Raw genomic sequence first — 144,179 nt, 5'->3', positions numbered from 1 at the left:
AGAGGATGAGGGAATTTAAATCATTAAAATTCATCCACACATATCAGGTGTAAATAATAATGTAAAACAGCCCAGACTGTAAAATGTAGATATTAGCTCAATGACGTGTTATAAACTGCTGCGGTTTAGAATAATCTGTCTGCGTAAAGAAGCTCCAAAACCTCACAGCGCAGCGTGTGCGTAAAGGAGCCGTGGTGTCCCTTGAATTTGCCTTCAATTTAACAAATTGTGTGTGTGTGTGTTCCGTTCCGCTGGACACAGAAGTCGCCTTTGCTCAAGACGCCACTTTATTAATCACTGACATAAAGACTGATACCGTCACTGCAGTATAGCCTAAATAAGTCCCACTGCATTGTAAGTGGCATGTGTGTGCTGTTTTAAGCGGCGTTTTATGTGCGTTCCGGGACCTGTGCTCGTCGTACCTGCGCTGTGATATGTACTTAGTGTTCCGGCACCTTGTGATTTACAAATGAAGCACTGGATACATCATGACCTGCGCGAAAGAGGGCGGAAAACTATGAATTTCACCCTCCTGCACCGCACATCCAAAGCCACTCTTTTCTCTCCCGGCTCTCTCTGTCACTCACTCTCACACGTACACACACACACACGACCCCGCCCCCCATGTCACTCACTTGCATGCTGCGTTCACTGGTCAGGCACACAGTAGGAAACCAGAACATCATAACATTGTCCCACACAGCAGCTAACAGCGGAGCTGCTACAATGTTTGTGCGGGCCGCACTAACATTAAACTTTCATATTAAGGTTGGGGCCACAAAATATCGTCCCACGGGCCGCAATTGGCCCGCGGGCCGCGAGTTTGAGACCCCTGCTCTACAGTCAGCTCGCGCAAGAAGGTGGAACGTAAGGGTGGTACCATTTCCAGAACTTGGAAGGCCGAAATAACTAGTAGGCTATGTGAAAGACCCAGAAACACATATATGCGACGAGGCAAAAAAAAAAAAAAATTATTAATATTTTTTTTGCGACGAGGCAAAATACCGGACGTTTTAGGAATCCCTGCCGGACGCATTTTTTAGGTCTCGAAAAGAGTAAATGTCCGGGAAAAAGAGGACGTCTGGTCACCCTAGTATAACTTAGCTATGCTACCTCATCGTTAGCTAATGTTAGCAAGCTAAAGGTTTTGGAGATCATTTTGGCCTGTCCTATGGAATGAGTTAAAAGGAAAGTGTCCTGCAACGTGTCCAGGGGTCAGTAAGGTATTAAAAAAAAGTGTAAAACAGGCAACAGCGGAGCACAGAGGATTAGTAGGGTCATAACACCACCAACACCTGCAACGCCGATGAAACAGCTGCTCCACCGGCGGAGAATACACCCACCCGCAAGTGTAAGAAGACTGGCACCACAGCATTCATTCCATCAGACATCCTCAGCCGGCCGAGTCTTGTGTCACTGGCTACACCGTTGAAGATCACACCAATACAGCAGGCTGCCTTCACCCGCGGCCTGATCGAGGAGTCAGGTTTGCCAACTTCATTACGCACATATACGCAACATGGTGGCTGACCTGTGACATGGCCGTAGATGCGCATGGAATGACCTCACACTCTACCACCACCTGTACGCGTACAAGTCTGTTCATCATGGATGTTCTTTGAGTGGGGTTTTAAACTGAAATGATGCAAGAGACCAAAATAAAAGAACTTTAATTTATGAAACAGCTAAAATGAAAAAGATAAATGTTCTGTTTTTACAAGAAACAAGAGACTTTAATAATAAGTCTGACTGGAAAAGGGAGTGAGGAGGGGAAGCTATTTTAAGTCACAACACTTCTCTGAGTGGAGGATTGGTCTTCCTCTTCTCCAGAGGTCTCATTTCTAAAAGAGTGCGTAGGATTCATACTAAAAGTGTACGTACGTACAAAAGCCGGACATGGCGTGCGCAAAAGAGAGTTCTAATTTATAAAACCGTTTATGGTTGAAGGGCGGATTTGGAGGCAGATCCACGCACGAACGTTTCCAGGTGGACTGTGATTGTTCAGGTGTGAACGCAATAAATGGTCAATGCAAAGCACGGCATGAATATTAAATAATGCTGCTGACCAATGGGTTTCCACCATGAGTCCTGACAGAGTCACAGCATCAGGCGATGAGAAGAGGAAGTGGGACTTTCTGACATCTCACATTATTAATTTATTAATAAAAATAAAATAAAATAAAAAACGACCGCCGACCTGTCACTGATTAGTGAAAGCTCCCTCAGTGGCAAAATGCAAGGGGCTGGACTGACACAAAATTATCAAATACTGTTTCATTCCGGATCCACCAATCAAAAGAGTCATATACAAACACACTCACAAGACCACAACGAGGCTGTTAACAATAATAATAATAAATAGTAAAATAGTAATAATAATTGTCTGTATGGGCCTTACAATAACAATAGCCTAACCTTGACATGACAGGCCTATTAATAACAATATGCCATCTATCTATCTATCTATCTATCTAGCTCTCTATCTCTAGTATATGGTGGTGTAGTTGAGGGCGGTGGAGGGGCCCCAACTACCCCTAACCAGCTTTGGGGGGGCCCAGCTTGCAAAAGTTTGAGAACCCCTGATTTAGAGCATCTGACCGATTCCCTCACATCTGTGGATCCTCACCTCCTCTGGGATATTATTTGGAAAGTTTCTTCATTTCTTGTAAGTGATCTCCTGTGCGCTTTGTGCGCTCCGTGTGTTCTGTGCGCCTGATGGCACAGTCACGTTCACTGAAGTGATCTGATGATACACGCACAGTGGTAGAAGATATTATTAAAAACTATTAATGACTTGGCTCTGTAACTCCGCTGTTAAATCGAATCTGAACATAATTTGCTGTAAGTTGTTTTATATATTTTTAAATCCAAACTAAGCTGTTGCTTTTAATGTAAATGATGAAGTGGATCAATAATCTGGCTAAATTTGCATGGAAATACACAAATTTTCCCGCCAAGTTTGTTTTTATAAATCCCAACGTTTGCGTGAGAAGTGGCGTACGCACATTTCAGGCCCTGTTTTGTGCGTACGCAACGGTTATAAATGAGACCCCAGGGCTTTTAAACATAACTCACTGGAGGTCAGGCATTTTATCGAGGGGGGGCTTCTTTTATTCAAAGCTCAATTCCAATCATTTATCCTGGCTTTGAAGGCCTCACGAGCTAGTTTTATAAAGCCTCCTTGGACATCTTCACAAACAACCTTTTAGGGGTTTTTAATGATCGTCTGGCCTCTGGTTCCAGGCAAGTGTTAGGATATCCGAAACTGGCACCCATCCTTCATTGCTCTGTGTGGATGACACATTCCTGTCTAAAGTATTGACCTCCAGTCAGGGCTGGGCTCTCTCAGTGATGGTCTACGTACCAGGGTTCGAATTATCTTTTTGTCTTTAAGGGGGTCTCTATCTCATAAAAAAGTCGGCGCACCGCGCACATAGCCTACCAAGGCTATACAATTAAATAGCCAAGGCGCTAGCAGCGCTTTTGCGCACGGTAGGCATAGGCTGTATATAACTTGACACACGCACACAACAGACAGAGACGTTTTTGTACAGAAATTGATTTAATTTAATTAATTTCAATATATTATTGATTGTAATAGTCCATATATATTTCATTTCATTACTGCCAAATCGGAAAGGAAACCCATATTTTCTGATCCTAAATCTTCTACTATTTTTAGTTTTTTTGGCTGTAAACCCGAAACTTGTCAGGGCCGAATATGAATTTGGCGCTGGTGGCCTTTTTTTCAGTGGCATAACTGACCGTGATGTTTCTTTTAGATGTAGATGTATTGATCTCAAAAGCATGTCAAGCTAAAAGCACACGACTTCTTCTTCTGACTTTATGACCTGTCAAATTGTTCGTATCTACTATGCGATTTGCTCCAGCCTAGTGGTGTGGTGGTGAAGTGCAGTCATGCTGCGTTCATGGGCGTCAGGTAGGTATCCTGTTTTAATTTAACGTCTTAATGGTAAGAGACCACACAGGGATGGCTAATGAGCGTTATTTAACCTTAAATTACAATGTCACATATGGCAGACACCTTCAGATCAGGGCTGCATCTAACTACTATTCTGATAGTCGATTAGTCACCGATTATTGAAACGATTAATCGACTAATCGGATTATGAATGACACAAATTCTCAATTGCTCTTATTTAGCAAACAGCTTTTAAATTTTGATTGAGGTTGTTCGAGGCATGTGATGACTGAAAATAAAGACAATAAAGGTCAATACTTCATTAATAAAAAATGTCCTTTAATAAACTTTGCTGCATATAAGGGTACTGTTGACAGAAAAGAAAAATCCAGCTTTTTTCCATTTAAAACCAAGGACAGGCAAAGTGCTAATAAAAAAATATTAATTTAAAATCAAGAATCCATTTTTCATGTTAACAAAAAAGACAGGGAAAATAACAGCAATAAAAAAATCCACAAACCAAACTACAGTGTTCCATATTTTTGTAATGGATTCTAGAATCCTGCCCGCAGGTATATACGTTCATATACTATAACATCTTACTGAGGCGAGTCCGCATCGTCTCCGTTACGATCTCAAACGTGCCTCATCCTCACATGCACGTGTCCTGCTTCCATGCAGAGAAGGTCCTCTGTACAGATATTGCAGGTAGTTTTTCTGTCGGGCTGTTAAGAGTGAAGTTCTCCCGAACTTTTGACTTCCTGGTAGGCGATGGAACGGATGCCACCATTGGTCCATGTTCTGTCGCTATTGCACATGCGCGGCTTTCAGAGATAGGAAGGAAGCGAGATGGCTTACTCCTCAGCTACTTCCATCAGCACCTCCGGTAAAATGACTTTTAGTTCAGCTGCACGGCACAAGAAACACGCGCTATGACGTAACCAAGTAAATTCGACTATTTTTGTCATCGATTTTTGTAGACGATGTTGACTAATCGTTGCACCCCTACTTCAGATATGAGAGACCCCCTCAGATTTTTGACTTTGTTGCTTTCATGGGAGCTAGTCCTCACTTTTTGGGAGCTCAGCCCCCTCTGGCTCCCACGTAATTCGAACACTGCTACGTACTCTTCCTGGAGCCTCCCCTCAACAAAATATGTTCCAGCCTTCAGGGTTTGTTTTATCCAGATTTTAGTAAGAACATGATTTTATCTGCCTACGCAGATGATCTTTTTTATTAAAAGCTAGATAGATCTTTTATTAGACATCATCAAAGGTTAAAAGTCCAACATTCATAGCCATGTATCAAAATATGTGTTTAGCTTACTTGGTTCAAACATGTGAACTGTGACTCAGTGGTTGTGGGTTGAAGACTAACTGAGGTCAAAACTTTTATTTAGCTTTTACCGCTGCTGCTAAATAGAAATGTACTGAATCTCCTCTCTCTAATACATGCTGGATTTTCTCAATAAAACCCTCGGGATAGTTACAGGATGTTACAAAGAACCCGGAAAGGAGGCTGGGTTTTCAAAATATAACAGCTCGTATAGTAACAGGACTTTACCAGGAAACCCGAAAGGACGCCAGATTTTCGAAATAAAAGCCCCAAGATAGATACAGGACTGAGTGGAAGGAGTGAGTGTGCAGAGCGTGTGGCTGAGTGCGGTTTTTCGAGTGATTATTTTTCATATCTATTTCTCACTCAAAACTGAGAGCAGTGATTTATAAAGTATCTTTGACCTGTTTTACAATAAAAACAATACGAAAGCACATTATTTTATGTTTTCTTTTTCTTTTTATAAAATTTTATTTAAATGTTGATTCTTGCAACATATTTCAAATAAAGTTGGGACGGTAAAGCATTTACGACTTTGTAATGTTGCCATTCCTTTTCACAACACTCAAAGGCGTTAAGGAATGAAGACACCAAGTTAAGAAGCATTTTAGGGGTCATTCTTCCTGCAAACAGGTCCTAACAGTATGGGATCTTTTATTCTCTATTGTGGTCAAGCCGGGACTGCACGCAGACCAGTCCAGCACCCTCACTCTCTTATTCTGCAGCCATGCCTTTGTAATGTGTGCACAATGTGGTTTTGTTTAGTCTTGTTGAAATATGCATGGATGTCTCTGGAAAAGATGTAGTCTTGCTCCTCCAAAAATCTATTTGTTTTGTCATTAGTGGTGCCATCACTAAAGTGTAAATTACCTTTAACAAGGGCACTGACACAAACCCATACCATGATAGACTTGGCTTTTCGACTTGTTGCTGGCAACAGTCTGGATGGTCCTTTTCATTTTTGGTCTGGAGCACATGGCGTCCATTTCTTCCAAAAAAGACCTGAAATACTGACTTGTCTGACCACAATACACGTTTCCACTGTGTCATGGTCCATCACAGATTCCTTCGAGCCCAGAGAAGTCAACAACACTTCTGGACACGGTTAACATAAGGCTTCCTTTTGGCACAGTTAAGTTTTAACTGGCATTAGTAGATGTAACTACGTATGTAGTGCTTGACAAAAGTTTGCCAAAGTATTCCTGAGCCCATGTGGTAAGAGGGGACAAGTGGGGTCCAGCAGGTGAGATGGTGCTGAGCAGCCTAAACACACCAGTGGGTGGATACAGGCATCCTCTTTGATAGCAACTTCACACTAGCATCTTTTGATGTGGGTTGTTGGAGGGCAGACTACTGGTGGTCAGTCTAACATTCGAACACATGTTTTTATAAATGTGTACGCTCCTGACTCAGGACCCAACAGAGTCTGTTTCTTTAAGAGAAAGAGCTGCCGAAAGTCCCACAAGACCCAAACACTGGGTTGGAGGGAACTCGGGTGATCCAAGAATACTACACAGCTCTGCAGAGCATGGAGGAGGGAAAGGGCCCTGGTATCGATGGGAGTCCAGTCGAGTTTTACAGACTTCTGGAGCGAGATGGGGGAATATTTTTTTACTATTTTAACAAGAGCTTTAGAGACATGCTTCTGCTGTTAAGTTGCAGACGAACAATAATAGCTGTCCTGCCTGAGAAAGGAGATTAAGAATCAGCTTTCTTTGTCCCTCCACTGCATGAATTACAAGATCCTATCCAAAGCGCTGGCAAGCCGCCTGAGAGAGGGGATGGACCACGTGATCCACAAAGACCAGACCTATTGTTTGCCTGGTTGGTCTATCCTGGACAATGTGTCCTTAATTCGAGATATTTTGGACATCTATTGTTCATTTACCTTTACCTCTGAAAGACTCTGGAGAGTTTCGGCCTCAGCAAAGGCCTCATAGCAATGATCAATGATTTGTATCAAGACATTGAGAGTGTACCAAAGGTTAATGGAGGTCTGAGTGCATCTTTTAAAGTTCACAGGGGGATGAGACAGGGCTGCTCTGTCTCAAGGTTTGTTATATGCTCTGTCCATTGAACCAATGCTAAACAAAATAAGACCAAACATTGAAGGTGTGATTTTGGATGATTTTAGCAAAAGTAACATTTAATCAGCATAAAAAAATGCAAGAACTGGAGAAAATTGTTAATGATGAACCACGTCAGCTGCCAGAGTAAACTGGGAGAAGAGCGAAACGCTGGCAGTTTGGAGTTGGGACGGGGTCTACCGAGTCTACCCAGGCCGGTTGATGTGGAAAAGAGATGGTCTCAAATATCTGGGAGGAGACTTTGGCAAAGAGGCCATAGTTCAGAAGAACTGGGAGGGGTGGTAGAAAACATAACAATAAACAAATGAAATGGGTGGAGCCACAGTTATCTTTCAGAGGCAGAACATTAATAATGAATAATCTGGTAGCTTCTGCTCTGTGGCATCAGTTCGCCTGCATGGAACTACCAAAAGGACTGACAAAAGGATGGGGGGGGGGGGGGTTGATCAAAAAATTGATCCTCAGGTTTGATAGGCAGCGGCTGAGCTGCCTCAACAGACTCTGAGACACTCAGGATCCAGCACACGGAGGCACAGAGGACTGAGAGACAGAAGCACACAAACGGGAGGAGAGTCTCTGGAAAGGACTGAGCTGTAAAGTTATGTTTGATCATATGTGTGGTGTGAATAAAACATGCTAAAAAGCAACAGTTGGCATGCCCTGTGGCAGGAGGGTTGACATTGTGTGGAGGAAAAAATTGGATATACTGTAGACGAAAATGTGAAACCAGTATGGAGGGTTATCTATAAACCACTTTTAAAGAAAAGGACGGGTGACCTGCAGTGGAGGATTTTACTCGGAGCAATCGCAGTTAACACTTTTATCTTCACCATCAACCAACACTTTTGTGTAGATGTCTGTTTTGTGGGGAAGCAGAAACTATTTTTCACTGTTTTTATGACTGTAAAAGACTTACTAACCTTTCCAAAACCCTAGAGAATGTTTTTAAACTGTTTGTTGAACATTGTTCTAAGAGTACCTTCATTCTGGGAATTGGAAATAAAAAATCCAAATCCTGTAAGTAGCAACTAATGAACTGGATAGTAGAAGAGGCCAAACTGTATCCACAGCAGCAGGAAGAACAGAGCAGAGGACAGGAAAGGGCAGAAAGCACTTCCTGTTTTTATCTCCGGAGGGGGCATAGTGCTATCCTTAAAAACCCCATGACCCCATGACCCTGACCCATGACCCTGATGGCGCTGCGTGAGTGGCAGCCTGTTACAGCAGCTCTCACTTTTCGTACCTCTTTTAGTGTGTAAATAGTGTTTTTAGTGTATTTTTGTTGTTGTTTTTTTTACTACATTGACACTTTAAGCAAGTGCGCAGCTATGGATGTTCACATTTTAACATTCGTAGTTTGCTCCTTGCTGTTTTCGGCACTTTTTGGTGTGGCTGTGGGAAACTCACTCGACCACGGCTCCCCATTCAACCACGGCTCCATTGTTTACACCCGGGATCAGCTGTTGGGCCTGCGCCACACACCCCTTCTCTGCGCGGAGCGGCCGGAGATCCCCGAGGAGTTACGGAGGAGGAGAAGAGGATGCAGAGCGGGAGTGAAGCGCAGGGAGCGGAAAAGACGGTTTAAACCATGTTTACCGTCTGTCATCATGGGGAATGTAAGATCTCTCCCAAACAAGATGGAAGAGTTGACGGCGCTGACCCGACTGCAGAGGGAATACAGGGAATGCAGCCTCATGTGCTTCACAGAGACGTGGCTGACTGAACTTTCTCCGGACTCACACGTAAATCTGGACGGCTTCCAACTCGTACGAGCGGACCGAAAAGCAACGGAGTGCGGTAAGAAGAAAGGAGGTGGGATCGCTGTGTTGGTTAACGATAGATGGTGCCACCCGGCACACACCAGCGTCAAGGAGATGCTCTGCACCAGAGATTTGGAGCTGTTAGCGGTCAGCATGCGGCCATACTATCTCCCGAGGGAGTTTTCACATGTTATTGTTGTGACTGTGTACATCCCCCCCTCGGCGGTCGCTGCTGTAGCTTCAGATCGGATCCACACAGTTATCTCGCATCTTCAAAGCCAGCACCCCCAAGCCCTCCTCCTCATCTCCGGTGACTTCAACCATGCCCCTCTGTCCTCTGCTCTTCCCACCTTCACCCAGTACGTGAACTGCCACACTAGAGACAATAAAACTTTGGACCTAATGTATGCAAACATCAAGGATGCATACACCTCATCCCCCCTCCCCCCGCTTGGTCGCTCGGATCACAACCTCGTTCACCTCGTCACGGACTACACCCCTGTGGTGAATAAACAACGACCTGTGAAGAGGCCTGTTAAGGAGTGGTCCGAGGAGACCAGTGCCAGGCTCAGAGACTGCTTCGAGACTACAGACTGGGAGGCACTCTGCAGCCCCCATGGCACTGACATTGACAGCATGACCCACTGCATCACGGATTATATTAACTTCTGCGAGGAGAACACTGTGCCCTCCAAGCTGGTACGGTGTTTTCCCAACAACAAACCCTGGGTGACCCCCGAGATAAAGGCCCTGCTGAACGAGAAGAAGAGGGTCTTCAGATCGGGGGACAAAGAGGAGCTGCGCAGAGTCCAGAAGGAACTCCGGCTGATGATCAGGAAGGGGAAGGACAGCTACAGGAAGAAACTGGAGAAGCGGCTGGAGCAGAACAACGCCAGGGACGTTTGGAGAGGGCTGCAGACCATCGCAGGCCACGGAAAAGGTGTGGGAAGACAACAACCCAGAGGGGACAAGGACTGGGCAGATGAACTGAATCTGTTCTTCAATAGATTTGATTCCCCCCCCCTGCCCCCTCTTCACACCTCTCCTGGCCAGCCCCCCCTCCCCCTCCCCTCCTCAGCCTGCCACCTTCGACACCTGACCCCCACCAGCCAACCCCCACCCCATCTCCAGATCCTCATCCCCCCTTGAGACTCTCACCACTCCTCACCCCCACCACAGTCATCCTCCACCCCCCTCTCTATAACAGATGATCAGGTGAGAAGCCAACTCAAGAAGATCAAGGCAAGGAAGGCCCCGGGCCCGGATGGTATCAGCCCAAGACTGCTCAAGGACTGTGCTGACCAGCTCTGTGGTGTGATCAGGCATTTGTTCAACCTAAGCTTGAGCCTGGAGAAAGTCCCAGCCCTGTGGAAGACCTCCTGTGTGGTCCCGGTGCCGAAGACGCCGCGCCCCAAGGAGCCTAACCACTTCAGGCCAGTTGCCCTGACTTCTCACCTGATGAAGACGATGGAGAGGATTATCCTGAGACACCTACGACTGCTGGTGGGCACACAGCTGGACCCCCTGCAGTTTGCTTACCAGCCTGGGATTGGGGTGGATGACTCAGTTACCTACCTGCTGCACAGATCCCTGCTACACCTGGAGGACAGCAGGAACACTGTGAGGGTCATGTTTTTTGACTTCTCAAGTGCATTCAACACCATCCAGCCTTCACTGCTCAAAGTGAAGATGGAGAACGTGGGCGTGGACCAACACCTGGCTGCATGGACAACAGACTACCTCACCAAGAGACCACAGTATGTGAGGCTCCATCACTGTGTGTCTGACGTGGTGCTCTGCAGCACAGGTGCCCCTCAGGGTACGGTGCTCTCCCCTTTCCTCTTCACCCTCTACACCTCCAACTTCACCCACAACACCACCCACTGCCACATCCAGAAGTTCTCAGATGACACAGCCATCGTTGGATGTGTTCCTGAGGGGAATGACCTGGAGTACAGGGCGGTCATCACAGACTTCGTCAGCTGGAGTGAGCTCAACCAGCTTCAGCTGAACACCAGCAAGACGAAGGAGATGATCGTGAACTTCCGGAAAAAAGCATCCAACTTAACACCAGTGAACATCCAGGGATTGGACATAGAGGTGGTGGAGAACTACAAATTCCTGGGTGTTCACCTCAACAACAAACTGGACTGGTCCGACAACACACATGCCCTCTATTAGAAGGGCCAGAGCCGCCTCCACCTGCTGAGGAGGCTGAGGTCCTTCGGAGTGTGCAGGGCTCTCCTCAGGACTTTTTATGACTCTGTGGTGGCTTCAGCAATCTTCTACGCTGTGGTCTGCTGGAGGGGGGGTAGCACGGACAGAGACAGGAGCAGGCTCAACAGACTGATAAGAAGAGCGAGCTCTGTCCTGGACTGTCCTCTGGACTCCATTGAGGAAGTGGGGGACAGAAGGATGTTAGCCAAGCTGGCGTCCATCATGGGCAACACCTCTCACCCCCTACATGACAATGTGGGGTCCCTGAGCAGCTCCTTCAGCAGCAGACTGTTACACCCACGGTGTAAGAAGGAGAGGTTCCGCAGGTCCTTCATCCCGGCTGCAGTCAGGCTCTACAACACCAGCACCACCTGATAATGTTGTAGTCCCTGTCTATTATCTTTATCTCCACTCAACCTCTCACCATAGCTGTATTTGTATTTTTATTTTTCTTATTTATTTTTTATTTTTTTACTCAGATCACTACTATGCACAATAATATTCAACACTTTACATCTATATTTATATCATGGTCACTTATAATGGTTACATTCATCAATCAATCAATCAAGTTTTATTTGTATAGCCCACATTCACAAATAACAATTCGTCTCATGGGGCTTTAACATTGTGTGACATCCTCTGTCCTTAACCCTCAACAAGAGTAAGGAAAAACTACTAAAAACCCTTTTCACAGGTAAAAATATGTAGAAACCTCAGAGAGAGCCACATGTGAGGGATCCCTCTCTCAGGACGGACAGAAGTGCAATAGATGTCAGGTGTAAGAAAACATCATCAGGATTTTTAGCAGCATCCATTAGGCTAAACATTTTTCAATACTATGTGTCAGGCAGTCCCGCTGCAATCACAGTCTCTGGCCAGCAGCAAGACCACGATCCAGCATCAGGATGGGATCCACTATAATCCACAGTCATTGTCCACCGCCGCCAGTTAGAATCCATTATCAGCTGCCGCCTCGGTCGTGGTCCCTCATCATCCGATGCCAACGCGACAAAGGATCCTCCATTACAACGACGATCAGCTGGCACGATACAGAATCCACCGAACTGGATCCACCATTGCGACCTCCGACACGCGATCCACAATCATAATCCATGGTGCGGCCACAGCTGTGGCCCTGCATCCGCGGGCGCTAAGGCACAGAAACTCCGGGAAAAGGGGTCAAGTTAGTAACATGTACTGATCAGATAAGAATTATCTTGATGTGATAAATATGGAGAAAAGGAAGGAGAAGCAGGAAAGAGAAGCTCCGTGTGTCTTGTGTCATAAATTCCCTGTGCGTCTTAGCATCATCAGGGGTTTTTGCCATTTAATCAAATTTGGAACATCGCACAAATTAGCTCTAACTATAAGCTTTATAAAAAAGGAAGGTTTTGAGTCTACTTTTAAACGAACAGAGCGTGTCTGCCTCCCTAACTGAAAGTGAGAGATTATTCCACAGCAGTGGGGCTTGATGGCTAAAAGCTCTGGCTCCTACTCTACTTTTAGAGACTTTAGGGACAACAAGTAAACCTGAGTTCTGGGATCGGAGTGCTCTAGTAGGTTGATATGGAACTAACATCTCTTTAAGGTAAAGAGGTGCCATATCATTAAGGGCCTTGAAGGTGAGGAGGAGAATTTTAAATTCTATTCTAGATTTAACTAGAAGCCAGTGTAGCGATGCTAATACTGGAGAAATGTGCTCTCTTTTCTTGGTTCTTGTCAGGACACTTGCTGCAGCATTTTGGACAAGCTGCAGAGTCTTTAACGACTTACTGCTGGAGCCTGATAATAATGAATTACAATAGTCCAGTCTCGATGTAACAAAGGCGTGGACTAGTTTTTCTGCATCTTTTTGCGAAAGGACATGTCTGATTTTTGAGATATTACGCAAGTGGAAAAACGCGGTCCTAGAAATTACTTTTAAGTGACTATTAAAGGACAAATCAGGATCGAAGATCACTCCCAAGTTCCTGACTGTGTCATTGGAAGCAAGGGCAATGTCATCTAGCGCAGCTATATCATTAGATAATGTATCTCTAAGGTGTTTAGGGCCGAGTATTATAACCTCTGTTTTATCTGAGTTTAATAAGAGAAAATTGCGGGTCATCCAGGTTTTTATGTCCTTGAGACATGCTCGAAGTTTAGTTAATTGATTACTTTTATCAGGTTTTATTGACAAATATAACTGGGTGTCATCCGCATAACAGTGAAAATTTACCGAGTGTGTCCTGATAATGTTTCCTAGTGGAAGCATATATAATGAGAATAAAATTGGGCCGAGCACAGACCCCTGTGGGACACCATGGTTAACTTTGGTGCGCACCGATGACTCATCATTGATTTGAACGAATTGGGAGCGATCAGCAAAATAAGATTTAAACCAGTGTAAGGCCGTTCCTTTAATGTTAATTAACTGTTTTAGTCTCTCTAATAAAATTTGATGGTCAATTGTGTCGAATGCTGCACTGAGATCTAACAGAACGAGGACAGACACAAGTCCCTGATCTGAAGCTATTAGAAGGTCATTAGTGACTTTTGCCAGGGCTGTCTCTGTGCTATGATTGGTTCTAAACCCAGACTGAAAGTCTTCATATATATTATTTTCCTGGAGAAACTCACACAGCTGATTGGCTACAACTTTTTCTAAGATTTTAGATAGGAAGGGGAGATTAGATATTGGCCTGTAATTTGCTAAAACCTCTGGGTCTAGGGTGGGTTTTTTGAGTAGGGGTTTGATTACAGCTATTTTAAAAGACTGTGGTACATAACCTGATGATAATGACAGATTGATTGTGTTAAGTAACGAATTATCTATTAGGGGCAGAATTTCTTTAAGTAATTTAGTTGGAATCGGATCTAAAATACAGGTTGTTGGTTTAGAACCTGAGACTATTTTGGTAAACTGATCACGGGTGATCAGAGAGAAGCTGTCTAAATAATGGGAAGGATTCTCAGCCGTTTCTGAGATCTCTATTGTTGGGAGGGTATTAGTGCCAATTGAGGGCAGGAGATGATTGATTTTATTTCTAATAGTTAGAATTTTATCATTAAAAAAGGTCATAAAGATATTGCAATTTAGGGATCGAGGAATACTGGGTTCGGTGGAGGTGTGACTCTCTGTCAGCCTGGCTACAGTGCTGAAGAGAAACCTGGGGTTGTTTTTATTCTCTTCTATTAGTTTTGAGTAATAGGCAGCTCTTGCTTTGTGGAGAGCCTTTTTATATTCTGTAACACTACTCTTCCAGTCTAGGAGATTTTCAACACTGTTGCTGGAGCGCCACTTCCTTTCTAATTTTCTTGATATTTGTTTCAACTCATGTGTCTTGGAATTATACCACGGAGCTAATTTACTATGTTTTACACATTTCTTTTTTAGAGGCGCTATTGAGTCTAATGTTAATCGTAATGAGTCTGCAGAGCTTTCTACGAGGTGGTCAATCTCAATAGAGCTCGGGTTTTTAAAGAATTTGTTGTTTATGTCGACGGATAATACGGGTTTAAATGTAATCGGAATTATTTCCTTAAATTTAGCTACAGCACTATCAGGTAGACATCTAGAAAATGAGTTTTTTATTAGTGGCATATATTCAGATAGTGAAAAATCGAAGGTTATTAAATTATGGTCTGATAGTACTGGATTGCGCGGAAGTACTGTTAAATGTTCAATTTTGACACCGTATGATAACACAAGGTCAAGTGTGTGGTTACAACAATGAGTAGGTTGATGCACACACTGACTAAAACCAATTGAGTCTAGTATTGAAATAAATGCTACGCTCAGGCTATCTTTATTATTGTCAACATGAATATTAAAGTCACCAACAATAATAATTTTATCTGTCTTTAGGACTAGGTTTGATAAAAACTCAGGGAATTCTGTTAGAAATTCAGTATAAGCCCCAGGAGCACGATAAACTACAGCAAATATGATTGGCTGTTGGTGTTTCCTGGATTGACGTGGAAGATTAAGAACAAGACATTCAAATGAGTTGTAGCTAATCAAATGAGTTGTAGCTAACATTGCAATATTTATATTTTCCTTTATACTATCTTGTAGTATTATTTATATTATGGTCACTTACTTTTAATTATTTTTTCTGTATCATGGTCACTACTGTTGCAATATTACTTATAATACTTTTGTTTTCATTACAATAACACTTACATCACTCCACTTTCTCCCCAGTACCTGCTTTTGCACAGTGTCTGTTTTGCAGGTTGTTTTTTGTTTTTGTTTTCTGTATATTTTTACTCTCATTATGTGTAGTTTAGTAGTGTATATATTTTGATCTTTCTTTTTTATTGTTGCTTCGGCACTGTTATTTAAATTCTGTTTTTCTCTTTTTTGCTGTAACAAGTGAATTTCCCCGTTGTGTGGATAAATAAAGAAATCTAATCTAATCTAATCTAATCTAATCTAATTAAAGACCCACCAGCTCACTTTTCAAACAGACTCTCTCCACTCAACGACGCAGCCGTTGAGAAGCAAATTCTGGTCATTGGCGACTCGGTCCTGAGAAACATGAGGTTAAACACCAGCGACCGTTGTCAATTGCATGCCAGGAGCCAGAGCAGGAAAGATCTAATCCAAACTCAAGCTGCTGGTTAAAACTAAACGTAAATACATTAAGATCGTAATTCACGTCGACAGCAACAACAACTCCCAGCTTCGTATGTCGGAGGTCACTAGAGTTAATGTTGAGTCAGTGTGTGCTTTTGCAAAAACAATGTCGGACACTGTAGTTTTCTCTGGACCTGTTCCTAATTCAACAAGTGATGACATGTTTAGCCGCATGTTGACTTTTAACCGCTTGCTGTTGAGGTGGTGTCCTGTAAAGGATGTGGGCTTTGTAGATAATAAGAAAACTTTTTGGAGGAAACCTGGTCTTGTTAGGAGAGACGGCGTTCATCCCACTTGGGATGGGGTATCTCTCTTATCTAGGAATATTACCCAGTCTATTACATGACAACCCAGAGTTGGGACCAGGAAGCAGAGCTGGAGTGATAACACTTCTCTGCGCTTCCTCTGGATCAGTCACACAACCACAAACCAATAGAGATTGTGTCTGTTCACCGTCCCATTAAATTATGTAAATCAAACAATCACAGAGGAAGAATTCTACACAAAAATCTAATAGAGGTTGTGTTAAATCCAAATTAACACAACCTCTGCAACAACTCAAGAAACAAATACTTTTAAATGTGAAATTTTAAATCTAAGATCATTTTCATCAAAGGCTATTTTAGTTAATGAACTAGTCTTAGATAATAAAAAATGTATATATTGTTCCTCACTGAGACCTGGATGAATCCCGATGAATATGTCACCCTAATTGAATCTACTCCTCCCAGTCATGTAAATTCACACATTCCCCAAGAATTTGGCCGAGGAGGTGGAGTTGCTGCTATTTTTAACTCCAGTCTATCAATTAATCCTAAACTAAGCTACAACTCATTTGAAAGACTTGATCTTAGTCTTCCACACCCATCCAAACCTAGTCCTAAAGACTGATAAAATTATTATTGTTGGTGACTTTAATATTCATATTGATAATGATAGCCTTAGCGTATCATTTATTTCAGTACTCGACTCAATTGGTTTCAGTCAGTGTGTTCACCAACCTACTCATTGTTGTAACCACACACTTGACCTTCTATTATCATACGGGGTCAAAATTGAACATCTAACAGTACTTCTGCGTTATCCAATGCTATCAGACCATAATTTCATTTAATTCAGATTTGTCAGTATCAGAATATATGCCACTAATAAAAAACTAATTTTCTAGATGTCTACCTGATAGTGCTGTAGCTAAATTTAAAGAAAATAATTCCAATTACATTTAAACCTGTTTTATCCGTCGTCGATATAACCAACAAATCCCTTAAAAACCTTAGCTCCACTAAGATTGATGATCTCTTTGATAGCTCTGTAAAGTCATTACGATTAACATTAGACTCAATAGCACCTCTATAAAAGAAACTTGTAAAACAGAGGAAATTAGCTCCGTGGTATAATTCCAAGACATATGAATTCAAACAAGCGTCAAGAAAACTAGAAAAGAAGTGGCGCTCCAGCAATCGTGTTGAATATCTACTAGCCTGGAAGAACAGTGTTAAAGCATATAAGAAGGCCCTCCACAAAGCAAGAGATGCCTACTACTTCAAATTAATAGAAGAAAATAAAAACAACCCCAGGTTTCTCTTCAGCAATGTAGCCAGGCTGACAGTCACAACTACAGCGAACCCAGTATTCCTCGATTCCTAAATAGCAATATCTTTATGATCTTCTTTAATGATAAAAACTATTAGAAATAAAATCAACCATCTCCTGCCCTCAATTGGCACTAATACCCCACCAAGAAAAGAAATCTCAGAAACGGCTGAGAATCCCACCAATTATTTAGACAGTTTGTCTCTGATCACCCTTTATCCTTGTCATTATAATCAGGATATGTACCACAGTCCTTTACACTACCTGTAATCAAACCCCTTCTCAAAAAACCCACCCTAGACCCGGAGGTTTTAGCCCTTTAACTACAGACCGATATCTAACCTCCCCTTCCTGTCTAAAATCCTTGAAAAGGCTGTAGCCAATCAGCTGTGTGAGTTTCTCCAGGAAAGTAATGTATATGAAGAGCACAGTGACAGCATTGGCAAAAGTCACTAATGACCTTCTACTAGCTTCAGATCAGGGATTTGTGTCTGTCCTCTTTCTGTTAGATCTCAGTGCAGCATTCAACACAATTGACCATCACATTTTATTACAGAGACTAGAACAGTTAATTAGCATTAAAGGATCCGCCCTAAACTGGTTTAAATCATATTTTTCAGATCGATTCCAATTCGTGCAAATGATGAGTCATCTGTGCGCACCAAAGTTAACCATGGTGTTCTACAGGACTCTGTGCTCGGCCCAATTTTATTCTCATTATATATGCTTCCACTAGGAAACATTATCAGGACACACTCGATAAATTTCCACTGCTATGCGGATGACACCCAGTTATACTTGTCAATAGAACCTGAACAATGTAATCAATTAACTAAACTACAAGCATGTCTCAAGGACATAAAAACCTGCAATTTTCTCTTATTAAACTCAGATAAAACAGAGGTTCTAATACTTGGCCCTAAACACCTTAGAGATACATTATCTAATGATATAGCTGCGCTAAACGACATTGCCCTTGCTTCCAATGAAAGTCAGGAACTTGGGAGTGATCTTCGATCCTGAGTTGTCCTTTAATTCTCACTTAAACCAAATTTCTAGGAGCGCCTTCTTCCACTTGCGTAATATCTCAAAAATCAGACATGTCCTTTCTCAAAAAGATGCAGAAAAACTAGTCCAAGCCTTTGTTACATCCAGACTTGATTTCTGTAGTTCCTTATCAGGCTCCAGCAGTAAGTCTTTAAAGACTCTGCAGCTTGTTTACCTTCGCTACACTGGCTTCTTGTTGAATCTAGACTAGAATTTCAAATTATCCTCCTCATCTTCAGGGCCCTTAATAATATGGCACCATTATACCTCAAAGAGCTGATAGTACCATATCAATCCACTAGAGCACTCCGCTCCCAGAATTCAGGCTTACTTGTCGTTCCTAAAGTCTCTTAAAGTAGAGTAGGATCCAGAGCTTTCAGCTAGCAAGCCCCTCTCCTGTGGAATAATCTCTCACTTTCAGTTCAGGAGGCAGACACCATCTGTACATTTAAGAGTAGACTTAAAACCTTCTTTTTTGATAAAGCTGGTCCAGGCTTGTCTTAGACCTGCTCTTAGTGATGCTGCTATAGATCTAGAATGTTAGGGGACACATGACACACGGCGCTTCTCTTGCCCTTTTCTCCTTCCTCTCAATCCTTATCACATCAAAGAAATTAATATTCCATCAACACATGTTACTGACTTGATTCTTCCCCGGAGTCCCTTTGCCTTAAGGCCGGCGCATGCTTCTGCAACTGCGTCTGCGGCTTTTCACACAACTGTGTCGACGGACTCGTTTTAATTTATGGTTCCCCAAGGGTTGCGCTTGTTGCAAAGCAATTCACCGCCAGAACACTAGGGGGAGTAATATTCTTGTTGAAGACGGCCTTCAGGCCGGCGCATGCTTCTGCGTTTTCAGGGGCCCGCAAGCGCAAGAGCCCTTCCGGGCCCCATACGTGCTTACGTGCGTCGCCCAATTTTTCTAACTAGACGGCAAAGCTCTGCAAGCCTCAAGCAGCCCGTAAGGCTAACTACATCCTTTCCGGAGTCGCATTTCCGGTTTCATGCCCCATAATACCGGCGGAAACCACGGAAGATTTAGAAGAACAAGGGGGGCGCCAATCTGATATCTCGCCTAGGGCTCCACCATTGCCAAGGCCTGCCCTGGTGGCAGCTGATGGTGGATCCTAATTTTTTATGTAGTTTTTCCTTACTCTTGTTGAGGGTTAAGGGCAGTGGATGTGACACCTTGTTAAAGCCCAATGAGACAAATTGTGATTTGTGAATATGGGCTATACAAATACAATTTGATTGATTGAATGATCTTGTTGATGAAAGCCAGAGTATTGTTTGATTTGAGATATTTTAAAGTAATGAGCAACTTGGATGGGTTCATTAAGCAGTGGTCCTATAACTACATAATATGTACTATGACAGACGATGTTTTAATATTAAACATATTCTAGGCAGGTGTTCACGACTGGTCTGAACTGTACAACTTTATTTATTGTCGAGGTTATATTTGTTTAGATTTGTATTACTTTTTCAAATAGAGGTTTTTAAAAAGAAAAAATCTGTCTGTCTCTCTCTGCCTATCTGTCTCTCTCTCTGTATGTCTGTCTGTCTCTCTCTGTCAGAGTGCATGCTTGGAGTGAGTGTGGTGTGCTACCGAGAATGTGTCTGACTCTGTACAGTATGGCTGCTGCAGGTGTAAGCTTCGGCCTCCACAAACTAACACGCCCACACGCCATCCAACTGTGTCCAGCTGTGGACTGCTCTTTTGACAAGGTCAAGCTGGCTGGAGGTGAGGTTGTTGGCTATGATAGCGTAAAGTCTGCTTCCAGACTGAACAGTGCTGTGGACATTTTACCATAAAGCATAAAGTGGAGAGTGAAATCTTGATCCAAGGCTCTTTCACACCTGTATTGCGACTGATCAGTCCTGCTAGAAAGATAGTAATTTCAATGTGCCCCCGTTCCTGAAAAATATGCTTTTAGAGAAAGAACTGGCGAGACACAGTACAGTCAATGTACCAGACAAAGATGATCCCTATCAGAAATGATGAAATGTTTTTGCTGTGGAAATGAGGGACATTTAATTTGCACGTGCCTGGAAAGAGCTGGTACGAGCTGGTTGGCTGCTTTTGCAGGGGGTCCTCCGCCTTCCTCGGCCAGTGGTGGTTCTGCTGCTTCCCTGGCCGGTCCTCTGCCCTCCTCGGCCGTTAGTGGTTCCGCTACCTCCGCGGTGGGTCATACACCTGCCTTGGCTGGTGGGGGCTCTGCTGCCTCCGCACTGGACCCGCAGCCTGCCTTGATACTGACCAACCAACCTTCACTGACCAGGGAGCTTTCCGACTCAAAAAACGAATGTCCAAAATCCGTGCACAATAGCCAATGATGGTTAAACTCTGTCTCTTTTCTTCTGTCTGTGTGACATGAAGCTGGGCTCTTTAAATATTAATGGTGCCAGAGAAGATGTGAAGAGAACTGCTCTGTTCAATCTGTTTAAGATCTGGAAACTAAAAATTGTCTCTCCAGGAAACACACAGCACAGCTGAGACAGAAGCTGCATTGAGGATGGAATGGGATTGGCCGGTTTTCCAGAGACTTTCTACCTGTTTCCTCTGCTACAGAAGACATTGTAGAAGGTACCTTGTTAAAAATAAAATCTGTGTTTGAAAATGTAAAAATAATCTTCACTAATGTTTATGCTCCGACTGTAGGCACAGAAAGAGTGGCTCTGTTAAACACTTTAAACTCTGTTGTTAACTTATGTAGTGGTGAAGGACACATGTTCCTGGATGGTGACTTTAACTGTACAGCTAATGCAACACTGGACAGAAACCATATAGAAGCTCTTGGAGCTTCCAGGAGATCAGTACAAGTGGATCCATACTAGCAATAACTCTTTATCTGTGGCCAGGCTGGACAGATTTCAATGCTTCAAACATAAGGCCATTGCTCTTCAAAGTGGTTTCATACACCCAGTTGGCATTTCAGACCATTCACGTGGTTTCAATCCTATCAAACATATAAAATGCAGCAGTAGCTTCTGGCTTTTCAATGTAGCCCTGCTCTCAGACAATGTTTTCAAAATGTTTATTTTGAATAATTTCTAAAAGACTAAATCTGACTACACATCTCTACAACAGTAGTAGGATATATGAAAGGATCAAATGAAGCATCTGTGCCAACAGTACACTCTCAATGTCACAATGCCAGTTCTATGAAAGCTCTGTAGAGAGAAATAGAGGATTTGCATATTTTGCAGACTCCACAAGAGAAGGAGAATACATTAAAGTTTTCTAAAACAAAAAGTCAGTTCTGTCAGACCTGCTGTTTTTTTCTGCTCGAGGTGCTCTAGTACGCTCCCTTTTTCAACATGTTGCCAAAATGGCGGCTCTCTCTCGCTTCTTCTTTGTCCTCAAACACAAGAATGGACAAAAAAGACTCATGAACTCCCTGCAGCTACATGCTGCTAAAGAACGGCAAGGCTCCAGGAATAGACGGACTTCCTGCAGACTTTTACAAGGTTTCTGGCCTGTGATTGGAAAAGACCTGCTGATGGTTCTCAGAGACAGTCTAAATAAAGGACAGTTACCTTTGAGCTGCAGGAGAGCTGTCCAATTAAGGGAGACTTATTTTCAGAAGATGAAGAACTAGCTCTGCTCTGCACTGACAATAAACGTTTGTGCAAATTAATATCCTTTTGGAAATTGATGATCAATTCGGCAAAATATCATATACAAAAACTAACTGGAAAATAGTGCAGCTTCAGCAGTGGGAGCTGAGCTAAGCAGAAAGCTTGTGTTACCTGGAACAAAGAAGGTCTCAAATATCTGGGTGTTTATCTTGGGGATGAAACCTTTATGATCAAAAACTGAGATGAATTAAAAAAATGGAAGTGGTTTCTACCACACATGTCCTTTAAAGGCCGCACCCTTATAATCAACGACCGGGTGTCTTCTATGCTATGGCTAAGACTGCCATGTGTGGACCCCTCAGCACGTCTGCTGGCCAAGATGCAGGCGGTGCTGGTGGACTTCATCTGGGACCGCCATGGGGCCCACAGAGCATGCTGTACCATACAAAGGAGGAAGTTGGACAGGGGCTGGTCCACCTGGCCGGCAGGTGGGCTGCCTTTCGACTCCAGTACATCCAAAGATCCCTTGTCGGACCCACAGACCTCACCTGGAGACCCATAGCCTGATCCATGCTGAATCGAGGTGGGGGATTGAGCCGGGCTGAAACTCTGTTCCTAATGAACCTGAGGGATCACAAACTGTCCATCTCCCAAAGTTTTACCATGGACCGTTCACTGTGTGGGGGATGATCATCAAACAGAGTAGAGAACTGTGTTTCCCTGTCATGGCTTTTAAAAGAGCCCGTTATTTTAGCTATACAGAGCGAGCAGCAGGACCCTCCATGCAGAAGCTGCTTTGCTCGGCGGGGGTCTCATCACATAAGTGGTGGATCTACAGTATGCAGACCTCTTAGGATCTCTCTGTCACTGCGGTTACATGTGTCCGATTGAAACCCGATTTCTGGCATTGTCGGGTTTTAATCGAAGATCCATTTCATGTAACTCCACAAATCTAGATTTCTTGTGTCCGACTGAAGTCGGATAACCACCCCCAGATAAGCGATCGGATTTGGCTGTATATCGGACAACGCGCGCATGTAACTCTGGAAGCTAGACAACAACTGGAGATGACGTCTTTGCGCATGCTTGAGATCCTGCCCCCCCCCTCCGTTCCTGGCCGTGACCCGGACCATTCTAATCAAATCCGCCGTTCGCATTCGCAGTACTCCTAGAGTAAACATGCACAACATCATGTAGAAGGACGTAGCTTCACCTTGCTCTCTGTTCGTCATCTTTCTCGCATGCTGAGTTGAAGGCTGTTGTTGTTTTTTGTTGGTGGTCACCACTAGCTGTAATGAAAACAGCGCCACCTATCGTAGCGGGGTATGAAATGCTTTCGGACAAGAGTCGGATTTCTCAGTGCCTTGTACCCTGAGATAGAGCAGTTAACCCCCCATGGATAGAGAAACCGGGCTTCAGCCGAAATCGGGTTTATGCCATCATGTAAACGTAGTGTGTGTCTCTCTCTCACTCTGTCTGTCTCTAACTCTGTATCTCTCACTCTCTTTCTCTCTTTAACCAGCCAGTCTGTCGCTCTCACTCTCAAACTGAAACAGTCTCTCTCTGGACTCTGCAGCAAGCACTAGTTTAATGAGAGTACACTAGTGTGTGTGAGAAAGTATGATGGAGTATGTAAGATAGTACATTATTGTGTGTGAGAGAGGGGGCACCTCCCAGATCCTGTCCCAGTTTGCTGGTTTTCTTCTCTTGTGTGGAGGTGAGTGGTGATGAACAAAGGACTAAGCTATTAGTGCTATTAGAGTTTACAGCTAAATAGCCAAAGGACAAAAACGAATCTAGTTAACTTGTGTCTTGCTAATGTACATGCATGAGCTACTAGCTAATGTAATGAGTTAGGGCATACAGGCTAATATACTGTACTTAAGGGGAGACACTACAGGTGAATACAGTCAAATTTGTATCTAATAATGTCCCCACAATCGACTTCTTAATATGCAAAGAAGGGATTAACTAATTAAAATGCGCTAATTTCTTTACATTTGCCAAGGCACTGTAGGTACATAGGAGGGGGAAAAAAGAACTAAAACATATCAGCACATAACTTCCCTCGTAAATCAGTTACATCAAGACAGTATTTTCCCCTGAAAGGTTATGTTTAAATATGCAGATGAGCTTGTTTGGTGAATTTAGCAGAAATGAATGCTTTTGTGGGTGTCACTGCAGCGCACCTCTTAAAGGGGTCAGAGGGTTGTCAAGATGGAGCAGAACTACATACTAAATATGTATAAATATAATTTTATAAGCTCTCATATCAAATTTTTTTTGGCTCCCAATTTCATGGAACTAAAAATTGTAGGTAGGGACTGATCAATTTCAATATGAGCATTATCATATACTCTATTGTAAACAAAATATACAATCTCAACTGGTATAGTTGAAGATTTTTATTGACAATAAATGATGAGGATGAAAGGGAGTTAATTTCAATGTTGTGCCGTTCTGTCATTTTAGTTTGTAGATTTCAGTCTCTTTGTGTTATGTGTTCCCTGTTTTATTTTGTAGTCTTGTTTCCTTGTGTGTTTTCAGCTTCTCGTGTGTGTTCACTTCCTGTCTCGGTGATTGTCTTCCCCAGTCCTCATGTGTTGCACCTGTGGCTAATTTCCCCTGCCTCCCATGTGTCTCTATATAAGCCTCTGTGTTCCCCTTTGTCCTTTGTCTGTTCGTTACTCGTTGTCATCTAAGGTTTGTCATGTCTCGCTGTCCGTTCCTGCTTTCCTGATCTTCCGTGTTCCCCGTGCGCCTTGCCGCTCAGCTTCTGCTCCTCTGTTTCTCCAGAGTAGGCACCTGTGTTTTCGTCCTTGTGTTCTTGTCTCTCCAGATGTCACCCTTTAGTGTTTATGTTTTGTATTTGTCTAGTTTTAGACTCTCTTTATATTAAAATTATATGTTCTGTTAAACCTCTGCATCCTGGGTCCATCTGTTTTCCCAAACCCTGACAAATGCATTAATAAACTAATATTCATTTAGTTAAACTTGGTGTGTTTTTATATTTTGCGGCTACAGATGGCTCTTTTGATAGTAAAAGTTGCAGGCCCCTGCCATACACAGATTCCAAATTAAAAAACATCTTTCCAGGCCCCTCATCAGTTGAGGGCACCATCGTTGTCCCTAAAAACGGCTCCTCTGTCACGGCTCCCTTAATTTCACTTTGACTTATTATCACTGCTCTGTTGCAGCTTGTTTTAATTGCTCAAAATAACAATTACTATACAATAAGAAAAAAAAAGTCTTCCCATCACCCAGAATCTTTCCGTTCACCTCTAGTGTTTGTGGGTGAATCAGCTGTGATTTGTATTCAGCACAATAGCATGTCAGATGTGTGAGACGTTTGATGCAATGTCTCACACATGCAAAGTATTATCAAATATATTGAAAATGGCAGCCAGTAGACAGCTGTGATAGTATGTACAAGGAGATAATCTCAGAATTGAGAACAGTTGTTATGGCAAGCAAGATCCTTTTTATTTTCTGCACTGAATTTAAAAAAAGTAATAAAAAAAAAGATTATAATTTTATACACAGTTTCTGTAGACAGGAGACATATTTTTGACACTGCCTAATGTCTTTGAAAACAAATATTTGAAAATAATTTTAGAAATGTATCAAAACATCCAGCATGAGAGAATTAAACAAAAAAATCCCCTGCTTACGATAACAAGATGCAAAACGTCATATGGGATGTAAATGTCTGAATTCACTAATGTGCAATACTCATATAGTATTGAAATGGCTTTCTGTTGAATTCAAAAGCAATACTACAAGAGTTAAAATTAACTTTGAGCAAGTCAGTGGCAGAATAAGAATGATGAGAACATATTTGATATTCCACAGTCTCTTACTGTCCACATTCATATCAAACAATCAAAAACAAGCTCATTTGGCAGCTCAGGATTGCCCAGGATTCCATATCTGCAAAATCTGCATTTTAACATCCTAGTCATGTACACTGTACAGAGTTTTAAACACAAACATACATCTTTTACAAAGATAAACGTAGCTGTATATCCAAGTGGATAAGGCAGTTCTACAGTATAGAACAATACAGTGATGATCTGAAGCAGTCTGTACTGGTCCCTGGATGGGAGCTTAGCCATTAGTGAGCGACTTGTCTGACAATTTGGTGAGAAGTAAGTATCAGAAAACACGGAAATCAAGAGTTTAGCAATGTATCTACTCCACATGGATGTCTTGAAATAAATTGCGTATACGTTAAAACTCAGCTTTACAGAATAACCAGCTGTTTCTTTTTCCCGAAGGTTTTCACCTCTGAAGTGACATTTTAACCTTTTGGAATTGTTCTTTTCGCTGCTTCGAAAAGAACAATTATAGTGGCATACTGCCACCTGCAGGATTTGTTAATATGGCACCACTGTATTTAACCAAAAACACCATGACAAGCCGAAAAACAAAACATTAGTGCAACATAGATAAAACAGAACAAAATGAAGCTAAGAGTAGCTGTGGTTACTAATATATATTTCAAAGGATTTCTGTCTCAGTGATACTAATTAACTATTTGGTTATTTGAAGATAAACCATTTAATAAACACACAATGTTTTCGTTTGTCTGCATTTATTTGTGAATATTATTCAAACTATTCAGTATAAATTTAGTCCATTACAATTAAAAGTCAGGAGAAATAGAGCAGCATTAGACATTGTTGTTGTTATTACAGTGCAATGGCATTGCATGTGTAGTAGCTGGTTAGCTATTTATGCTTCTCAATGACTCAAACGTCCTGATAAACCTAGGAAAATTTTTGGCTGATAATAGCATAAAATACTTGCCCTAGTCTTTAAACACTAAATATAAATACTCTAATCTGGTTTGTGATCTTGAGACAACAGGCTTTGAAATACATCAGAAACTACATCAGCTATTGGCTTCATCACAAAAGATAAGGCAATTGAAATAATGATGACATAATGGACATTTTGTGCTACTTACATACGATCAATGAAATGTTCTGACTTGATGGGGCTTTGATACTTCTAGAAAAGGAGCAAGCACATTCCACATTAAAAAGAAAAAATGGCTTTTTGATAAGTTGGCCAGAAAATTGTTTCATACTTATTCCCCTGTAAGGTCATTCTATTTTACAAGTCTGTACAAGCTTGGAGCACCACAACAGGTTACAAATCCAAGACGGAAAATGGAAATTGTGTTGTCTTTGTTTGTTTGTTTATTTTTTGGAAAAAAATGGTCCGCTGGGCTTCTGTGAAGGAGCAGGGAACTAAACAACCCTTTCACTTTCATGATTGTCCTTTCTCTTCATTCAATGTTTCTCAACCTCTTTTGGATTTGTCTTTCTCATTCACTTTCTCAATACCATTTTTCTCACATGACAATTGACTACCAATTGAAATAGGATAGTTTTTTAACAGATGTGACACACAGTAAATAAGTTGTTCTTGGTATCGTACACCATTTACATCTCTAGAAAGGGTTGCGTGAACAAGTAAAATTCAGTTTTAAGTTTGTGATCTCAATTTTATTCTTCCAGAATGTGGTTGTAGCAGTACCTAGTGTTGCTGACAAAGCATTTATTCACCTGTGTTAACAACCACTTGTGCATCTCCTTACATCCACACTAATCTTATGCTCCTTCTGACCCATTCAATAAATCACACCTCAGTCTGCTGCTGTGAGTCAGTGATGATGGTCACCCCTCGACGAAGCTCGTCCATACTATCAAAGTCACTGCCATGTTCAGAATCATCCAGCCCACAGGGAGCTGACATGTCTGAGGCTGATGATGCTCCAACAGACAGTCGCATATTTGGTGATACAGAGTCATCAGTGTCCCCATTTCCTGGGGTTACGCCACAAGTGCTAAAGTCCCCATGAGGTGCCTCCCCAACGGGTAGCTGGTGAGGAGGTAGGTACTGACTGGGATGGAAGTGTGGCCTGGAATGCTGATGCCCAGTGCCTCCAGAGCTCAGGTTGCTCTCCTTGGAGGCTGGTGGATTGGTGGGCAGTGGTGCGTAGGGCTCTGGATAGTCCTCACCTGTGGGCAGCGGAGGTGGCAGCTGGTCCTGGCTCAAGAACTCTTCTTCATGAGGAGGTGGGTAGTCACTGTCAATGTCGTAGCCCCCCAGGTAGTAGTCTGACTCCAATTCACGTGTGCCTCCTCCAAGTCGGGGCACTGAGCCTGCTACTTCGCTGCCAGGACCGGTCTCATAGCTTGGCACCTCTTCAATGTCTGACAGCCTGGTGCTTGGCATCCAGTCTGATGTGTCCCAGTGATATGCTGGACAATAGAAGGGCAGATGGTTACTAACTCTAACCAGTACTTTAAAAAATGAACAGCCCCCGATGTGGCTGAGCCAACAAACTGGTTTCATCAATGTAGAACTGTGCAGCAACATGCCCTGAGAATGCAACACGCACAGTGAACTCAGTAACATCAACATTACACATAGGTGTTGAAGGTCAAGTATATGACATGGCACAACCTGTACAGAAAACATTTTATGTCTATGGAGGTATGTAACATGCACAATAGAAGCCTTTAAGGGTCAGGGTCACAGGTGTCACAGCATGCTAAGATCATCATGAATAACTGCAGCAATCAAGCCATGTTGAAGAAAAAATTGCAATATATGATTCTGGATGTTAGAAGGATACAACAAATAGCTGGTAGATTGTCCTTTTGGTCAGTGTAGCAATCTACTCTTTGTGTGGATAATGGGTTGCTAGCTCAGATGCATCATGTTGCCACTGGCAAACACTTAAATGCAGTGTGAATATATTGAATAAGCCTCCATACAATCAGCTTAGTCGATGTGTTCCACCAAAGCAAAACCTCCTCATCAGAGCCCTGGTGAGATGATATTTAAAAAATTTCTGGGAAGTGACTTACTGAAGACCGCTTTCTCTCAGATCTTAAAATATTCGTATGTCTAACTAGGGGCTAAAACAGATGCTGTGATGCCTAAATTGGAACACCAGAACTAGAACTACAAATGTTTCGATCATGCGTATAAGAGATTTGAGCAATGTAAAGAGGCGGGAATACTGGAGTACTACTGGAACATACATTGTCTCCAGATTCAAGCAAAAAAGATGAATTAGTAGCCAAATTTTGTATAAGCATTTAGAAAGGAGGAGAGTTCTTGACCTATAAGAGCATGTCCTGTATAGAAATTAAATAAAACCCAATTAGGATATGCTATGTTATTAGCACTGGAGCTAAGAGTCTAAATGATGAAACTAATCACAAGATTTGGCTGACCAAGAAGACAATGTACAAAGAAACAAAGAGTCATTTAACTAAAGTCATTTAAGAGGACATGTGAGTGAAATTAAAACAAAAGCAATGACAAAACAAACAAAGATATCCATGCATCAAAGTAGAATGCAAACAATCTGAAGACTGAAGCTGTGAAAACCTCATCAAGCAACAACCCGTACATAACAATCAAAAGATAAAAAGATCCAAAGAATAATAATTGGCAAAAATCCGGGGACCGTTTGGGGGTATGGAGGAGGGGGGGGTCTGAGTGACAGTCCTGGGCTGCCAAGTCAGCTAAGCATGATGGGGTGGTGGGGTGGGGGCACATGTACACAGATGTAAAGAGGTAGAGAGATACAGGGGTAGACATTTAAAAAAAATAATTAAGATGGCCTAGCTTTAATGATTATGGGCTTGATAGAGGACCAACCACTTATGACCATGTGGTTGTAATAGAAGTTGGGTGTTGGCTTCAGGTTACAGAGCTCAGAGTACTTCTCTAAAGGTGTAACTCATTTATTGTTTTTTTGGCAATTGGCTTTCCCTTAAAAAGTTGAGTGTAATAAAAAATATATATGTTTAAAAGTAAAATGTGTAAATGAATACAATCCTCTTCAAATAAATAACATCTGCCTTTGTGTGGCTTACTTCTGTCAAGGTGAAGGAATTAAGTTATATACTGGAGACAGATGATGTCTTAAGCAGAAATATAAATTGTCTATACCTGATGCATAAGGAAGACTAGGTTAATGAGTCTCATCTCACCACATCACAGTGGTCATATACCATTAGTCTTTATGTGGAGCTACCTTATAGGACAAATATATCCAGCAGTGGATTTATTTAACTTCAGTAAAAAATAAAATAAACAGACTAAAATGGACTCAAGTAAAACTAAAAGTATTATATTTAAATTTCTACTACAGTAAAAGTAAGTTCTTGTTTTAAAAAATATAGTATTTTAGTAAAAGTACTTGCCAAGAGTAGCCTATCCCCTGATGCAATGGTCTACTACATCAATAGCTGTGCCAATACTGCATATTCTGTTTAATATAATACAATACAAGGGAAACATTAAGCAAGTCTGCAGTTACTAAGCCACATAGATGGGAACGTGTACAATTAATGGAACTTTGATTGGCGTTAAATGTTCTTGGATTTTTGATTAAAGGGACGCCTGATCTCACTTTTCAAAAGTGTATACACATTCATCCACTTGGCCATATCATTCACTACAAATAATTCAATAACCGGATGCCACAAAATTACCTAAAACACCAACAAAGAAGTTGCTGTATGTGGAGCTGGCACCCCATACCATACAGAGACATACCTTCATGGCTCTGTAGCGGCCCAGGTTTGATTACGGCTTGCGGAACTATTCTGCTTGTCAGCCCTGTTCTCTCTCTGTTTGTCCCCTTACACATTTAATTCTATGTCCTGTCAGATAAATGCCCCTCAAAAATACCTAAGAAAAAACTGAAAATAATTGTTTTTGTTTGTAAAGATTAGAGACTCAGGAATGCAGTTTTACTCGAAGACAACTGATTTTACACAAATTACAAATATTGGATTATTGGACTAGCTCCTCAAATTTGGTTATGTAAATATAAAAAATTTAAAACAGGTTTATCTTTAATATTTTAAAAAGTGTTTAAGTGGTTTAAGTTTTTAATATATGTCAACACCTATAAGTGAATTCCAAGATTGTGATGATTCAAACACTAACACTCTTTGTTAATTGGAAACAAGACAATTATGTCTCCTCTCCACTATCCTTAGATGGGTCTGTTGTTACCATTTTTGTGTATTTTTAAAATGGCTCACAATCCATTGGCTTTTTAGTGGGGAATATTGGGGGTAACTGATGACAAATGACTAAATATAATTATTTGTCATTTAAAAACATGTGTGCTATCAGCACTTCAAGTATTTGAAGACAGTCTATGGATGAAATTATTGCATACAACCTACTTCAGCTCTAGAGAGGTTCCAAGTTGAAAAATGCTTCTGATTGAGATACAGCTTAATATAGCCACACATTTTTTATTTTGTCTACTCCCTGCAGACAGACAGATAGACAGATGGATAGATAGATAGATAGATAGATAGATAGATAGATAGATAGATAGATAGATAGATAGATAGATAGATAGATAGATAGATAGATAGATAGATAGATAGATAGATAGATAGATAGATAGATAGATAGATAGATAGATAGATAGATAGAGGAAGAGGGGCTGGTTTTCACCTCTGTTGTAGGTTTGACCTTGGTCCATGACGGACACTGTCAGATGGAAGAACAACATAACACAGAAGTTTTAAACATTGGATTCTGAGTGTGTCCTAAATTTTAAATGTATGTTGAAGAGGCTCTGGGCACTCTGACCCCACTGCTTTTTTACAGGAACTGTAAAATGTGAATGATGATTCGCCACAAAGACCAAACAGCCTGCAGGTTTTCATTCCAGGTTTTCACTCAACAATTAACACTCATAGTAGAGTAGAGTAGAAGGCAGGGACTCAACAGGGAAACCATCTATAATGATGATCAATTGCAATGACAACCAGCAGATGGTTGTCTGTTGATGGAACATTGTTAGCCATCACTGATCTTTGAAAAAATATTCTGAAAATACTAATTTGAAAACTGAAAATAGGTTGGACAAACTTTCTGACTGGGATAATGTGCGAGAGAAGAAATAATTTGTAAAAATGATTACAATTTGATTGATTGATTGTACACAAAGGGGTTCACTTGCATATAGATACAGTAGTTTACACACATGTGTATTTAACTTGGTTATATTAATGAAGATACCTCTTTTAGAAGAGACACTGTAATAACAAGACTGAGATAAGAGAAGAGTGGAGTAATGAAAGGATAGACACAAAGGGGATGAAACATGGTACCTTCACTTTCGATTGTGTCGACTGCATCATTGACCAGTCGAATGACAGTCACTATGGAGGCTTGTGGAAGGAAAAAAGGAGGAAACAAGTTTTGAAATGCAGTCATTCAAAATGAAAACATGGTGTTTTCAGGTGTGTACCCTCACACCTATGGCATTACTTATGGTTGACACTCATGTCTGCAGAGATGATTGCCTAGAGCGCCTTATACACCGTGAAGACTTCCTGCTGATTTTGATGCTTGGGGGCAATTTACACACAACACTGTACAGTACACAGATATGGTTGACATTACTAAACAAAGAAAATTATCTCCATGAATGCAAAGAAAGCTATGTGAGAACAAGACAAGGTTATGAAGTATAAAGCCACTCAAACATTTCTACATCTCTACACTTTAGCATCTGATGACACCAATCTGACTTTAGCAAGCACAGGAGGGACAATTGCAACATGTTCAATCAGTTGATGAAATGTGAAAATGTTTGCGATGGGGTGCAAAAAAAAAGAAAATAAGTGAGAGCAGCACAATGTAGTGAAAATGATTCACAAAACAAAGACCATGGTTCCAGGACAAAGACCATGACCCCCAACACCACTGTGAAGCAGTCAAATCTTTTTGGTCTATTTGAGAAGCTTAATATTATGCTGCTGAGAAATCATTATAAGGATTATGCACGGTTGTGAGAAAAAGTTTGTGAACTCTATGGTCAGGTTAACATGGCAGAGAGACATGTGTCCGACATATGACAAATGTCCTCAACTGCAATCAAAGTGAGGACACTATGGCCATGTGGAATGTAACCCCAAATGTGGAGGGAAATTTGACGAGAAGAATGACACTAAAGTCATTGACCATGCTGTTTGTCCACTGTACCATTACACAAGCTTGTGGTGCTAGAGGGGGTAGTAGGGCCCATTCTCTAAGAGCAATGAATATCCAGAGTTAAGTATATGTGAATCAAGTCAATATTTCATTGCTATAAATATTTTTGTCTTCCTCCGAGTATGTTTTGTTCCACATCATGTATTAATTTGATTATTTTTAAAGTGGTCCATTTGTAAACAAAATATCTACTACATGTATATTTGTCCCAAAAGTTCAACACATGTGAAGACCTGCTACTTGACAAAGACTTGCAGGACTTTACAGGAGCCATTTCCTGGCTCCATGTTATCCCAGGAATATAGCTAGTCTTGTCTAAGTAGACACTAGTGTCTATAATATATTTCAAACATATGATTTAATTATTAATTTAAGATAAGACTTATTAGTCCAAGGGCTCTGTGTCCAAATCCAATTTTGCTGGTTTAATCTCACCAGCTGGACTGTCCTTTTTTTTTTAAATTTTGTATTTGGAAGTACAGAACTGTAATTGATATTTATTTGGAGTGCAAGGAATGAAAACTGGAACTGCTCAAGCCATTTCTTAAATAACAAACGTGCCATTAGTTTATTTAGAGCATGTCTATATCTCACTGATGACCATTAGCTACTGCAGTATCTTAAAAGAAAAGTATTAGATAACAATACAAATGTATTATATATTAATGATCCAAAAAATAGCACAAATGTGTTCTCACAAATGTATATAAACCAAGTGTGTGATTCCACTGATTTCCCATAAACCTAGATGAGCAAAGCTTTCAATAACAGAGACACTCAGTGTAACCTAACCAAGAACAAGCAAACAAAGCATTTTAAAATACCCACAGAAAAAAAACACAGACACACTGAAGAAGTTGGAAATTCTAGGATTCTGAATCGCTCTTGTTGTGAGAGATGTGTCTTACCATTGTCATCACATGAGTCAGACTGGAAGGAGCTCAGTGATTGGACCTCTGAGTTACTGCCTTTGTTGCTCCCTGAGAAACACGTTAATTCTTCAGCCATGTCAACCATTTTACCTGTGGATAAAGATCAGGGATTCAGGTGGGACAGAGTGTAGATTAGAATTACTACCCTTCAGTTGTATGCCTAGTCCCTGTTCCTTTCTGCTCCGTAGCATGTTAAATAGTAGCCAGATTTTTTTTGCACAACATTTTGATGTCAAGCTAAGATAAACTTTGACTTTTTGATATTAAATGCCTTTAGTTTATCATTTTATCATTTCAGACATTTGTGCTGCTCACTATGGGAGCTGTTGGGTTTCTCTATGAAAAAACTTAACGGTCTTGAGCTTCTATGTAAAGTGCCCTAAGAAAATGTATATTATGATTTGGCACTATACAAATCAAATTGAATTGAATTGAATCTTCTTTCATTAAGTATCACCTAACCAGTTCTACTAGCGAGTATCAACACGTGCACACCTATACTTACCCTCATCACTGTCCCATGGGCTCTTGTGTATGGATTCACAGTCTGAGCGACAGGGTGACACTGGCGGCAGGTTGGGGGCCACACTGCACACCACCACCCCCCTCCTGGTGGTACCTGAAAGAATCCTTGGGGATTCTGGGTGAAAAGTGCTCATCTCTGTATGCTCCACACAACACCCATCCACCATCTTCTCCAACGTGGAGCGTGGGTCTCCTTGGAAACATGGTTTGTACGCCATGGGCCTCACAGGCACCTGTGGGGGTCCAATCATCCCCCCCCCCACCACCACTGGGGACCCCAGCCCTGGCTCTGAGTACAGGTTGAGAGGGTCTCCGGGTGAGCAGTGTAAGGTCTTAAACTGAACACCATTAGCTTTGTTGAGGAGTGCTGCAGTGGCCGGGTCCTGGACCAGAGACAGGTTGTTCCTTGAATAGTTCTTCTGGAAAACCTTCTTTCGGAAAGCGATGAAGAGGATGATAAGGGTGATGATGACAAAAAGAACAACAGCGATGCCAATCAGCTCCTCTTTACCGACCGCAGTCGGACCAGCCTGCATATTGGGGACGACGACAGGGCGCAGTCCGCAGCGCTGCCCCACGAAGCCTGCCGTGCAGTTACAGTAGAAAGACCCATGAGTGTTGACGCAGATGCCACCATTCTCACACTCGCCCTCTGGATTGCTGCGGTCACATTCGTTCACATCTTCCTCACAGCTGCAGGATGGAGATCACGTCCCAAAGGCCAAAGAGAAACAGAGTAAAATGACATGCATTGAGGACACAGAAAAAAAGGTGAAGGCTTTTATTTAAGTAAGATGCTGTACATGGAATATGAAAAAGTTGGCTGTGCCATTGCTTTGCACAAATTCAAATCAGAATGTAGTGTCACTAGTGGAGGCGAGAGAGATAAAATTGATTGATTTTGGAAAGACCTGTTTTTACAATTCATTCTATTAAAGATCTTAACCATTTTAACATAATATAAACACTAATGTATCAGTGATTATAAAATCCACAAAGCTTCATAAAGACATGGTGTGATATATTCTAAACTGTTATAATGTCATAGTTTGAGGCAGATGTGTATAACATGCATAAGGGTTCTTGTATGTTTTATTAATCAACATCTAAACTTAAAACTACATAAAGGTGAAGTACAACCCAAAAAATTTGGGCTAACTGCTGTGTGAGTTTCCATTTGATTCAGTAGCTTTGTCTTAGATTTGTGAAAATTGCCTCAGGGCCATTACTATTTAAGTTTTTACAAAACATTCCTAATTAAAGCTGTGTTTAATTAAATGATCACTTATTGGAACACATAAAAGCTGGGACCTGGTGGTAGTATACTACATTATGAATACGGCTTAGAGTCTTTAATTAGGCCTTTACATACATGCATACAATGTTAACTGTCCTTTGTTTCTAGATATCAGCCCTTTGATATGCTGGTGACATGTCGAGGATTTAACCTGCCTCTCGCTCAATGTCAGCTGAGATTGGCTATTGGCCCCCATGCATGGCTGGATGGATGAACAGACTTTTGTAACTAGTATAAATAATCCAAAAATACCTAAACATTTTCTTATGTTGCAAAATATTTCTACCAAACTGAAACCTCATCCCTTTTAGACAGTATGAGACACATATTCTCAATGGATTATTCTGTTTTGCATTGTCTCTGAGGTGGAGACAGACAACTCCGACAGATAATGTGTCTATGTTTGGACTGGAACTCACGTCAAGCCTTTGAAGCCTCTTCTGCAGCTGCAGAGGAAAGCATTGCCAATGGGTTTACACACACCACTGTTCTGACATAGGTTGGGAACACACGCCGTTATCTCCATCTCACAGTGCCCTCCAGTGTACAGGGGGTTACAACTGCATGAGAAACCTGGTAGTCAGAAAGGGAGAAGGAGGACAAGGAGAAAGGCTTGCAGTCAGAGCACTGTTTACAATGCTGCTTGGCCAAAACACAAATCACACCTTTGGAAAATCATCTACACAGCATAATGAACACACACACACACACACACACACAACAGTCACAACCTTTCTAGCACTGTGTAAAAGACGACAGTGGGCTGCATCAATTCCGATGATGATTTTCTCATTACAGTTAAAATGAAAAATATTTGGTATGTGGGGAGTCTTACAGTAGTATGCCTGCAGGTTTGCTAAGATAGCTTGAAAACAAAAACACACCTCTGCTGTGTGCTATCACTGCGGCTGCTATATTCACTTCACCCGCTCATTGTAGGGATTCTAACCATCAGTTGCTGATCACCCTTGACCTACTTACCTGGGCTGTCTCTGTTTGGAAGATTCCAAACCAAGTTGCAGCCATTGTAAGTGCTGGTTTACTTCTCCAAATACTAAGGATATATAGGATAAATTGGACAATCCTCTATTAAAGATAGAAGATAACGCTGTCTCACAATTCTATTTGGATGCTACATCTCAAGAGAAGCACCTTTTGTAGTTTAACCAGTTTTATTCTTGTGCCACTATGTACAATTATCTTCACATAATTGGCATGTTGAAGAACAAACATATTGAATTTCTTAACAGTAAATACATAAATGTTGCATCAATGAGCTAATGCCCATAATAGCTGCTGTATTTCCTCTTACTCACCGCCAGAAGGCAGGCTGGTGCAAGTGGCTCCATTGCGACAGGGCTGCTTCTGGCAGGCGTCAGGGTAGAGGATGCAGCCTAGCTTCAGCTCCGTCAGTCCCACCACCTCTGCGTAGCGAGAGCGCTTGTTCTGCAGCGGCAGCTCATTGTTGTTCAGCATGACCGAGTCCAAGCAACCCTGGAAACCCTCAAGCACCCGCGGGTCCTTCTGGGAGTCCATGAGGCTACGAGAGTTTGGGTGCTGCACCTGTAGTGAAAGAGATGAGAAATGTACAGATTAGACCGACTGAAAATACAAATCTGGACAAAATGTACTCAAATGAATTCAGAGGTAAAGATGACTACTTAAATAATAACAATTATGATGATGATGCTTGTTATTATTATCAGCATGTACTTGCATTCAGTGTTTATCATGAAAATGCATTGTTTATATGAGATGAGATCTAGCACTGTGTGTAACGCCTTTCCTTCCTCATGAAGCAGTTGATTTATATTTCAGTTCAGAAACCAGCCCAGCTATACATGTACACAGATGATAGAGGATGAGACAGATAATGTTGTATTATGTTGTATTTGTGTCATTGATACAAAGAGAGCAGAAATAAGTGTCATGCAATCAGATATTGATCAAACATCAAAATAATGATTAGACACTTATATTCAGCATTCAAGTACACTTCTACCTTCTACCAGATGCTAGGTACTGCCAGTTAGTAGGTGTACTTAAGCATAATTTTATAACAATCTGAAAGTGTTTCTGAAAACCCAAAGGTGAGGTGCCCTAACATGAATTGCAGTGACTTCCAATACAAAACCCATGAAGTGTAGCTATAAATATTTATGGACTGACCAGTGCTCCAAAGTAAATGGTTCTATCTGGAGAGAGTGGTTGTATGAACGGTGGTCCCCGGCGTTGCTCAACGTAGCTGTCATCCAGCGCCAGGCTGCTGAAGTTGCGGTTCAGCTCCAGTGCCACAGTGTGCCAGCTGCCGTCGCTGATACGGCGGCCAGAGATCCCCAACATGTTGTGACTGTCACCACCTCCATCACTGCCAAAGCCACAGGCCAGCTGGAACCAAAGCTTCCCCTCCTCCAACTGGTCACACAAGCACACAAACATGCACACACATTCATTGTCGAGCAATGGATTTTATCCAATCGAGAGATTCATCAACGGAAAATCTTCTTGTTTACATTACGTCTTCTATCAAACTTACGTACAAACTTGAATGCACTCTTTTCATGGAAAGAGTGTATTCAGTGTTTTCTTGATTGTACCTAAATTGGTCACTCAGGATGCTACCGTAGTCTTGCAAAATGACACGTTGTAAAGTCGTAATATTATATATTATATAAAGTAGTAAAAATACAGTGAATAAGGTGGTGAAGAACAAAATCTGTATTTTACAAGAATAAAGTCTTAATATTACGTGAATAAAGTCGTAATTTTATGAGAATACAGTGATAATATTACGAGAAAACACACTACAATAAAGTTAAAAATTCCAGATTCAGATTTTCTTATCTAAAACTAACAAACAAAACCTCCTTAAATCACAAGCAGAACCTCCTTCCTGTTTTTTTTATTAGTTATTTATCTCAAAAGTCAAACTTTACCACAGTAGAAAAAAATATTTATTTTCTACTCCAAAAAGAGGTGATTTTCCTCAAGTCTGTGTGTTTTTTTCGGCTGAATAAATCAAGTTTCTTGTTCAATCTTTTCAAAGTACGGATACTTAGATAATGTGGTGCTGATGTGCCAAAAGATTCAGTATTTTTTTATTTGTAAAAACCTATACTGAAGTAGTTTTACAAGATTCTGCATTCATTTTAACAATGGGGCACAGGCTGCTTTTCTGAAATAACATGTAGCCTAACGTAGCATTACGAGTTCATTTTCTGAATATTATGAATTTATTCTCGTAAATTTTACCACTTTATTCTCGTATTATTATGACTTTTTTCTCGGTATTAGATAGAAAATCTTGACAAACAAAAATATTTCAACAAATTGTAAGCTTGATTGAGTTAATTTACACAATAATATAGTATAATAATAGTTCAGGGGTTGTCAAGAGAGTTGAGCTGAGGATCTATATCAAATTTTTTCTTTTTTAGAATTACATCTAATAAGTAAGTCTTAATGTCCTTCAGCTTGTTTGTCTTTTGAAGAATTCAGGAAGCAGCAGTATGTCCTTTCTAGCACTGATTAGCCTAAGAGTCTTGACTAACATCGCTGTGCGTGTGTGTTTGTGTGTTTGTGTACCCTGAGCACAGTGCAGGGCTCTGTGTGTGAGTACATGATGATTCCTCGGCTCTGCAGTGTTCTGATCCTCAGGCTAAGCTTCAGCTCTGTCTGCAACCAGTCAGACAGTTTGTACTTGATGTAGCTGTTACCTGAGAAGCTCAGAGACGAATGACCTGCACCCAGAACAATCACATATACATAAATCAAGTAAAGATAGAACTATAGAGGAACAATCAGACACACGACACAAAAATTACAGTACACTTGTAAGTTATGATATTGACCTTGTGTTGGAAAAGCTACACAGTGATTCAAACTAACAGCAAGTCAGCAAATATAAGGTACGTTAACATGGGTTACTTTCATACATTACATATCTGTAATGGCTACATGTTTTTTTCCCTCCTTGACACATACACACTCACACACCTGCACACTCTCCCAGTTTGCCTGGTGGACACTGGCACGCATATCGCCCTCTGGTGGCTTCAATAGAAACACACTGCATGTCTGCTGGACAAGGCTGGTCCTCACATTGTTCTGTCAGCACAGCGCAGGTGGCATCTACACGAACAGAAAGATAGAAAACACACAGTTATCATAACTCCAGGGGTATGATTTCATGCAATTAGTAAGACTTTTGGTATTCTGTATAGAGGCTCTGCAGATATGTTTTTCATTCAAATTATCATTATTGGGCTCTGTGGGCCATGAATGAACTAGCGCCTTGTACTGATTTTCATGTTCGAGTAAGATGATCATATAAGCAGTGTTAGCCCATAATGTGTTCTTTTCTGCCACAATTCATGAAGTATTCATTAAAGGGGAAATCACTGTGTATAACATAATGAATTAATACATTTGATTTTCGAAATAAGTGTATTATAACTACAATTGTTGCACCTCAACAAAGTTTCGCAGGGCAAGATTCTGAACCTCAAATTGCCCATGAAGTGTATGAATGTGTTGATGAATGGCAAAAAAATGTACTGTAAAGAACTTTGAGTGCGCATCAAGAGTAGAAAAGCTCTATATAAAAGACAAACAATTTACCGATCATGCATCTTTGTGATATTTCATCTACAACGTGAATGAAACAGATCTGTTTCATTCATTTTTTTCATTTTGTCGGACAGTGATGGAGCATTTTGTGCATGAAATCATGACACTCCTGGCCTTACACCCACCCTGCTCTTCGGTATTACACACGCATATATACAACCGACTACATCAGTGTATTCATTTCATCAAAGGCATCTGAAAAAATCTCAACACAACTAAACTGTCTATTTTCTAAAGACTACCTTTTATGCTAAATGATCTGTATTATCGAGCTTTTCTAGTCTTGATGACCAGTTAAAGCATTTTACAGTATCGTTTAGCTATTCACACACACATTCATACATTGCATCTATAGGCAAACATCAATCACACACTGCCGGCACAGCCGTCAGGGACAGTTATAGTTCAGTTTATTTCCCAGGGACACTTTGGCTTGCGAGACAGGAGTCGAGCCACCAACCTTCTTGTTAGTGAAGAATCCACACTACCTACTGAGCCTATTCATTTGTAGACATATGTAGACATATTTACATATAAACATAAATAGAGGATCTGCTCCAAGGTTGGAGTTTTACTTTTTCGGATGAATATAAATTTCAGTTGGACCTTACATGTGCTCTGTGTTGTGGAAAACATTACGCATATGAAGACAGAGACTTCAGACCTCAAAGCCTGAATCACTTGCACAGATTTGGTCACTCACCACTGCATGTACAGCGCGAGGTCCGTTGAAAGCGTGGTGAGACAAAGCTGACCCGTGGTGTGCTGTATGTAGCCAGGTTGTGTGAGTCCAGGATGATACTCTGTTCACACTGTGCCCCGCGACACTCCAGCCCTGAGCAGTTTTTATCTAGGATTGCTGACACTCTGAGGACCTCTTCCAGCTGACGCCTCAATGCACTCAGTTTCTGGGTGAGGTAGGCAGCCTTGTAGTAGCCACCCTCCTCTGTTTCCACAGCGACAAGCAAGTCAAGTTGTTGCGTCCCACCAACTGGCTGCAGACTGAGAAGGTGCAGCATGTCTTGCTGCTGTGATGCAGCCGCCCGTTGAAGCACCTTCAACACACTCTTCAGGTGCAATGCCACAAAGTCTTGTGGTGCCACACTTTCAAAACGCACTGTCACTGCCTCGCGCAGCATCTCTGGTGTTGCCTGTTCCACGTGTACACTCACAGGCACAGGCACGGCAAAGCGACCATCACTAACACTTGCATTAAGTGAGTAACGGCCTGCATCCAACCCACCCAGGGCAATTATTTTCCCATCTCGAGGACTGATCTTAAAGAGACTGCGCTGGGCCGGGGGAGAATGGCCAAAGGTCAGTGCATCATAAGGGTCAGCATCAGTGGCGTGCAGCTGGCCAATCACACCACCAGGAAACTCGTCCTCCATAGTGATGATATGAATCTCGAGTGGTAATGCCACTGGGCGGTGAAGACTCTCCTCAATTACCCTGACCGTCAGCATGGAGGAGGAGGACAGGCGAGGTTTCCCAGAGTCCTTCACCTGGGAGGAGGAAGGAGAACATTGAGAGTGAAGAAAATACAGATGACTGTTACTTTGGTCTGGAAGCTTATTGATGGCAGATAGCAGCACTCACCATTTTTCCAGAGGTCTTGTATCCTTTAATTAAAACTTAAACTAAAATTACTTTAATATTACTTAATATTATCATAACCTTACCATAACTAACCATAACTCTACATTTTGCTTCTCTCAATATGTTAAAAAACCCAGAGTAACTATCTCTAAATGATGCTTAATAAAGAAAAGAGTTTTGATTGCTGTATAAGGGAAATTGGACCTCCGTCAGGTTCAAATTTATTTATCTAGTTGTTCTTACAGAAATCTCATGTCCTGAAAGGCTTCTCAAATGAAATATTTTCAAGAACCTCAACAGCTCCTTTCATCAATCAATCAATACCTTATGCTATCATCTCTGATGTTTCATATGCTTGCTGTGTTCTAGGTTTACTGCTTAAAGACACTTACACTTCAACTGACACTTGAACTATATCAAGTGTCAGTTGACTGAACTATATTCAGTGCAAACACTTGAAATGAAATTTATATTTAATACTAAGGACATACTAAGTTTATTAAGGACAATGAAATGTAAATTTGTCCCTGTGAAACAAACACTAAACAATTCTAGACCAATTCTAAACTGAATCCGTCTTTTTAAAGAAGGTATTTTTCAAAGTCAATTCCATCCAATTATAAACAACAACAAAAAATGTAAAGAAACCATTTACAGAGCTATCTGGACTAAACAATCTATAAATAACTAACAACCCCATTAATATAAGATATCAGCAGCTCTGTAGGAGAAACCACAGTTCAACTCTACCTGTATCTGAATAATATATTCAGTTGCCAGGTCTCTTCTGAACACTTGATTGGTTACCAGTGTTCCATCCTTCTCGAGGACAAACTCTTTGCCTTCATTTCCTGACAGGATGCAGAAGTCAAAGGGAGGGCCATTGTGGGAGGAGTCCTGATCAATTACAGATAACTGTAGGATGGTGGTGCCAATTGGCTTGTTTTCCTGAGGGACAAGACACACATGCATACAACAAGTGTCATCAAAGGGCTAAAGGCAATACAAATAATCAAATGTAAATTGGAGGATGTTGCACCTTGTGAAGCCCTATGAGACAATTTGTGATTCTGAATATTGATTGATAGATCGGATTACTCAGGAAAGATGTAATTAAGAGGTGTGAATGGGCCTGATATTCAATTTAAAGTTTGTTGCAATCTGTGGTGCAGTCACTAAATATATCTTATGTAATGAGGATTGTTTCTTTAGTCAGGGTGTGCTTTGATTTTCTATTGATTTCCTGAAGTCACTGTGGTTTGACAGACATGGTGATTGGCTAGTTTCTCTTCACTGCAAGTTCACAACAGTATAAAAATGATTGTAGTGTAAGGTGTAAATTGTTGCCGTTGTTTTTTCTAACTCACGTCAGTCAGTTTATGATATTGAAACCTTTGTTGCTTGTTCAGGTTCATTCTTTCATAAAAATGAATTTGGGAATTATTAACAATCACTTGACTGATCAACAAGGGAAACCGCTATTATTTTCTTGCGCTGAAAGTATAATGCTGCTCAAACAATTTTGTTTTGCATTACAATTCTGATTAGCACCACATTTTCTTTCATTTCAACCATAGAGGTCTTAGTGCTGTAATGGGGCACATATCAGAACTAAATAGCTCCAGCAAACCAGAAATTGTAGCACTCTGTCATATAATTGAATCCTTGATAACTAACTCTGATCCTCCACTTGGAGATATGTCATTTTACTCAGTCCCAGAATTTCTCAGGGCAAGCTTGCAAATTGCATAATGCAAATTGAACCAAACTCTGTTGTGGTAGAGATTGTGGTCAACCCTAGAAATATCTGTTACTATTCATCCGCATCTTCTCAGCAACTAAACAGTCTTGTAAACAAAGAAAGCAACTTTGGAAAATTCCTTTTTGTCTAAATCTTACTTCTGAGCACTCATATTAGCTTACAACTAACTTTGGAATACATTATAAGCAGTATGATGGCTGTGGAATTTGTATTTTATTATTTTCTGTGAAATGGAGGAAAGAATCTCTCGGCGAGAATGGAGAGGGTGAATGAATTTTGCAAGCCAAAATCGACCTATGATGGAAATCTAATTGTTATTTTAAGACCAATTAAAACAACTCTTACTCAAACTGCCTCCAACAGTGCAATATTCCCATTTTCTGCCTAAACTCAAGCTTAAAGGTTGGGGACATCGCATATTTCCTTGCAGCAGTTTCAGCAGTAATTCAGGGTATAAAAGAGCTGGGGAAAAGTTTAATCTGTACAGCTAGCTACCTATACTAGCTACTGTAAATAGTGTAGTACAGTGGAAAACAGATATAGTGATAAAGTATATAGTGATGAACCGTTTATATGGATCAAAAAGCAATGACAGAATCCTGCTGATACAAATGCTGTTTAAATAATTTAAATAGTTCACTAATAACTTTAAATACTTTAATAAACAATACATTCTTGTCTTATCTGTGTTGTAAGTGAGCATCATATCAATCAGGAGATTTACCTGTATGACAGTAGAGAGGTTGGCCGGGGAGAAGGTGGGCGGGTTGTCGTTGATGTCAGAGATATCTATGATGAACATCACGTTGGAGGACATGGGTGGGATTCCACTATCCAGAGCTCTGATAGCCAATGAGTAGCTGGAAACCTAAAGGATAAATACAATGAAAGGTACATGACAAACATCCACACACCATGGAAAACAAAAAAAAATCAACCTCATCCTCGAGTCTGTGATATCACAGGCACTAACTGGTTTTTTGAAAGCAGGACTGGCCGCCTCAATCATAGCAATTTGTTGAGATAGAAAACTGAGATTTGATCAGAGTGGTTTGTGTTGACCTGAAGTTGGACAAACAGTTTATCCTCGATACCCTCATGTTCAATTCATCCAACATGTTTAAAACAGCTAGACATACACACCCAGTGATGAATTTACCATTATTAGAGCCTTTCCTTGTGGTGAAAATGTAAAGTTTGTCCTCAGGGTAGCAGTGCAGAAGGAACAATTGAATATTAAAACCCAAAGTAATTATCTCTGGAGGAATATTTTTAAGATTAAGATTAAGATACATTTTATTATCCCACACACATGCACAGACATGCACAGGCACACTCATGCAAGGGGAAATTTAACCTCTGCTTTTAACCCATCTGGTGCCAGACACACAGAGCAGTGGGCAGCCGTGTACGGCGCCTGGGGAGCAGATGTTAGGGGAGTAAGGTGCCTTGCTCAGGGGCACTAGACAGGGTAGGGAGAATCCTCTTGGATTTTTGGACAGATCAATCCATGTTCGTCTTTTTGTTGTTTCTCCGTGGAGTCGAACCAGAGACGAACCAGAGACCTTTTCTGCCCATAGTCCAAGTTTCAGCTGTCCAGTCATCATTTTAGATTTATCCTTTGTAGGCTGATGTTTTGTTTTTGCGAATGAATCCTGAGCAAAGGACTTTCCTAGCCTGAAGCCCAGGCCTAATTACTTTATTTAATCTATATTTAATAAAATTGTTTATTTACCCCTTTACAGGTAGTTTCACGTTTATTGGACTCTCATTTTTGTATCCCTCACTTGTGTATTAAGTCTCTTTGTCTTCTTGGCTCAGCTGTCCAGTAAACAGTAAATAGTCTGTATTTCCAAATCTAAACTGCATAATTTTATGCTAAATGAGCTTTTCTAATCTTGATGCCCATTCAAAGCACATTACAGGACAGTTTTTTGCAGTTTTTCCCCCATTTACATACAGTTGCATACAGTGACTCTGTGTGCAGCACTCTATAATACACATAGCATATTTCAGCACCCTGACCAACCGGTTAGTGTTCAACCAACTCTACCATCGGAGCCACAGCCACCCTATAAGCGTCACCTAATGTTGCTGTTGTGTTCCCTGGAGTTTCCTTGTGCTTGTGTATCTGCTGTTTCCCCCTGCCAGTCTGCCAGAGGTTTGTCTGTATTGTATTTCCAACCTATACAGCAGGATGTATTACTCTGTGTGTGTCTATTACCAACCAAACCAGAACAGTGGAATCAATTAACTAAACTCCAAGCATGTCTCAAGGACATAAAAACCTGGATGACCTGCAATTTCTTATTAAACTCAGGTATAAATTAGGTTCTAATACTTGGTACTAAACTCCTCAGAGATATATTATCAATGATATAGCTGCGCTAGACGACATTGCCCTGGCTTCCAATGAAGCAGTCAGGAACTTGGGCAGGGTAGAGGTGCAGTGTCTATTACCATGGTGATTTACAACGGGAGGAAGTGACCCAGCTTCGTAAGACTGAAAACCATAAATTAAACCTGAAGTCACTCTGATAACCACAAATCCGGACTCGTAATACAGGCTTTTGGTGAATAAAGTGGCACATTTGGCCACTTCAGAGACAGAAGCGGTTGCATCACAGAATCAAAGTGAATGATCTTGTTGCTCTGTAACTGTCAGATGTGAAAATAAGCAGCTATTCATCAAATATTGCTATGTTAACTTAAAGGGAGACAATATGTCAGTGCTTAGTTCACAGCAGTTGCCATTATCTCAAAGTGGCCAAGAAATCAATTATCACAGGAATAGACAGCAAACAGGCTGTCAGTATCCCGGGGGGTTGAGTCCATGTTTAAAACACCACCAGACTATAATTTAACTTAATAGGTGGGAATTTGTAATTATCTTGCAGCTGCCATAATAAAACTAATAAAATAAACAATAGCAGTAGATTATAATCAATTATGACTTTTTAATGACAAACAAAGAAGTTCTAAGTAGCAGATAAAAACCATGATGATTAGTTGATATATTTGGTCCTTTGAGTACAAACACACACACACACACACACTCTTCAGGCATGTTGATCCTTCTTCAAAAAACCTGCTGCTGCATATTTTTCTGTTTCCCTTCACATTGCACACGGTGGAAAATTGTAACAGAAGCAACTAAACAGTATTCTGCATCCTGAGATGTATGAAAAGATTAATGTCAGTAATTAACAACTGTGACCTGAAGAGGAAATAGAGGAAGATGTATAGAAATTAGTCGATGAAACAAATGTAAACACACACACACACACACACACAGCACAGGAAGCGAGAGGGAAGAGAAAGCTGTGGCTCTGTGTGTGGTAACCTCAAACACAATTTCACCAGTGAAAAGCTTTGATCCCCCACACGCCCCTTTTCTCTCTTTCTGAGCACGCTCAGCCGGCTCATCGGCTGTTCTCATGAATACTTTATGATAGGAATATGAACATTTCTGTTCTCAAGGGAGACTGGTTCAGGCCTGCTGTAAATCAGCTAAAAAAGCAGAGCTGCTAAGCAATAACCTACTAGGTAAAACAAAGTAAAAAGCTAGATTTTTGTGGCCATTATGACCTTGCAGATTATAACAATGCAGCTTGCAGGTTGATATACAGTATATCATGAAAAGCGAAGCTACAAGGTAACAAGTCTTTAATCTTTGTTCACACTCTGTCTGTGTTTCTGTCTCATTTGTTGGATCCGTTTTATAAACGTTGAAAGATTGCAGCACTGAACAGTGAAGCCAAATTATCTTGATCTGCCCATGTAAGAACCGTGTGTATGTGTATGTGTGTCCTCACTGTCTCATGGTCCAGTTGCTTGTTGACCTTGATGACCCCACTGAGTGGGTCAATGAAGAACTGGTTGTCTCGGTCTCCACTTACAATGGAGTAGAGGATGGCTCCATTCAGTTGACTGTCCACATCCTCTGCTAATAGCTACAAACACAGCAACATAGTAGCATGAGTATATATACAGCAGTCACACGTATTTTTCATTCAAATGGTATTACCATTTATAAAACCATCTCCTTTGTAAAGATCAGGTTAAACTTAACCAAGCTAAACTTAAACTTTTGTGGCGATCAGAATAGTCTGTGAACTTAGGCTACAATATACTCTGGCAATGGATGTAATAGTTTTACCATGCAAAGGCAACACTGTTTTAAATAAGACTTAAATAAGGATTCAGGCAGTTTAAAATAATACAACAATATCAAGGCTCCAGACAAACAGATGTAATGCTCTGCGTTCACGTGTTGCTTTATAAATATAAAACACTCACAAATAAAGAAGATTTTCTAACTAAATGCCTTTTAAAGATATAAAGCTATATTTCACTGCCTATGGACGCCTTTTATTGCAGACAGTCTGATTTGTTAAAGCAGAAAAATTTGAATGATGGCTGCATTCCATTAAGGTAAGACAGTCCCAGGTCTCTGACATTGTGCATTCTCAGTTGCTGACATTTACTGATTTACTTGGAAATTTATTGGAATGGCGCAGATATTAATGCCATTATTTATAGCTTTGCTTTCTCTGAGAAAATGTCTGCTGTGAAAAGGGTATGATGATACAACATAAGTTTAAGATACTTTATCATAATTTATTATCTAGCCTCACCTAACATTGGGCATCATGATAACCTATATTGAGGTTGATTATTAACTGTGGTGCCGTTATTAACAAGAAATATCTTCAGAATAATAAATAAAGTTTTGGATATGATACAAGAGGAAACATTTACACCCACTGATAAATGTGATGATGATCACAGCAAATTTACCATTGAAAAAAAGTTCAAACCAAGAGGATTCATGATCAATTATGAAGCGACAGAAAAAGCCATATCATAAAAAATATTAAAAAGTTATCCTCAAATGTACCGAGTGTATATATATGGCCTGAATGAGAACAATCCTAAATTGTTGAAGAACTATTCGTTACTGTAGCCATCCTATGAGCCTTTTCTCTCTAGTCATCCAGGTTTAGGTCAATATCATTCTTGTTTTGATTAGTTTCTTGTCACAATGGAACTCTTATCAAAGATTAAAAGCTGCAGGTATGACAGCATAGTGATTAGCAATCATGCAACTATTTCATTGAGTATGAATATATAGAAATTGTTTCTGTTGCTACGATTTGGCTTTGCCACATGTATGGACAATAAACTTGAAAGTTACTTTATTGAATACATAAAGAAACTAGTGTCTAGTGAAACATTCAAAGTATACATTAACATGAAAATGTTCTGTCATACAACCGACAAGCTCGAACAAACGAAACATGGAAACATTTGGATAACAAATTGAAACTGTAGAGATATATCTAAAGAAAAGGGGACGATCCAAAAGGGGACGAACAAAGCATTACAACTTCTTTTGCAATGTAATCTGGTCAAAATTCTGAAGGAAATCTAATAGTGGAGCCATTAGAAACAAATAAGCCTTTTAAAAAGTTTTATGAATCAGAATCAGAAACTGGGTTTATGCCAGGTAGGTTGGATCCTTATCATGGTTGCAGCTGATCTTGGTGGTGGATCGTGTTGTCAGCTGTTTTTGCTTTTCCCTTTGTGTCTATCAGATATTTTCTTATGTATGAATACTTTAAACATTGACACACTTCTCCATCATGTTACAAACTGTTTCTTCTAATCAATGTTTTGAATACTGTTATTTTGTTCATTTACACGCGGCATTTCTGCCCTCAAATGAGTCTCCCTCCGAAGTTTTTATGTTTTCTTTTCTCTGTTAATAGTTTTTTATAAATTTTAACAATTGTACAAATCAGAATGCCCTCAAGCCTCAGAAGGGACAGATTTCTTGGTCCGCTTCAAGTCCAGACCCTGATAGAAGATGCAAGGGAGATTAGATAAAGGTTTATTATGGGATGCAGGCTATCCAAATTATTGCGAATCATAAAGTACCACGTCCTGATGTCCTACCTATTGAATTTAACAAGACATTACAAGAAAAATTATAAAATATATTTTTGAAAATGTATGAAGAATCTCATTAGAATTTTTTAGTTTACCCATGAAACTCCGATGTCTTTTGTTGACTTAAACAGTTCATCCACCCCTCTATCTGCATAATGATGAGTAGATAATAAGTGAATTTACATTTTTGGGAGAACCATCTCTTTAAGAAGCTGATTGGGTAATAACATGCTTACAAGTGAAGCATTTAAGCATGATAAATGAAAGTGGAGCAGTTTTAATACCACTGGTTGATAAGTAAAGGTACAACGTTAGGGATCGTCCAACAATTTTGGAAATAATTTGTTCTATTTACAAGAAAGGGGCTTTCCAAGCAAATATATGCGTACTAGATATACATCTAGGAAGCTTTATTGTGAGTCAAAAAAGTCAACTTTAATCAATTTAGACTCCTGCAGGCCAGGATGATGACTGCTCTATCTTGGAGAAAAATGGATGTGCCATCAATGCATATGGGATGAAGGAGATCACATTTTGTATTGTACTGGAGAGACTCAAATAATTTTGAGTTTTTTTTAAATTAATTTCTCTAGGTTTGAATTTGAATTATTTTTTTTAATGTGTTGATTGTTTACATTTTTGGTTTGTCTAATTGATGGGTTCTTGATTTGAAAAAAAGAAGTCGTCCTATTTGGATCTTATGTTGTGCAACACATCTGGACCACTTTCATGCTCAGGTCTTCCACACTTTCAGGGAAAGTTTGACTATGTTGCTGAGATTACCTGGACTACAGATTCTCCAATGTTGGCATCCTCGGACACCACTGCACTGTAGACATCATGGTTAAACCTGGGTGCATTATCGTTGACATCCGTCAGGTTTATGTTCACTGTAGAAATTGCACTCAGTGGTGGTGTGCCACCATCACGAGCTTCCACCGTCAGGAAGTAGTCCCTGCACGTCTCATAGTCCAGAGATTGGGCAATTAAAATGGCACCTGAGGAAGGTGAGGAGTGAGAGAAAATATAAATATACATTTGATCATATGTAAATAGTACAGGTTAAATGCACCAGGGGTGTTTTTTTTAAAGTTCTACTGACAAATGGAAATCCTATCCAACTCTTGTTTGTTGCTATGATGATCGCCAGGGCAAAATTGGTCAAGGTCATCCAGGTTAGATCTGCATTCTATTTATGCTGACTGATCAGCAAAGACATCTCTGATATGTATAATGCTGTGCGGAACTTATCATATCGGCTAAAACAAAGCTTGGTGCTCCAATTTTCCTTATTGTACTCTGTAGTGTCCAAATTAGCCTTCTAGTGCTGCAGCACTGCTTCACTTTACAATAATAATAATACACAGCACTTATATAGTGCTTTCAAAGATCCCAATGACGCTTTACAGAGTGGGGGATAAAATAGTGAAACTTTCACTATAGTCTTTAAAATCAATGAAAAATCTAAAAAGTCAGGTATACTATGAAAAAAATTAAAAATAAACAGAATAAAAACATGGGGACGGGGGGTTTAGCTGGGATGGGCAAGTCTGAACGTGGGTTCTGAGGGTCATTTTGAAAGGTAGCAGCGTGGGGGCATTTTTAATGTTGGGTGGTTCCAGAGAGTGGGGGCGGCGACTGAAAACGCTCTGTCACCCCAGGTTCGGGGGACCTGAAGGAGGTTGGCATCAGCCGATCTCAGCTGTCGGGTGGGGGTGGTTTGGTGGAGGAACTCAGAGAGGTAGGGTGGAGTCAGGTTGTTGAGGGTCTTGTAGGTAGTGAGTAGAATTTAGAAGCATACATTCAAGAGAATATGATTTATCTGTCCTTTCTATCTTTCCCCCTTTGAAAAAAATTCAGCCGAGTCCCCCCTAACCAGCGCAAAGCATTTTTGGTTGAAAGAAAGATGTAATACACAGTGCTGTACCATTAGTGTCTGATTTATTAAACTTCGTAACGAGACACTTTCAAATTTAAAACTCAATGTCCATAACATTGCTCATTTGTAGTGGTCTCTCTTGAACTATTTGGAAATAAAGATATAAAAATAACTAAAGACTTAAAGAAATAATTATCTCAATTATAAATAAAAATTTGTGCACATAAAAATAATTATCAACTTAAAGTGACCTTTTTGGATCATAATAAAGATATGTTTTCAAACTGAACTCATGAACTTAACTAAATTTTAAATAAAAGATTAGCTCAAACTAAAAGATTTAAATATTTATCATCTTAAAATATCGTCTTTAGGGATCGAAAAGAATACTCATCTTAAATTTACAAACTGTCAACACTGAAGACTACATTGTTGCATTGGACTGAGCGAGTGTTTCTTGCGTTTACATTTCAGTGAGAAACTTGTGCTTGTGCTTCACTGAGGATCTTTGTCAGTCTTGGTGGCAGGGAAGCAACTGCTGTGATCAAGCTCTTCTCCAGGCACAGTCTGTTTCTTTGCCTTGTTTTGATCACAGTCATTGCAGAGAAGGACGCCTCACATAAATATGTGGAGGCAAAGGGTAGTGTCTGCTCCAAAGCTTTCTGTCCCAGGTGAGGGTGCTCCTGCTTCACACACACCCAAAACTGTATGAGTGTGGATGTGGCAAACTTCATCTGGAGTCCACCGCCAGATGACACTTCCAGGAGTTTTTCCTGATAAGTGACAGGTAGCTTGTTTCTGTTTGCTTCGGGGAGGCTTCTCACATCATGTCTTGAGATGACCTGAATTCAGAATGTTTCCTCTTATAAAACTCAGATGGCTTACCAACATGACTTTCATGTTTTGTCTGGAGATACCGGTGAAGATGTGCTGGCTTCATGCCGCTGTTTGCTAATCTCTCCCCATAGAAAAAACACAAAGTGAAAATAACCCAATCTATGTTATTGTTAATATTGTTGAAGTGTCTTTCTGATATTTTATTGAAATATTTGCTCGCTTTAAGGTCAGACAATTTCATTTCCGTTTTTGTATTACATGCTTTTATTTTGAAAGTCTTGCGATAGAGACGCGGACTTCCTGCTATGAATCTGTTACTTCACAACGGAAAAGTTTTATGTTTTAGCGACCCTCCGAAGAGGCACAAGCTCTCACGGTGATGTTTAGGGAAGGCTCAAATAAACCTGAAAATCAGTTAAAGGCTCGACCATCTTACGGGGGATATGCTACACAAAGCCTTGGGTGGGTGGCAACTCGTGGACGTAAATCCCGTTAAAACATATTCTTGTGAATACTGCCTGAATTCTGCCGGCTCTGGTTTCACCTTTTTTGGCACCTTTCCCTCCGTGTTTTCAGCGGCATTGCTGCTGCGCTTCAACCACGACTCCATTGTTTGAGTTTTCAAGGCGGCAGTGATGACAGGTGATGACAGATGGCGTTTGCCAGGTTGGTTCAAACCATCCTGGTATGGGGGAGACTCAGGGCTTTTAGGATAATGAAATTGAATAGCCTACTGAATATAAAATTCAGTTCAAGAACTTCCACCCATATTTTATTGAATATTTATTAAATAACAATTTAAAAGATTTTTGAATGGATGCTAATTTTAAATGTATTTTTTTTAAATCTCACGTACCCCCTGGAGTGCCTTCAAGTTTAGATTTGAGAACATTCTTATCCCAGCATATTTTATTGTACATTTCATTTGAAAGATTTTACTGGTTGCTACTCCTGTTTTTGCACAGCTTCCCTGTCAACAAATATATTGATTAAATAAGAAATCTAAATAACAGGTCGGGAGATTAAACTTAGTCTTTACCCTCCCTCCCCTCACTTTACACTTTACAATAAACACCATCACTGATCACAAGTTATTAGGACAAGTTATTAGGACACGTACAGGACTGACAATTACTTTGTGTTTGTTCGCATTCGCTCGAGAGTTTATGACACATACAAGTTGCCCTCTTACTCACTTGAGCCCCTGCCCCCCAAAATGTATGTGCACGTCCCTGCTCATTGTGGTAGTTTTAGAAAGGAAAGAAATGGGGAATAATACAGCCTCACAGTGAAAGTGACCTTAGGAATGTGATCAGTGATAGTACTTTAACGATAACTACAACTGATGTCCCATGCGGAATATGGCTAACCAGTTCTTTGAACCCCTGAGATACCTGTGTCAATGGAGCTCATTTGTCAGTGGGCAACATACTTCATTCCCCACTGGAGCTTGGAGTGTTCATGTGTACAACAATACAACAGGAACTTGTTAAAATGTGAATGAAGAGTGAATAAAATGATGGATGACTAGTAGAGAAATGTGCTTAGCACTCTCACCAGTCAGTGGGTGGATGTGGAACTTCCCGTGCTCGTTGCCTGATCGGATACTATAAGTGATCTCAGCATTGGTTCCGATGTCCTTGCTTGCAGCATAAACTCTCAGAACTTCAGTGCCTACTCCCACATCCTCCAGCACTGTTGCCATCTGGTCCCGGCGCTCAAAAACAGGAGGGTTGTCATTGATGTCAAGCACGGTGATCGTCACATTGACCAATGAAGAGAGAGGCAGCGGTGAACCCTGGTCTGAAGCAAGGACTGTTATCTGATAAGCTGACTGGACCTCACGGTCGAGAACCCGTTCCAGGACAACAATGCCTGAGGATTTATCGATGGAGAAGGAGCCTCCAGCAGAGTCAACCAGGGAATAGGCCACCATCCGGCCTGGACCTTCTGCACAGCCACAGGAAGAGTGCCAGAAGAACAGTAGAGGATTAAAGGCCTTGGAAAGTTTGACACAAAAAACCTCATATCCTTGACCTATGTCTCCCTATAATGGTGTCTGACAAATGTTTTGAATAGTTTTACAATCACATATCATTTGAAGAAATTGGTCAGTTGTGTGAAGAGCAGGCAGGGGTTTTGAGGACTTTTACAGTTAAGCTGTTGTTTTTCATTCATTACATAGCTTATTATGTCACTTTCCAAGCCTAATTGTGTTTTAGGAGCTGGAGCTCCTAAAACACAATTTTAGGAGCTCCAGCTCCAAATAAAAATATGGATCGAATGAATGTATGTGTAAAACAACATGTATGGCTCATTACCATAAAACTTCCATATAAACATGTATATAATGTATTTATTGCAGTTTCATAATGAGACTGTTGGGCAAAGGTTAGGCATTGTAGTGGAAGATTGCATTTCCAGAATTAAGTTTTTATTTTACAAATAAAATAGTGTATTGTTTCAATCATGACCCAAAGTAGTGGGGATAATGGCAGTAATTTCAAAAATACTTATAGTTGCATCACCTTCATCAGGGTCAATAGCCTGGATACGGGTGAGAAGGGCTTTGTTGGCAGTGTCTTCATAGATGCTGGCAGTGTAATGTGACAGGGTGAAGATTGGGGGGTTGTCGTTCACATCTGTCACTACCAACTGCACCTTAGAACGACACCATTTCCCACCACCATCAGTTGCCTGGGCAACCAGGCGATAGCTGGGCATCATCTCATGGTCCAAAGTCACAGATGACTTGAGCTCACCTGATCAGATGAGAAATGACATGTGAAGCATTGAGAGATGGAAGTAAAGAGTTGAACATGACAATGTGTCACATAAGTTTTAAAGTCTCAACACAAATAAATGTATGTTTAACTGTGTAAGCAGAGCGATAAGATGTAGACCTGGTATCGTTTCTCTCCTGCATCTCACTCAATACTGGACTGATCATTGGAAAAAAGTTTAGTTTAACAAATAAGTTTCATAAAGAGAAATTTCATTTTTAAGTGTGCTGTCAAAGTGAGACTTTAGTCATACCAGTGTCTGGGTTCATGCTGAAATCCTGGGAGCCAGGACCATGTAAGGAGTACTGGACCAATCCACTGACACCCACATCCGCATCTGTAGCTCCAACCCTCAGCAGCACACTGTTGACTGGGAGGTCCTCTGGAAAGGAAGCAGTGTACACAACCTAGATATACACACACACACACACAAACACACACACACACATACAGCAAAGAAATAAAGAGAGGCAGTGTATGGAATAAAATATTAATAAACAATTAAATAGAGAAACAATGTATCTAACAATATCTGCCGATGGCAACAACTTAAACTATTATCATATGGTATTATTCCTCACCTGGTCACAGACGGGGCTGTTGTCATTCGTGTCTATCACTGTAATTTCGAAGGTTGCCTGGGAAACAAAGAGTCCGTCGCTTGCAGTGACATTGATGATGTAGAGGTTGCGCTCCTCCCTGTCTAGAAGTCTCTTCACATACATCTTCCATTCACCCTGAACCAGGCCCAGCGCAAACACGCCCCGATAGTTTCCACCTTATCACAAAGACAGATATCAAGGTCAGCAAACATTTTTAGACATGTAACCTGACATTGAGTTTGAATCAGTTGATCTCTCCTTATCCTTCCTAACTGTCTGTGTCCACCGCATGCAAAACCAACACCTTTTTGAGGGTTGTCTTGCTTTTGCCTCTCCATTGCACCTGTATTAACTTTGCTCTTGGTATGTGCATTGAATAATTGTAAATACATTTCTGTCAAAATGTTTTCTAAAAAGTAAAAAAAAACTTTGGAACGCTGCACTAATGAAAGTTACAAAAAAAAACACAAGACAGAAAATAAATGTGTAACCAGAGTGGGGAAAATCAATGTTGCAGCAGAATGTACAAAAGATGGTCCATAATATTGTGGACTTATGAGGTTTCTGCGAGACTTGCTACAAGAAGCACAGTCCTCCAGCCCTCCATCTTGAGACAGCCCTGTCTCTCAGAGTGATGGCTGGAGGAAGAAACAGCCCGTAGCATAAACAGAACATGACAATAAATCACTATAATGTAAATAACGGACAAACACACACACACACAGCCGTGTCTCCATGACTTCAGAGGACATTACAGTTGCAAGGTAAATTCAATGGAAATAGAATGTTGTCTTAACATAGGATAAGGATATAGATCTAAATTGGCAAATATTTTTTTTTAGAAGTACTGCTTCAGTGTTTTTCCACTGTAAGTGTTAGTCATCACCCAAAGTTATAGAACATGTATTAAGCCTACTGACATAGACAATAGGTTTATTTATTTTCAATGGTTTCTTTGTCAAATGTTTGTGATTTAAAAAAAAAATCATAAATACAGACAATATATGATATTCATCATTTTTTGTGTGGATGCATGCTCCATCATTTTTCAGTTTTTCTCCTTTATAACTACTACATAAAATAAGCAGATGCAAATCTGGCACCAAGACAGAGAGAGACACACACAATGGTTCTCAGTAATCAATGTTTTCCTGCTCAATTTATGTCAAACACTAAAATTCAGTGCCGTTGATACAAATTATATTCCTTCTATGTGCGGTTTAGGATAGAGGATGTTCATGTTCAGTATCTGACATTCATGTAGAACACTAGGGATCCTCTCAGAGATGATCTTATTGTTGATTGTTATTATATTATTTCTATAACCTCAATCAAGTGATTTAGTTGCTATGACAACCATAGTAACCATAACCATGATAACCATAGTTTACCTTTCACAAAAACCTCTGCCTTTATATACCAAAGTTGCCATCCCTAGATAAGGAAAACAGGAACTAAACATTGACATTAGATGGAAAAAAAAGAAAACAAATCGGCCAGGGTCATCCAACGGTAGCATTCATATCGGTAAAACAATTGTAATGTAATGATGGACATTCACAGTGGTACTCACCAGTGATGTGGTAGCTGACTTGCCGGTTAAAAGCAGAGCTGTCATCATCTCTAGTGTTCAGCACAGCTACTACCTCTCCTGGATGGTCACTTTCCTGAACTGAACTAAAGTAGTGCTGCTCCAGAAACCTGGGTGGGTTGTCATTGATGTCTGCCACTGCCACTGTCACAGTAGTGGTACTGGAAAGAGACAAAGTTTCCCCAAGGTCTGAGGCCACAACTGTGAATGTGTAAGATGGATCGGTCTCATGGTCCAGGTTTTTGCATGTTGAGATCCAGCCTGTGTTGCTGTCAATACTAAAAGTGTCAACCAGTGTGTCTGAATCTCCTCCTGACTGGATCAATGCCCCTAGACTGTATGTTACCTGGCCATTTGCCCCTGAGTCTGGGTCTACTGTTTGCACCTGAATGATTTTGGTTCCAATTGACATTCCCTCCATAACTGTGGCCTCATATGAGTTAGCTTCAAAGGCTGGTTTGTTGTCATTTAGATCAAATACTTTGATTTCCACATCAACAGAAGTCACAGAATCCAGTTTTGCCTGTTGTACAGTGGTAGTGATTTTGAAGTGGTATCCTTTGATGACCTCATAGTCCAAGGGCTTATCAAGCTTGATCACACCAGTGTCCTTATCCACCACAAATACTCCATCTTGGTTGTTTTCTCCAGTCTCTCCATTAACCAGGGCAAATTTTTCAGAGACTAAAGCATATCCAGGAGGAGTATTGAGTCGCACCATCCCTATGGTTGACCCTATGGGAGTATCCTCTGGCACGCCAAATGAATATTGATGTTGACTAAAGTAAGGAATTAAAGAATCTGGAGAAAGAACATGGATGTAGACAGACACTAAAGAGTGTCTGACTGGATGTCCTCCATCCACAGCTTTCACAAAAAAAGATAATACAGAGTTCCTCAAGTGACTGAAGCTGCCTTTGGTCACCATCCAACCATTGTCTGGGTCTATTTCCAAAATGTCTACCACTGGGATATGTGCCTCACTGTAAAGTGAGTATGTAACTTTGGCGTTAGTGCCATCATCAGGGTCATAGGCCTGGATCTGTGTCACCAAAAATCCTGTAGCAACATTAGATTTGACTGAAGCTCTGTACTCAGTGGCACGGAAGCGAGGTACACTATCATTATCATCCAAAAGAGTAACTTGTACTGTACAATAGGAGTCAAGTCCACCAGAGTCCCGGGCTACCACTGTCAAAATTATGTTCTTGTTGGCTGGGTCCTCACGATCAAGCTTTTCTGCAGTGGTGATCTGACCATTTGCATCAATGCTGAACTGGTCCTTTCCCACATCATTAACAAAGGAATAAGTGAAGTGACCGAACACTCCGGGATCTGCATCTGTTGCCTTAACCTGAAATTAAAATGCATTTGTCAATACAGTACAAAGTATGTATCATTTCAGTACTATAGTATTAATATTACTCCTGAAAAAAAAACTTGAATGAATTCAAACAGCACTTGCCTGTATAACTTTGGTTCCTACTGCAGCATTCTCTCTTAACTCCGCCTCATACAGATTGTGTCCAAACACTGGACTGTACAGGTTGGCTCCCAACATCTCAATATGAACCTGTGCAGTGCTGGTGAATACCCCATCAGACACTGAAACATTAAGACTGTATGCAGGCTCCCTTCTTTGCTTCCGGTGACTAGACAACGTGAGGATTCCTGTCTTTTTGTTCATCACAAAGTTCATCCTTTCATTTCCTGACAAAATGCTGTAATCCAGTTTTTCCCAATCTGAACTGTCAGCGTCTGAGGCCTGGACACAGGCTACAAAATGGCCCCTTGGTGCTAACTCATTCACATATGCCTCATAGAGTAACTGATTGAAAAGTGGAGGATTATCATTGATATCATTTACTATAACTGTGACAGATACTTCACTACTAAGTGCTGGGAAGCCATTATCAGTGGCCCTGACAATGAAGTCACACTTCTGGAGTAGTTCATGATCTATCATACGTGCTGTGAGGATCAATCCACTGCTACTATCAATGTGAAAGTAATCTGTGCTGTTATGTGCATCTGAGAAGATCTGGTAGCGGACAACATTATTCTTCTCTGAGTCTTTATCAGTGGCAATAACTTGAAGGGCTGGGGTTCCAATCATGGCTGTTTCAGACAAAGCTACCCTGTAGGACATTTTCTGGAAGATAGGTGGATTATCATTAACATCCTGGACAATCACATTAACATCGACCTCTGCACGGGCACCAGTAAGATAGTCTGTTGCTCTGATGGTCAGGTGGTAAGATGATGCTGCTTCATAATCCAAAAAGTGGATGACACTAATGACTCCAGTGTCAAAACCAATGTCAAACTGAAGAGATTGATCTCCATCAACAATAGTGTAGATGATGTTTTGACCTTCAGGACTAGTGGCATTGATGCCCATGATAGGTGTGTGCAAAGCTACATCCTCATTAACAGAAACAAAATAAAATGATCTGTCAAAGACAGGCATTGCCTTGTTGACTACAGTGATGGGGAACTCTATAGTAGATGAGAGAGGTGGATAACCACCATCTCTGGCATATATCACCATCTGGTATTCAACAATAGACAGGTCGGATTCAAAGGCTCTCTTAAGGTTGAGAACACCTGTCTGTTGGTTGATCTCAAAGTGACCATAGTCATCCTGAAGATAGTAAGATATCTCTCCATTAATCCCTTTGTCACCGTCTACTGCCATGACCCTGAAAACAGGTGATCCTGGCTCAGCTTCTACTTGAACAGCTGCATAATAAGGAAGTCCAACAAACACAGGAGTATTATCATTTATGTCCTCAACTTGGACTCTAACGATAACTCTAGCCACATGCAGATGGTCATATTCCCTTCTTGCCTCAACAACCAGTTCATAAAACTCTTGCTCTTCACGGTCAAAGGGTATTCCTGTGGTTTGGATCACACCAGAAGTCGGACGAATTTTAAAGCGTGTACCAGAATTCAATAAGGTGTACTTCAAAGGTTCATTTAGACGGTTCCCCACGGCATTAACCACAGCAACTTGGGTGATGTTTGACACATTCTCCTGAATAGAGGTAGAGTAAAGACTATGGGTGAAGCTGAGGCCAGAATCCAGAGCTTCTTGGACGAGAATGGTCACCAAAGCCATGCTGTAGAATTTACCATCTGAAACTTTGACACTAAAGCGGAAATGTTCTTTGGTGAAGTTATTGTTTTTGACAATGATGACTCCACTTGAAGGTTTAATGGCAAGGTAATCCAGTACATCATCAGTCAGAGAGTAGGTAAGCTCTGCGAAAACACCTTTATCAGGGTCTACAGCTGACACCTGCAAAGCTTCTACTCCTACAAAGGTGGGAAGTAGCAGGACTGTTTCATAGGCATTCTGGGTAAAACGAGGTGGTGAATCATTTGTGTCAATCACTTGTATTGCTACTTCAGTTGGACTGTCTGCCGTCAACTGTGGCCTACCGTTATCCCTCACATGGACATGGAAGTAAAAATTGGAAAATGTCTCATGGTCTAGATTAGCAATGGTTCTAATGGAGCCAGTCCCTGAGTCTACTGTGAAGAACATTTTTGCTGTTTCCTCAACAATCTGGTAGACTAACAGAGCATTTTGGTTGCGGTCAGCATCTGTGGCCTTTATTACGAGAGGTGAGTCATCTGAGTCCCATACCACACTGTTCACTGGAGCTGCCTCGCTTATGCTACCACGATAATGGAGCAGCTGGAACACTGGCGGGTTGTCATTTTCATCCACGACCTGAATAAACAGAGTAGCATTGGAGGCCATGCCAGCCATGTTGGTAGCCAGGACTATCAGAGTATAATATGCTGTGGTCTCAAAGTCTAGAGGCCTTTGAATAGTAATCACTCCACTGTATTGATTAATCTGAAAAACACGCTCTTTGTTACCTTGCTTGATGTCATAAGTTAGGGTGGACTGGCTTACAGCACTGACGGTGGTTACAGAGGTCCCAATCACTGCATTTTCTGTGATTTCAGCTTGGTACTCAGGCTGAGGGAACTTTGGGCCAGCATTGTCAGAGAGGGTGACAGCAATACGCACAATAGTGGTGGTGGATAGGGGAGGGGAGCCATTGTCAGTGACTCTGACAGTGAGAACATAATGGCCTATGCTGGACAAATCAAGGTCATGTGCAACAGTGATGATACCCAAAACTGACTCAATATTGAATGCATTTCCAGTGTTCCCTGTGGGAAAATAAAGAACAGAGACATTTCAAGGACAGTTACCTAAAGAACACTTACAACTTACAAGAACGGGCAGGCTATTGAGATGCCTACCTGCTTCAATGGAGTAGTGTAGCTCTGCGTTCTCTCCTTTGTCTTTGTCAAGAGCAGTGACCTGCACCACACCTGATCCCACTGCTGCTGACTCATAAACTTGGCCTTCATATAAAGCACTAGTAAAGATGGGTACATGGTCATTTATATCTTCCACTTCTATTAGCACACGAGCCAGGTTCTTTCTGTAGGGGAACTCTTGGTCCTTTACCTGTAGAACACATAAAACAACAGGAAAAAAATAATTTTACATGGTCATTATAAGCAGTATAATAAGATTATCATTCAAATGTAATATCTAAAAGTGACATAATAAAGTATAACAGACTAAATTATAAATGTCATCAGACCAGAGCATTCACCGTCCTCTGGCATATATATTACCCCTAATTTCAGTAGTTTACCAATAGATGCATACATCAGTTCAAAAAGTCCCTTTTCTTGATGAGGTGTAGAGACTGGTTTGCTGTACAGTGTAATTATCGTAATTGCTAAGCCATCAGTTCATGAACCGAATGAGAGCACAGACTCAACATATTGGATTTAGGAATAAAACCATGAGTTTATTCAAATTTAATTAATTAATTAATATCAACAAACACGTCTCTTGTTCTGACCAATCCAGATCAATTCTATAGAAACAACACTATAATATTATTAAAAATAATAAAACTAAGAGTATAACAACTGCAGAGTGTTCTCACACACTGTATATATTATTTCTGCCATTTATATTGTTTGTATTTTTTATACATCCTGCAAAAGGTCGGCGGCTCGATTGCAGCCTTCCCCATCTGCATGCGCGAAGTGTCCTTGGGCAAGATACTGAACCCTGAATGGCCCCTCATAGAAAAAGTGCTGCCCATAAATGCACTGTATGAATGTATGTTTGAATGGGTGACAAGCAAACTGTAAAGTACTGTACTTTAAAGTGCTTTTAATGATCATCAAGACTATAAGCTATTTAAATAGACCATTCACCTACTATTGTTGCCCATGATTATAAGTAAGGGGGTACGCTGGCGCACGCTGGCTGCCGCTCCTCTTGACACTTTGTTACAGATTTTGTGATTTATGTGACTTTTTAAAGCTATTTTATTCGGCGGACCTTGGATTAATGGATTAATAGAGCCTGCCTGCTCTACTGGAGTCCTTGTTCCGTGGTGACTGTGGAGCTGGGGCTCGCCAGCCTGTGGTCGTTGCCGGACGGCGCGGCTTGTTTTGTGTTCTGTTTTTTGCATCGGTGCTGGCGATGATTTCATACACCGCCCCGCAGCTACGGCGTTGGCGCAGCTTCATGGCTCCGTCCGACAAAGGGTTTAAAGCCCTCTGTCAAGAGTGTGGGATTTCTAAAAACAGACCTCCCTACATCCATAGAGGCTCGCGCCGCGGCTTCAACGTGAAATCAGGAAACAAAACAAACCTCGTCATCGTCGGAAACATTGCGAGACTACCCAATACTAAGCACAATGGAAGACACGGAGTGGATCACAGTGTATTACGGAGCTTTCAGATATTTCCACCCCGAGCTCTGTCTCCTACCACCATGAAGCTGCTAAACGCACAATCCCTCACTAATAAATCCCTCCTCATATACGACCATATCCTGGACAAAGGGCTTGACTTCATGTGCCTAACCGAAACCTGGCATAAACCAGGGGACTACTCCGTGCTTAATGAAGCATGACCCCCTGGCTATAACTACATGGAGAAGGCCCGCAGCTCTGGTCGTGGTGGTGGACTAGCAGTCATGCACCGGGCTGAGCTAAAACTGTCTCCTCTGCCAATGCCTGATCTTTCCTCTATGGAATGCCTGGCTTTCAAATGCAAATCTCCATATTCCATGACAGTGCTTCTCATATACCGTCCTCCAAAACCAAACCCATCTTTTCTACCTGAGATAAGTGATCTCCTTACCTCTCTCTGCAACTTCAACTAACATTGTCATTGTTGGTGATTTAAATATCCATGTCGACAACCCCTCCTGTCAGTTTGCAGCAGATTTCCTGAGTGTGCTTGAGTGTCTTGGGCTGCAGCAGCATGTTGAGGTTCTTACTCACACCAAGGGGCACACTCTGGATCTGGTTATCACTGACTCTGCTTCCATCAGTAACCTACAGGTCTATGATCTCGGTGTGTCAGACCACAAAGTGGTCTCAATGGCCTTAACTTTTATGCTGCCTACTATTAGACCTAGGCGTCAAATGTCTTTCCGGAACTGGAAAAGCATTGACTCGGCCACTATGACCATGGATCTCCAGCTCATCACCTGCCCAGCCTCTGCATCAATGGATGAATTAGTGGAACTCTACAATACATCCCTGAGAAGTGTTTTTGATCTCCATGCCCCTGTCAAGTCACGTGAGGTCAATTTCTCACGCTCCGCTCCCTGGTTCATACATGAGCTAAGGAAAATAAAAACAGCTGGGCATGCCCTGGAACGACGCTGCAGACACTCTGGGCTCACTGTCCATAAACTGGCCTACAGTGAGCATCAAAGGGCCTACTCCAACTCCCTTAAAGATGCTCGCTCACAGTTCTATTCCGGGTTAATCAATAAAAACCCTTGCAATTCCAAACAGCTTTTTTCCACCATAAGCCATCTCCTGAAACCACAACCACCCTCTTCAACTGAGGCTACAGAGGAGCAATGCAACAGCTTCATTGACTTTTTTAGATCAAAGGTCAACACCATTCGCTCTCTGATGTCCAGCTCTCCATCTCTGCCTCCCTCTGACACCAACACCGTATCTACCAGTGTGCTGTCTCCTCTACATCTCGCTGAGGTTCAGGAGAGCCATGTTGAGGCAATCCTCAAAAAAATGAAATCCTGTTCCTGTACCCTGGACCCCATTCCCACTTCTCTGCTCAAGTCACATATCCCCACTCTCAGTCCTTTCATCACCAAGGTTGTTAACCTTTCCCTTCAGTCTGGCTGTGTCCCACCTACTCTCAAGGTTGCTGTCATCCGTCCCCTTCTCAAGAAACCCACCCTGGACCCGGAGGTTCTAGCCAATTACAGGCCTATCTCCAACCTTGCCTTCCTGTCCAAGGTGTTAGAGAAGGTAGTCGCTTCTCAACTCCAGGACCACCTCATATATAACAACTTGTTTGAAAAGTTTCAGTCAGGATTTCGTTCAGCCCACAGCACTGAAACGGCTTTGCTCAGGGTTACGAATGACCTGCTGATGACAGCTGATGCAGGATCACCCTCACTCCTCATCCTCCTGGACCTGACTGCTGCATTTGACACAGTGGATCACACTCTCCTCCTGGAGCGCCTCTACAACGCTGTTGGACTATCAGACTCTGCACTCAAGTGGTTTCAGTCCTACCTCTCTGGCAGAACTGAATATGTCTCACTGGGAAGATGCAAGTCCAGACTGCTCCCTGTCTCCTGTGGTGTTCCGCAAGGGTCGGTCCTCGGCCCCATCCTCTTCATTATTTACATGCTCCCCCTCGGTCGTGTCATCAACAAACATAAGATGTCCTTCCACTGTTATGCTGACGACACACAGCTTAACATCAAAACTGCCCCAAACCCCTCTGCAGCCATTTCATGTCTCACAGCCTGTCTTGGGGAGATAAAGACATGGATGAGCAGCAACTTTCTCCAGTTATACAGTAGCAAAACTGAAGCCCTCCTTGTTGGCACTCCACACCAGGTTCAGTCATCCTCCATAACTCAGCTCACCTTCGACGGTCAGGTCATACCCCTCTCCTCCACAGTCACTAATCTGGGAGTTAGGTTAGATCCTCACCTGACCTTTAACGACCATATAAAACACCTGTGCAAAACCTCCTTTTACCATCTCAAAAACATCTCCAAACTCCACCCCACTTTAACCCTGTCAGATGCAGAGAAGCTCGTCCACGCATTCATATCCTCTAGACTGGACTACTGCAATTCACTTTTCACTGGGATCACTGGCAAGAACATCCAAAAACTGCAATTCATTCAAAACAGCGCTGCCAGGATCCTGAAGAGAGTCCGTAAATATGAGCACATAACACCAATTCTCCACTCACTCCACTGGCTCCCTGTCTCAACCCGGATTGACTACAAAGTCCTACTCCTCACCCATAAATGCATAAATGGACATGCACCTCCCTACCTATAAGAACTCATCACTCCCCAAACCTCCACCCGCACCCTTAGATCTACAAGTAGCTCGCTCCTTCGGGTTCCCAACACCAAGCTCCGCACCATGGGCGACCGGGCCTTTTGCTCAGCAGCGCCTCGCCTATGGAACGGTCTCCCTGACCACCTGAGGGCAACACAGACCCTGGACTCTTTTAAGACTGGCCTAAAAACCTTTTTATTCAAGAAGGCGTTTTTACTTTGAGTTGAGTTTTAAGACTTTGATTTTAACTATGTACTTGTGGCACTCTGAGATTCTCGGATGAAGAGTGCCTTACAAATAAAATGTATTTATTTATTTATTTAATACTTTACTTTACAGTACAGTACTGGTTAAAATGTCTTTTTATTCTCTTTGACTCTCTTCCCCCTTTCATTTTAAATGAAAAAGAAATAGATGTAATTGAGCTGCATTCTTCTTTTTAGTGCAAAAATGTTAAAACCTTCTATTGCCCATATTTCATCTTGTGGGTATTTGGGGTTTAACAAATATCATGTGAAATGATTATTACCCGCTATATGTATACACACAAACTGCTAGCGATATATTCCTTTAACACCTCAATTATTTGAATGCTCTTAACCAGTCTGGAAATCATCAAGAGGATGAACAACCAAAGGGAGTGAATGAACTTAATACAATACTGTAACTCTATTGGACGACAATATAGGCCAGACTGGCCCTTGTCAATATAAAGTGAGGCAGTGAAAGAGTAACAACTGTTGGCACAAGATCCTAAATATAAGTCATTGGCAGACACTGACTTAAATTTAGTGGTGCATACAGGACCAAAGCAAGTCTTACAACAACAGTGAGGATGTGCTGGGCGCAGGCCTCATGATCCAGCCTCTGAGCAGTGTAGATGGTGCCCATCGTAGGGTGGATGCGGAACAGACTCATGCTGCTGGGGTCGATGGAGCTCTGTAGTGTGTAGGTCAGCCGATAATGCTCATCACGGTCAGATGCCAAAACCTGGACCACCTCAGTGTCTGGTGGTGTATCTTCAGAAATAGTGACATCATAGGTTGATTGGGAGAAAATGGGAGCATTGTCATTGTTGTCCATGACAATGATGTGAACCTAGAGTATGAGGGGCATTGATGAAGAAAAGAGAAGAGAAGAATAAATTAAGTGATAAACTGAGTGCATAGTAGTTTGTCATATTTTCAGTTTGAGCTCTTTACATATATTTTGAACAACACCAAATATTGTCATCATAACATTTCCTACAAAACATATTTGCAAGTTAAGATTAGTTGTATTTAAACATATTTTGTAAGAAGCAGGATTAGCTATTCAGTTAGGACAAGTTGAGGGAGTTTCAAATCCATTAAATTCTCAGCCATTATTATGCCAGAAACAAACACTTCACAGTACAATGATGTAGCATAAGACAATAGGATATGGCTTTGGTTTCTGCTTTTGTTAAACCACTACTGTCACAATCGCCCAGTTTGACCAAGTCCTGGCTGTATCAGCACCCTTGAGGGCTCAGGCATTTCATCACCACAGTGATATAAAGAGTAATTGTACACTAGTTTTCCCATTTTGAAAACTGGTCTATACACTCACAAGACAAAGGACATTTCTGTGCTTTTATGTTCAACTTACCGTTCATATCTGTAAATGGCAAACGTTTAGGCTATTTGAATTGTGTAATAGAATTTAGGTTAAACAAAAATTAACCAGACTGAATGCATGTCTTCCCACTGCAGCGAAGTCATGCAAGGTGTTGGACAAGGTGTGTTCCATGACTCATGGGAAGTTCCTGAGTCACAGATGACTGGTATAGAATCCCAGCATGAGTCAGGACAAAACAGGGAGAAAGGCAGAGATAGACAGGTAGTGAGGCAAAGAGAAAGAAAGGAAATCAGAAAACATAATCGTAGATATAATTCAAAGCAATTAAATTTTTATTTTATATGTATAGTGCCAAATCATAATATATATCATCTCAAGGCACTTAACATAGAAGGTTTTTAGAAAAACCCAACAGTTCCCATTATATGTTGTCATACACGGTGGGCTGTAGAGCTATGATGCTTCACAGAGAAAATAGAAAAAGTGAAATCTGATCAATCACCAACTTTAGCATAATACCTGCTTAGTGCTAAAAAAACCCGCATTGGTATCAGGGAAAGTATAGCAGGATGCCAACCATGATTCACATAAGGGGCCAGGACAGGAAGCCAGGGGCATTAGGATCCAAGCTGCTGCTATGGTGAGGAGCTAAGCAGGTGGAAAAGAGGTCAGGATTTTGTGCAAAATGACTGCATTATCGCGAAGGACATGCAGAGACTACTAAGTGCACAAAGTTGTCAAAGACTGTGACTCTACTTCTCACTTGATTTATAACATCAGTAAACATTTTCATACAGAGTAAATGGACACAAAATAGCCTGTAGTTTTAAGTTTTCAATTATGGTTCCTTGCACCGTGAGCATTGGAGTATGGATACTTTGTAATTGAAAGCTAGTACTGCCCAATGGGGGAAGGTCACAGGTGTTAGTGCGGCTACAGCTACAGTCCTTAAACTCTGTCAGGATCAACCCCCTCGCCTTCAAACATGGTTCCATCTGGTTTCAAAAAAACAATATAGCAATGGCCATAATTCAAAATAGCAGATCACAAACCACTGAACAGCTCTCCATAACACTAGGGATATCATGCTCTGTGTAACTATGTAACATTTGGGGATGGCTGGCCTGAGGGTTAGAGTGGTTGTTCTATAACCAGAGGTTCGGCGGTTTGATCCTCAGTCTTCCCCATCTGCATGCCGAAGTGTCCCTGGGCAAGAAAGAGAACCCCTCAATTGCCCCCCATAGATGTTGAATGTACTAATTGTAAGTCGCTTTGGATAAAAGCGTCCGACAAATGGCATGTAATGTAATGTATCTGGTTTTAGTTTTAATTTCAACTCTGCTTTGTCATGTGCCACAGCCAGGTCAGAGATAACATCAGGAAATCCTTTAGCTTACAAGTTACACATGCCCTGAGTACAGCTCCAGCCACCTAATACTTTCCATCTTTCATTCACATTGCTTGTAAGTCAATTTAAAGTTTACAGTTAATTATGATAACAGATAGGTGGTGTGTGGTATTTGTATTTTGTAGATTTTTATTTACAGACTTTTGTTGAGCATTATTATGTTATTTAAATAGGATTAAGTAATTATTATTATCTATTACAACAGAATGGAATCTTCCACTCTACTCCAGTGTCTGACATTTTCTTGAAGCCTGTCAGTTATATGTCGATTTGTGTACATACACACATGTTGAGAACAGTATAAGAGGGATGTAACTGTGTTTAAAGTCTTTTAACTTTACTGTGATATAAAAAGGAGCTACATTCAGTTAGAAAATATTTTACTTGTGTCTTGTTACAGACAAGACTACTGAGAAATCATCATCTTTTCCTTCACTGTGACAGAGGTTAGGAGAATGTTTGGTTTGGGGATGTGATTGTTAGCAATGTGTTAATGTGAAGAATTTGTTCTTAATGATTCACTACCATGGAACTTTGGAGAAAACACAACAGCCTTTCTTTTAGTTTTTGGCTCCATTCTGAGACACCAATCATAATTTCATATTTTTTGTATTTATGTCTTAATTCCTTCATGATAATTCTGATGCAATATTTACTAAAGCTCTTGACCAGTGCACTGCACTCACCACATTGCTGGCTGAGTGCATGACTAAGAGGATGTACAGGTGTGTGTGATAAAATAACATCATTCTCACTGACAGGGGATTGCTGACTGGGGATGCTGTGTAAATAGGAGCCAGATTATTTTATCCTTTATCTACAATCTGGCTATTGTTCTCAGTGAAAGATTATGTCCCTCTATCAGACCCACTGTTTACTGATGAGGTGAGAAGCTGCATGGATTTAAAACTTCCTGCTAAAAAAAAGTAACTCGCACTTGACCCATAACATACCAACTCATAATTTTGGTAAAATGACAGACTATCCCTTCGTGTGTAACAAATTGGTTATTGTTGTTGCTTCAGTTTAAACTTGAACTTTACTACTACCTCTATCAATTTTTAAGTGAACAGCCACATATAACATGATTTATGTCTGAAGAGATCCGAATTCATTCAGTTCATTGAACATTGACACTAGATTTGCGAGGTCAGGAGCCAGGAGGAGGCTTCAATGCTCTATAATCCAATGTGGCCGTTTGGAGCAGGAAGGAAGGCTTTGCCCTTTAGACACAGCTCCAAAGCACATTTTATGACCTGATTCATAGGACCTCTCTCTGAACACTTAAATGACCCAATATTGTTGAGCAACTGGGGACAGTAGGGCAGACAATGGATTCATATGTAGTTTTGCTTACACTTCACTGTACATTGGAGGTTGCTCACAGCCATCTACCAAGATAATAGTGAGTATAACATGAATGAGAAAAAAGAAAAACATTTGACACATTGCATGCTTTATATTGCTGGATAAATTCAACACTTAAACTGGACTGGAATGTATAAGCAATTTATAATGCAGCTATTATTGATTGTTATGCTTGACATATTTTTGTAGGCAAGCCTACATCAACATACTGCAACTACTACTGTTACTACTGCTAGTACTAGTAGTATTAGCTGTACGACTGACAGCATGTGCTAGACAGCAGAGTGGGAGCCATCATGAGAGATGAGTGAGGATGTGATGAATCCCTGTTACTGTATGTGACCGGATAAAGACTGCATGAATGACCCTGTCAATGTCCAATGTCCCTGTTCACTTTATTTTATTTAGTTTACAATCTCCAGAGTTTTCCTGCAAGCCCCATCGTGACATGTCCGAATGAGCCGATGTAAGAATACAGCAGGAACATTTTGGAGGGATTCACCGCAAGCGTCTGGGCTTGTTGGTACACTCAAGTACACACAACTACATAAAAAAATATATCAGAATGAAAGAGAGGTGCTATACTATGGAAGTATAAAAATGAGATAGTAAGTCATATAGGTCATAATTATGAGATACTAAGAAATTATAATGAGATAATCTCATAATAATGAGATACTAAGTCATAATTATGAGATAACGATTTTTTTTCTTCATCACAGTGGCTGAAATGGACTTCCATACTATACACCTTAAAAGACACAGATGTCAAATTGGAGAGACAACGCGATTTGAGATTGACATGTGAATATCTTGGTATTTCCAAAGCAGAATTTATACTGCTGTGGAAATTCCTGCATGCTGGGCCACTCCAGAGACTTTTCTGTTGTTCTGAAAAAATCTATTGACGATATTGTCCAGGACAAATTCCAGACTCCATTAGCTGTATTTCATGTCTGAAAAAGACTGTTCGTCAGGGGGATAACCTGATACCATATGGTACTGATGATGTTTAGGAGCAGGAGGATGATACTACTCACAGCTGGTTTTAGCAAAAAACACATCCTCACCTTTGAAGACATTCATGACAGTAGTTCTCCCTTGAATCAAACCTCGAAGTGGTCTCATCCCTGAAGATGACCTTTGTGATTTGGTCAGTATATCTGACTTTACTGTTAATTTTTTCGTAATTAACTTTTCCATGCTCAGATGGTGAAGGATGTGTATAATTTCTACTGAAAGGCTAGATAACTACTCTTTCTACATTATCTGTTTAGAGAAATCCTTGTATCTAGTATTTTTAAATAAGGGGGACTAGATCATACCCTAAATTGGAATGGCTAAAACTGAGGTAACATATTTGCATAAAACATATTGGCTGTAGGTCTCAACCGGATTTTGTGTGTGGTGTTTAGAATTTTCTCCTCTTCCTGGAGTGGGTGTTTATTTCCACCTACTCCTGTTTCTTCCAACAGTGCAATGGTTAACTTGTAAGTCTAAATTGTCAGTAGATGTGATTGTGTAGAATGATTGTTTTTCTGTCCCTGAGTGGCCATCCTATGACTGACTGGTAACCTGTTTACCCAACCTCTCCCCCAAAGCAGTTGTAGTACAGTTGTAAGGTACAAGTCTAACACACCAAGCAATGAAAGGCTGGTAAGTAACGGTAACGTGGTACCTGTGTGTATGCAATGTTGGTGCCATCTGTGGCTTGCACTGTCAGGTTGAAGAAGGAGCGCTGCTCAGCATCCAGAGGCTTGGCGATGATAATAGTGCCCACAGACTTCTCCACATCAAATACACTGTCGCTATTCCCACCTGCTCCACAGGAAGAAGGTAAGACAAGAGGAAGCAAACGCATTTTGTCAAACAGAGTGTCAATCATATCGATACACCCAGAACACACACCTGTTATGATGAATATGTTACAACACTTTCGCACCAGACTGTTTATTTATGGACCAATTGTTTACAGTCATGTCCTGAAACATCCAGATATTTTGTAAGTATGCCATATACGATTTCCTGACAGGAACTAAAAGAAGATTTCTCCTGTCTAAGCTTCTCTGCATTGGCTCCCTGTAAAATTCAGACTTGAATTATGTATGTCATTAATAACATCAGGCACGTGCACAGATAGACCCCTAGGGGTGCTCAAGTAGTGCCTTTTGCCCTGGATGAGAAAAAAACCCCTTCTGCTGGAGCCCAATTTTTTCTTCATTCATCAATATTTAAGAATAAAAATTACTCTCTCTGTCATCAATTCCCCCCAATGTGTTTTGATATCTGACGGGGCATTTATTTGAGTTTTTGAATTAAGAATTAAGGGCTTATTTGAGAATTAAGCCCCCAAATGCTCCGCGTTGCTCACAAGCCCCCACCGCGCCCCTCCCTACTCCTCCTCCATTTAGTGCTCATGCAGCGCCAGGCCAAACAGCTGCAGCCTACTTCTTCTCTGACCCGCAGCATCAGATAAACAGGTAATAACGGTGTTTGCGCAATCCCCGACAACGTCAGCGTCGCTGAAAACATTATGTCCCAACTGGTCCGACGTTTCCTAAAAAATAAACAAACAAAAAACTCACAAAATCCTTGATTTCAAAGCCTTGTCCAGCTGTTTACTGACATTTGTCATGTTTAATGAAGAGAGAGAGGGAGAGAGATACAGGCAGACAGACAAACAGACAGGCATGCTGGCAAACAGGCAGGCAGGCAGGCAGGCAGGCAGACAGGCAGACAGGCAGGCAGGCAGGCAGGCAAGCAGGCAGGCAGGCAGTCAGGCATATAATTTAAAGGCAGTTTTACTGTTCTACAAATTAGACAGGTTCACTAGTTTTGTTTCATTTATAAACGTAATTATTGAAATGAAAGGTAGGTCTTAAGTTGAGCTACATGACAGTCTGGTGAGTTATATTGTGGTATATTATTAGTGTAATACTGCTTATGCTTCAATTCTGTCAGAAAACATACATGATATCATTAGGCCACATGGCCCCGTGGCTGTGGCTCAGGTTGTCCTCTTAGAGGAAGGTCAGTGGTTCGATCCCAGTCTTACCCTTTGCCAAAGTGTTCTTGGGCAAGATACTGAACCCTAAATTGCCCCCTTCTAGTAGATAAAGTGCTGCACATAAATGCACAGTATGCATGTCTAAAATGTTTTAGGTAGTCATAAAGACTAGAAATAGTACTTAATAGAATACCTCTCCGACCAAAGTTTCAGCACTATGTAGGAAGAGGTAAAGCTGTGTTGTTCAAACAGGCCTTAATTCTCATCTCAGCACCCATAACGTGAATTAAAAACTTAATTTAGTCAGTGCTGGACTGTGTGTATGTGGGTGTGTTTGTGTGTAGCAGACTCAAATTGATTGGTGGCCTCTCTGTTTCGTTAATCTATGATCCCAGGTCGTAGGTTGACAGTGGCAAAAAAGAAAACCTAAAAATGATAGAAATCATCACAGGCTGTTAAAACATACTTCTAAGGGGGTGGTAATGATTTCCAGCCATTAAAATTTTTTAACAGAACTATGAAATATTCAAAGAGGGCAGAATTTTAAGTTGACCTTGGAGTGAGGCCAGCACTCATCAGCACAACACCTTTTAGACATTTACAGATATATAATACGAGGCAAGTGTCTGAGTACTGTCACTTGGGCTGTGCTTGTGTATACTGAAAAATAACAATGACCTAATGAAGACAGAAAAGGCGCTAAACCATTCTGTGATTAACGCAGCGTCAAACCCCATCCAACCTGAACATACACCTTAAAGGCCTTTACATTCAATTTATTTTAGTTTTGTGAAATTATTGCACATTTTTATTGTTTTTCGTATCAGTTCCCAATTAATGCAAGCTTTCACATTAGCCTAAGAAATTTGCGGAGTGGTATTACGACTTTTATTTTTTAGACCAAGGTAGATTTTTCCAAGGTTTTCCTTCTGACATGGACACATCTAACCACTCAAAATGTGTGTTGCTAATGACGTCATATACTGAAGCACTCTGATATCATGTTTATTCATCTATTTATGCCATATACTATGATGTAGCCTAATACTAATCAAGCAACAGGCAACCCAACTCATGTTGAAGAACTCTTTGTCAATACCCAGGTATTTCGTCATTTTTCAAATATCATTGCTTGATGTTGATTCCATCTTTCGTTGCTGTGCAATTTTTAATCTCGCTGCACTTAACGTGACTATTCAGGCACATCTTAATCGCCTCTGAATTATTCTCTAGTTTAGTTGATGTGAAAAGGCCTTTAGCCCATAAAGAAGTAGAGGGTACGGCAAGAATCTTGCTGAGGCTGGAAAAAGCTTCTGGTCTGCTAATGCCAAATTACAGAGAAAGAAAACCCACAAAGAAGTGGAGACGAAAAAAGTTAACTCTGCTCAGTTCTAAAACAGTTTCCTACGTCTGGCCCACCACAGAACAAGCTGGTGTCCCACCTAACCAACATTAGTAACATGAAGCAGAGAGACAAACAAAAATATTTTTAGGAAGTTCCGAAGTTATAGGAGATTTGTATCCAACCAAAAGCTTCCCACGGCTTCTTATGACATTAACATATATTTATTTTTGCCAGTATGTGTTTGTGTGTTTTGATAGCTTATCATCCTGGAAAAACTTGTTTTCAATTAGAATTAGAATTTTAAATTGAGTTGTTTAACTGTGTGTCAGCAAGTACTTAATTGTGTAAACTGAAAAACAAAACTACCATGCATAATGGATGTGGAAAATTTCTGGATTATATGGAGCCAAAGCCATGGCCCATATGGAGGAATGTCATCTGAATCTTAATTCAATCTCTCATTCTACATTTCTTTCCTTGGTCGTTCGGGGGCAATTTGGGGTTGAGCATCTTCCGTAAGGACACTTTGAAATGCAGACTGGTGGGGCCAGGGATCGAACCACTGACCTTCTGGTGTGTGGATGACCCTCTACCTCCTGGCCCACGGCCATAAAAGAATGGCGTGACTCAAAGCCACAGGTGTTAAAAGTGTCCAAATATACAATTTAAAATAACCCTGTGTTTCATGGTTATATAAAGACCTAATAATGCGCACAAACAATTTGTGTGGAGGTTTATGTGGGTATATACACTGTATATTTTAGTTGCAGAATGTGGCTGTGCATAGATTCTGTAGACCAGACTAAGGCTGTCTGTGATCCAGTCAGAACTCCGCTCTCTGTGAATGTGTGTGAGTCTGTCTCGCTCAGCCTGCTGGGTGGGGCACGAACAGCTTCAGCTATAAACGGATCACTGGTTTGAGTTTAGAGGATATGGTGTGAGCATGCATATGGTCTGTGTGTATTTTGCAATTTACGTGCGTGTGTGTGTGTGTAGTAAATACTCTTTTCTATCACACAGAGTTTTAGTTTCTAAGGTAAACTGCTGAGCCTCTCTCTACACAACCTCTGAGACACACATCTCACACATCCTCCTCTGTAGTTGTATCCAGTTAAAAATGTCTTTTGACTCTGGTACTTTAAACACCCATTCTAAGTTGGTGTCGGTTAAAATGAATGGATAGCTCAGAATCATGCACTGCTGACCACTAATGTCTCGTGAGTTTAGGGTTACATGCCAGCCTTTCTTTGCTTCTTCAAAATACAAGATATAAGTCTATGAATTCCTCATACAGTTTCTTTGCTTGTTTTCTCTTCTCTTTGTCTCTGTCACTCCTCTTCCATGTCTCACATGCCTTTTTGTATTCACACTGTTTTCATTTTGTGAAGGATTTTATTAAAATGCATGATGCTCATTGCTCTCAGCTGGCCTTGAAGGAATGATTTTGGCACTGGTGTTTTTGCTAGAAGTGGGGGTTGATAAAGGTTATGTATTGCTTCTTCAGCACCAAACCAGCTTCCCAACATTCAGATGGATCCATTAGTGTAGCTAATAGGTCAGTGAGTAGTGGAACATTTCCGTGCATGTGTGAACCTGCATTTATATTGTGCTGCATGAAGGCATGCATATATTCCCTAAGGAATGTGTGCACAGGTGTTGCTAACAGCAGGTTATTAGATAGGCTGTCACCCAAGTAACCCGAGGGTTGTTTACATGGTAGTAGATAAAAAGGTTGTGCAACATTTTTACTAAACTTTCATCCCTTCAATTAACCTTAGCTGCAATGTAGTCCATTAACGTGAAACAAACACACACACACTAGATAAACACAAACCCACAGACACATTGTGTGATTAAATCCAACCAACTGATTATAGGAATATATCCGCAGCACAGATAGTTAGCACAGGGGTGGACGCAGGGCCGGTCTTTCCTACAGGCGACATAGGCAGTCGCCAAAAACTACGCTGGGCAGAGTTTTTTGCGCCCCCTTCTATATCTGAAATGTATATGGTTCTTTAGACAACGTTAATTTGCACTATTTATATTATACAAATTATTTGTTTATTTTTAATATTATATTTTGATTTAACAGTCTTACATTTACATATATTATTGTATTGTTTGTCAACTAAGTTGTTTATTTGTTTTGATTCTATAGTGTGCACTTTGCACTCTTGTTCTTGCAATGAATAAAGGTGCAGTACTTTACTGTAGAACTGTTAAGAATAGGGTCAATGATTTTCTGTTTAAAAAAATGAATTTTACGTTTCACATTTTGGAGAATTCCGTTTTATTCTGTTTTGGCTAATTGTGTTCAGGTAGATTGATGGCTTAAAATGAGTGAATAATATATGCCACAAGTGACCCAGACCTTCTAAGATTGTTGTTTGCCAGCCATCAACAGAACAGAAGACTAAATGTGCTAGGGCAGGCCCTGGGTGGATGATGACCACCAACAGAAGAGACTAGGTAAAAGAAATAGAGGAAAAAAAAGGCAGTGGAAAGAAGATTGCAAAGAGAATTAGTGGAAGTTGGAATTGAGATACCTTCTGATGAACAGTTCCTGCCACAAGCACTCTGCAGAATATAGAACATCTCACGAAAAGACCTGGGACCTTTCAGGCAAGAAGCATTGAGGAGAGAGAGGAGAGAGAATGTGAGACAGGAGGGACAGACAGGCTTGATAAGAACATCAGGAGGATGAAATGATAAGCAAGGAAGAGAGGAGACAGACTGACAAGACAAGACAGGTAGAGACAAAATTGCCTCCAATGAGCTGAATCTTCCTCAGATTATTTTACTTTGAACTCAGTCTACTGAAAATACATGTCACTTTATGGAACACTTTTTTTTCAGAGGGAAATTGTTAGTCGTCTTGGTTTTGTGCTTCTACACTGAGTTATGGGTTTTCACCACACTGATGATGATATTTGTTTCTAACAGACATCCTCCCCAAACTAACATATACAAAAATAACAGTCCCACAATTTTTATTATTTCAGGCTGTTTTATATCAACTCTTTTGGTAAGGCTGCTTTTTGTAAGGCCTTTGCACATATATATATATATATATATTTATATATATATGCTACGTCATTTGACTATTGTACTGCAGTAATGCTATATTGTTAAAAGATGATGTTGACACTAATTATCCTGATTATTGTCTCGTTAATAGAAGTTAATGAAAAGTTGGGCGATGGGCGGTGCTATAGGGAGCCAAAAGCCTTAACCTTGGCTGCAATGTAGTCCATCAACGTGAAACAAACACAGAAAAGCACAAGCCAGAAAGTATCTCCAGCTGGATACATAATGACTGTCACGGCTCAGTGACAATAAAAGGAAAGCTGGATGGTGCATTGTGAGAACCTGGGTGCTGTTTTCAATCTAGTTTGGGCTGAGTTGGAGCCCACAGTGCTTACATCACAACAAGGGAACGTTGTACTTTTTGGCTTTGAAAATGTAAAGAAATGAGAATTAAATATGTTCATTATTAGAATTATTAAATCACTTTTACCAAAACCACATAATTTGGTTAAGCCTTTCAAGTGGGCAAAAGTGAACTGTGTAGGAATTTAAGTCTACCATACTGATTTCCTATTCATACAGATGAACATCACACTAGCTTTACAGCTTTTCAGTGTTCTTCATGTAGCGCAAGTCTGTGCCTTCTCTGAGCCTTCAAACTAATATAGGTAAATACTATTAACAAGAATAAAACTACATCTCCTGAAGTGAAAAAAGGAGTCAAACATTTTAACAAACATAAATATACTTTTATTTAAATGTTATCTTGTATTCAAGTTCTTTATGAAAAGCAACAGTTCTAATTGCTTCACCTCCCACACGGTATATCATGCTGAGAGGCTACAAAACCTGACCTGCACCTCATATAGATATACACTGTCAGCCCCACTCACACCATGCACCGAGCCTGGACACACAATCTCTCGCACTACACAAAGACATCCACTCGCTTACAGACATCGTCCTCAACTACATGGGCAATTTACCTGTGATGTCAAACCATAAGTGGGCAGAGCTCCGCTGCAAGGACACCACACCAACGATCTCAGCCACCTTATCATTTTCCATGACAGTGAAGTTGTAAAATGGATCATCAAAGAGCAGTGGTAGAGTCAAGGGAGTAGGTCGACGGACCCACTCAATGTGCAGGCGAGCTGTAGAGGACTTCTGAGGACGCCCATTGTCTGTTGCTTTAATCTGAAGCAAAACCACACAGAAGTTAGTCAATGTCAATAATTTAAAAAAAAAGGTCATATTGCCATAATATGTGGTCATAATTTATTCAACTACATGTCCTAAAACATGCTAGCCAACATAATTGATTAGTTTTCGCACAGTTAGGATGTCGTAGCTCCCAGCAGTGAAAGCCTTGCGTGATGATACCACTGCTGTTTTTGGGTCGATGAAGAACTTCCCATCCTCGTTGCCATCCACAATGCTGTAGGAGATGTCGCTGTTGGGCCCCTCATCACGGTCGTAGGCAAACACCCGATAGATGGGCTCACCCTTTTTCTTCCGCTCTCTCTCTGGAAGTTTGACCTGGTAGACCTTCTCTGGAAAAGTGGGCTTGTTGTCATTTTCATCCAGGACCTGAACCATCACCCACACTGTAGTCTGTCTGGGACTAGGACCCCCATCTGACACCAACACCTGGAAGGGTGGAACAGAGTGAGAGACTCAATACACATTCAATGGCCCCCGTTCAGACCTGGCATTAACACCACATCACAATTGGAGATGTAAAAGTAAAGGTAAAACACCTCAATGCACTGCTCAGTGCGCAGATGTTGATTTGTTTGTGGCAACTTCCACAATTTCAAATCAGATCACAACATAAAATGAGATCGGCTTTGGCTCAGGAGATTTACCTACCAGAAGGTCTGTGGTTCAATCCCAGTCTCCCCTGATTCTGCAGGCTTGTCCTGAATCAAGATCCTGAACCTCAAATTGCCCCTGACAGCTATGTGTGATTGATGTGTGTGAAACTGCTTCACATAGAGTAGTGGTTCTCAATCTTTTTACACCATGTCCCACATTAAAAACATTACAAAGCAGTAGCATGAGCCGAACCTATTCAGCTATAGACAGTTCATTTAATAGAAAGGTTTATTCCTGATAAGAAAATGGTTTATTGTTAACAATCATGCTGTACAAAGGTGTAGAACTAGAACTGGCACTTAAACCCTTCCACAGACACTGATATATAGATATTGACGCGGCTCCGTCAAATCTGGCTCCGCCTCCACCAACTAAACTCTACTTGGAAACTATTAGTGATCACATTTGTCTCAAGTTCAATTCATCATTATGAGCGGTTGATTATATAAAAGGTTAGGGCTATGGTTATTGTGAAGCTTATTAATGATCCCAGAACCTGAGGGAAAAGTAATAGCACATACACAGAGGCACAAAAACAGACGTCGCTGCTCTGTGTTCGTGTGTGTCTCTCTCGCTCCCTATCTCAGCTAAAGGTTCATGATTCGCTACAAGTTTATTGGTTTGTCATCACAGTATCAACACTGATCATCACATAATTATCAATCAATGAGTTAAATCAGCTGTCAGGCTCTCTCTCTGCAGATGGGCTGTGCGCCTTCTCCCAGCTGTGGAGCTGTCAGCAATCTCTGACATCTCCGCCATTGTAACACCAATCATGAACAGATGAACTTAGAGCTATTCACATATGATTTGATATTTCAGGATGGATTTTACATAATACCATGTCTGAAAAGGGCTAATGTTACATCTGCATTTAGTAGGGGACTTAATATGCCTGTTGAGGTTAGGGGGCTGGGAGAGCCCCTTCACCACAGAGGATCAATCAGCACAGGTAAGGGCTGTTAGATGACTGATCTACACGCTTAAAAGGCAGAGACATACGGGACACTCTGAAACTGAGAGACACGGCAGACACTCAGGAGAGACTCCTCCAGACTGAGCTACAACGCTAACATGCCAGCCTAAGCTGCTGGACTCCTTATGTTTGAGTTTGTTTTGGTGTAAATAAAACACGCTGAAAAGCAACAGAACAATGACTTCAACAGTTTTGTAACAGTATTTGGATCTTTGAATTAGGTTATTTAAGTTTCTGCATTGGTTTGTGATTTGTTAAAGTTCTGTGGATTGAATATGTGTGGTGAGGCTTTTCAAACACTTTCATTACACACACAAACCCACCTCCAAAACATGCTCTATTTGTTGTTCACGGTCCAGTTTCCTTGAGGTTGTGGTGATCAGACCTAAGACAGAACACCGCAGAAAAAAATATTAGAAAAAAGACAAGATACACACAAACACACTCCACATAAGCATGCGCAAACAAAAACACTGCTTTGCCACTAAGTCCAATGAGCAGAGTGACATGGTAATTATATGTCGATGTCAGACATGATGACTGACTTGATATAATTAAATGCAGAGAGGAGAAATTTTAACACAGGAAACGAGAAAGGCAACAGCAACTAGGTTCATGGAGGAGCCAGAAGAAGTGTCCAGGAAAAGTTTCTGATGCTTCAGATAAATAAGAAACTCTGGCCATTGATGACTTTCTTTAATAGACAGTTATCGTAACCACAGAGTTAGAAGTAACTGTCATCAGTGTTTGTGTAATTACTCTCACTGCCAAAAGAGGGATAAAAAAATTCTCTACTCCAGGTTTATATGAAAAATGTTTGCAAAGGAAATCTTTTAAGAGATGTGCATATTTTTCATAAAATTAAGATATGGATATATGTTCTATGTTAAGCAAAGAGGTCTGGTTCTGGTTCTGGTTATGGTTGGTTGGTTGTCAGTAACATTAATTATCCAATCAGGTCATTATGAATTATAGAGCCCTAATATCTAATTTTGGTAACATTATCCCTGATGATTTTTGGTGATGAATTTAAAGATGTGATGTTTAAAAAGGGATTGAGACATAAAACAAAAAAGTTGGGAAATAAGAAGGAAAATTGAGCATAGCATTATGTGAGCAAGGAAGGGGCCCAATGGTACCAGGGGGGTTATCAGTGCAGCTGATAGGTGTTGGCTGATTATTTACTACTAAATAAAGCCATCAGGAGAGCTGCCACAGAGAAACACATAAGAACGACGCATGAAAAGACTGTACAGAAAAAGCAAGAGAGCTGAGCTGCTGGGGGATTTCAGTTGTTGTTTTTTAATTTATGTTGGCTGATTTGGCAGTTAAATAAAGCATGTTGAAACTGAGTGGTTTGTATCTGGTTGTGTTGGGAGACTCCCAGTGGCAACATCCCAGATAGTTCCACCTATCTGCAGCAATGCCAATACTAATTTAGTTTGTTGTTGTTTTTATTGCTGATACCTGCCCTGTTCTTTTGTTAACAGAAAAAATGGATACTTGATTTTTAATTTATATGTAGTATCGGTACTTGTCCTGTTCTTGGTTCACAGGAAAAAGGGAAAATAATTATAATTTTTTGGCGAGGCCTACTTTTTTTTGCCAGTAGGTGGCGCTATCACTTATATTATATAGCAGGGGTGTCCAAACTATGGCCCGCGGGCCAACTGCGGCCCGCCATCCATTTTTAATTGGCCCGCATCAATGTCTAAAAATATAATGTATAACAAAAAAAATCGCACTTACTTAAAGAATTTGTTTTACTTTATGGGGCCAGGCTTCGTCGACAGAACAGAGGCCGGTGCATTCTTCTGCGTTTTCAGAGACACACAAGAAGGGGCACGCAAGAGCCCTTTGCGTGCCCCTTCTTTTGTGCTTGCGTGCGTTCACCAATTTCTGTAACTATATGACAAAGCTACGCAAGCCTCACACAGCCCGCAAGGCTGTGATTGGTCCGCTAACTACATCCTTTCCAGAGTCATATTTCCGGTTTCATGCCCCATAATACCGGCAGAAACCAAGGAAGATTTAGAAGAACGGATATGGACCAAATAGAAGAGCAGTTGGCAGAAGAGATCTGAAAGTATGACCAGTTGTATAACCCGTCAATGACTAAATACAAGGACACGCAGATGACCTGCAATTCCTGGAAGGAGATTACATGTCACGTGGATTTGCAGGTCGACGAGTGTAGGAAGCTGTGTAGAAATATCAGGGACAAATTTGTCCTCCAGAAAAAGTAATAAACAGTCGACAAAGAAGGTGTCTCTAAGGTTGTCTTCGACAAAAAAACGTTACTCCACCTAGTGGTCTGGCGGTGAATTGCTTTGCTGACTTGTTAGCTGTCCCTCAGAACGCCACGCCCCCCCGCCATGAGCGACGCGACTGTCAACAGTCCACTCCAGGGCAGGAGGGCGTGAGTGGCCCAGTCCTTCGTATTTTTTTCTGTATGTGGCCCTCGGGACAAAAAGTTTGGACACCCCTGTTATATAGATATGTTCAAGTCTATGCGCTGATGAAGCCTGAGCAATTTGGGGCTCGTTGAACAATTTGCAGTGAAGCTCAAATAAACTTCCTGTTTCATGGCAAACAGTAAGTGTGTAAATATTTTGTAATACTACCTTTCTAAACAACATCATGGGTCAAAAATGACCTGTATTTATTTCCTGTTATTTAATGCATGAGTGTTTCTTTGCTATATTTTTTTAAATAAATGTAGGGCTGCCACTAACGACTATTTTACCGATTAATCGAATTGATTAATTTTCCTCCAAAAAAATCAAATTGACCATTTTATTTCCGTAGCGCCGCGCCGCACCGCCCAGCGCCAAAGAAAGCCCGGCGCCTCCTATCCACCCCCCTGTTAAATCTTTTGTGCGGTTCACATGGGTTGCGATGCGCCTTGCGCCCTGCACCGACGGTTTCGGCGTCCAGTCTGTCGAGTTCGCTTAATAATGTGCGTTTTTATTTCCCCAATCACATAATTAAATGACCCCCTCTGGCCATCCACTACAAGCACACAAGCAGATATACAGAGAGAGGAAGGGGGTGCTATGAAGACCATCATTATTAACCAGTACATTTAGCGGAGAAAGCAGGATTGCGGGCTGACCGGCGCTGAGAATTTGCGTCTTGTGTGAACAGCCGCGCGCCAGCACGCTTCAGAATAGCGCGGAGCAGCGCAGTGCTTCGGCGTCCAGTATAAAACCCGGCGTCACGTACTGATATTGAAGAAGAACATTTGTTATAATGAATTAAAATGAAACGTTTTAGAAATCTAAAAGGTAAATTAATAATTTGTGTGGGTCCGACGGGTCGACTTAAAATATTGATGTCGACGCATCGACGTCATCGATGACGTCGACTAATCATGACAGCCCTAAATAAATGTATTTTATCATTTAATATTTAAAGTATTCATATTTTAAGTATTCATTTTGACCCATGTGTGTCATTTCAGGAAGACTGAATTTGCTTTATTCATGTCCTTATGTGGCTTATATATAATATTCTAATATTTACTTTACTGCTGTAAATTATTTTTCCTTTCTTTTATGTTAGAGGTCTTTCAAGCAAGCAACACAAGTTTGAGATGTTTAAAGGACAATTCATGATCCTTCTTACCGGTGCGGCCGTTGATGATGAAGAAGTTCTGTGGATTTCCACTGATTATGCGGTAGTTAAGCCTGTCAGCAGCAGCGGGGGGCGTGGTATCAGGGTCCTGGGCTTGAATCCGGATTACAGAAACATCACGTGGAGAGTTCTCAGGCACTGAGGGTCTGTACAGTGGCTCCGAGGTCAGTGGGGCATTGTCATTAATATCCTCCACCTGGACGAACACCTCGATAGTAGTGAACTGGGCAATCACGCCATGGTCGCTGGCATACACAGTTAGCCAATATGAATCCTTGGTCTCTCGGTCCAGCACATCAGTAGTGTAGATCATTCCTGATGGGGAGGAGAAAAAGAGAGCAAACACTTTCTGTTTATTTTTATTCTTTACCCTGTTTGTTCTCATTATACAGATGTATTTTAGAGTGAATAAAGGACTGTGGTCTAGGTCTTGATCAGGAGGATAATTATACTGTTTACAAAGTAACATCAAGACTGTTATTTACTGCAGTGGCTGAGCCAAAAACGTCCATTTTCATCCAGGGTAGAAATGTCTCTGCACTTTATAGCAGGAGTCCTCAACACAATGAGTGAAAGGCCAGGAGTGCATGTAACAAACACAAACACACAGCTACCAATGCATCCACCATTTGCACAATAATATTTAACACTCTCAAGAGTTTCCCACGTTGACCTGAATGTAGGTCCTTGAAATACCAACAGAAAATTGTGTCAACGGGTTCATACTGCCTTGGTCCAAAGAAGCAAGTACTTTCCAGGGTAACCACTAGACTCTTCTTGCTTACTTTGTGTCAATGCTGTGAGCTCTACAAACTCAGGCCTGACCCATCCATACCTATCTTTTCACTTTTACCAATTCATCACACAACCTGGACACACAGCAAAAACAATAAATAATGCAACGGTTTATTGTATATTTCGAGCATAGCTAGTGTCCAGCAGCCCACTACCCACTGGCAGTATGACACTTGAAACAGCTAGCCACACTGAATATAATTGATGAGTATATGTGAGTAATATTAAAGGTAAGAGGGAGTGAAGGGCTCCCATTTTCTTGGTTATGATAACACCTAAGATGGGACGAAAACCTCACCAGGGAATTGGTTATTTTCTTTGGTTATTATTATTTTCTCCCCAGAGAGAGTTAGAGGTCATAACTCTGCCTATAATACAACAGGGGCTGGTGGACACAATTCTTCAGCCAGCTGGGTTTTTGGAAGTCAAAGGTGTTTATTTGGTTATGTGAATGTGTTTGTGCTTAGTTCTTATATCTTTGACATGTCTGTTAAGTTCACACAAGTACATCAAGTAATTTTTGAAGTAAAGCTTTTTATTTTAAACACAGGGGATTTTAGGGGAAGGGGAAAAAACGAGAAAGAAGATTATGTATGTCTGATTTAGGGGTTGTCAGTTACAATGTTAGAGGTATCAATCATCCCATGAAGAAGAAAAAGATTCTAGCTCAGTTGAAAAAATTAAATTGTTCAATCCGGTTACTACAGGAAACTCACCTAAATGAGGCCGAACACAAGAAATTGAGAAGAGATTTTGTGGAGCAGGTGTTTTAAGGATCTTGTCCAAATAGCAGAAAGAGAGGAGTGGCAATATTGATTAGTCGATCCAGCGGACTTGCAGTACATAGTAAAGGATATTCAGGGCAGGTATATAGCAATCATAGGAAAAATAGGTGGAATAGACTTGACCATCATGAATATTTATGCTCCGAATGAAGATGATCCTTCGTTGTTTAAGGACATTGCATCCATATTGGCAAGGGAAGCTAAAGGTAACATAATTTTAGGAGGAGACTTTAATTGTGTCTTAAATGCGAAATTAGACAAATTACCCACAGACCATGGACCCCCTAGCAGGAAATCTAAAGCTGCAAAACATTTGTTGGAAGAGTTGGGGCTTGTAGATGGCTGGAGAGCCAAGAATACAACGACAAAACGTTTCACATTTCTGTCTACAGTTAATGGGTCAGATTTGCATCTCAAAGCAGAGCCTTCATAAAATTAAGGAGTGTGTTATATAACCTATTACTGTATCTGATCATGGCCCAGTAAGACTGAAATTGAACTTGGGTTTCGAAAGGTATTTTAAATACTGGAGATTAAATATCTCTTTGCTAACAGACACGATAACCCAAGAACAATAAAAACAAACTACGAAAGAATACTTTGCAATAAATGATCATGGAGCAGGATCTCCCTCCACCCTTTGGGATGGGGCTAAGGCTGTGCTGAGAGGGAAATTTATTAGAATAGCTGTTAAATTAAATAAACAGAGACTTGAAAAGGAGAAACAATTGGAAAGTGATATAAAAAGATTAGGACATGAGCATAGAGTAACTGGGGACAAAAATATATTGAAACAACTACAGGAGTGTAGAACTGCTCTGGATGAATTACTTACACGCATAGCTGAGGGAGCGCTCAGATATACAAACCAGAGATATTATGAGATGGGGAATCGAGCAAGCTGGCTACTTGCCTTTCATTTGAGAAAAGAACAGTCAAACCGTATTGTTCCTAAAATAAGGCATCCAACATCCTTAGCTGAGGTTTCACATCCAGTAGAAGAGGCGTAATAGCAGTCATACACAAAGAGGGGAAGGATCCACTGGAATGTGGAGCCTATAGGCCAATTAGTCTGATTCGGAGTGATGTAAAGATTCTTGGCTCTATACTGGCGAATAGAATGCAGTAATACCTATGATATTTAATCAATCCTGATCAGACTGGGTTTATACCGGGCCGTCAAGGTGCAAATAATATTAGAAGAGTTCTAAATTTACAATTAGTAGCAAGAGACTCAGCCCGTCCTTCCATGCTTCTTAGTCTTGACGCTGAGAAGGCATTTGATAGGGTGGACTGGTCGTATTTAAATTATACTATGGAACGAATGGGATTTAATTTTACATTTATTAGATGGATTAACACTCTAAATAAAGACCCAATATCAAGCGTTAGGGTTAATGGACACTGCTCTCAATTCTTCAAACTTAAGAAGGGGGTTCCGCAAGGAAATCCAGTGTCTCCTATTTCGTTCACACTTAGTATCGAACCGCTGGCCGAGTTAATAAGGGGTAATGATCAAATTGAAGGTATAGCAGATGAGGGGGGCATGATGCATAAGATATCATTGTTTGCAGATGATATTCTTTTGTTTATAAGAAATCCATTGTCATCTATACCAGCGGTTATGCATTGTCTGAAGAACCGTTGGGAAGTTTCAGGACATAATGTTAACGAGGGGAAATCGGAAGCAATGATGATTACAGGAAGCTGGCCTACACAATTGGACAGACTTGTGAGGTTTAGATGGTCGAGGGGGCCTTTCGGTACTTGGGGGTGATTTTGACTCCTATTTCTTCTAAATTATACAGCGCAAACTATGACAGATCCCAGTTCAAAATTGACTTGGAAAGGTGGGAGATGCTTCCCCTTTCTGTCACGGGTATGTTGAGGACCCAAAAGCAGCACAGGCAGACGAAATCTCAGTCGGTAATGACCTTTATTATTCACTGCAGTCTTTAACAGTTTATACAGTGGCAGGGTGAAAAGCTTTGGCTCACAGTGATCTTCTGCGAGATCTGAGAAGGAGTGAGCCTGGTGTCGCAGACTGAAGGCAAAGTCAACAGCAGGTGGATTACCTAGTTGGCAGACAGGTCCAGTGGTGAGCTGTGTAGCCACAGAGCCGAGCAGGTGCGTAACCAGGAGGGAATAGGCGAAACTCATGGTCGAAGACAGAAGGCTGAGGTAATATCCAGGGCAGAGACGAGGCAGGCAGGTCGGCAACAGGTGATCAGTTCGGGGAAAGAAACGCTGGAAGTCAGGCATAACACAAGACAGATGGAAGATTGAAGTTTGGGCAGGGGCACGAAAATATGCCATCTTGCTGAACCGATCTACCACCATCAGGATAGTAGTGTTGCCGCTGGATGGTGGTAGACCGGTGACAAAGTCCAAAGAAATGTGCGACCAGGGACGATGAGGCACAGGCAGAGGATGTAGAAGACCGGCAGGGGCATGGTGAGCCGGCTTGTGCTGGTTGCAGGTGGGACAGGCATTGACGAAACCCGAATGTCCTCATCCAGTGACGTCCACCAGAACCGGCGCTGCACGACGTCCTTGGTCCGTTGGATCCCTGGATGACAGGTAAGTTGAGTGCTGTGGGCCCATTGTAGAACCTCGGACCAGAGGTCAGGCGGGACGAACAGACGGTTGGGAGGGCAAGCACTGGGTTCGGGCTGGTCTTGGGCGGCGGCCCTGACCTTCTCCTCTATCTGCCAGGTGAGTGTGGCCACCAGACGGGAAGAATGCAGGATAGTGTCTGGGTCAGTCCTGTCCCCCTCCTTTTCCAAGAACTGACGGGACAGGGTGTCGGGCTTGACGTTGCGGGACCCCGGTCGATAGGAGAGGGAAAAGTTGAAGCGGGTCAGGAAGAGTGCCCATCGAGCCCGGCCGGAGTTGGCATCAGAGCCAGAGTCAGGCTGGCGTAGTCCCGCGAGCCGCTGATGTTTCTCCCGCTGTCTCGCTTGAATGTGACGGTTGATGCGGGACGCCAGCTCGATGATGCCGTCGAGAGTGGTGGGAAGTTCGTACGAAATCAGTTCGTCCTTAATGTAGTCAGCAAGCCCCATCAGGAATGCGTCACACTGGGCAGCCTGGTTCCACTCACTGGAGCTAGCCTGGGTGCGGAAGTGGATGGAGTAACCGGCCACTGAACGAGACCCTTGATCCAGACCCAGAAGCCCTCCAGAAGCGTCCGGACCTCGGGAAGCTTCTCCGAACACTTTGCGCAGCTCAGCGGCGAAGGCTTGGAAAGAGGAGCACGCTGGAGTGCGACGCTCCCACTCTGCTGTTCCCCACAGCCGAGCGCGCCCCGTCAGATGATTCGCGGTGAACGCCACCCTGGCGTCATCAGAAGCAAAGGTGTGGGGCTGGAGGGCGAACAGGATGGAACAGTTCGTGAGGAATGGTCGGCAGCCCTCTGCGTCCCCGGCGTAGCGTTCAGGAACCCCCACACGAGGCTCCGAGGCGGAAGCAGAGGCAGCCGGGACTGGTGGAGGCTGGACTGGTTCTGGAGGCAGAGGGACAGCTTGAGCAAAAGCTGCAGCGAGCTGTTGGACCTGCGGGCTAGCGAGGTAAACGCCTGCTCCTGCTTAGCCACCGCCAGTCGAACCTCTGCTGAGTTTGAAAGCAGCAGCGCCTCGTGGTGCTGGAGCATCGCCTCTACCTGCTCCAGGTGATCCATCGGCGTGTGTGCTGGGTCCATGTCTGGCCAGACTGATTGTCACGGGCTGAGCAGGTGCGTAACCAGGAGGGAATAGGCGAAACTCGTGGTCGAAGACAGAAGGCTGAGGTAATATCCAGGGCAGAGACGAGGCAGGCAGGTCGGCAACAGGTGATCAGTCCGGGGAAAGAAACGCTGGAAGTCAGGCATAACACAAGACAATCTGGCACTGAAGCAGAGACAGGAGCAGGCTTAAATGCAGCCAGGGCTGTCACAGGTGTGGAGAGTTGGCCTGATGAGGAGGCGTGGCTAACAGGTAGAGTGGAGCAGAGACAGGTGAGTGGAAAAATACCGGCACACAGGAGATGAGCAGACTTTGACACTTTCTTTGGTTGGGAGGGTAGAAACCATTAGGATTAATGTTCTGACAAGGCTGTAATTTATCTTTTGTTCTTTTTCTGTTGCTGTCCCGCTGTCTACCTTTAAGCTCTTAGATAGGCTTGTTTCTCGATTCATATGGCAGAACAAGAGGCCTAGAGTGAGACTCAAAGTTCTTTGCTTTCATAAAGACAAGGGCTGCTTATCTTTGCCTCATTTCAGAAGTTATATCTGGGCAGTACAACTTAAGAGTACTGGTCTCCTGGATGAGATTGGATATGGATACAAAATGGGTACATATTGTTGGGGCAGAGTCGACACAATGGGTCGTAAACCGAGGCCTGCAGGACATTCTAAAACCAGTCTGGAGTTTTTCCCTCCTTCAGGGACCCCCACTGTGTTCCTAGCCGCTCAACTGTGCTTTTCTCCCTGCACTGACGATTCAACAAGACCTCTCTGGGTCTCTCCAGATGATCCAGTTGCTAAAGGGGGCAACAACTCAGACGTTTCTTTCATTTTCTTTATTTTTATCTTAAAGTTCATGCTTTTATTTTGATAAGACTATTTTAAGTTTACCACGGTGTTCCACAGGGCTCTATGCTCGGCCCAATTTTATTCTCATTATATATGCTTCCACTAGGAAACATTATCAGGACACACTATGTAAATGTCCACTGCTATGCAGATGACACCCAGTTATACTTGTCAATAAAACCTGAACAAAGAAATCAATTAACCAAACTTCGAGCATGTCTCAAGGACATAAAAACCTGGATGACCCAAAATTTTCTCTTATTAAACTCAGATAAAACAGAGGTTATAATATTTGGCCCATAACACCTTAGAGATACATTATCTAATGGTATAGCTGCGCTAGATGACATTGCCCTTGATTCCAATTAAATAGTCAGGAACTTGGGAGTGATCTTTGATCCTTATTTGTCCTTTAATTCTCACTTAAAACAAATTTCTAGGACCACCTTTTTTCCACTTGCGTAATATCTCAAAAATCAGACATGTCCTTTCGCAAGAAGATGCAGAAAACTAGTCCACGCCTTTGTTACATCGAGACTGGACTATTGTAATTCATTATTATCAGACTCCAGCAGTAAGGCGTTAAAGACTCTGCAGCTTGTCCAAAATGCTGCAGCACGTGTCCTGACGAGAACTAAGAAAAGAGAGCACATTTCTCCAGTATTAGCATCGCTACACTGGCTTCCGGTTAAATCTAGAATAGAATTTAAAATTCTCCTCCTCACCTTCAAGGCCCTTAATAATATGGCGCCTTTTTACCTTAAAGAGCTGTTTGTACCTTGTCAACTCACTAGAGCACTCCGTTCCCAAAATTCAGGCTTATTTGTCGTCCCTTAAGTCTCTAAAAGTAGAGAAGGAGCCAGAGCTTTCAGCCATCAAGCCCCACTCCTGTGGAATAATCTCTCACTTTCAATTTGGGAAGCAGACACTATCTGTTCGTTTCTGAGTAGGCTTAAAACCTTTCTTTTTGATAAAGCTTATAGTTAGAGCTAATTAGTGCGGCAGAACGTAACTTCTCCTATGTTCTAAAATAGGAAGCATTTAGTTCAAAAAGGCATAGAGGTATTGATGTCTGATCTACTGAGTGGGCCACATGGTTTTCAACGTACTACCATACAAACCAATAGCCAGTCAGATTTACCTTGAGCCTCAGTGTACCCTCAAGTTCGGCCTGTATCATTGTATCATTGTTTACAAGGCAAAAACCCCTGATGACGCTAAGGCGCAAAGGGAATTTATGACACATGACACACGGAGCTTCTCTTTCCAGCTTCTCCTTCCTCTTCTCCATCCTTATCACATCAAAGTAATTAATACCTCATCAGTACATGTTACTAACTTGACCCCTTCCCCGGAGTCCCTCTGCCTTATCGCCCGCAGAACCAGGGCCACAGCTGTGGCCGCACAATGGATTACGATTTGTGGATCGCGCATCAGAGGTCGCAATGGTGGATCCAGTATAGGGCTGAACAATTTGGGAAAATAATATAATTGTGATTTTTTTCCCCCAATATTGTGATTTTTTTATTTGATCCTCGTTTTTTCCAACAAAACGTAATGAATGATTTAAATATGACCAACACAATATTGGATACATTTAGTGTAAAATCAATGTCTTACTGCTCCCAAGTCAGTAACATAGAATTTGCCTCTACTATACTTTGAAAATATTTTGTAAAAATCAAATTAAATGAAGTTATAAATAAAAACGGAGAAATGCACAGGCAAGTCAAACAGTACAGCTGCACAAGTCACCTAACAGACGGCGTGTGTGTGGAGCAACAACACAGCAGACATGAGCCGGCGTAAAGACCTCGAGCATCCCGTTCATGTCCGGGTGGTCTTGCAGCGGTATGGATGCGCCGGGCCTCAGCAGGAACACCCCCATGCTGAGCACATCCGTCTTGCAGATGTGCATGTAGGGGACCGCGGGCTCTGGATCCCCGCCGCCCCGGAGCTCGGCTCGCCGCCCCGGAGCTCGGCTTGTTTTACTGGGGAGCGATTTTCAGGTCCGCCGCTGGCACCGCGGTCACCAGCGAGATGAGCTCGCTCTATGTTTCCGCCACGTCGAAGACTTGAGACCCCTGTAGGTGACGCAGGCCTGCTTCGCTATCTTCTGGATCAGCGAAGTGTTGTTGTCCCGCGGCATTCTGGCTGCGGCTGAAGACAGCAGCCCGATGCCCTACTGTCGTTCGCACGTTATAATCGTGCACGTTGCGATTAGGATATCGCGTTTTATCATATCGTGATTTTATCGCAAATGCAATTAATCATTCAGCCCTAATCCGGTATGGCGGATTTTATATCGTGCGGGCTGATCGTAGTGGTAATGTTACTCGCCGTCCGAGCTCACAGAGACTTTTCCCCGATCCACAAAACAGCTGTTTATCCCTGCAGAAGGACGAAGTTCATTGCGTCGAAGGAGAAAGAGAAGAATACTCTCCTTTTTGGCCCAGCGCTGATCCCCGTTGTCACCAACAGAAGAATCTCTCTCTGTCTCTCTCTCTTCTCCTAACCTGCCTTCACACACGTTCCGACCTGCATTCACACATTTCACATATACATATATAGATCTGATACCTAAAATAGCGTGGTCGCATCTCTGATGGATCAGAGCTTGTTCAAAAGTTCCCTTCTTCAAAACATGTGGTTCTAGCTTCAAACCACGAGGTAGATCAGATTTCCTTTGTTTTAAATTTCCTTGTGCTAAACATCCCTTTGTTCAACTCACGTGACCTGCCTCCATTTTGAATCACGTGAGTGTACCACCATCTTGAATTCGGCGAGACTACGTCACCACGTGACTGCATCATTATTAGGGATGAACGAGTACAGCATTATCTGTATCTGTATCTGTTAACCATATGAATTATCTGTATCCGTATCCGTACTCGGAGTGGGCAGGGCCTAACCCGGAAGTGGGTGTGATTTAACCCGGAAGTTGGCTGGATTTAACCCGGAAGTAGGCCGGGTTGTCTTGAAACGGGCGGGGCTTTAACCAGTATGTTATTTTAAGCATGCAATTGATATGGGTTGATCAGAAATTGTTATTTTTATTGCTGATTAGAAAACTATTACAGGACAGCATTGAGCTTCAGATCAATGATTTTGATCACAATAGCAAACTAACTATTTACAGAAGTTTTGCAACAATGAATACAACACATGCTGTTGCAATTATGAAGTGAAATGTAATAACAAGTGTTTTCATAGTCAACATAACTTTCTTTTTTAACTTTTTTTTTAAATTTATTTCACACCAGGTGTGTGTGTGTGTGTGTTTTTGTGTGTGTGTGAGTGTGTGTATGAGTGAGTAAGAGAGAGACAGAGAGGGAGAGGGGGGCGGGGAGACTTTGTTCTACGGATAAAATAGTTCGATGCTGTTTTTCAGATCTGCATTGACTTTAATGAAGACCAGTTGTTCCACATGGTTAGGGTCTAAGTTTGCACGCTGTGGACTGACCACATTTCCAGCTGTGCTAAAGACACGCTCAGACTGGACACTTGTAGGTGGACAACTGAGATGCTGCAGTGCAAAGCGTGTAAGATTGGGCCAGCATTGAAGCTTGCCTGACCAGTATTTCACTGGGTCATCGGTAAGGCTGATGTCCCCATCTGCCAGGTAGGCCTCCACATCACCTGATGGTAAATGTGTCCTCATTGGAATAGCCGATTTCTTTTTCTGCAGGAAAGACAAGACTGAAGTCCTGCTGGTGTCAGGTGTCTCTTCTGTGTTTCTTGCAGGTGTAGCCACAGGGTTACAGAGCTCCATCCTGTGGAGTAATGTCCTCTTCAGTGCCTCCACATCAATATTGTCTGGAAAACAGCTGGCTTTATATCTGGGGTCAAGGAGAGTGGCAAGCAGAAATGTGGAGTTTGCAAAAATTAGTTTGGAAACGCCATTCTAGTTCTTTGCTCAGATTGGCTGCCAGTCTCCTTGCTGCTGTGCCTAACTTTTCCCTGGACTCAGCCGCAACATCTTGGCCCAGCCCCACTGTGGCATCCTGATAATCATCACCAGCCATGAACTGATCAGATTCATCCTCAGATTCCTCACCAGCTGCAAGACCTCCCACATGCAGTGACCTGATGATGGAGCACAGGCCATGCAGGAGGGGGATGACCTCAGAGATGGAGGCACTGTGTTTTGAGAGTGCCCTTGTGACCTCCTCAAAAGGACAAAGAACAGTGAGCATGTATGATGCTAACCTCCACTCATTTGGATAGATGATTGTTGGAGCTCTACCCATGTTAGACTCTGTGTCATAATCTGCTCAGCCCTGCGCTGTTCCAGCAGCCGCTGGAGCATGTAGAACGTATAGTTCCACCTTGTTTTTATATCTGTTATGAGCGTGTGCTGGGGGAGGTTCAACTGTGTTTGTGATTTTCATTCAGTCCGAGCATAGATATTGACTCGTATTACTCGTATAATACTCGTGCTCGGCAAAAGTGCTTTATCCGTACCGGATACTCGTTTCAGCCGAGTATCCGGCTCATCTCTTATCATTATGCCAGTGCCACTCCGCCTTTCTCTCTCACACACACAGACAGACACACACACACCCACCCACATAGATATACAATAGGTATTACATGTGTCCTAAATCGTGATAAATGCTGCTGCTGTTGTTATCTGTGATATAGTGGAGTTTTGTTAGAATAGTAATCATTGATTTACATTAATGTTATTATCCTTTAATAAATCCTAGTGTAATTTAAGTATCTGTATCTTGTGATTATTTGTGCATATGTACGTGAATACAGCTGGATTATGATAGCCTGTGCTCAAACTTAAAACCCTTCATTGTTCATCATGCAATAATTAATATTAAATATTGAGATTATTAATTGAACTTTTCCAAACTGAGACTGATCTTTACAGATTGACTGTTGGTCCCTGTTACCAGGGTGGTGCCCCATCGTTAATAAATTATAATTATAGATTGTGTTATTCTTAATTGATCGTTTTATTGTTTTTCATTAATTATTTAACTATTCTTAATTGATAATCTTATCATTTTTAATTATTTAAAAAAATTTTTTTTATTATTTTAATAATCATATTTCATGATTATTGATAATTAGCCAACGTCAAGTCTACTACTATTGCACCACAATATAGAGCAAAGTTCAGTAAACACATCACTCTCAGCCCTCCCCTTTCTGACGACAAATGCATGGCGTAAACTCAGGATACAAAATGAATGGGTTAAGTATACATTAAAGGTTTGGAAGAAAGGTATTAAACCTACCGTTATCTGTATCTAGGGCAACTATAACAGCTGCTCTTTGTACTTTTCTGCCTGCTAAATTAGACAGTGGGTTTAGTAGATGGGCGGAGAAGGGTTTGACCACAATAAGTCAATTAATTGAAGGAACGACTCTGAGGGCTTTCGCACAGTTTCAAGCAAAGTATGGTATTGAAGCTAATGATCCATTTCGATATTTCCAACCTCGGCACTATTTGACCACACACAAGGATTGGGACAAAATTAAGGAAACAACATGCAATTTTGAACAGTACTGGGTGGAGATAGCTGAGTATCGAAGTCAAACAAAACATATAATATCCTATTTATACAGTAGAATTCATATGGATACATCTATTGACACATTGGATATAAAAGGTAAATGGGAATTTGAGGCTAACATTGTGTTAGCCTCCAATTGTTATTATTGTAGATGATGAATGGGAAAGCTCTTGGGTGTCCTGGCACAAATGTTTAAAGGGGACATATTATGCCCATTTACTAGGGATGAGCGAGTACAGCATTATCTGTATCTGTTAACCATATGAATTATCCGTACTCGGGGTGGGCGGGGCCTAACCCGGAAGTGGGTGTGGTTTAACCCGGAAGTGGGCTGGTTCAACATAACTTTATTTTTTAACTTTGACATTTTTTTATGATTTTTTTAAAATTTATTTCCACACCAGGTGTGTGTGTGTGTGTGTGAGTGAGATGCGAGGGACGTTCACTGTCTCCCAGAGAAACGAACACTCTGTGTTCCCAGCACAGAAAGACGCGATCCACATTCGTTCACAAGTCACACAGACTGGCCTTGCTATTTTCACCTTACATTAACACTTAAAGTTTAGTGCAGTGTAATTGTTTGCCGTGATCAGTGTTGGGAAGGATACTTTCAAAACGTATTCCGTTACAGAATACAGAATACATGCCCAAAAATGTAATCTGTAACGTATTCCATTACATTAACTAATCTGAGTAACGTATTCTGAATACTTGGAATACTTCCGGTTTGTATTGCATTTTTTAAGTGTATGATTGCGGCGTTGTTATAGTCAGTGGAGAAGCAGCAGTTTAAACTCTCTCTCCAGCTGGATGTCCGGCTCCCATCCACTCCCACCTCTGTGCCGGCCCCACCGGAGGCTGAAGGACCCCCCCCCCCTGCGCCAAGGCTGCCTCGCGCCGTGCTACGATCGTTTCGGCGTCGAGTTTATTTTTTTTTGCGCTTGACGCGAGCGTATCGCTCCATGAAACACACTGAAAAATGATTTTAAACGATATTGATGACATTTTATATGATATAAATGATAAAGTATGCATCCCATAGTTTGCATTCCCCTTCTGTTGTCCTGGAGTTTTAATTTTACCAATTTTACCGATCACATTATTAAATGCCCCCCTCTGCCCATCCACTACAGACACACAAGCAGTCATAAAGATAAAAAGAGAGGGGGGGGCGGAGAATACGTAATTTACCCTCGACACCCGACATTGAACGGAGAGAACAGCGGAGAAGTTCTTGAAGATGGATGAAATTAAATTGGGACGCGGTTGCAGTTAATGTTGGAGCAACAAGTGACTAAATGCTTTTATACTACTTGGTCAACGGGTGATATTATTAGCGCTCGGTCCCGGGCCTGTAACGGTCCCGAGCGGGTAGCGGTGAGGCTCCTTCACGCCGCCGGGGGCCCGGGCGCTCTTACGGCAGCCCTGGTCTCCAGCTGCTTCCTGGGGGCTTTGCCGCCGGTGGATTTACGAGAGAGTGAATAAACTCGAGAAGTACCGTCATGTAATCCACTGATTTCAACAATGTAACTGTATTCTGAATACCATCTATTTAATCTGTAACTGTAACGGAATACAGTTACTCATAATTTGTATTCTAAATACGTAACGCCGTTACATGTATTCCGTTACTCCCCAACACTGGCCGTGATAATGAAATGCCAGTGTGATAATAAATGACAATTTCAAACCATACAAACTGTCATGTTGTACTGTATTTAATAGAGGTTTACTTTACTGTAAAGTAAGTGTAAATGTAAAGTGAAAACAACAAAACCAGTCACCATGACCCGTGAACAAATACAATTCACGTCTTTCCATACTAAAAACACAGAGCGTTCACTTCTCCGGGAGACAGTGAACGTCCCTCGCATCTGCAGCGCTCCTCTACTGAGCCAATGCAGGTCTCGTGAAAAATTTTCCAAAGACTCGTACCCGAAGACCCAGTCGGGAAATGAACGAATCATTTCTGCTTCCTTGACTGAGCCTATGGAACAGTCCCGATGCGCAGTGAACCTGAGTGACTGAGAGACAGAGAGCTGTTCTGTGAGTGAGTGAGCAGAGCCGTGTGTGACGGGAGGAGCGCTGTGACGCTGTGTGAGGATTTTCATTCAGTCCGAGCACAGATAATGACTCCGATTACTCGTATAATAATCGTACTCGGCAAAAGTGCTTTATCCGTACCGGATACTCGTTTCAGCCGAGTATCCGGCTCATCTCTACCATTTACCACAGTTGATATGGTTCCTTGGTGTCTTAATGAAATGTTTGTAACATATTTTGGTCAAAATACCACAAGGATCGTTTAAAACAGCACCCTTTTTACCCTGCCCCTAAAACAGGGACTGCTTTGCCCGCAGTCTGAATTTGGCCGCTCAACGTGCACTCGAGACGCCCACTGTTTCTTACTTACTCTCCACTGCGGTGTGGAAGAATGCCAAGTAGTTGTGGACCTTAACTGAAGCGGACCTGGCCTGTGCTGAAGATGTGGCTAAAGCCCTGAAGCCTCTAAAAGTTGCAACACTCGTAATGTCTGAAGAAAAGACCCCTACCCTGTCTGTTATAGCACCGCTGCATGCCCAGCTGTGCAACTGCGCTCATGTTCAAGCAACAGACTCTGCACTTAGGAGGGACATTACAAACACTGTATCCGGGGATCTTGGGAAGACATACGTGAATGACAGATCCTTTCTGTGCATAGCCTTTTTTTATTATTGGGATTAAATGGTAAATGGTTTTGTATTTATATAGTGCTTTTCTAGTCTTGACGACCACTGAAAGCGCTTTACAGTACAGTTTTACATTCCCCCATTCACACACACATTTATACAGTGCATCTATTCGCAGCACTTTGTTATTCTATGGGGGGCAATTCAGGGTTCAACATCTTGCCCAAGGACACTACGGCATGCAGATGGGTCAGACTGGGGATCGAACTGCCAACCTTCAGGTTGGAGGACAACCACTCTGCCACAGCCGCCCTAGAAAGATAATTATTTTATTTTACTTTTAATATCTTTTAATGGCCAGAATTTTGAGTAGTACGATCCCTAATGCTTCGCCTTTGCTGTTATATGGAAAAATAAAGAACAGCTGTTATAGTCAATTCTGTGCAGGACATGGTCATTATTCAAAAGCCACGTGTATCGTGATACGTATCTTATCGTGGCCTCTGTATCGTGATACCTATCGTATTGTGAGGTTGTAGGCAATACCCAGCCCTAGTAGACAGGTTGGGGTGTAAGGTTTGACCATGTTCGCGATGTAGACTGGGCTGTAACGTTCGCATCACGATACACAAGTACTAGTGTCTTGAGGCGGATGCTTAGCCTGACGTTGTCAGACTCATGATTCTAGTCAGAATATGAGTCTGAGACCGCTCCATTGGGCTGCGATTATAGGGCGTGTTTCAACCGCACCAGGAAAAAAAATGCCTCTTCGCTCAATTGGATAGACCACCAACCAATCAGAGCAACGTAGTATGTGATGTATGAATCCCGTAGGAAGGACGGCAAAAACATATTTTCGAACTACAAATGCCTTGATCGCGTTTCTCTGTTCCTCTTTCTGTTCTTCTCTGCAGGTTATGTGTGTGGCAGGGGGTGTGGCTGGTTTCTCCTCTGTACCAGACAAGGCACACCTGCTCTCACTCATTCATCAACCTCCCAATAAAAGCCTGGTCTTGACTGCACTACTCTGCCAGATTATTCTGTCTAGTTCGGTAGTGCGTTTCCTGTTTTGTTTAATCAGTACTGAACACCAATACAAATCACTGCTGCAGTACAATTCACCTTCTCATCTGCTGTCCATTCATTAGCTTAGAAGGATCTCCTCCTATTTATAAATATGGGTTTAGAAATGTACCGCATTCATTGCTCACATGATGAGCTGCTTATGTTGGTCATGATATAACAATATCCGTAAACAGCCACCTTTAAGCTACAAATGAGAAGTGTCATCCTGTGTGAAATTAATACACCTACAAAAAATTAGTAGTTGATCGTATTTGTTTTAGAAAATTACTATCAACTATACACACAAGCTCTCTCCCTATCTCTGTACTCTGCTCTCTCCCATGAAACACACACACACAAACGTCACTGCATTTTCAAGGTAGGCTGGGATTAAATCAGAGTTGCCCTTGTGCTGTTTTCTCTGCCTCAATGTTCATTCATCTCTGACTCCTTGCTCATACTGCAATTAATCGCCATGCACCATAACTCCTGCATGAAAAAAATGATTTAAAATTAGGAGTGTTAAATTAACAACAAATGTCACAGGAGGAAACATCAGTCAACTTCCTCACAGCATAGAGCAAGAGCAAAATAAAGTTTGAAGCTGAATGATATGTTATATGGTGGGTATTAGAGATGAGCCGGATACTCGGCTGAAACTAGTATCCGATACGGATAAAGCACTTTTGCCGAGTACGATTATTATACGAGTAATCGGAGTCATTATCTGTGCTCGGACTGAATGAAAATCCTCACACAGCGTCACAGCGCTCCTCCCGTCACACACGGCTCTGCTCACTCACTCACAGAACAGCTCTCTGTCTCTCAGTCACTCAGGTTCACTGCGCATCGGGACTGTTCCATAGGCCCAGTCAAGGAAGCAGAAATGATTCGTTCATTTCCCGACTGGGTCTTCGGGTACGAGTCTTTGGAAAAATTTTCACGAGACCTGCATTGGCTCAGTAGAGGAGCGCTGGAGATGTAGCGAGGGACGTTCACTGTCTCCCGGAGAAATGAACACTCTGTGTTTTTAGTATAGAAAGACGTGAATTATATTTGTTCACAAGTCATAATGACTGGTTTTGTTATTTTCACTTTACATTTACACTTACTTTACAGTAAAGTAAACCTCTATTAAATACAGTACAACATGACAGTTTGTATGGTTTGAAATTGTCATTTATTATCACACTGGCATTTAATTATCACGGCAAACAATAACACTGCACTAAACTTTAAGTGTTAATGTAAAGTGAAAATAACAAAACCAGTCTGTATGACTTGTGAACGAATATAATTCACGTCTTTATATACTAAAAACACAGTGTGTTCATTTCATTTCTCCGGGAGACAGTGAACGTCCCTCGCTACACACACACCTGGTGTGGAAATAAATTAAAAAAAATTAAAAATAAAAAAATCATAAAAAAAATTTCAAAGTTAAAAAAGAAAGTTATGTTGAACCAGCCCACTTCCGGGTTAAATCACACCCACTTCCGGGTTAGGCACCGCCTACTCCGAGTACGGATACGGATAATTCATATGGTTAACAGATACAGATACAGATAATGCTGTACTCGCTCATCCCTAGTGGGTATGTTCCTGAGGTAAAGCTGCCAACCATGGGATTATTGGGATCATGTATAGACAATAAGACGATTTGTCAGACAAGGCTGAAGAAGAAGATTTGTAAGAACATTAATATTATTAATAATACTGTTTCTGATTAGATTTATGATATTAATATTGAACAGTCAAAAACCACAAGATTGACTATAGACTGATGTCTTTGATATAATAAGAAATCCCATCTTAAAGCAGAGATAATTCAAATTAAATGAGAAAAAATTAAACACGAAACTGATTTGAAAAATTTATTTTTATGTTCATTCAGGTCTCTGATTTGCTACTTCTCTATCTCTTACTTGTTAGATGTCTAGAATGTAAAATCATTTGACAGAAATATAATGTAATATTCATCTTGATGTTTTCTTTGTGTATTATATTATATTATGTGAAGCATCCGTCCTCTAACTAGAAGGTTGGTGGTTCGATCCCAGTCTTCTCCTCAAGGTGCACAGTCAGTTAAGCATTTCAATTTCTCTCTGCTCTCCAACGGTCCCTCTTAAGGGCGCACATATACTATCTGTATTTAAAAATGTTTCAACATCTTAATTTGGGTCAAGGTCAACTGAGGAAGACAGAAGTGCATCTATAAAATAAGATGCAGATAAATTAATGTGCATTATACATTATTATATTTCTAAAAGGTTTGGTTTGTTATAAATGTCAGATGTAGTTATGACTAGTGTTGCACGGTGTACCGGTACTAGAAAGGTACCGCGGTACCCTTACGTTAAAAACGATACGGTTTAGCATATTTTTAGTATTTGACTTTATTAAAATAGCAGCAGTCAGAGCACACTCTCTGCTCCGCTCCCTGTCCCGCTGCCTGCATGCATTGACTGCGAGGGGCGGGGCTACCCAGTTCGCACACATGCAACAGGCAGCTTCACTCACAGCGAGTGATCTCAGGGAGACATGGCCGAGCCGACCGTCCTCGGCTTGTTGAAAGTGATTCTCTCTCAAACTGTGTGGCGCGACCGGGCGGAGACATGACAGGTGGATCGCGTGAAGCGAGAACTAATGCTTTGACGTCCGCATCTCTTTCACGGCGGAGCAGTAAAACAATTCGTTGTTTCTCCGGAGCCAGGGGGTCTCAGCTTGCGGCTCCTCGGCCCCTCTGCAGTGCTCCCAGTACAGTGTTCATATGTTGAACAGGAACGTCACGTTCATTTGTCAAATCAGCATCGTATCAGACCAGCATGAAAAAACAGGAGCGGGCGTGTGTGTGCGTTTGCGTGTGTGTGCCCAGGCAGCGCGCACACACACACACAGGCCCCGGGGCCCCGCCCCCACTCACTCGCTCAGGTGGCATGTTTTTACTTTTTTTTCACCTCAAACACACATCTGTAAAATGATGTTACTCTTGTGGAAATAACTATGTAGTCATATAGTCAGATACGGACAATAGGCCTGCATAGCCGTATATAATCAATGCTATGATGTCACCATGTAGTTTTCATTAATATCTTGCTGTAGGATAATACTAATATGAATGCCATTGGTTAAGTGTTCAAAAAGCTGGGCAGGAACAAGCTTAAAAAAGGGAACCCTACAGATGTTTTATTTATTACTATCATAGATAAATATACAAGTATCATATCGTATTTGTGGTATCGTATCGAAAGTATCAAGTATCGTGATATTTTGGCAGGTATAGTATAGAAGTCATAATTTTGGTATCGTGACAACACTAGTTATGACACTGCATGAATTATTCAATAGGATTATTCCTATCAGATTTCCGAGCTGCACGGCTCTGTCACTGAAATTATACACGACCAGTACACATATGCGTGTGTGTGTCTTAGCTGCCCCTGCAGTAAGGGCGACCCCAGGCTAACATAACCAATGTTTTTTTTCTCAGTGCTGGAAATCTAGCTCCATCCCTACGAGTTGGTGAGTGCAGCCAGAGGCCTACCAATGTTCTCCACATGGCAAAGACACAATCAGGTCTACCTCAGCCAAGAAGAGACACAGGATGCAGGAAACGCATACAAATGTTGGTGAAGAACATATATAACGATATATATATTAAGGGTTGACTGATTATCACATCAAAAATGCATTTTTTCTTATAATTGGAATCTATGATATCTTGAGCAACGTCCAACCCACAGCTTCTCAGTGGGGGAGTGGTGTGTTGGAAGTAATTGTTAAATGGTCTGTATTCATAAAGCGCTTTTCTAGTCTTGATGACCACTCAAAGAGTTTCACTGGACAGTTTGTTGCCATTCACCCATTCACACACACATTCAACACTTTTTAAATTTTATTTTGGGCAATCAGTATCTAGCATAATGAAACTTCTGTTAACAGATGGGGAAGGCTGGGATTGAGTTAGAGGACGACGGCTCTACCCCCTCAGCCCAGCCGCCCCATTAAAGTAAAGCTGAAGTTGCAAAAACACAATCTTATGAAAAAATGTCTTTGCCAATTTAAGATACAAAGAGCAAGAAATCTCTCTTCAAAGATAGTTTGTGAGCGAGGAACCAACAGTTTGTAACAACACTGTTTCTGCAGCTCCAACAAATTCGACCACTAGACGAAAAGCTGAATTTCCGCCAAAGGAAACCTCTGGGAACTCAACTTATTCCTGGCATATAGTACCCGTTTACAGGACGCGCGTTCCGCGTTTGCCAGCGACAATAATGGGCTGAAACATACACCCGCTACTGTGGAGAAGGGGGAGAGCCATTGCATCAAAACAAGTGCTCTTACTCTCTCACTCAACATTTGACAAGGTGGCCATCAGGAAACCATCAGTGAAATAGACAGTGAAAGAAGCAGAAACAAGTTTTTGATAGCATTAATGAATCCAGAAGAGTACACTGCAGTAGGTGTGGAGAGCCAGATAGCCAGAACCATTGTGTTTGTACAGAAAAAAGTGTAGAAATAGATTAATTCCTCTAATTTAGATTAATTATGAAACTGTAATGGATCAATGAATGCTGAACTGCAAATGACCCCATCAGAGAAAAAAAGTGATGTATGTGTGTGTGAATTGGTGAATGGCAAAAAAACGTACTGTAAAAGATAAGAATTTTAAAGTGTGTGTAAATGTGAGCGTGTGAATGGTAGTATTGTTTTTTCTCTTTTCTGTGTAACCTTTTGGCTCCATATTCTAAGCGTTCCAAAATGCTGGTTTTGTTGGGAAATAAAGCTGTAGGCCTCCCCGACTGTTAGTAGTTAATCACTATTGAATTTAGAGCCACGGATTCTCCTTTACCTCCTCCTCTTTCCTTTCAGGTTTACCCATGTCGAAAAAACCCATGTATTCCCACTCATTTTTCAGGCAATACTGATTAAAGGCAAAATACACATTGGACAATTTTCAAATGAAACTCACCTGTCTCTTCATCAATGGCAAATCGTCCAAGCCCACTCCCATCACGAATAGAATACCGGATTTCTCCATCTCTGCCAGTGTCGTCATCATTAGCGGTGACTCTGAGTAGGGTAGTTCCAATGCGGTCATTCTCTTTAACTAATGCTGTCAAGGCAAATTGGGAAAAGTATGGGGCGTAGAGGTTTTCATTTACATCTACCACTTCCACCTCAACGAATGTGACAGAGAGAAGAGAAACAGGCCTTCCCTTATCTTTGGCCTTCACAGTAAGGTTGTAGAACTGTTGGATCTCATAGTCAAGCTCTTTTGTCAGCCGAATAGCCCCGCTGGCCCTGTCTACCTCAAACCATCCATTGTAGTCATTGGCTAAAGAGTACCTGACCTGGCCTCCCAAACCCAGATCTGGATCCAGTGTCTCTAACCATGCCACAACCGTTCCGACTGGAAGATCTTCCAGAGCCTTGGCTTTGAACACATTAGGGATAAATTGTGGGGGACAGTCATTCACATCCTCCAATATGATCTTTAAACTTGTAACAGATAACCTTTGACTCCCTTTATCTGCCATGTCCCGAGCCTCAATTTTCAGATTAAAAGAAGAAATTAACTCCCTGTCTAGTTGGCCAGCAACATATACTATCCCATTAGTGGAGTTTATACTAAACTTGGTGGTGATGGTCAAAACGGAATATACAATTTCCCCATTGGGTCCAAGATCTTTGTCAGTGGCCTCAACCTGGATGACTTCTGTGCCTATGGCAGTATTCTCAGGTATGACAATTTTATAGCCTCCTTCTTGCAAAAACTGAGGCGCATTATCATTAGCATCTTCTATGAAGACACTAAGCAATCGCCAGGCAGTTTTCCGTGGCAGGCCAAGGTCAAAGATTGTTAAGTTGAGGAGATAGCGATCTCTCTTTTCCCTATCTATGGGCAGAAAGACACTGATGAGGCCTGTCTCCATGTCAATGGTAAAACAGCTATCAGTGTTTCCATCTGAAATGGAGTAAAGAATCTGACCATTGAAACCTGTGTCACCATCGTAGGCATTCACCTTGAAAACACTCGAGCCAATCTTTTGATCTTCCCGCACAGCTATATCTCTAGGAAAAGTTTTATCAAATCGGGGTGTTTGGCGATTGACAGAGAAAAGGTCAATAAAACCTTCTTCAATTTTGGGCTTGGTGCTAGCTTTGGACTTTTTAAGTAACTTTTCTGCTAACTTTTGGGCTACCCTTGTCTCTTCACAGTTAAAACCTCTTGGAGGAGATTTTCCTTGAACAACTGATATGTTAACAAACATAGGATCAGAAAAGTTCTCACCATCTGTGGCTGTTATTTTTAGACTGAAGACGCTGTTTGGACTAGCTGTCACAAGGGGACGTCGCAGTGCAAGGACCCCTGAATCTGGGTTCAGGTCAAAGTAACCCCATTCGTTCCCTGAAATTATTTTATATTTCACCAGCTCTAATTCATCTATATCAATCGCTGACATTGTGGTGATCACTGCCTCCACTGGAAAATTCCTCGAGATCACCCCCTGGCATGCTACATTCTCAAACAATGGCTGGTTATCATTAACATTTTCCAGGTGGATTGTTACATTGACTTCACTCTCTCGCCTATAAGGCGAGCCCCAGTCAGATGCTCTAACCACAAACATAAAGCTCTCTGGTGAGGATTCAAAGTCCAGCTCTTTAGTGGTTCTAATGATACCAGAAAACTGATTGATTTTGAAAGGTAATGGCAGAATGCTGGAAATGCTGTAAGTAATGTATCCATTTTCTCCTTTATCCTCATCTACTGCAAAAACTGTTAATACATCGGTCCCAACTTGTACACTTTCATTAACAGAAATCTCATAAGACGACTGATCGAATGTTGGTGTGTTATCATTGGCATCCTCAATTGTCACACGCACTTTAACTTTAAGCTCACTACCTATTTCCAATACCTCAAGACTAATGACATCCTGGGTCCCCTGAGTGAGCCAGGTAGTGGTAGATATGACACCTGTTAAGGTGTTCATTTGAAAGAAAGCTGAATTTGGAGAAGGTGCCAGGAAATATTCTGCATCATCAGGCTCTGGTTTAATTTTAACAACTTCTACAATTGTTCCTGGTGGTGAAATTTCATTCAGACAAACTTCATAAAACTCCTGTTCAAACTTAGCTTCCCCTGTCTGCCGTTTCTTGAGGACAATGTGGACAACCTTGACAGCAGAGAACTTCTGTGGGGCTCCCCTGTCTTTAGCTTGCAAAGTGAGGTTACATCCATAAGGATATATCTCCCATTGTACTGACTCAGAGGCTTTTATTGCAAATTCTCCTTCTTCACATCTTTCTATGAAAAACTGCTCTGAGGGCTCTCCTCCTACAATATCCACTGAGTCTATTTCTCCATTTATACCTTCATCTAGGTCTTCAACAGTGACCATGGCATACACAGGGTTTTTATCAAGCCATGTGGGACTGTGGGTGACCACATTCATCACTGGGGCATGCTCATTAACACGCTCTACATGAACAAAAAGCTTGGCTGTGCTGCTGACACCATTATTTCCATAGAGCTTCATTCCGCGGTCCACTGCAAGAATTTCTAAGTCGTACCGATTTTGCTCATCAACATTTAGCTTTCCACTGAGAGAAACCACTCCACTGGTTGGATGTACAGCAAACAATTCCATTCTCTCCTTGAAAAAATAGTAAAACTCCCCATTGGAGCCAATATCTGCATCTGTGGCAGTAACTTGTGCTATGCTCGTCCTGAGAGGTGTGCTCTCCGCTATGGTAACTGAATATGTAGTGGGTGAGAACAAGGGTCGGAGGTCATTCATATCCAAGACTTGGATGCTGACTTTAGTCCAGGTCTCAAGGAAAGCTTCTCCCTTGACAGAGGCTTTCACTGTCAATACATAATTATCCTGAATCTCTCGGTTTAAGATGGCTGCATTGCCACCTTTAGTCCTTATGCGCAGGAAGCAGAAATCCCCAAGCACAAACTCCTCTGCTTTGAAAAGCCCTTCATCATCACCTAAAGTGATTCTGAAGCGGACCTCCCAGGAGCGCTGAGCCAGGTGGATGCCCATTTTAACTTTACTGTTGGCAAAAGTGCGTGCAGCTGAGTTTTCGTAGACTGTAGCATGGTAGACAGCGTGAGTAAAGCCAAAATTAGGTCCATCCGGAGGAGCCCCCTGTGTGCTCTGGCTGCAGGAGAGTGGTAGTTTTAAAAGCAACAGCAGCAGGGCCAGGCCGAGGAGAGTGGCTCGCATACCTGCCCACTGGGACATATTCACATCCATCCCATCGTCACTCAATCCTACAATAGAAAAAGACAGAGAAATAGAGAACATTGTTAGCCACAGGGGCAGGGAGTCACAGCAACAAAAGGCATTCCACAAATCCAGGACTTGACTTTTCAACTCCCTGGCCTGACAGGATACTAATTATCCATTGGACTACAGAGATTGATTAGAGTAGGGAGTGGAGGAGGTGTCCACAGTTACCAGGGAACCAAAATGAAGGCTGACATCATCTTTGTGTGGTCTCTGTACACGATTTTTGATTGCAAGTTTCTGTTAAACCAGAGGTGATTTCAGAGGGAACAAAATAATTGTATAGCTAGGAAGAGCAGTTAAGCAACAAAACAAGCACTAAAAAAAATAAAAGCAGAGAAAAAAATGGGCTGCTGCACCATATCGTGACAACTGTAGCCCTGTGTCTCCAAACCATGTAATATCTCCAGATATGGTTATGAAACTGTTATACAAGTCAATGATGTGTTTCTGTTCTCCTTTTCAGAAATAAAAGTGTTCTGAAAGTAAGAAACCACAAATATGTGCCAATCTAGGCCCTTTGGGATAAAGCCTGATCCGCTAAAAGCCATGTTGTGGCGATGGGAGTGCCACAAAGGTCTGTATTTTAATGACTTGCCACTTTCCACCACGAGGGATGGAGAGATGAGACAGGAAACAACAGTCCATGTCCGAGCGAATTGATAATAACACACTACAAAAAGCTCAGCAAAATCTATTAATTGTCAGCACAGCACATAATTACATACACATGCACACAGTTCCTGCAAAAGGGATTAGGCGGCTGTGGCTCAGGGGTAACGCAGTTGTCCTCCAGCCAGAAGGTCCACAGTTCAGTTCCTGACTTCCACATGCCTAAGTGTCCTTGGGCAAGATACTGAAACCCACAGAAAAGTGTTGCACTGTATACATATGTGTGTGTGAATGGGAGGATGGCTAAAAAAAAGGTACTGTAAAGTGCTTTGAGTGGTCATCAAGACTAGAAAAGCGTTATATAAATCTAGTCCAAAATGGTACAGGTTTTTAGAGTCTTACCCTCTGACAAAAAGAAACATTTAACTTTGTAAGTGTAGCTTCAGCCAAAACATTGGAGACAAATGCTCAAGCCAGCCTTTAAATGCAATTCAGCAGCCATCCAGGATGAAAAGGATAAATCCCCAAACAAAACACCTCAGTTTTCTTCAATCTCAGCATCAACTTCATTATGGGCAGATGTGGGAGGAGGGCAATCAGCAGCACTAGTAGTGTCTCAGAGCCGTCTCGGCCAGCTTTACTGGGTCAGTACAACTACTGCCAGCTGGGAGGCAAAGTAATGCAGAATGCAGAACATTGTTTTAACCCTTTGGATCCAGGCTGTTATTTAGCAAATTTTACTCTTTACTTACTGACTTATAGAAGAGACGTTACATCTCTAACCTAAGTATATGGATAATGCTCATCATTTGGCATGCAAGTGGTACTTTATCAAATTCGTATGGGTTTTCTGCCTGTATATCAACACTGCAAATTCACAATGCGAAAATATGTATGTAAAGCTATAATGCCAGTGTCCAAGTGAAAATAACAACCCTGTTGAAGGTAATTCTGAGCTCTGCTAAAAATAGTGAACCCTTTTGAATCTCTTGTGTTTAGGTTCTCTTTCTATGTGGGTAAAAATGATTCAGTTACCAATGACAAGAACTGTGCAGTGTAATACAGCTCATTAGAAATATAGGGCTACATGTCAGTATGCAGTACGGGAGCTATTAGGTAAGGTTACAAAAGGTGTGTCGTTCAATTAACTGCACTTAAAATTTTGACACAGCTTTTAACAAACTACATAAATGACATTCTGGCAAATCTACTCTATGTAATGTCATGCTGCATTAGATACTCCCAATTATTGTTTGCAATGAATCTCCTCCGCCCCGTTAAAACCTCTGAAAGTGTGTGTATGCTGAAAGAAATGGAATGTCTGTGGAAAATGTTCATTAGACGGCAACACCTTGTTGTAGGGCTGCACCTATAGATTATTTTGTATTGATTCCTTTTTTCGATTAAAATAAATTATCCTCAAGCAAAGGTCCGAAAAAACCTGCGTTATGATTCAGTGCCATATATTTTGAAGTAGCCTAGTATTTGTATCAATTTCTGGATGAACTAAAAAACTGTCAGATAAAGTAAAGCAAGCACAATTCAATAGTATTTCAACAGTGTTTATTATTAATTTTCACATTGAACTGGAGGGTACTCTAATAATTTAATAATAACTTTCTCCCACTTTCTCTTGTTCAATGAGAGAAATAAACTCTACAACGTGCTGCAAGGATTTACAACGATAAATGCAAGAAAAGTTGTGCAGCCAAAATCTAATAATAGGTCCAGGTCCGTATAGAATGGCGCCTGGTTAAGATCTACACCACGGTCAGCCAAATTGGGACCCTTTACTTTAGATAATCTTGGGCAATTTTTATTGCTTCAGCTTGCTCTTCGGATGAATCCATGCTTTGACTAGGCGCAGCCATCTTAGTTAAGATGCAAATCTACCTATTTACGTAATCGATGACGTCATTTACATCAACGCATCTCCCCAGCCCTAGTTTGTGGCACCACTGCTGTTACTACTGTTGAGCTTAAATTTTGCCTGCTGTTATTCTCACTTGTTACTATCCCACAATACCTTAGAGGCAGCCCGACTTGGAAGGACTATAAACAGACATCTGGGTAGTGTTCTCTAAAATGTTTGATATCACACACACACACACACACACACACAGAGAAACGCATACTACCAGAAAATCAGGAATCTGAGTGTTATCTTTTGATAGGATAGGCTTTGTCCTTCTGACAAAAGATTATTCCAAAACTACACATTTTGAGTACTTCATAGTATTAGTGGCAGAAGTATAACTAGTACTCCAACAAAATCACTTTCATGAATAGTTTATGGTAAAAAAGCTTTTTATCCTTCATAAAATATAGCAGAAGAAGATCATTCTTTGTTTTGTGGAGGGGGCTTTGTAGTAAGGGCATTTTAGCAGATATTTGACCAATCTGGGAACTAAATTCTTACCAAGAAATTTCTTCACAATTGTGTTTAGGAAGGTGTGTAATATCATGTCTTAGAGTGTTGAAATTCAACTCCTGTGGGAAACCTCCTAAAAAATTGCTCAAATTTGGGGTACCTGTAACCGATTTTTGAAAAATCGAAAATGTTAATTTTGGCTTTAAGTAACTTGTGAGTGGTCAAACTAGGGGTTTTTCATGATTCTGAGTTGATTGCAAGCATTAGTTTTTCACCAAAACCACTCCTTAGTGCAAAAACAGCCACCCCCACTTTTCCCACTCACTGCATTTTCAGCCCTAGTTAGTAGCTAGTGCTAGACATGCTGAAGCCATTTGCAACCGTCTTCGATGTGCGTCGTTGACAGACACTACTTTTTCTGTCTGATATTTGACGGAAGTCAGTATGAGCTGACTTCCGTCCCGTTGTCCCTGTTCAGCAACAAAAATCTGAAAATGAACAAGGCAGGCTTTTCCAAGACTAGCCTGAAGGATTTAACTGATCCGCTTGACCTCACTAACCAACCCTCCTCCACTCTGGTGGTTGATGGTGGATGGCTTCTCTACATGGTGAAGTGGGAACAAGGTCAGAGTTGGCAGGAGATTGCCAACAGTTACCTGAGATACTTGCAGGGTCTTGGCTGTCGCTCTCAGAAGATCATTGTGGTCTTTGATGGCTATAGCAGATCGCCAAAAGATCATGACCACATCAGACGTACCAAGAAGTCATGCTGTGATCTCCAGATTCGACCAGATCTGATACACTGGACACCAAGAGCAAAGTTCTTGGACAACACTCATAACAAGAGTGAGCTCATCCACCTCCTCTCTTCAAAATTTCGAAAACTTCACATCACTGTCGAGCAGTGTGACAATGATGCTGACACTTCAATTGTGAGAGAGGCATTGGCTGCTGCTAGAGATGGCTCTGTTGAGGTCAGTAACATTTGGGTACATATTTTACTTTCATCAGCTATGATTACTTTGAAAAGAAGAGTATTCACATTGTATAATAACTTGACAATGGTTATCTGTTTTTGCATAGTTCATCACACTTGCATATCTTGTTCTATTTTCAGGTGCAGGCAGAAGACGCAGATGTGCTGGTAATGCTGGTGCACCATAGCTGAAGCACAAACCATCCGATCTACTTGACCACGTCTAAGGGCTCCTATGATGTCAGGAGGATCCGAGAAGCTCTCTTTGAAAGACAAAGACGCTACCTGCTCTTTTGTCATGCCTTCACTGGTTGTGATACGGTTTCTGCAATCGCTGGCCATGGGAAAACAGCTCTATTTGACAGGTTATAATAATAATAATAATAATAATAATAATAATAATAATACATTTTATTTCTATTGCACTTTGCATTTGAAACAAATCTCAAAGTGCATTTTTTGTGCAGGGGATATTGATGAACACATGGACATCTTCCTTGACACACAGGTTTCTAAGGATGCAGTGATTCAAGCTGGTACAGCCATCTTTCAGTGCATTTACCATGCACCAGGTACCAGTTTGGGTTCAATTCGATACAGCATGTTCTCACAGAAAGCGGCAGCTGGGGTGATCAAACCAGAGACTCTGTCTCCAACAGAGGGTGCAGCTGCACAGCACTCTCTCCGTGCATATATACAAACCCAGAGGATCAGTATTATGCAAGATATTCAAATAAACGAATGACGCTACTTTTCAAACTCAAATGTCTAAGGAGCAGTTTTGGTGAAAAACTAATGCTGTCCTGACAATTATTACCTTTCCATGAGGCTATTGCTTTAGACAAATAGAAAAAAGATAGAATTTTTCATGGTGTTAACTGGGTTATTTTTATTTTTTATTGTTTTTGGGGAGGCGGGGGGGTTTGGAACCCTTTATTCGTGAATAATGGCTAAAAATGCAGTGAGTGGGAAAAGTGGGGGTGGCTGTTTTTGTACTAAGGAGTGGTTTTGGTGAAAAACTAAATCAACTCAGAATCATGAAAAACCCCTAGTTTGACCCCTCACAAGTTACTTAAAGCCAAATTTAACATTTTCGATTTTTCAAAAATCGGTTACAGTTACCCCAACTTTGAGCAATTTTTTAGGAGGTTTCCCACGGGAGTTGAATTTCAACATTTTAAGACATGATATTACACACCTTCCTAAACACAATTGTGAAGAAATTTCTTGGTAAGGATTTAGTTCCCAGATTTTCATATGTTGCCCTCACTATTGACATAGGATTACTCACAAACTACACAGTATCGGTACTTTGAGAAAAAAAACGCTCCTTTAAACCTCAGAACCGCAAATGTGCAATCAATTGCGCATACACGAGAGGCGGCTGGTTTGACCGCGGTCTCTCAACCATGGCTTCCCTGCTCTGATGCGGTCAGTATATCATATTAATGAGATAGTAAGTCATAATAATGATATACTAAGTAATTATGAGAAAGTAGATCATAATTATGAGATACAGGATTTGTATTTTCTTCATCACAGTGGCGGAAATGGGCTTCTATAGAAAGTTGAAGGACTAAGTTACAAAGTTGTAAAGCTACTTGCTTATCAACTAAAAGGGATCTAACATTTACATCTTTGTTTTTGTGACTAGTCAGGCATACTGTGATTTTTCTGTTAATCTACAGGACAAATACCAGTTCAATGATTAGTGTGACAGTAACATTATGTCTAATATATGAGGATATGTACTCAATAGAATAAAATAATAGAGTGGGATAAACAATTTATTGCAAAACCACCATTAATGATGCGATGGAATATTAATTTAATTAAGAAGCTAATAAATAAGCAAAGGAAAGAAGGAATTAACTAAATTCAAAATTTTGTCGAAACGAAGACATCTTATACAATCAAATACAGGAAAAGATGTTGTAATATGTTCTAGAACATGAAGCAGGGTAGAACATTTAATTGCCCTGATAATAATAAATACCTGCGGCTTGTGTGGTGAGACTTTGCGTTAAGAAATGTTTAGTTTAACCACAACTAGAGAGGTTTATGTGAGGTTTGTCTTGCAGGCTGGAGTCACAAACCACACAACTGCATTATGTGGGGAATGCATTTCTCTCTTAAACACACACACAACCTATGTTAATCAAATAATTCAGCCACAAGGACAAAATGGCTTCAGAAATTGAAGCAGTGTTTCGCACACACTGTGAATCCCCCTCCCCCAACCCCATTCAACTGCTGCAGAACATGAGAACCCCCTGTTTAGCCAGTTGAGTGCTCTGAAAGAGGAAGAGGAGAGTAAGATTGAGCAGTAGAGGATTGCAGTTTAAATGCTTTTGGAGAAGAGGAGAAGTAAAGACAGAGTGCAGGTCTGTAATATCAATTACTTGACCTGCAGCTCAATGCTACAACAGGATGGAGGAGGGAGGGAAATGTATGGGTTGGCCCTCTGTGGTCCCCTGTTAAGTCCAAACACAATGTACTAAACATGGTTTCATCCATCTACTAATTCCAGGAAATCTCTGTTTTTGTGTCTGGGCTTTAGTGCGCGTTTTAGCATGAAGTAGCATGATCAGCGCCAGCTCTCATAAAGGTGAAAACGGTCACACTGGCTGTATGAGCAGCAAGGTTGCGTTGCTGAATATCTTCCTTTTAATATTGGTTATCAAGTTAGAGCATCAACACTGCCTGCGTGAGCACCACATCTCAGGCGTGTCTCGGGTATGTGAGGTGCAGCTCAATTATTTGCAACACTTCCTGTACCAGTTTCAAAGTAAAAGCACTACAGTGTTTGTTTTAACAATGTTTTTATTGTCATTGTAGGACTGGTAGATGAATGGTTTAATAGTATAAAGTCCTAGCATCTAGTTTAGCATATATTCTTCTTTTATTTAAGGAAAAATAGTGGTCGTACAAGAAACCCACGTGGCAGGCACACAGCAGAAAAGCTATCGAAACAACACACAACTGTGAGACGGAGCCACCGCATGGAGCCAGTGTGGCTCAGGTGTCCCACATCCATATTGACAAAACATAATTTCATATGATGATACTTTGTGCCTCATTAGAGTGTGTAATATAGCAGATGACATTAGGGAGGATACAATGCTCACTGCACACCACTACCCACTTGTTACCGTTAAATCTGCATCTCCCACATGCCTGAATAAAGACATGTGGAGGTGAGGGGGCTGGGAGAGCACCAAAGAGGATCAATCAGCGCAGGTGAGAGCTGTTAGCTGATTGGTCTGCTGCCTCATGGTGCCTCAGAGACTCACAAACTGAAGAGACTGAGAGAAGCCAGAACGTGTGTGTTAAAGTTTATGTTTTGGATCGCGCCGAAGGAGGAGGTGAGCACAGCCCCAATTTTGCGTGCGGCGCAGGAGGTGACGGCGAGCGGGGCTCCACGGGATCCCGTGCCCCCCCGCGGCGCTGGGTCTTCAACCCCCTTCCTGTCCCTGCACCCAGGCTGGTGGTGAAGCCGGCCTACCCTGTCCCTGCACCCAGGCTGGAGGTGAAGCCAGTGTCCCATGCAGCCCCTGTCCCGTGTCCCTCGTTGCCAGAGGGGCCGACGCCTACAGCCCATGTCCCTCGTCGCTAGAGGGGCCGACGCCTGCAGCCTCTGTCCCTTGTTCCTAGTCGGCAGAGGGGCCGACGCTTGCAGCCTCTGTCCCGTGTCCCACGCCGGCAGAGGGGCCGACGCCTGCAGCCCCTGTCCCGTTTGCCTTGTTGTCTGAGAGTCCGATGCCTGCCGGCCCTTCAGTAAATCAGTTCACTAAGTACTCCGTAACAGTCTGTCACAAATATCACTGCATGGCTTACAAAAAATTGGCAAGTGGTAAAACTTACCATGCGATACATTAATACAAATTCTATAAACAGGTGAACTGCGCTTTGTTGCAGTTAGTGGGGGCAGGCAGTGTGCTAACAGTCACGCTGTAGACTGAGTAGAACATGTGTTCTTCTACATCCTCCGATAGACTACACAAGATAAGTTTGAATATTCGATTATATTTATTTCACGGAGTGACCCATGACTGATGCAGATCTCCATCATGGCAACAATATTCAGTGAATCACTTCGTGTTTGGCAAATTGTCTTCAAAGTAAAAGCACAAAATTGATTTTGTTGCAGCAATTATTTATATCCAGCTGAATCACAGAGCTTTTACTCTGAAAAGTTGTGAACTTGGGTCAGAAGACTGTTGATTGCTAAACAGCCTTCTGAAATAGCTGACATAAAATGTATGAAAAAATAACACCAGTTAAGCAAATCATTTAAACATATAAAAAACAAAAACGAGTTTAATTTTATGAAAAACATTGACTCTAAAATCTTTATTGCAGGAAAACCAAGTATGATAACTGCAAAATTGTACTTCACTCTGCACAATGGACTGTATATAAAAAGCTCTGTAGATAATGTCCAGCACACAAACAAAGAAAAGACACAGTATATTGTAGAACTGTTTCAGGAGGACTCACTAATTACGAGGTAAAGTTCTGAAGAAGCGCTTGAGAATGAACACAGGACAAGCAAGAAGCCCATTCCAAACAGATTTAGGAGTGGCACTGCACTAGTACAAATAACATTGAATTAAAAAATATTAAACTTCCCTAAAGTTGGGGTGTCACAAGAGGGCAAAAAAAAACTACAATGCAGAGCTAGACAGCCTGAAGTGAGCCAAGCTCTAAAGACACCGGATTCTACATTTCCAATATTGCAACCAATATCAAATTTGTCAGAAAAGCAATTATTCCATGGGTTTGAATACAGATCTGAGTTATCACAGACTGATTGTTGATTAAAAAATGTTTGCCAATACCAGATGATATTTTACTCCACCGAGACCTTATTCTATAAATATTAAATGGTCTGTGTTTATATAGCGCTTTTCTAGTCTTGATGACCACTCAAAGCGTTTTGGAGTACGGGTTTTGCCATTCACCAATTCACAAACACATTCATACAGTGCATCTATGTGCAGCACTTTGTCTGTGAGAAGGGGGTTCAGTATCTGGCGCAAGGACACTTAGGCGTACAGCATGGGGAAGACATAATTATGTTATGATGTCATTATACAGGGAAAACACTTCAATAAGGGGGACTATGGCTGAGGGGTAGAGCGGTTGTCCTCCAGCTAGAAGGTGATTCAGTCCTCAGCCTTCCCAATCTGCATGACCAAGTGTCCTTGGGCAAGATACCGAACCCCTAAATGGCCCCTCATAGATGTTAAATGGACTTATTACGTGTAGCTTTGGATAAAAGCTTCTGCAAAATGATGCTATGTAATATAATAAAAACACAATTAACTCAGACTCGACCAACTCAGCTGCTTTATTTCTGAGAATGAATCCAAGTGAGCAACCATATCTAAGTCTCCAAGTCTTGACTCTATGAAAGAAGATACTTGAGCACCAAGGACGACAGCTACTATCCTCTCAGTAGTTCAATAAATATGAGTGGCTCCCTGTCCCTCATACACACACATTTTAAAGGTGTGTTACAAAAACCTCACACACAAAGTGAAAAAACAGCTTTGACCTTGAAGCTGCCTGATGAAGTGCTATCTCCACTCATGGTCATCTGGCAGCTGGATAAGCATTGTTTCGCGTTCACTCAATTTTCAGACCCATAAATGAGTTGAATCAAAGAGAATCTAGCTAAGACTCATCAATATGCATGATGTGCAGCTCCCTTTAACTAAGACTGACTGTAGTGTGCATGGGATGGTCCACACTTGCCATGTTTCAGTAATGCAGAAAGCATTCATTTTTCACCAGAGAGGCGTGGGTGCTGCTGTGATTCAAGAAGATATACCCTTTATCTCACACACCCACACTTCAGATGGGTGCATTGCAGAGAAGTAGATATAATTGCATAAGACTGACTTTGACACCCCTTTTTTACTTTAGAGGCTCTCAGGGGTACAGCTTGAGGAAGTGTGTGGGTGTGTGTGTGTGAGAACGCAAGCGAGCCAGTGTACCCATGCAGATCTGTATAAATTTGAGAGCTGTAGCTATGTCCAAACGCTATAACGCTATACCCACCATGTCCCTCCCAGAGTCCCAAGAGGTATTGAGCTGTAGAGGCAGAATACAATATGGGGAGGATGTGAAGGTGAAACATGAGGAGGTCTGGTGTCTGATAAAGCGTTAAGGCCAGAAAAAAATAAAAGTAAATGATTGAGAAGTGAAGTTAATGTAGTTCCTCAAATGGTGGCACCACTAAAGTTCCAGCCGGTGTAGTCAACAGTCTCAGTTTAAGGGTTCACATAATGTTAATGACAGAGGTAGTAAAGATTCCAGTATATATGGCTTATGAGCGCTCGCATCATCACACAACTCAACATGGTCTAATGTAGTGGTGGAACAAGTAAACTTAAGTAAAAGTAACAATAATATATTTTTTTAAATGTTCAATTATTTGAGCCTTGCATATATATTTATATATATTTATATATATATCAAAATAATATACAGTAAACCAAAGCTATGTATAGCATACTTTATTCTTAATAATAATGTATACTGTAACTACAACTATAACTGTATGTTAGTTAGGGCTGCAACTAACTAGTCACCGATTAATCAACTAATCAGATTTTGAATGACACAAATTCTCAAATGCTCTTATTTAGCAAACAGCTTTTTAATTTAGCTTTAGGTTGTTCGAGGCATGTGATGACTGAAAATAAACACAATAAAGATCGATACTTCATTAAAAATGTCTTTTAATAAACTTTGCTGCATATAAGTGTACTGTTTACACAAAACCAAAAAAAAACAAGTTTTTGTCAATTTAAAACCAAGGACAGACAAAGTGCTAATACATATTTTTTATGTAAATTCAAGTATCCATTTTTCCTGTTAAAGGACAAAAAGGACAGGAAAAGTATCAGCAATATAAACATCAACAAACGAAACTACAGTCTTCTTCGGACTAAATAATTGTGATTAAAAAGACGTTTGTCAGGCAATAGGATAACATTAAGCTTTTAAACTTGTTAACAAAAAGTTTAAACCATATTTTTGTAATTTTTGTTATCCTTTTATTTGGGCTATGTTAAGCGTGAAGTTCTCCCGAACTTTTGACTTCCTGGAGAGCAGCGGACGCCGCCATTGGTCCATGTTCTGTGGCTATTGCACATGCGCGACTTTCAGAGATAGGAAGGAAGCGAGATGGCTCACTCCTCAGCTACTTCCATCAGCACCTCCGGTAAAACGACGTTTAGTTCAGATGCACGGCACGAGAAACAAGCGCTATGACGTAACCAACGATTAATCGACGTGTAAATTCGTAGGCGACTATTTTTGTCGACAATGTCGACTAATCGTTGCACCCCTAATGTTAGTGTAGCTTCACACCTCATTCTTCCAACCTTACACACCCTTGTGGAGGTGGCTCAGTGAGCACCTCCAGGTGAACCACGGCGAGAGGATCGTCAAAGCTGAGACTAGTTGGCCAATCAACTCTCCCTAGATTCAAAAGACAGCAGCTGAGCTGACAGAGAGAGAGAGAGACTTCATGAGAGACCCTAAGAGACACTGAGCGGAGCTGCAAAGCTGATGTGCCAGTAGAAAGTGCTGGTTTATTTAAGTTGACTGTTGTGAGTTTAGTTAATAAAGAATGCTGAAAAGCAAATGGTTTGTCTCTGTCCATTGTAGTTTAGACCCCTGCATCAGACATTGCCACAATCCTGTAATGTTATATAATATTGACTTAAACTATGTACTTTTATGTTTACATTTACATGCATGTCCTGTACAAAAGTGGCATATTGCTGAATATTCACTTATTTACAGAAATCTGTTTAATGCTGACCCACATTGCACACTAACTTTTAGCAGCCGCCTGTCAAGGCTGGATCTAACCACGAAGTATCAGGTTGAAAGTTCAGCACCAAACTAATTAACAATACATTTTTCTGGCAGACATTCTAAAATGGCAGCAAGCTTATTGAATCATGGCAGGCTTGAAGTCATGTCTGTGTGTGTGTGCTTGTGTACTTTTACTTACTTACTATATTTGTTACGGCCATTTTGAGCATAGACCTAAAGGAGTGAGGACATATTTGTAAAGTGAGGGCATTTTGGCCAGTGTGTGGGTGTATGTGTGTGTGTGTTGTCCAAATTTGCTAAGCGCTGATGGATAATTCCACATGGTGAATCAGCTTCACACAATTAGGCCAAATGTAAGAAAACATTAGGAATGTCAAACAGAGTGTCCAACAAACAGAGTGGACTGATCAATGATTAGCAGATCTACTTCTGGGAGGGTGGAGTGGGTGTGTGTGAAGAAAAACTCTGGGTTTTATCAAAACACCAACATTTGGAACAGAAAAAGAAGAGCACTATGAACAAGTTAGACTTGACTTCACATAAAACTACGTTAAAAAAATTATTAATAAAATTATTATTTTACTGCAGATCTTCATAAGTCAACAACTCAGGAAAGTAAACAAAAAGAGGAGCGTCCCTGCCACTTCAATACCAACAACATTCCCATTCACAATATATACAGTACTTTCAATGGTCAAATCGGACAGGCAGGCATACGACGGCAGCTCAAAGAAAACTCCATTAGAAATAAATCCATCAGTTGATGAAACCAAAACAGTGGATGTCTGGACTGCAATTTCGGTTTTGGTTCGAGAAATACAGCCCAAATTATTATTATTATAAAAAATAAAATATTTAAATTATTTGTATTTGGAGAGAACAGAGAGCAAGCTGTGAAGGGCCATTGGTCGGAATCCAACATGGGCTTCTACGGGTGAGGCCTAGCCTCGATGGGGCGGCAGCTCTACCAGGTGAGCTATACGTCGCCCCACAGCCCCAATTATTATCTATAAAATTGTGGTATTATTTGAACAACATGGCATTTGAAATGATTAGAATACTGAAAAGAAATGAATATCAGCTTGTTAGATCACCAACCCCACCATCACCCAGATCACCAATTCCTCATCACCCTGCCTGAACAGCTCAACCAATTCTACACCCACTTCGAGACTGCCAGCAGCAACACACAGGGGAGGCACTCACACACCCACACAACGCCCCCCCCAACTGACTGTCTTATCAGCTGAGGTACATAAAGCCCTGAGGAGAACTAACCCAGACAAAGGCAGCAGGCCAAGATAACATCCTTGGGAGGTATGTGCTTTGGAGCTGCCTGATGTTCTCACCTCCATCTTCAAACTGTCCCTCTCACAGGCCACGGTCCCCACCTGTTTCAAAACCACCACCATCATCCTAGTTCCCAAAAGGAGCCCAGTGACTTGTCTAAATGACTGCAGGCCAAGTGTTTTCAGATAGTGGTTTTGTCCCACATTGAGAGCAGAATACCTGACACGCTGGACCCCTTGCAGTACGCCTACCGCCCTAATAGAAGCAGCTCAGACCCCATCTCTGCAGTCCTTCACATAGCTCCCTCCCAACTGGCAAACAAAGACGCCTATATCAGGATGCTGACCACAGCTCCGCTTTTAATACAATCGTCTTCTACAAACTCAATAACAAACTACTAAACCTTGGACTCAACTCAACTCTACACTCTGTGACTGGCTGTCAGATTTCCTCACTGGCTCTTCTGACAGTTTGCCAGAATTGGAAATATAACATCAAACAGCGTTGTGATCAACCCCACAAGGATGTGTTTTCATCCCCATCCTCTACACACTGTTCACATACGACTGTGTCACCTCATCATCCTAAAAATTTACTGATGACACCAGTCATTGGACTTATTACTGGTGGTGTGGACACAGCATATAGAGGTGAGGTGGCAAGTCTTGTGACATGGTTCAAAGAGAAAAACCTCCCCCTAAACATGGACGAGACCAAGGAAATGATCGTGGACATGAGAAAGGAGAGGAGAACCCATTGGTCGTTGCTCATCCGTGGGCTTGAGGTGGAGAGGGTAAACGGCTTCAACTTCCTGGGCGTCTACATCAGTGATGACCTCACCTGGACACTAAACTCCACCCAGCTGGTCAAGAAATGACAACAGCAGCTGTACTTCCCTCTTCACTCTTCTTTAATCAATAATTATGATAATGAATTTATCCAAAATACAATTTCCATATGCAAAGATCACAATATCCGTATGTCTAACATGCGTTATAATTCAGTGCCATATATTTTGAAGTAGCATGGTAGTTGTATTAATGCCTGTATGAAGTCAAAAGGGCATCTTAAAATAAAGTGCTCAATTTTAGTAGAAGAAAAAAAAGATGTAGGTGAGTTTCACCTTTTCTTCTTTTTTACTAACTACATTACACATATACACAATTTCAACAAATATTAACAACACAGCTTTAGAACCCATTTTGTCTTGAATTGTCGTGAATTAAGAAGTGCACTTACAAAATCTAATAATAGGTCTCCGTCCATATAGAGCGGCGTCTTGTCCGGATCCGGACTACAGTCCGCCCATTGAGAATTGTTTTGCTTAAGCTTGCTCCTCGGGTGAATCCGTGCTTTGACTAGGCGCAGCCACCTTCCTTACGACCCAAGCTCTGAAATTAATTCTGGTATTAATATTAAATTCATTACCAAACTTGTTGGACATGGCTCATAACCTGTCTAGTGATTCGTCTATCTTAGGGGACCCCCACTACCAGCGACTACTTGTGAGTGGATCTGGAAATGTATTTCTCTGCAAACAGCTCATCACAGCATAACAACAGCTCTGCATGAAGCTAAATTATCCAAAGCCAAGCAGCAGCATACATCAGGATTATTTACAGCATAAACAATGCTGTTGTTATGCACCATGCTATTATTCATATTTCCTTGAATGGCCATTAATGCAGACTATTAATGAGATAAGAACGTTTTGAAATGATACTGCATTAGTACTAGGGCTGCCGCGATTAGTCGCTGAAAATGCGTCGACATCAATATTTTAAGTCAACGCGTCGGACCCACACAAATTATGAATTTACCTTTTAGATTTCTACGTAACGCTGGGTTAACACCGGACGCTGAAGCACTGCGCCGCTCCGCGCATTTCTCAGCGCCGGTCAGCCCGCGATTCTGCTATCTCTGCTTGTTGTTGTACGTAACCTGTTCAATGTACTGGTTAATGATGATGGTCTTCATAGCCCCCCCTCTCCTTGTGTGCTTGTAGCGGATGGGCAGAGGGGGTCATTTAATTATGTGATTGGGGAAATAGAAACTCCAGGACAACAGAAGGGGAATACAAAGTATGGGATGCATATTTGATCATTTATATCATATAAAATACATCATTAATATCATTTAAAATCATTTTCCAATGTGTTTCCTGGTGCAATACGCTCGCGGAGAGCGGAAAAAAAAGACCGTGGCATCGCTCAATGTTATTCACAACAATTGATTGACATGTAGGTTTAGCTTATAGAAAGCCCCTATGTTGAAATGTTGTGGACTAATAGGAGGAGGCAATGAATGTGGGAGGCGGGGTCAGACACGGAAGTGAGGACCCGAATAGAGATGTCAATATTAGTAGACAGTCTGTCTCACGCACATTATTAAGCGAATTCGATGCTGAAACCATCGGTGCAGGGCGCGAGGCGCATCGCAGCCCATGTGAACCGCACAAAGGTTTAACGGGGGGGTGGATAGGAGGCGCCGGGCTTTCTTTGGCGCTGCGCGGCGCTAATGAAATGGTCAATTTGATTTTTTTGGAGGAAAATTAATCGGTTAGATTATTCGACTAATCGGTAAAATAGTCGACAGATTAATCGGTAGAAAAATAGTCGTTAGTGGCAGCCCTAATTAGTACTACTACAACTAAAACTACTACAACTAATCATAATAAAAATATGATAAGTTATTATTGGGATCTGCAAAAGATAAACTATGAGTCTGATCAGTCAAACTGATCTCTAATGAATGTGCATTAGTCACAGAGCTGTTTGCTTCCTCTACTTCCATTGCTTCTAAACTAATGTCTGACTGATTCACTGACATGCACTTAATAAAAAAAAAAAAATGAACTCACTAACTAATGAGCTACCTGCCAATAGCTTTCCATAAATGTGCACGAGATGAGCATACCAACACTACAGCGCATAAATAAGCATAGTGCTTTGGGAAGAGTCACATCCACTACCATGAGTAGCAGAATTTATTTCACAGAATCATGCATATTGCAATTGGAAAGTTTACAGGTTGAAAGCTAGTGGGAAGTAGGCCTGTCACAATAACACATTTTTCTGTGCGATTAATTGCCCCAGAAATTATTGCGATAAGCGATAATATTGCCGTTTTGACACCATTTTCAACTTATATAATGATAATGGCATAATAATGCAAGTACACCCTTTCGAAGATCAATAAACTTTTATTTTTAAAGAACACTTGAACTGGACATCTGGAAGACATTTAAGAAAGACTTTTTTATTGCCAAATATATGAACTGTTTAAAGTAGATTATAAATATAAATAAATACAAAAACTTTTTAACTTTAACTTCGGTGCCTGAGCCAATTGAGACCCCGTGTCTCCGCGGAGACCCCTGTGTCAGACCGCTCGAAGACCCCCGTGTCTCCGCGGCTGGGGCTGTCGGAGGCAGGCTTCCGCCTGCCTTCGTCCCCCCGAACGCTTTTGTGAAATCTTTCTCGCCGTGGTCTCCGTTCCTCCCGCCCCGAGCCTTTCCAAGCCGTCCCGGAGCCGTCGCGGCGCACCACGGAGGAAATGCGCCCGGCGGGGGCCAGCCAGCGCTTGGGAGAGGGCTCGCGAGGAGATCCTCCCACACCTGCACGGGAGCCCTGACGCACGCGGGGCGCGAGCAGCGCGGAGACAAGAGTCTGTCCACCGGCAGCCGCGGCCGACTGCCGGATGGGATCTGCATCGATCTCATTTTTAGCCTTATGCGAGCGGAGTTGACGGACATCTGTCATAGCGACGGAAAACTTTAATCCCTGAATTTATTGCAGCCGGCAAAAAATTATCGCTCTTTTTAATTTATCGCGCAATTAATTGATTTATTGCATATCGCGACAGGCCTAGTGGGAAGGCTGTGTAATTTTCTTTTGAAGTTTTCCTTAAAACGCTGTCTATTGACTGTCTGAGTCCCCAGACAAACAAATAGCTCCTTGGCTTATTTCTATATATATATTATGCTACCTCAGAATGTTTCTAAAGATTGGACGGACTTCCGGGTTGAGCGATGTAGAGAGAGGTCACGCTGTGGGACAGCTTCCGCATTTCTTCCAAATTATGTGCACTATCTAAACGTTTAACCTCATTTTCACATTGTTAATCAGTCAAAACGTTAATACGCCTATTTCCTGAATCGAGTCGGCTGATGAAGCGATACCGAGGAAGAAGCAAGAGGTACAAGAAGCCTCCTCTCCAGCCCAGGTAGCAACAATGGCTAACGTGGGGGACTCGCTAACCCTCGCTAGCCTCGTACAAGAGCTGGACAAACACAGGGCAAGCTTGGTGGCAGAACTAAAAAAGGACCTCTCCGCGTCGTTGGAGACCTCCCTCATGCCTATATGGACGTCGCTTGAAACCATCAGCGCTGTACTGAACTGCCACGGCCAAAAGATAACAACCATTGAGCACACGCTAACTGCCCACAGTGACGAGCTAACGGAGCTAACTACAAGAGTCGACCAGCTGGAGAAAGCTAACGCGGCGCTGGCATTCAAAACAGAGGACCTCGAGAATCGCTGCAGACGGCAAAACCTGAGAATCATCGGTTTGCCCGAGGGGCTGGAGGGAGGCTCACCGGTGGAATTCATGTCACGGCTTCTGCAGACAGCTATCGGAAAGGACATCTTCCCTGAACCACCAGAGCTGGACAGGGTGCACCGCACACCCATCCCGAAGCCCGCGGCGGGACAGCGTCCCTGAGCCATCCTGGTCAGATTCCTCCGGTATCAGGACAAGGAACGTGTGCTCCGCTGGGCAAGGTTGCAGAGGGATGACATCAAGTTCAACGGTAACAAGATCTTGTTTTTCCCCGACATGAGTGCGAATCTGGCCAAGCAACTAGCGACATTCAGGGACATTAAAGCTAAACTTTACGCTGCTGGAATCGTTTTCTCCCTGCGCTACCCGGCTCGTCTTTGCATCACTGTTAACGGCAGCAAACATCTCTTCGATACTCCAGCTGCGGCAGAAGCGTTCTAAGAAACAGCTAAAGGGAGCACTCCAGCCAGGGGGGAAGCTTAGCAGATGCCAGCTGAAAGGTTTGAATACACTAACGTTAAACAGGGTGGGTGATAGCTGGCGCTGAGCTCACATAATTAATCTTCCTGACTGTCAATGCTTTGCATTAAGTTAAAGGAGATTGTTGTGTTTAAGTACACTGAAAATGTTTGAGTGAATTTGGGTAAATATAGAGTGAAGTTTAACTTCACATGATGTTTCATTGTAGTTTGCACGTGTCATGTATGGTTTCAATATTGGGAGCAAATCCCAGCTGCTTTTTATGTTAGATACAGGGACACACTCTACTCCATTGTTGGAAGTGCAATTGTTTGTCAAAGACTCGTACCCGAAGACCCAGTCGGGAAATGAACGAATCATTTCTGCTTCCTTGACTGAGCCTATGGAACAGTCCCGATGCGCAGTGAACCTGAGTGACTGAGAGACAGAGAGCTGTTCTGTGAGTGAGTGAGCAGAGCCGTGTGTGACGGGAGGAGCGCTGTGACACTGTGTGAGGATTTTCATTCAGTCCGAGCACAGATAATGACTCCGATTACTCGTATAATAATCATACTCGGCAAAAGTGCTTTATCCGTACCGGATACTCGTTTCAGCCGAGTATCCGGATCATCTCTATTAAATGTTTTAGCATTCGCCTCTCTGATTACCCGCAGGCGTATCCTTCTACACTGGAAGCTGCCTAAACCCCCGGCAGAACAATCCTGGCAAACTGACCTAATGTCATTCCTTAAATTAGAAAAAATCAGATTTTCACTCCGAGGTTCAACTGAGAAATTTTATACTACATGGCAACCTCTTATCTCATATTTCGACAATATAGCTACAACTCCTACGGTGTAGGGGTAAACAACATATCATGTTATGCTGTTTTGTTTTGCTTTGTTTTGTTCTGTTTGTTTTGTTTTCTGTTTTTTTTCTGTCCAGCTGTGCTCTTACATCAATGTGAACGTACAAATGTAAGGGGTTGATAAGATATTCTGTTTGAAAAGGGAAGACCAACTGGGGTGGGGGGTGGGATAATGTTATGTATGTTTTCTATTTGTTGGTTTGTTTGTTTGTATGTTTTGTTTATTTGGTAAAAAAAACATGCATCTATTTGTAAAGGTCATGCAACATGATATGATATGTTTCAATAAACAGATTTATAAAAAAAAAAAAAAGAATGTTTCTAAAAGGTCAGCCACTAAATTAACCAGAGCCAGAGTTATAGTACACAGACTTTGGGTTAAGACTAATAACTTTCAGATTCTAGTTAGAAACTGCAGCCAGCCAGCCTCCACAGTATGTGGTCTAAGACTGCATAGCAATTGCATGACTATTTAAGTCTTGATTGTGGGTTGATTTGTCACTGAGGTGCTTGGTGTAAATGAGATGCCTGCAGCCATAACAACCACAATGTGTTAAGATGAGACAAGATGTATGGAGCCCATCCAGGCCTGGCTGATGGGATAAAAGATGAATTAAGAGAGTGAAAGTCGAAGAAAAGTAGAAGAAAAAGATAGTGGAAGAGAAGAACATATAATCTTGTGTCTGGTTCTTCCTAGAAACTGTCACATAATGCAACCATGATGCATTTAGACCAGATTTGAAGGTTCAACATCCTCCTGGTTTTAAATAGGAGTCATCAGCATATCTGCTGTAGGGCTGCCACTAACGACTATTTTTCTATCGATTAATCTGACGACTATTTTATCGATTAGTCGATTAATCGAAACGATTAATTTTCCTCAAATTGACCATTTAATTTCAGTTAATTTTATTTTGACAACAACAAACTGTATGTCATTGTATAATGCAGCACACAAAATGTAAACAAAAGCTCAAATATAAAAGTGCAAAACTGTAGGTTTAAACTAGCAACTCCAACATGATAAAAATAAATAAAAAAGGGGGCTTATAAATTGAGTCAGCAGTGCAACTCAAAAAGATATGAAAGTTTCTATTTAACCCCTTATCAAAATAAAAAAGTTAGGTCTGCATATTAACCCCCCCCCCAAAAAAAAAAAAAAAACTTGAGGCGGGCCGCACACCGAGCCTCCGGCTGCGTGGAGAGGAGGGCGCAGGGGCGACTGCTCCCCCAGCCGCGCATGTGCGGTTTAAAAAAAAAAACGTCAATGCATTTTATAGGCGTCGACGCATTATAAGCGTCGACGTAATCGATGACGTCGACGAATCGCGAAACCCCTAATCTGCTGCTGCAGCACTTATTAGGGATTTTCCAATAGGATTGTGCTTCAGTCCTGGCCTATGCACTGGGAACACAAGCTGGTATTTAAAGCAAACCTACACTCTTTTTCTGTCCTGAAAGAGATGTTATTGTTGGGAGAAAGCTTCTGTGCTTTAGTTTTCGCCTCGGGCTGAACACACAATAATAAAACCTATATAGACACACATTCACATGCACCGGCATGCATTAATTTACACCAGGGCTTCTCAAACTTTTGCAAGCTGGGCCACCCCAAAGCTGGTTAGGGGTAGTTGGGGGCCCCCCCCGCCACTTCCGCCCTCAACTACACCACCATATATAGATAGATAGATAGATAGATAGATAGATAGATAGATAGATAGATAGATAGATAGATAGATAGATAGATAGATAGATAGATAGATAGATAGATAGATAGATAGATAGATAGATAGATAGATAGATAGATAGATAGATAGATAGATAGATAGTAGAGCTGTCAAACGATTAAAATATTTAATCGCGATTAATCGCATTTATGTCATAGTTAACTCGTGATTAATCGCAATTAATCGCAAATTTTTATCTATTCTAAATGTCCCTTCATTTACTTTTTTTTTCCATAATTTTACTTTCGTTTTAATGCTCTTATCAACATGAAAAAGTGGATTGGTTTGCTTTATGCAAATGTTTTATTTTATTGAAAAACAACATTGCCAAACAGGGCGCTACAAAATAAAATTATAAAGTGCACATTTCAGGTAAACAAGGACTCAGCCTATAGTGCAGTTAAACCATGGCTTAATATTTTCAACAGTTAGGTTACCAATAAAAGGTAAGCCTACTACTTCTTTGCTTTCAGCTAGCTACTCAAACAGACAAGCAACAAAATAACAAACAAACAAAATACACAGGCAAGTGTCTGCCTACTTTGAAATAAATCAAACACAGAACTTTGTAGGGCTATTTGAGTCCTCCCCTTATTTGTGGAAAATGTATGAAATAAGAAGTACCCTATTTTGAAATAAATAAAAACATATAGCTGCAGCCTAATAGTATAACGGACTGGGTTTATGATTATGTTTGGTTTTGACGTATGTTCAGTAAAACACTGTGTTGAAGGAGCGCTCTGATATCCTGAGGGTACCCTAACCCTAACCCTAACCAATAGGATGGGGTTGTTTTGGGATCGGGGATCAATGAGGAAGTGAAGTGTTGTTGATGTGTGCGAGTGACGGAGTAAGAGCTAGAAGTGCACATGTTCGTGTAGAGGAAAATACAAGTTACTAAACCACGAAGAAGTTCCGTGTCCTGTGTAAGCGGGGACGCTACGATAGCTTCAAAATATATATTTTAGTTGGCGAAATATTAAAACAAAAAGCGAGAGCAGGTCAGACTGGAGGCGAACACAGATACTGAAGCTGCAGCTCTGCTTTAACTCGTGTTAAAAAAATTGACGGCGTTAAAATGGGTTTGCGTTAACGCCGTTAATAACGCATTACTGACAGCCCTAATAGATAGCATATTGTTATTGATAGGCCTGACATGTCAAGGTTAGGCTATTGTTATTGTTAGGCCCATACAGACAATTATTATTATATTATACAGTGTGTGTGAAGTTAATAAAGTTCTAATTGCAACGTTGTGGTCTTGTGAGTGTGTTTGTATGTGTGGCTGTGAGCGACTTGCACAAGAATAATGAATAAGGCTGTTCCTAACAAAACGAACAGTACACAATGTAGACAGGGACAGCACAGAATACTATTCAAGTGCTGGTGTTATATTTGTTGCAACCTGTGGATGATTGAAGATGTAAAGGTAGGTGTTAAGGAGGAAAGGGATAGCTGCAGTTGGAAGAAGTTAGCTAGCTAGAAGACTAGTTCTTGGGACTACGAGCTTTCTAAAAAGACTGTTGAGCAAATTACTCCTTAGATTAGGCTACGAATAGGCCTACTGCAAGTGCAGGAAGGTATTACTAAGGAAGGAGTGAGTCTTTAAAAAGACTGTTTATAAAGCAATGGATATCTGAATGATAGAGGAAACGAGCAATCGCACAAACTCTGCAGGGTGTCGTCTCAGTGAGGGTGAGGGCTGACCATGCCTGCTGTTACTTTTATACTCGGAAGCGTATGTGCAACTCGCGTTCAAATGATAACACTCCTCTTTTGATTGGTGGATCAGGAACAAAACAGTATTTGATTTGTTTGTGTCAGTCCAGCCCCTTGCATTTCGCCACTGAGGGACCTTTCACTTTTAATAAACCTTTTAATAAAAAACAAAAAAATCTCCGTCTGTGACATAGCGCCCCCCCTGGAGAGTGTTCACGCCCCCCACTTTGAGAACCACTGGTTAGATAAAAGGCATTTTGAGATTTTAGCATTATTTAACTGGGTGTCAGGAAGTCATTTCACCAACTTTACCGTCTCACTCTAAAACACTCGAAAACAAACAAACAACTCACTGACCTGCAGAAACTCCATAAATCGTGTGTGTGATGCTGCAGAGCCCCAACGACACACCTCTCCAACATCTCCCTCTGACTATAAATCCCAACCAGTTAATCTCATTTAATACCTACCATCTTACTTTGTCATTCTCCCCTCCTCTTCCCTGACTCCACTTTCCCAATCTCTATTAGAGTGAGCTTAGGTCTAAAAATTGTTGCTGCTGGCACCTTATAATCTTTAACAAACAAACAGGCAAACATCCGTGATTAATGGCAGTTAGGTGGCTGAGAAGACTGCCTACTGCACAGCTTCACACTTGCATGCATTTCCCAGAGAACCAGGACACACACACACACACACACACACACACACTTCTGCCTCATTTCAAGTATGGGAGGGACTAACAAACTGACCGTTACCTCTGTTCTAACAGTTATTCAGCTTGTCCATCAGTCTTTTGTTTTTACTTTTTCCCCCTTCTCCTCTTTCTGCAGTTATAAATGGAGGTCTGGTGGGTGGGGGTGGCGAAGGGGGTTGCCATGGAACTGAATGCCAGGGACTCTGGCTCTGACAGTGACTATTGCCTAGCATTCCTACATTTTAACACTAACACTACTCCTCTTAGCAACTGTAATAACAGTAAGTAATGAACTTAATGGTTTTGAATTGAGATCACCTTCCCAAACCCTCTTCACAATTCAACAAGAGTCTGGGCTTCGTGTATGTAAAATTTATTCACAAATCTGTATTAACTGGGCTTTAAGTAATGCTGCTTTTCTTAACACCTAAAAATGACACTGAGTTGTAACTTGGCAGCAGTCATAACCAACTGTCCTTTCTGCCATCTCAAAGTTGTATAAGCTATGAAGCAGCTTTAATCAGACAGTAGTAATAACCTTGCATTCTAATCTGTCCAACAAAGAAACCAAATTTTCTGGACTTTATTGCTATTTAACACTATGGTTAAATGTTTAACTACATGTAAATCCACATGCAGACTGAGCTGATCGTGTTTCCACATTGAATTCAGGCATCTCAGTGTTAACAGAGCTGAGTGACATAAAGCAGGTGGTAACCCTAAAAAAAAAAGTTTTTTCCTCAATTAAGAACTGTTCTACTACCACAATCCCACTGACTTCCAAATGACCTACAGTACCAGTCAAAAGTTTGGAAACATCTTATCATTCTATGGTTTTTTTTTATTTATATTTCGGAACACATATGTAATTATGTGGTTATCCAAAAAAATGAACAACAAACCAGAATATGACTATATTTTAGATTCTTCAAAGAAGCCACCTTTTGCTTCGATGACAGCTTTATGGCATTCTATCCATCAGCTTCATGAGGTAGTCACCTGGAATGGTTTTCCAACAGTCTTGAGGTGTTCCCAAAGCACTTGTTGGCCTCTTTGCCTTCACTCTGTGGTCCAACTTATCCCAGACCATTTCATTTGGGTTTAGGCTGGGTGGTTGTGGAGGCCAGGTCATCTGACTAAGCACTCCATCACTCTGCTTCTTCAAATAGCCCTTAGATAGCCTGGAGGTGTGTTTGGGGTAATTTTCCTGTTTAAATACAAATGCTAGTCCCACTAAGCGCAAACCAGATGGGACGGTATGTGGCTGCAGAATGCTGTGGTAGCCATGCTGGTTAAGTATGCCTTGAATTTTGAATAAATCATCAACAGTGTCACCAGCAAAGCCCCCCCCCCCCCACACACACACACACACACAAACCATCACACGTCCTCCTCCATGCTTCATGGCGGGACCACACATGTAGAGACCATCCGCTCACCTTTTGTGCATCTTACAAAGACTTGGCAGTTGGAACCAAAAATCTCAAATTTGGACTCATCAGACCAAAGTACAGATTTCCAATGGTTTAATGTCAATTCCTTGTGTTTCTTGGCCCAAGCAAGTCTCTTCTTCTTGTTGGTCTTCCTCAGTAGTGGCTTCTTTGCAGGAATTCATGAAGGCGTGAGTCACGCAATCTCCCCTGGACAGCTGATGTTGAGATGTGTCTGCTACTTGAACTCTGCGAAGCATTTAAATTGCCTCTAATCTGAGGTGCTGTTAATTTGCAGTTTCTGAGGCTGGTTACTCTAATGAATTTATCCTCGGCAGCAGAGGTAATTCTTGGTCTTCCTGTCCTGGGGGTCCTCATGAGAGCCAGTTTCATCATAGTGATTGATGGTTTTCGCGACTGAACTTGAGGATACATTCAAGGTTCTTGAAATTTTCCGGATTGACTGACGTTCCTGTATTAAAGTAATGATGGACTGTTGTTTCTCTTTACTTAGTTGAGTGGTTCTTGCCATAATATGGATTATAACTGTAGTCTATTAGGCCTATTTACTGTATAGAACTGTGCACCAACCCTGCCTCTGCACAACACAACTGATGGTCTCAAACACATTAAGAAGGCAAGAAATATTCTGGTTTGTTTAACACTTTTTTGTTTACCACATAATTCCATATGTGTTCCTTCATAGTTTTGATGTTTTCAATATTAATCTGCACATCTTAATTTTTGGCTGGTACTGTATGTATGTTGTTGTGCTTCTGTGAGATAGGTGAGTCATTTAGAGGAAAATCATTTTAGGTCATAAAGGTAGAAGTTTTAGCAACGTCGTTTTCATAGTGTGAATCAAACTGAACACAATGTCTGTCTAAAGCCACACTGAACACATTCAAAAATTCAACACTACAGCCATCTAGAAAATGAACTAATCTTCACTTTCACCACATTCATTGTAATGTACACTAATGTAAGAATTAAAAAAAGGTAAAATTCAACACAACAATATGTGGCATGTAACTTACAGTGGTTGGTATAAATCTTCCTGGTTTCCAAATGATTAAAAATTGAACCTGTATCCTTCAAGCATGTTGCAGCTGCCGCAGACTATACATTACATCGGTTCTTTAAAAGCACTATCATGACTAAAACAGATTTCCTGTGGCTGGCTTTCAGGGCCGGGCTCAGCTTTCATACCACTGAGGCTCATAAAGATGTTTTAAACCTAGAAAGACTTGTACAAGGTTGCTCCTTTACAGCAGGTTTGATGGGAAACATGAAGCTGTCATGTTTGTGCTATGGACACCTTCTAGTTGTCTTGTTGGGGCTCAGCAGAAACTTAGACCTGCAGCGTGCATCAGCACATTAGGCTCAGTCATTTTGACATATTCCATACCATAGTTTATTCAGTAAGGCCTTCCACCTAGAGCCAGATGGTGATTCCTTCCCTAAATCACGTAGTGACTGGAGTGCTCTTATAATGAAATCGACTTATACATACCACTTATGTAAACCTTGTTTGAGCTGCTATTGCATCACTTTCTTTCTCCAGACACACATTTGTACTTTGCACTTTTCTTGATCTGCTTGACCTGCTCATTAACCACATTTCTATGCTTTACTGAAGACCCTTTATTACACACAATAAGGAAAACCCCGCCAGTACAGTTTCAACAAAAAACTGAATGTACCAAATAATATCAAAGTGAGAGCTGCCTCATTTGACCTCAGATCAGGTTTTTCTAAAACATAGGTGGTCAGGTGGTGGTCATCCAATATGGATTTTTTCAATGGCAAATACATGTATGTAGAAAGCATTGTTCAATCATAACGAAGTACAATTTATCAAAGCCAGGGTTGGCACAGTGCACAGGGCTCCAAAGTGCAACTAAATGCGTTGATTGGTTGCACCAGTGCGCCTGAGTGCGCACCTCTCATCGCAGCGCTTCAGCACCAGGCTGCAGCAAATCAAACAAGTGAGGAATCACAAATGATGATCAAATTTAACACTGCTTACAATATAGCAAAAGAGGAGTGTCACTTCACTAAATTCAAATCGTTGATAGTTCTCATGAAAAAGAACGGGTTAAATGTCAAACCGACCTACGCCAACAACACTGCCTACGCACAGTTCATTGGAGTGATCGCTGACTGAAAAAAAAGTCTCTCAAGATCCTGGATTCCATGTACATTTCATTTATAATTGAAACAGGGATATTTCATCGAAATAGTGTGAAATTGTCTACTGCCGCATCCTTTTGTAGTTTGTCGAGCCGTGCGGTGCTGGGCTGTGAGCACAGGTCCCACTAGAGAACGTCCAGCCCTCAAGACATCCTCCAGGAGCGGATACCAGTCCTGCTGCTGGGTTGATTCCCTTCTATGGCCCTGTCCAGCTCTCCTTGTATAACAGTCGGTGTCCTGGTATCTCCTCCATGCACTACAAACTGTGCTGGGAGACACAGCAAACCTTCTTGCACCTGCACGTATGGATGTACCATCCTGGAGGAACTGGACTACCTGTGCAACCTGATTGGGCTGCAGGTACCATCTCATGCTACCAGTAGTGACAAGGACACTAGCAGTACACAAAACTAGTTAAGAATCAGTCAGGAATAGGGATGCAAAATTCCGGGAATATTCAAAGTTGGAAACTTTGAATATTGCAAAGGGGCGGAAAGTTGAATTTCAACCCTCCACTGTGCATTCTTCCATCACATGCACAGATAATTCCCAGCATCCTGCACACTACAGCAGGCTAGTCAGGTAGGTTTTGATGATATTACTGGGGAAAATATATTAGCATGCTGATTGAGGATTGTTCATCTGTTCATAAAGCCTATTTCCATTCATTTATCCATCAATTGTAAAATATTTTTACAGAAGATTCCAATTGTTTTGCTAACTATTTATATTTCTGGCATTGCATTAGTGTTTTTTTACAAACTTTTTTCTAATCTTATTCTACAGAACAATGCCGTACACTATCTCATGTGTGGAGACATTTCACCCCATCCAATGTCGAAGGAAAGGCTGTGTACATTTGCAAATATTGTGCAAAGACCTATGTTAAGAATGACACAAAGATGCAGAAGCATATAGTCAAGTGCCCAAAGTTTCCTCAGGGCTCAAATCAGCCTATGACAAAATAAAATGTTTATATTTATGTCTGTATATGACAAGGTCAATACAGTTAGTATAAATTACCCACAACATTGGAAGGGCAGGGACATTCCGGAACAGAGCAATATGACAATACTATAACTTAGTGCAATTATTATTCAAATTAAAATGTAGTCCTAATTTTATCTCAGTCATATAAGTCTGGCTTTCTCAAAGTTTGCCCTCCATACTGAAACACCAACATGAAACAAGAACAACAGAACAGTGCATTTCCAAATGTATCTGTGCAGATATGTCCTTCTGTGTGTATTTCATTGCCTCACATGTGAAGGATAGGGTTATGTGCTCCTGCAGACAATGGTAATGATCCTAAGTATAGCCTGCAAGCCTCTGAAGAAAAGGTGGCCTATGGTATGCAGACAACAGTGAGAGATGAATGTGAGGAAGTGAAACAGGTCAAATAGCAGAGTATCTATTCAGATCAAAGCTCACTGCTTAGCTCAATTCAGTCACTTATTCACAACTCCAGAGGTTGTTTCTGTCCAGTTGGCGCTGAGTGAACTGAAGCTCACATTCTCTGTGTATGCTCCCTTTGATTACAGTTGCTCTCACTGTGTTAAGACTAACTTCGTCTTCAGGAAGTACAGGTTACTGTTGTGTATAGAAACAACAGGATGTCAGCTGTTCCTACAGACAGGCAGTCCCAATATAGGTAAGGTAACATAGTGTAACTATCCTCATCTGCTACCATCAATTCAGTATGAATGAATGACATGTCTGACATTAACAAGGCTGGCTGGCTCAGAAGGAGCAGTGGCGATGCCAAAACCGAGCTAGTCAGTATGTACTGCGAATCAATCTATAGTGTCGGGACCAAGTACTTGTGAACTACTGTATAGTATGGCCTAAAGGTGTAGCCAAAGCCTGCAACCACATGTTTTCATTGTTCTGGAGACAAAGGAGAGCCCTTAGGACACAACTTTCAGCCACTATTGGTCACTCTGGGCCCACCAGGCCTATAAAAGCCCAGTTGCCCCTGTTTTCCTTTCTCTTTCTACTCACTTCTCCTGGAGGAGAGGTGTAGCTCTCCAGCTCACCCAGCCAGGGAAACGCCCTCCCTACACAAGCTCTTCCAACCTTCAAGCAGGCCTGCCTGTAGCAGACTGCTTAAACCTTCCAAAAGGCAGTGACGCGAGAGCCTTCCTAAAGGCCGGCGCATGCTTCTGCAACGGCGTCTGCACCAGAAATGCGACTCCGGAAATGATGTACTTAGTAGGGCTGCAACTAACGACTATTCTGGTAGTCGATTAGTCACCGATTATTGAAACGATTTATCGACTAATCGGATTATGAATGACACAAATTCTCAATTGCTATTATTTAGCAAGCAGCTTTTAAATTTAGCTTGGGGTTGTTCAAGGCATGTGATGACTGAAAATAAAGACAATAAAGATTGATACTTCGTTAAAAAAATTTCTTTTAATAAACTTTGCTGCATATAAGGGTACTGTTGACACAAAAGCAAAGAAAAATCAAGTTTTTGTCCATTTAAAACCAAGGACAGGCAAAGTGCTAATAAAAAAAATTAATTTAAATTTAAGTTTCCCTTTTTACTGTGAACCAAGAACAGGCCAAGTGCTGGTACTAAAAATAAATTAAAAATCAAGTATCCATTTTTCGTGTTAACAAAAAAGGACAGGGAAAATAACATTAATAAAAACATCAACAAGCAAAACTACAGTCTTCTTCAGACTAAATCATTTTGATTAAAACAAGACGTTTGTCAGGCAATAGAATATTATTTCGCTTTTAAACTTGTTAATAAAAAGTTTAAACCATATTTTTGTAATGGATGCTAGAATCCTGCGCACAGGTATAAACGTGTATATATAACATCTGACAGAGGCGAGTCCGCATCGTCTCCGTTACGATGTCACACCTGCCTCCTCCTCAAATGCGCGTCATGCTTCCATGGAGAGCAGGTCCGCCGCAACAAATACTGCAGGTAGATTTTCTCAGGCCGTGTTAAGAGTGAAGTTCTCCCGAACTTTTTACTTACTGGTGCGCGACTGCGCGCGGCAGCGGACGCCGACATAGGTCCATGTTTTGTCGCTATTGCACATGCGCGACTTTCAGAGATAGGAAGGAAGCGAGATGGCTCACTCCTCAGGTACTTCCATCAGCACCTCCGGTAAAACAACGTTTAGTTCCGCTGCGCGGCACAAGAAACACGCGCTATGACGATTAGTCGACGAGTAAATTCGTCGGGGACTATTTTGGTCATCGATTTTTGTCGACGACGTCGACTAATCGTTGCACCCCTAGTACTTAGCAGACCAATCACAGCCTTGCTGGCTACATGACGCTTCCGGAGCTTTGCCGTCTAGTTAGAAAAATTGGGCGACGCACGTAAGCACGTAAAAAGGGAAACGTAGCCACGTAAGGGGCCCGGAAGGGCTCTTACGCTTGCGGGCCCCTGAAAATGCAGAAGCATGCGCCGGCCTTAAGAACTTCAGCATGAGCTGCTTTGATAACATCTTGCCAGCAGAACCACAACAACAGGAGCCACAAACCAGCAAGACCACTTCACTGGACTTCAAAAAGGACCTTTCCTCCTTTTCATTGATGGGTAACACAATTGCTTAGCAAAGACAATTATATTCATGTGATGTTTATAAGTTATATTTTGGTAATAACTTATTTGAAAACTAATGTTAATTATGTCATGCTCTTCACTGTCTTTCTTTGCATGCACTGCATGAACTACTTTATCTAACCTGGCACCAACACCTCACACACACATCTCCCCAAACTTAACAAATACATGTGACATCACACATATGGTGTAAACACCCCAGGGGGTGTTTTGTTTCATCGTGGCCCGCCGCCATTTTGACACTTACTCATGTACTCACACACGCATACTCATATACACATCTGCATATAGTAAGTACACCTTTAGTGAGTTTATGTGGTTATATTTTATTACTTTCATAATAACTTTTTCTTCGACAGAAATGCTGTCTTCATTCATGTTGCATATGTGTGAATTTTGCCAACCTCTACACGGTCAAGAACTCCATATCCTTCAATTTTGCTAACTACTTATGTTGTAATTTTGGTTAAAGTAATTCATTTTATTATTAATCAGTTCCAAATTTGTAGAAAATACTTTTATGAGACTTAATCAATAAATTGGCTATCTTTCCCCTTCTTTTGAAAGGTGGTACCCCGAGGTAACTTTAATCAATTAAAGTTATTATTAAATCTTTTTTTATTAAAAAAATATTTTAAATTTTCTGATAACCAAATTTATTGAATGCCTAAAGGCCCTCACGCCTAAGGTATAATAATCACAAGGATAGATAGATAGATAGATAGATAGATAGATAGATAGATAGATAGATAGATAGATAGATAGATAGATAGATAGATAGATAGATAGATAGATAGATAGATAGATAGATAGATAGATAGATCGATCTTGCAAACCATTCATCTAATGACTTGAAACTTAGTCTATCAATTTTCAGGGGTAATGGTAAGTGCAAAGCTGAGTTGTGGGTGATTTGGACACACAATATGTTCAATATTAACACAAATTGACTGATCAGCACTCTGTAGCAGTCACTGTGTGTGTCACCATATCGGACTGACACAGATACAGACAGTCAGGGTAGCAGCAGGTTCTGCAATGCTTGCATCAAGCTGAAATAAAGAGCTTTACTTCAGTAAGTAAAAGGATTTGTATTTATATAGCGCTTTTCTAGTCTGATGATGACCACTCAAAGCTCTTTACAGTACAGTTTCACAGTCACCCATTCACACACACACATTCATACAGTGCATCTACTTGCAGCACTTTGTTATTCTATGGGGGGCTATTGAGGGTTCAGCATCTTGCCCAAGGACACTTCGGCATGCAGATGGTTCAGACTTGGGATCGAACCGCCGACATTCAGGTTGGAGAACGACCACTCTACCCCTCAGGCACAGCCGCCCATAAGTGAAGGACAGAGATCAGAGGAGGGCCGGAGGAAGATAGAAAGGTCATAAACAATCTTCTCCATGCCTATCTAAAAGCTAAGTGTTTATTCCCTGTGGCTGAGAGTGGTCGTCCTCCAACCAGAAAGTGGGCAGTTCAATCCAAGGCTTCCTCATCTGCATGCCAAAGTTTCCTTGGGCAAGATACTGAACCCGACATTCCCTGTCATAAAATAATTGCAGCCCATAGAATCAGTGTGTAAATGGATGGGTGGCAAAAATCTGTACTTTAAAGGCGGGCTGCGGCAATGTGTTGATATCAACGATTCCGTGAATACGTCAACTTGTGGAACGTGCGCCGACGCGTGATATGAAAGGTGGCTGCGCACAGTTAAAGCATGGACTCACCTGATGATGCTCTTTACTGACTCAGACACTGTTAAGATGACTTTTTAAAAAGCTCTTTATTTTGGATGCAAACCTTATTTTACTTGAAATGAGAAAATTATATTATTTTATTATTAGAGTACACTTCAGTTCAGTGTGAACATTTATAATAAAAATTGTTGAAATACCATTGAATTGTACTTTATTTTATTTGACTGTCAGCTTTTGACTTCATACAGACACTTATAAAACTACTAGGCTACCTTCAAAATTATTTTTTTGATAGACTGCTAAACTTGAATTTACAGTGTTTTGATACTCCTCCAGTAAGTTACTTGAATTTTAAATTGGTTTTCATTTATTGTTGTTGCTGGACAGCTTAATGTATGTAAATGAAGCACTTGCAATAAAAATACTATAGGCCTTTTTGTTTGCTTTGAAAATGGGTCACTGGCAGCACTGTTTAGGAAAATCTTCTCATCATTAAATGTTGAAACTATTTATTGATGGTAAACTGACACAGCACCTTATTCAAATCTAGGTTTTACACACTGTTGACTAGTACACATTAGGGATGGGCATAATTAATCGACGATCGATTAATTGATCATTAAGAATTTCGTCTGACATTATTTTGTCATCGATGAAATTCTGTTGCGTTCACTGCCAACACTGCGAAGCTAAACGTCTCCATGAGCGCATGAGGAGTCCACTGCTCTTCTTCAAGTAGGAGTTCGGAATATCCGAGTTGCCTGAACGCAGCACAGTGAGGATTTTAGCAGGTGTAAGAAGCAGCCCGGAGTTATACTTTACAAGCCCCGCTGAAAGATCCGCAGCTAGCCGCTGAGAGCTAGATGGATTTGATGGTTCTCGACCTCTCAGTCCGGCTGTTGTTACGTCCTCAATCCCAGGACCCCTCACCCAGACCCGGGTCTCTCCGGGTTCCCTTCCCAGTAGACTGAGGGTCCGTGTGCGGACATGAAGCCGAGCTCCGCAGCTAGCCCCCGGAGCTAGCGGAGGCTAGCTCCAAAGCTAGCCCCTTCAGACCCGGACAAAGCCGGGTCTGGTCGAGGGGTTCCGGAAGTAAGAACGTGACAACGACCGGACTGAGAGGTCGAGAACCGTCAAATCCAGCTAGCTCTCAGCGGCTAGCTGCTCTCAGCGGGGCTGAAGAGTACAGCAGCTCTTATTTACAAGTGTAACCATATACGGATACCGTTTAACTATAACAAGATGAACAACTTTTGTGGCAAAGACCTCAATGAGGAAACACGCTGTGTTTTTTCTATTTTCACTGCATTTTAACAGTCTATAAATAGAGAATTTTAATATAAAAATATTAATGATTTATTCGAAAATTTGTCATTAACTCTCCCGACGATCGCTTAAGACAATTTAATCGAATGCCCATCCCTAGTACACATGCAGACAGCATGTTCAGAGACAGGGTAACAGTGAGACAATGCTGATGGACATTAGTGTCTACACCACCATTCAAAAGCTTTCCAGCAGTTGCTTCGAACCAAAGCAAACCAGCCAATTTCTCAACACAGTCAGGATGAGACACTAGTACACAACAGGCAACCCCCAGCCAGAATGAAAAGTGGAACGAAAGAAATCCCCCAATCTCACCCTCTCCTTCTTTCGGTCATACACAGCGAGAGGAGGAAAGAGGGGGGAATATAGAGTGCTGGCATTTGGCACAAACACACGCTCACAAAGCCCTTGGGACCCTAAGGATGAGGGGGAGGGCGGAGGAGGACAAGGAGCGGTTGCAACAAAGCCATTTATTTCCATGCTGGCAGCCTGTGGAGCAAGGCACTCATGGAGAAGGGGAACAAAACGAAGCGAGGGAGGGCTTCTTACCCCCCACTCCCTTTCTTTTCCATGTGGAGGGCAGTGTTCTCACGAGGTCAGCCACTACAGGCAGCAGCTCCTATGCAAAATCTCATGCACATTTTACTTATTATTATCATTGACATTTAAATGAATATCTCACTTCCAAATCAGTTGTATCAGTAAATCTGAGCAAAAGAGAGGAAAAATTCCTGTTAGTCTATCTTGGAGGCATTTTACAAATTATTCCTGGATAGATGTGTAGACAAACTATATAAAGAGTGTAAATAGTTTCAATTAGCAAACACTCTGGGTGACCAAAAGGGTTTCATGCTCTTAACAGTTCCATCAGCATAGTGGTGAGTATATGAGTGGATTTTCATTTTGGGGTAAACTATCCCTTTAATACATTTAGAGGGCAGGCATCATCTGCCATTGTAGTCACTAGCTGCAATTAACAGAGAGAGAGAGAGAGAGGCAGGCCTCCCTATAAAATGACAGTACATAGAGCTCTCCCCTGACAGAGCAGCCCTTCATTGACTGCTGGTAACCTTCATGATGCAGCCTCCCTATGAGCGCACGCACACACAGAAGGAGACAGCGAGAGGGACTCACTGAATGCCCATGGGACACTTCGGACCAGCCCCAGTTGTTGCCTCCGACTATCGGCACCAATACATATGCAACTATTAACTCTAACATGTTAGCACTGCCATCACACTCTGCAGGCCTCCAGCTGAATAAATATCACACTCATTTTGCATTCACTTCCATTACATTCCGGCAGTGAATGTGCCGCACTGTAGGTTTCAGTGTTCAAATAAAGGCGCAGGGAAGGCCTTGTTTCCTTAGAAGAACATTCTGAAGTAGTTGTATCTCATGCGGAAAGGGTAACAGAGATACACCTGCCAACATAGAGAATATACTAGCCTGCGTGGATTCAGCAAAACGCTCCTATTGATGCACATCTGACTAGACTGCAAATTATGTTTAATAATATCGTTTACAATGCAAGGAGAAAGCAATGTCAACTACACAGCGATCAGGTATGGATGGCTGCAGCGGGGACCGATATCTTGTTTGTCCCATGCAGCTAAATCTCGAGCTCCACAACCCGCTGTTCATCTGCACACCACAATCTTCTGTACCGCCCGGTTAGCACTGCCCCCGCGGCTGCTGCATATCGACCACTGTAGCAGATTATTACAGCACAAATTACATGGCTCAAGTCACCCACCTTGTCCCACTGTGTCTTGCGGAGGAAAAACGAAAACGCATCACCGACTGTGGGAAATGTCGACACCGCAGCACTAACTTCGTCCACGTTTCTCCATCGGGACTCACGCGATCCTGCTGCTGAATGTTTCGGTCAAAAGGTCCGTCCCGCTCAGTACCATCCACACCAGCAGAGCCGCCCCAGACACGGATGGACCGCTCACTGCTGACTGACCGTGCGTTACGCGGGCTCGGCTCTACTACCGTTGCTGCTGTAACTGCTGCGCGCTCATGACTGGAGCGGGTCGCGAGCAGGGGTGCGCGGGCACAGCGCAGCCTGCCGGAGACTCCATATTTCTGAAGGCGAAGTTAATGCAACTAAAATATGTATTCAATTCATTAAATAATATTAACCGCGTAGAATCAGCTGGTCGGCACACCTTAACAGACGTGTAAAATAAACACAGATACACAGGTACAGTTTCTTCAATTCCCAAATGAATTTGACTTCAATTCAGCATCAATTAATCTTAATCAATTTGAAGAAAAAGACAGAAATAGTCTTTATTAATAAATATTATTCCAATGTGTCTTTCTACCTAGCATTTCAGCAACCTTGGAGTCTCTTTTGACAATAATATAATAAACATTTGTGTCAGCCTGAGATATCACTCCCAACTAGCAGTGTAATGACTATTCTCCAAGAGCTTTATTCACTCTCCATGATATCTGCAAATACAGTGTACCAAAAGGTGGCAGAATGCAGTTGTCAAACTACTTTGGCAGTATTAATACCTTCATGTTTCTGCTTGTTATGTTTGCAGGAAAGCAGCATGCATATCCCTATTTCAACAACTCCGTAGCCAATTCTTCGGATTTTCCCAGAGGTCATGTCTAGAAACAGTTAATGAAACCAAAAAAAAGGCTACATATGATCCATTAGACCATTGTAAAGTTTTACAGGCTACAATGTTAAGAAAATGCTCAAGTTTCTTATTCAATAAACTGCTGCACCAGCTGCCTCCACTCAGACTGCCAAATTTTGACCTCAGCTCCTGCCCCCCCAA

General features: G+C 41.5%; 1 protein-coding gene across 2 annotated transcripts; it reads right to left on the bottom strand.

Annotated features, from left to right (window-relative positions):
- Nucleotides 1-27,813: 27,813 nt before the first annotated feature.
- Nucleotides 27,814-107,971, bottom strand: fat3a (FAT atypical cadherin 3a). 2 transcript variants are annotated; one of them, XM_061073215.1, is made up of 30 exons: nt 104,659-107,971; nt 84,263-84,586; nt 80,959-81,020; nt 79,117-79,431; nt 78,768-78,978; nt 77,301-77,369; nt 72,078-72,220; nt 66,847-67,122; nt 61,901-62,111; nt 59,079-61,807; nt 57,596-58,967; nt 56,002-56,198; nt 55,674-55,827; nt 55,166-55,399; nt 54,195-54,587; nt 50,705-50,919; nt 47,785-47,922; nt 44,694-44,837; nt 42,958-43,155; nt 41,312-42,113; nt 39,976-40,110; nt 39,565-39,719; nt 38,149-38,394; nt 37,296-37,542; nt 36,399-36,552; nt 34,663-35,375; nt 34,134-34,247; nt 32,340-32,399; nt 31,678-31,713; nt 27,814-28,439 (listed from the first exon to the last, which is right to left on the bottom strand). In XM_061073215.1, exons 1-30 carry the CDS (start codon nt 107,957-107,959, stop codon nt 27,814-27,816), a joined length of 13,974 nt encoding a protein of 4,657 aa, XP_060929198.1. In that variant the 5' UTR covers nt 107,960-107,971. The 2 variants fall into 2 exon arrangements, with proteins under 2 accessions (XP_060929198.1, XP_060929197.1); XM_061073214.1 differs by having other exon boundaries at nt 54,195-54,584; nt 72,078-72,217; nt 104,659-107,959.
- Between the last annotated feature and the right edge of the window lie 36,208 nt (nt 107,972-144,179).

This window comes from Limanda limanda, chromosome 6 (assembly GCF_963576545.1).
Source record: "Limanda limanda chromosome 6, fLimLim1.1, whole genome shotgun sequence".
In the NCBI taxonomy this organism is placed as follows: Eukaryota; Metazoa; Chordata; class Actinopteri; order Pleuronectiformes; family Pleuronectidae; genus Limanda; species Limanda limanda.
This window is presented reverse-complemented; position numbering and strand designations above follow the sequence as displayed.

Excerpts from the sequence above, each read along its gene's own strand:
- fat3a (XM_061073215.1), bottom strand. The coding sequence starts at position 107,959 with ATGGATGTGAATATGTCCCAGTGGGCAGGTATGCGAGCCACTCTCCTC. Across the intron at positions 61,808-61,900 it reads ACACTACTCCATTGAAGCAG|GGAACACTGGAAATGCATTC; the intron begins GTAGGCATCTCA and ends ATTTTCCCACAG. Across the intron at positions 56,199-57,595 it reads AGTCAGCTACCACATCACTG|GTGGAAACTATCGGGGCGTG; the intron begins GTGAGTACCACT and ends CTTTGTGATAAG.